At 36.5% G+C, this 126,276-nt stretch overlaps 5 protein-coding genes and 2 long non-coding RNA genes across 20 annotated transcripts; 3 read left to right on the top strand and 4 right to left on the bottom strand.

The window, feature by feature from the left end:
• Positions 1-5,750: 5,750 nt before the first annotated feature.
• On the bottom strand, positions 5,751-8,339 carry LOC125488703. The gene is made up of 3 exons (XR_007266421.1): positions 7,912-8,339; positions 6,632-6,791; positions 5,751-5,873 (listed from the first exon to the last, which is right to left on the bottom strand). It is a non-coding gene; the product is annotated as an uncharacterized LOC125488703 (long non-coding RNA).
• Positions 8,340-25,694: 17,355 nt separating this feature from the next.
• LOC105394703 (translation machinery-associated protein 7 homolog) lies at positions 25,695-27,458 on the top strand. The gene is made up of 3 exons (XM_038114081.2): positions 25,695-25,851; positions 26,493-26,618; positions 27,072-27,458. The coding sequence occupies exons 2-3, from the start codon at positions 26,496-26,498 to the stop codon at positions 27,141-27,143; spliced, it is 195 nt and encodes a 64-aa protein (XP_037970009.1). The 5' UTR covers positions 25,695-25,851; positions 26,493-26,495; the 3' UTR covers positions 27,144-27,458.
• A 2,123-nt stretch (positions 27,459-29,581) lies between these two features.
• Positions 29,582-31,865, top strand: LOC105388765. Its single transcript, XM_038112208.2, has 3 exons — positions 29,582-30,046; positions 30,226-31,594; positions 31,686-31,865. Exons 2-3 carry the CDS (start codon positions 30,364-30,366, stop codon positions 31,763-31,765), a joined length of 1,311 nt encoding a protein of 436 aa, XP_037968136.2. The 5' UTR covers positions 29,582-30,046; positions 30,226-30,363; the 3' UTR covers positions 31,766-31,865.
• A 513-nt stretch (positions 31,866-32,378) lies between these two features.
• On the bottom strand, positions 32,379-48,769 carry LOC105388793 (PC4 and SFRS1-interacting protein). Of its 3 annotated transcripts, none has more exons than XM_038112180.2 (17): positions 48,720-48,769; positions 48,423-48,582; positions 48,033-48,088; positions 47,579-47,741; positions 47,065-47,175; positions 42,929-43,000; positions 42,574-42,728; positions 41,679-41,835; positions 41,449-41,485; positions 39,205-39,369; positions 38,863-38,964; positions 38,394-38,528; positions 37,832-38,013; positions 37,117-37,243; positions 34,011-34,115; positions 33,110-33,831; positions 32,379-32,810 (listed from the first exon to the last, which is right to left on the bottom strand). In XM_038112180.2, the coding sequence occupies exons 2-17, from the start codon at positions 48,501-48,503 to the stop codon at positions 32,754-32,756; spliced, it is 2,427 nt and encodes an 808-aa protein (XP_037968108.2). In that variant the 5' UTR covers positions 48,504-48,582; positions 48,720-48,769; the 3' UTR covers positions 32,379-32,753. The 3 variants fall into 3 exon arrangements, with proteins under 3 accessions (XP_037968108.2, XP_037968101.2, XP_037968096.2); XM_038112173.2 differs by having other exon boundaries at positions 48,708-48,723; XM_038112168.2 differs by lacking the exon at positions 48,720-48,769 and having other exon boundaries at positions 48,423-48,701.
• Positions 39,785-41,240, bottom strand: LOC105388766. The gene is made up of 3 exons (XM_038112194.2): positions 41,026-41,240; positions 40,034-40,900; positions 39,785-39,948 (listed from the first exon to the last, which is right to left on the bottom strand). The coding sequence occupies exons 1-3, from the start codon at positions 41,174-41,176 to the stop codon at positions 39,848-39,850; spliced, it is 1,119 nt and encodes a 372-aa protein (XP_037968122.2). The 5' UTR covers positions 41,177-41,240; the 3' UTR covers positions 39,785-39,847.
• A 128-nt stretch (positions 48,770-48,897) lies between the features above and the next one.
• Positions 48,898-121,592, top strand: LOC105388794 (phosphatidylinositol 4-phosphate 5-kinase type-1 alpha). 12 transcript variants are annotated; one of them, XM_048630030.1, is made up of 22 exons: positions 48,898-49,197; positions 49,341-49,384; positions 56,162-56,300; positions 68,497-68,594; positions 70,470-70,583; positions 88,690-88,854; positions 89,779-89,931; positions 90,744-90,896; positions 91,406-91,527; positions 92,933-92,977; positions 93,918-94,010; positions 94,513-94,645; positions 96,019-96,106; positions 97,449-97,511; positions 99,410-99,484; positions 104,888-104,917; positions 106,068-106,310; positions 108,433-108,652; positions 109,126-109,220; positions 109,830-109,942; positions 119,269-119,308; positions 120,807-121,592. In XM_048630030.1, the coding sequence occupies exons 1-21, from the start codon at positions 49,101-49,103 to the stop codon at positions 119,278-119,280; spliced, it is 2,295 nt and encodes a 764-aa protein (XP_048485987.1). In that variant the 5' UTR covers positions 48,898-49,100; the 3' UTR covers positions 119,281-119,308; positions 120,807-121,592. The 12 variants fall into 12 exon arrangements, with proteins under 12 accessions (XP_048485987.1, XP_048485860.1, XP_048485934.1 ...); XM_048629903.1 differs by lacking the exons at positions 119,269-119,308; positions 120,807-121,592 and adding an exon at positions 114,345-114,519; XM_048629977.1 differs by lacking the exons at positions 119,269-119,308; positions 120,807-121,592 and adding an exon at positions 111,238-114,081.
• LOC125490654 lies at positions 72,685-74,741 on the bottom strand. Its single transcript, XR_007267812.1, has 2 exons — positions 73,881-74,741; positions 72,685-73,290 (listed from the first exon to the last, which is right to left on the bottom strand). It is a non-coding gene; the product is annotated as an uncharacterized LOC125490654 (long non-coding RNA).
• Positions 121,593-126,276: the final 4,684 nt, after the last annotated feature.

The following is a 126,276-nucleotide window of genomic DNA, read 5'->3' on the forward strand; positions in this document are numbered from 1 at the left end:
TCAATAAAAGACGTGTTATGGCATTTAAATATATTTTTCATATATTAAACTGGCTGTATAATTAAGACCATAGGCAAAAAAAAAACTCTATTGTCGTGTCGATTTGTTTGTTACACAGAGTAGGTAATATATATGGTTTTGTTTCTTCTGTCAACTTTAACATTGTATCGTTTTGTTTTGTTTCGGTTTTCTCTGTTAGTTGTGGATAAAAAAACATACAGACGAATTCGTTCATTTCCCTGTTGAAAAGTGATCTCTTCGCGAAATTATCGCAAATATGGATTATTTATCGATGAATGTGCAGTTGTGCACGCTTTGAAAGCTGAATTAAGGAAAAGAGGCGCATAAATAAGCGGTCTCAAAGAGCACCTAATTCGGAAGTTAGTTTGTTTACTGTTTACAAACTTATTTTTTACCAAATGTATGCTTGTTTGCTTAGATAACAGTTATGTTTTTTCTTTTTACAGACACCAAGACTATGACCGTAACAGTAACTTGGTTGGAAACGTAGAGGACAGCATCATACAACAAAATGATTCAGTGTATACTGTTGAGTGGCCTTCAGAAACTTTGTATAGCAGTGTGAACACTAAAAATTAAACTCCAGATCTAGATATTGTCACCAATGAGTAACTACTTTGGAATTTATGCACAGTGTACGGTGGCCTGCGCCTAAAAGTATACAGGCGGAGTTTTTAAAATAGCGATCCCTGATGATGAAGGGACCAGCTACATCTGTTATAAATCCGGGGACGTGTTGTGTGTGATGTGTGTAGCAGTGGTGTTTATGTGGATGTGCTTGAGCAGCATGTGAGCTTGAGATCGCTATTTTAAAATCTCCGCCTGTATACTTTTAGGCGCAGGCCACCGTACATACCATCGCTCTTACGGTGAATGAAAACATCGTGATAAAACCTGCATATCTAGATTTTCGAACCCACAAACCTGCAGAGGACCAGCGTGGTAGGAAATGGTCCAAGCTTAGGAGTGGAGTTTAGACCTTAAGGCGATATGCACAAAGGCTCCATTCGAGTGAGCTAGGTGCAGGTACTGACACCCTCACAAATAATAGAATACTTAGTATACTATACTACCATTATTTAGTTTCAACTAACAACTCAACCAGCATTCATTGTGTGGATTACTAATGTGTTATATTTTTTGTATAGCAGTGTGTTTAAACGGAAAGGATAAATAAAAGTTAAATCAGTGTGTAACTCTTTTATTTTTATTGTATTTATTAAATGCCTAATCCATATTTACATTATGTTCTTTCTGAAATTGGTTATAATGATTTTCACAAACACGAGATTGTCGGATAATAATTATTTCACAAGCCACTGTTTTAGAACAGTTTTATTACTTGGTAACATATGTCCTCCTTTTCTTTCCGAACATAACGGATCTGCACAACAATGCGGGATAGTAACTCGATATGATGATAGTTATTTTATAATTAATAAGCTTATAAGATTCAAGATTTTAAAACTTTATTGAGAACCTGCTCCTTTTTTCGGAGTATGTTAAAAATATGGCTAAGAGAATAATGCAATGAGTATCTGAAACGTATAATAAGTATACCTAAGTATTAGATAGTCTTCTACCATCCAGTTCAGAACAATTTTTTGCCAAATTATAGACGGCTCCAAACCTTCATAGATATACCATCTTTCCTGCGTTCTTTGGCTATCAGGGGAGTTAAATCCGCGGCAATCTCCTTCACCACATGCTTACTGAGGCGAAATGTCCTCACAAACTCCGAGTCCGGCAAACTCACGAGAGGATCGACATTCCGGCTCATGAAGGCGCGATTTCGACGCCGCTCCTTCAACTCCCGCCGACCTCTGTCCACTCTGTCTGCTAATATTAGCATTTCCCACCGCAAATTTAAATTATAATTCCGATCCATTATGACAACATCTGAATAATACGTGTATATTAGGTATTAGGTGTATCTGCTCAATGGCCTCAGAATGGTAATTTTTGACAGATAAACCGTAATGAAGCAACTGACGGAAACGTCAATAAATAGTGGACTACGCAAATTGTCACCCGAGAGACGATATCGGTGTGGCACTTGTCAGTGGACTAGCGTGTTGTTCAATGTATTATGAGTGGCTTCCATCCAACTTCCATCGAGCTGACACTATGGTCTTAAAAAATACAAGACTGCCAAATGTGTAATTTTGCGCTGTCGACATACAATCGACATACAATTATACTCTAATGCATTTAGTAGACTTGGGGCCCAGGGACAACGTAGAAAATATATCAAGAAACGACTAGTGATTATTTTTGAAACGGTAGCCGAAGTAAGCCGATATCAGGCCGATGTTGCGTTCCGTATTTCAATAGAGGTGAAAGAACGACAAGGCGACATCTCTCGCTCTATAAAATTGTATAAGATCTTGTGTTTTTTCTCGCTCTGACAAGGAAAAAATTGGTGTGCGTTCGAAGTACTAGCGAAGCTTGAAATAAGAAATCCGGTAATCATCAGTCCATATTATGTTTTTATTTTTTCAATGTTAGTAAAATATTAATTAAAATACTTATTAAACACTAGGTTAAAGTCATCACTCATGCCATTTTTTACTTATTATTCACAAAAACTTAACTTTGTAAACGTTAAAATATGAAATTAGGGGCTTTTGAACGCATTCAAACTAAAAATCAAAATACTCTGTGAACCTGTGAAAACACTCCCTCCACTTCATTCATACAACATACAATAACAATGATAAAACAAAATTACAAATGGAATTTCCTTATTTAAATAGATATTTGTGCACTAAATACATAATAATATGACGTAAGTATAGTATTCTGATGGAGTGGTTAAGTTGCAGACTCAGATCGACTCGATTTATAAAATAGACCGATAAAATATTACGATAATTTGTTACAAAGTTATAGATATTAAACTATCAATCATTGTTTACAGAAAGAAGAAGAAGACGTTGCGTGTCACCGTATAGCCAAGGAAATATCTTGTGAAAGTTTTAACTCAAGGCGGAAATGACAATGGGCAGATTGGGACCACCCTCTAATAGCATTAAGACTAACATCGTTGGATAGGTCTTGTCAATAGGAATAACTTTTGCTATGACAGCTTTGTTGTCACAGTTGTCCGTTCAGAGATATTTGACTTATAAGTTCCGATACTCGTCAGTTCATCTTACTGCTATTGGAGGCTGGACCACCCTCCAATAGCAGTAAGACTAATGTCGTTGGATAGGTCTTGTCATTAGGAATAACTTTTGCTTTGACAGCTTTGTTGTTACAGTTGTCCGTTCAGAGATATTTGACTTATAAGTTCTGATACTCGTCAGTACATCTTACTCCTATTGGAGGCTGGACCACCCTCCAATAGCATTAAGACTAACATCGTTGGATAAGTCTTGTCAATAGGAATAACCTTTGCTTTGACAGCTTTGTTGACACAGTTGTCCGTTCAGAGATATTTGACTTATAAGTTCCGATACTCGTAAGTTCATCTTACTGCTATTGGAGGCTGGACCACCCTCCAATAGCAGTAAGACTAATGTCGTTGGATAGGTCTTGTCATTAGGAATAACTTTTGCTTTGACAGCTTTGTTGTTACAGTTGTCCGTTCAGAGATATTTGACTTATAAGTTCCGATACTCGTCAGTACATCTTACTCCTATTGGAGGCTGGACCACCCTCCAATAGCATTAAGACTAACATCGTTGGATAAGTCTTGTCAATAGGAATAACCTTTGCTTTGACAGCTTTGTTGACACAGTTGTCCGTTCAGAGATATTTGACTTATAAGTTCCGATAGTCGTCAGTTCATCTTACTGCTATTGGAGACTGGACCACCCTCCAATAGCATTAAGACTAACATCGTTGGATAGGTCTTGTTAATAGGAATAACTTTTGCTTTGACAGCTTTGTTGTCACAGTTGTCCGTTCAGAGATATTTGACTTATAAGTTCCGATACTCGTCAGTTCATCTTACTGCTATTGGGGGCTGGACCACCCTCCAATAGCAGTAACACTAATGTCGTTGGATAGGTCTTGTCAATAGGAATAACCTTTGCTTTGACAGCTTTGTTGTCACAGTTGTCCGTTCAGAGATATTTGACTTATAAGTTCCGATAGTCGTCAGTTCATCTTACTGCAAAAATACATTGCGGGTTGGCGGTAATTAATAATACAATTGCTTGTTAGCTGCCATTTTCTTAATAAGCGTGACAGGTGAACTGTCACTTCACAATAAGGTCACCATATACGATGACCACAAACACAACACTCCTCCACCATTAATTTTAAAACTACATTTTATCCTATCGGAACTTATATGTCATAAATCTCTGAACGGACCACTGTGACAACAAAGCTGTCAAAGCAAAAGTTATTTCTATTGACAAGACCTATCCAACGACGTTAGTCTTACTGCTATTGGAGGGTGGTCCATCCTCCAATAGCGGTAAGATGAACTGACGACTATCGGAACTTATAAGTCAAATATCTCTGAACGGACAACTGTGACAACAAAACTGTCAAAGCAAAAGTTATTCCTATTAACAAGACCTATCCAACGACATTAGTCTTACTGCTATTGGAGGGTGGTCCAGCCTCCAATAGCAGTAAGATGAACTGACGAGTATCGGAACTTATAAGTCAAATATCTCTGAACGGACAACTGTGACAACAAAGCTGTCAAAGCAAAAGTTATTCCTATTGACAAGACCTATCCAACGACGTTAGTCTTACTGCTATTGGAGGGTGGTCCATCCTCCAATAGCAGTAAGATGAACTGACGAGTATCGGAACTTATAAGTCATATATCTCTGAACGGACAACTGTGACAACAAAGCTGTCAAAGCAAAAGTTATTCCTATTGACAAGACCTATCCAACGATGTTAGTCTTATTGCTATTGGAGGGTGGTCCCAGCTCCCATATATTTTTGCCCATCCTCTTTTATTGAAAAAATACTCAACATAACCTACAATTACAGTGAAATACTGAAAATATCTTGTACCGTGATAATATTTCTGAATAATAAGTGCAAACCCATACTCTAAGATCGTGCTTTCAACCACATACTTAATACAATTCCATAATCATATCGAAATCCAAAAGTTCGTAAGTCGTAAGTGATCATAGTTTAGGTGTGTACTTATTAGACTCATGCATTGTAAACTCTATAAACGATTACTCGTAATTTATTAATCATATTAAAAGTTGAATGCGGCTGTTTTATTTTTTATTCTTTATGTTTAAAGCAGTTCTAAGAAAAAGCAGTAATAACTAGTAAGTGTCTGCTTGTGTAAAAACACAATGTTATCATGTAAGTAAACCCTGCTTTAAACATAAAAAATGTGTCTACCTAATCTTCATAAAGCAGATAATGCTAACACCCTGATTACACCACCAAGTAGAGCGGCCCGAGACAGTGTCCTCCGCTGAGCACTGTTAAATTGTGATCCACGGAATGGTTTAAGATCAGCCAAGAGTACTGTCTTGCCACTCTACTCAGTAGGTGATTACAAGGGTATTACATTGCAACAGGTAAAAGTAAGTATACAGGGCCTCAAGTCTGCTAAGGAATGAGGAGGATATGGTAGGTATCCATATATTAAAAGTACAACTTACAATGTTACTTATACAATTTCTTCCATGTTGCAATGTTATCATTGCCGGACTCTTAAGAAGGAATACTAATCATGAATGACCTCTTAGTCAAGTGCAACATCAACATTTAAATAATGAAATGAAACATGGTTTTTGCTGTATTTTGTGTTTATTAAGTATCATATATTAAATCACATCACAATTATTATCAGTGTTCTGAAATATCAAGCATAAGCTTCTCTTCTATTAGCTAAAAAACTGCTTTCTGATTATCTGAAATAAGATAGAAATATAGATTAATAGTAATTCTATAGGTTAGGATATAATAATAATATATTGTACAGTCAGCCAAAGAGATATGTATGCCACCCCAATGCAAGCCCTTAGATATTATGACAATTGATAGGTAATATTTATGTAACATGAAAAATAAGGATAACTAATATTAAGGTAAGTAATACTTAAGTTAGTAAGTATTGATAAAATATTATTATTCCACCCATGAGGATTAAATTTTTGTTGCTGTGGTGGCATAAATATCTATTGCTGACTGTACTATCAAGGTATTGATACAACTTTATGTAGTAGATTTTCTATTCTGAGAGGTGGCGAAGCTCCTGTACCTGGCTCTCTTGAGTGGAACCTTTGTACATATCCCCTTAATTTTAGCTCAGCCAGCCTAGCTCTCGAGTAAAATGGAGCAGCAAGCCTGGGTGTTCCAATAGCTGAGATAGGCGTTCTGTTGGTCCAGGAATAGATAGTCTTGTTTCTGTAGTAGGTGGAGATTGAGCCAGCATAGGTATATTTTTTTAACTACAAAAGATACCCACCGCAGCACTACAGTTTAATCCTAAGGTACTTAGAAAACAGATGAATCAAATAATATTTTATAGATATAGAATCTAGATAAGCAAGCCAAGTAAATTATTTTTCATACTGTCAGTGCATCATTAAATTAAAGTGTTTGTGCTAGGGTAGTATTTCATATCTTTTTTGCTACAAATAAATTGAAATCAGCTTAAGTGACTTACTCAGTAGCAGAATGATATGCCAATTTAGTTTCTTATGTAGGTATTAACTTCATAAGATCTTAATACAACTTGTTGTTAAGTAGGTACTTCACATAGGCACTTGAATATTTAGTCTTGGTTATAAATTCCAGTCTGGAGCCAGTTGCAACGCAGTAAAAACCTACAAATACCAAAATTCTGGTTAGTAGATATCATGGGGTTTAGGTTACAGACATTATGATAGTATAGGGAGGTTTATCTTATTAGTATTATTAGTAGGTATATATTGTTAGGAGGAGGAGCAGATGAGGATATAGAGAGCAGGATCAAGAAGGCGAAGGCTGCGTTTGCCCAGCTCAAACCTGTTTGGGACTCGAATGTGCTCACAAGGCGGATAAAAATCTCCCTCTTCGACTCCATCGTGAAGTCCGTATTGCTCTTTGGTTGCGAAACGTGGAGAGTGACGAAAGGGCTGACGAACAAACTGCAAGTGTTCGTCAATAAGTCCCTAAGATCGATCCTGCGCGTTTTCTGGCCGAAGACAATACGTAACGAAGATCTGTGGAAGCTGTGCCGACAATCTCCCATCGGCAAGGAAATTGCGAAGCGAAAGTGGAGATGGATTGGGCACACTGTACGAAGAGGAGCTACGAATGCCGCAAACGTAGCTTTTGACTGGAGGCCACCAAATGGCAAGCGCTCCCGTGGACGCCCTGTCCAGACATGGCGCCGAAGCGTCGAAAACGAGCTGCGAGCCGCTGGACTAAGCTGGAGCGAGGCCAAAAGTACAGCCGAAGATAGGCGGAAGTGGCGGACGTTAGTGGAGACCCTCTGCACCTCTGGGGTGCCATAGGAACAACAACAACATATATTGTTAGCCACTGGACTTAGCTGGAGCGAGACCAGACATAGGTGGTTTAAACATAGATAGGTGGCAGATTTTATGACACCTCTGGGGTGCCATAGGACTACAACAATGGTAAAAGAAGGTTTGTCTTTGTTTTGAAGGATATTTCCTTTAAGGCTTCTTCTTCATGCCTTAAGAACATGAGAGTTAAGGCGGTCATCCACTGGCGAGGCGACGGTATAGATTGTTGGCTTGTCGAATCTCGTTGGTGATCCATTAGTGAACCAAACAGTCTACTCTCATCATTGGCAAAGTCGTGGCGTGCTTTTTGTAACATCGTTGGAGGTTTTTTAGACCGCGGACGAGGTTATTGGAGGTTTTGCTCGCGAATGGATCACCGCCTTTAGTTGAAGAAACTTTTACATGTACCTCTATTATGTTCGTGGATACTCACCTTATTTGTTACGCTCAAATCAGCTAGTTTCATGAAGCTAAAGTCTTCAATCAAATTGTCCGTCAACTCCTTTAAATATGCTTTAAATATCCAGGGAGACTGGTTTGCAATCCTCACGTATCCTCAGTTACTACTTTCACATCACTTTGTAGGTGTAATTACAGGCTCTTTTTCTTACAAAAATAGGAAAAATTAGCCATTGTAATGGCTTTGCGTTGCAAGAATAGGAACTTTTTTCAAAGAGGCGTTGAGTCGCAACTTTGACATATAATCTACTCTGTGTGATGAGCTCATGATGAGCTCGTGGTGCGAATTTCTAGCTTAGTAACGCTATAATTTTCACTGAACGGTTTGCGTGACGTCATAACACAATGAGCCGCAAAAATGTGCGGTGGGAGTGCGAAATCAGCGATCTTGTTGAAATCGATTCAGCCACTCATCGCTGGGAGTAAGGCTGCTGGTTTAACTATGTAACTCCCGGTATCCAGATAGCAATAAATAGATAAGATAATTAGTGGAAATCGACACCAACTATTCTATTTCCGTCTCGGATACTCAGACAGAAGTTTCGCGTACGCCAGACGAGGGGACGCAGCGGGTCCCTGGCATCCGAGGATATATCTTAAGATAAGTATTTTAAAAGACTGTTTCACATTGTCTGGATAGTGGCTATATTAAGTAGTTTTATTTCGTTTACTAAAAAACGACCTATGTATACAGTTGCTTTAGGTGATATTACGATAATATTCATATTGTGTGAAAATACACTCACGGGCAATGAAAAAGTTTCACTCACAAAATGCCGACACCAAACGTCCCCAATTTTATCAAACATTTCAAAGTCTGCAATTTGAAGTGTTATAGAACAGCATTTGCGCAACATTTTTCGTGTTATCTTGAAAGTTTTCTTTATAACAAATTAAACAGGGCATTGAATATTGTTAATCTTAACAGACATAATTTTACGATTACTGTAACGAAATACCTAAAATCCCTTGATTATCAGTCAACTGAAAGTCTACTAACATCAACTAGCTAAAATTAATTATTAAATTCTCATTTTTCTGTACGCATGCCTTAATGTTAATTTTAAATTAGTAAGTACCCATAATATAGTACAAGTTTATATTACAATTTCATTATTATCAACTGTTATTGCTACTTTACTGAATGTACATTGTTTAATTAATTGTTTAAGAGTGTGAACATCTGATAGATAACTGCATCATTGATTATTTCTGAGAAAGTCACTGATGTCTATATTACAGGGTTTCCCTAGTTTAGACATCAGAGGATTACCGCATACGGACTATTACATTATGTGATTATTTAAAAACCTTATTGTTACAAGGAATATTTACATGATTAAATTAATTATTAAGTAATTTATTATACTTCTATAATATAAGTTCATTCTAGCAATTGTAACTATTATTGTGGTACTTTTTGTGTAAAATTTTTGAAATAAAGTTTATTATTTATTATTTATTTATTTATTTATTATTTAATAAAATATTGAACAAAACATAATTGTTTTTAGTTTGTAATCCTTAGGCTCTGTTTAATGTATTTCAATCATACAGATGGCGTCATTAAGCTATCCTTTTCCGTTTAGTAGTAATTTGTTTTGTCAGTGGAACCTTTTCGTTGCCCGTAAAAATTCTGCTTTCCAAGAAAACTTTTTTTTATTTCATAAAAAGCAATATAAATCTTAAGATCTATCCCCGCATGCCTTTACCTCGTGTACCAATGGGCCTGCCTGGCGTCAGTCGCTGCCAAGTATCTACACACGCGGGCACTACTCGACCGTGGCTACTATAACTAATTAGTTGCGCCTATCTTCGGCTGGATATAATTAATTGAAATGTTAATGTGTCGGCCTACGTCCGGGCGAGAAGAATTTGTACACACCCTTTACTATGATAGTGTCATTTTCATAGGTAGAGTCCAGTGCAGCGATCATAGGATTCAATAAGTACTATTTTCGAATCTATTAAATTAAAAAAAAATTAAAAATTATTTATTTCTGAATATGGTTACAGTATTCTTAAAGTAGGCACTAGAGCGTAAGTAGGGTAACGTAACGTACCTAGGGACACTTTCGACTACCCCAACTTTGAATGAAGATATCGCAGCGTACAACTAAGATATTAATGTGAAATTTACTTTATTCGGTAGGATATAATCTATTATCACTAGTATTTGTGCTGGAGCTTTGGTGTGGCCAGATTTTTTAAAATTAAGATTAAAGTAAAAATGCTTATTTTGACCCAAGGTACGTTACACGTTTGTACCTTGGGACACTTTTGAGTGTACTTTGGGACAAATTGATCTATTATATTTTTGGTACAAAAAGTCTTGTAATCATCGTTATTTTATAACTACATTGACATCAAATTATCATTAGTTTATAACGAAATTATATTTTGCGATTATGTATGAATCTTATGTTACAAATTGAAACATTCACTTTAAAGGAATATTTTCTCCTTCTTTTACTTTATCTACTGCTTGTTTCAAACGATCCTGAATCTATACAGACATAATTATGAATTAGATTCGAAAAAGTGTGATCATGCTTCAGGTATAGTCAGGTATAGTGTATAAATGGATTACTATTATAAATACACTCGCGAACAATGAAAAAGTTCCATTCTCTTGGTTAGGCTTAAATCAGACGGACTGCACCACAACCACATGTAATCGCATCAGCAACCGCAACACTCAGCTCCTGGGCTTTGATATTGACTTCACTCGACTGCAGCCGAGGAAGTGTAATTGATATCATGATAGAAATAAATAAAAAAAGAAAGAAATCATTTATTTGACACACTGAACAACAACAAAAACAGAAAATGATACAAATTTTCTTTTTCTGCATGTTAGAAATAATATTTTTCACCAATAATGACCATCACTGGAAGAGAACTATCCTCTGAAATACAGAGTTTTCTAGTTCAGAGGACAGTGCTCCTGAAATTATGTACATTCGTAATTGGTTTTTATAAATAAATGTTTTAAAAAAAAACAGAAAATAATACAATTTGGTATTGAACATATACAAGGTATACCTACTTACGAAACGAACAAAGGTTGCTATCCAGAGTCGTGAGCACAAGTTTCGATCCTCCGTTAACGTTGCGTATCGTCAACTGTCACTGTCAAAATGTAAGGCAAAGTTAGTTCCAAAAGTGACATTTGTTTTTTTTCATATGTTAGGTGGAATTTCACCAAACGCTAAACGTATTTAGTAGCCTGTCATACGTCTGTCAGTTAGTACAAAATGTATTTAAAATTTGATTTTAATACGTTTAGCGTTTGGTAAAAGTGACCCTTCGTATAGATTCTAAAATAGTATCGAATCCTATGCTCGCTCCTCAGAGCGTCAAAAAGCCTCGGACCTCAGTCTATGATGATAACACTGACACATAACTGCATGCAGTTGAATATAGCAACGACTAGCGTCTGTGATCAGCCTTAGTTGCTATGCCACTGGGACTTTTTCATTGCTCGCGAATATAGTTAACTACCCATTTTGGTTGGTAGGTGTTTGTACTTATTCTGAGGCATAAAATTGTACACCGCATCCTAATCCTTATCCTAGTTAATATTATCCCATCAAAAACAATACTTGTCAAAAAAAACCAAGTCTCGTAACTCAGTTGTTCTACGGTAAAAAGTTGTGAGATCCATGTAATACCAAGTCTTATCCACGCACGCATCTCAATCTTAAAAATATTTAATGTTTTATATGAATATATTGACTCGGTCATCGCATGGAAACACGTGTTAATTAAATTATTTAGTGCGATGACCAAGTCAATATATTTTTTTGCTCGACTTGGTCACTGCCGTGCCCCCAGATAAATTCGAAAGTAACTGTGTCTGACTGTCTGTCAGTCTTTCACGCCAAAACTACTGAACGGATTTGAATGAAATTTGGTATACCGATGGTCTAGACTAGGGCATGCAATACCGGAACAATTTTCAATACCGGTATTGAGTTCCGGTATTACAACTCAATACCGGGATCCCGGTATTAATACCGGTATTAGACTCCTTGTAATAAATGGCATATACTGTGTTTAAAGGTCGTATACGTCAAAATAAAACAAGAAAATGCAATCATATTCTGTATGTTGTTGTAGATTTTTACGAGAATTAAGTTTTAGAGTTTAAATTTTAGAATAAATTATTTTTTTACATCCGGTGTCGGTTTACGCATGGTCAACAGTAGATTTCTAGCAGCTGAAAACTGCATTAAACGATTGGGAACAAGTGCGCTTTCACAGTATATAGGAAAACAAGGCTAACTAAATCTTAATCGCTTTATTTATAGCCTAAAAAAGTCCGATTCCGGTATTACTTCAATACCGGTATTAACTTTCAATACCGGTTTTGAAAAAAGCGGGAATTTTGTCCGGGATCCCGGTATTACGGATACCGGTATTCCGGTATTGCATGCTCTAGTCTAGACCCTGAGAAAGAACATAGGCTACTTTTTATCGCGGAATTCCCACGGGAAAACTATTTAAAGCGAAGCGAAGCTCGCGGGAACAGCTAGATAGATAGATAGATAATTTTTTATTGCACACACAAACATAAATTACACAAGGAAATGTACAACATAGACGGTACAAATGGCCTTATTACAAAGAGTAACTTCTTCCAGACTACCTCGGAGGAGAGAAACTATACAAGAAAAGGGGAAAGTGCAAAAAATTACAAACAGAACATAAATAACAAGAAGAAAAATTACAAATGTATATACCTAATCTAATAATTTTATTTATATTACCTAGTAATAGGTAATATAAATAAACTGCATACATCATACTTAATATATCAGCATAGTGCATTGAATAATACATGTTTGAAACATAACTCGAACAACTCGAGCCCAAGTTAATGATTTGTCCCTGTATTCAATTAAAAGTGTGCTGATTGTCGTTGGCAATAATTATTGCACAGTCGAGGAGGCGCCATTATGCGTGTAGGCTGACTACTACATGACGCGATGTGACACACGGGGCCGTATGTGTAGTATACCACATACCTGTATTTGAGTAGACAACGCAAGTGCATGTACTTCGCGTGTAAAAAGGGAGTGAAATTATCTTCCTATAGCGCAGTGTCATTAGGGAGGGACGTTCCTAAACTAAATCGTTCAAGTGACGTGACTGACGTGACAGTAGGTATAAAAATAATGGCACGCTTGGTTTGTATACAAGGAATGAGACAAGCGTTGTCTATTCAAATACAGGTCTGTGAGCTATACTGTAAACAACGCATAAAATGGCCGTTTCTGGCGTGGCGGAAACGACTAAATTTTTTACATTCTAGGTAAGCACTGAATATTGGGATAGAGGATACAAGTTTAAAAAAATATATATGAAGAGACCGCGAAAGTTGGCAGTTTTGGGAAAAACTTTTTTTTTATTGGCGGCTCTATTTTGGGTTGCGTTTTAATTCTTTATTGAACAAATAAAAACATAAGTGTTCAAGAAAACATTTTTTTTATTATAACTGACTATAATTAGTGATTTTTTTAAATTTCCTTATAACGACTATGAATACGGCGCCTGCATATAGTGTTGTGAGCTCTTCTATGGCTACCGCGGCACCCTAGTTTCGATGGAAGTAGGTAGCCGTAGGGCTGCCACAACATTATTATTCTACAGCCCTAGCCTGTCAAATGAGGGAAGAAAATAAACACAGTAAAATTTGGCAATTTTGGAATGAGTGTTTATTATTTTTGGATATTTTCCTTTGATTTTATTTTATTCTTTTTTCTTAGAGCCAGGTGCAAGAACTTACATCAATGTGTTAGTACCGGTGGGGTTACCACCACCAATTACGTCAGGTTTAACAGGCTACATTAGCGATGCTGCTTAAGGATTGTTAATTGATGATGTTCGTTAGTGGTATCCCCACTGCACCTGGCTCTCTCGAGTGTAATCTTTTTGCATATCCTGTTTAGGTCGATACTTCCTTCCTAGGCTTGGACCATTTCCCACCACGCTGGTCCACTGCGGATTGGTGGGTTCACACAACATGTAGATGTGCTAAATCTAGATGTGGAGGTTTCCTCACGTTGACTGTGTGGATGATAAATTACTCAACTATTCAGGGGAAAGATACCTCTACTATTACTATTACTTATAAATGATGCATTATTTAAAAAAAATGTTATTCTCCATAGTAAAATGTCACGTGACCAACATAGTTTCTATGGAAAATGAATAATTTTTTTCGCGAATTTTGAAATTCTGATTTCAGTTTCGGGCTTAGATATACCATGCTGCACATGCTGGTTTCGGCTTAGTATACCCTTTTTGCAACACCCTGTATATACCTAATCTATACTTACCTAGTAATAGGTAATATAAATAAACTCCATACATCATACTTAATATATTTACAGCATAGAGCATTGAATAATTAGATAAATATATAGGTAAGTAGGTAGGTATACTCTATACATGTTTGAAACATAACTCGAACAACTCGAACCCAAGTTAATGATTTGTCCCTGTATACAATTAAAAGTGTGCTGATTGTCGTTGGCAATAATTATTGCACAGTCGAGGAGGCGCCATTATGCGTGTAGCCTGACTACTACATGACGCGATTTGACACAGGGGGCCGTATGTGTAGTAGCTATACCACAGACCTGTATTTGAGTAGACAACGCAAGTGCATGTACTTCGCGTGTAAAAAGGGAGTGAAATTATCTTCCTTTAGCGCAGTGTCATTAGGGACGTTCCTAAACTAAATCGTTCAAGTGACGTGACTGACGTGACAGTAGGTATAAAAATAATGGCACGCTTGGTTTCTATACAAGGAATGAGACAAGCGTTGTCTATTCAAATACAGGTCTGAGAGCTATACTGTAAACAACGCATAAAATTGCCGTTTCTGGCGTGGCGGAAACGACTAAAATTTTAACGTTCTAGGTAAGCACTGAATATTGGGATAGGTGATACAAGTTTTAAAAAAATATATGAAGAAAGTTGGCAGTTTTGGGAAAAACTTTTTTTTATTGGCGGCTCTATTTTGGGTTGCGTTTTAATTCTTTATTGAACAAATAAAAAAATAAGTGTTCAAAGAATTTTTTTTATTATTATAACTGACTATAATTTGTGATTTTTTTTAATTTCCTTATAACGACTATGAATACGGCGCCTGCGTATAGTGTTGTGAGCTCTTCTATGGCTACCGCGGCACCCTAGTTTCGATGGAAGTAGGTAGCCGTAGGGCTGCCACAACATAATTATTCTACAGCCCTAGCCTGTCAAATGAGAGAAGAAAAATAAACAAAACAATTTGTCAATTTTGGGAAGATTTCTGTTTATTATTTTTGGATATTTTCCTTTGATTTTATTTTATTCTATTTTCTTAGAGCCAGGTGCAAGAACTTACATCCATGTGTTAGTACCTGTGGGGTTACCACCACCAATTACGTCAGGTTCAACAAGCTACATTAGCGATGCTGCTTAAGGATTGTTAATTGATAATGTTCGTTAGTGGTATCCCCAATTCCCCACTGCACCTGGCTCTCTCGAGTGTAATCTTTTTTCATATCCTGTTTAGGTCGATACTTCCTTCCTAAGCTTGGACCATTTCCCACCACGCTGGTCCACTGCGGATTGGTGGGTTCAAACAACATGTAGATGTGCTAAATCTAGATGTGGAGGTTTCCTCACGATGACTGTGTGGATGATAAATTACTCAACTATTCAGGCGAAAGGTTACCTCTACTATTACTATTACTTATAAATGACGCATTATTTTACATTATTTATTCCTACGCATCCATCTTTACGCATATTTTTCCTCACCTAATCCGTAAGTGGCAGCCCTATCGCCAGATCCCCCATATCACTTGAGGGCTAACAACAATAGGTGTCGCGGGGTAGTAATTAAAAAAAAAGCAATACCTTCGCGTAGGGCGTGAAAATTCACGCTTCCGTATCACTGCCTACTATTTTTACACGCACCTTTAGTGCCAATTTCTCCATAGTCGGTTAGAGCATAACCAGGTATTAGTGGTTGACTTTTGACACATCTTCAAGAATTTTATATGGAGATGACGTATAATTGATGAACGGTTCCTGGTCGGTTAGATAACCGACTATGGAGAAACTGGCCTTTAGAAATTTTTCAAAACACGCGCGAAATTAACCTTTATTCCTGGTCATGTTTCTGTGTCTTTTTTTGCACTGGCAACCCTAATATTCGGGTGAGTTTGCGGGATCTTCGACTTTAATAGAGAGTGTTAGAGTTTATGTTGCTTTGCATTGGGAGGTATGGTAGCGTTCGTTGTAATTTAGAAAAATATGAAACCAAAGGAATTTAGTTTTGTAGATTCCCTATTAAAAATCTTACTTACATCAATAAGACTCTTACCTTCTTTACACGGTACTTCAAATATGATCAGGAGCTTGGTTTAGGTACTTAATAGGTTTTACTTGGAATGCATAATTAGTTAAGTAGGTACTTATCAAAGATTTAACTTTCCGTAGCGATGAAAAAACGTATTTCATCCCTCAATTAAGGCAATTCTTACCTACTTTAGCTATGAGAAACCGATTAGAATCCTAGTTTTTAAGCTTATTTGGGGTTTGTAAACAGATCTCGGTCCATCTAAATGGCGGACAATTTCCATTTCAAAACCCGCGCCTCATCAATTTCCCGCTAGGTGGCGCTACAGGCACTACTAGAATAAGCCAGCGACGCCATTGTTTACAGAAGTCGAAATATAAGAAGTCCGTTTGGACAACTACAAAATGTATGGGATGACGACTTGTGTCAAATCAAAATCATTAGAAATCTAAACAATAAGAAACTTTTGGTTCATCAAAAGTTCTTTTTCTTATCGTCCGTTAAATAATAAGCCAGATTATGTATCTTTTTATGTAACTATTTCATCAAGTAAATCAAGAGTAAATATCAAATTTGTGTAGCTGTCCAAACGGGCCTATTATATTTCGACGACTGTAGTCACTCTTGACAGGCTTTTATTATTTACAGCTCAGTAATCATCACAACCCATCACGTCCCCACTGCTGGGGCTCGGGTCTCCACGCTGGCCTAGTGCGGGTTGGTGGACGCCAATACTATATCATTTTCCAGGGGCAAAGACATGGGTGACACTTTAAAATTTTATTGACAATGACCACAGATAATATATATTTCTAGAGTACGCACTTTGGTAAAATGGAACGTACTAGAGATGCGACACATCAAAGTCGACATTCTGAAATCGATTAAAATTTATACAATGTTAGAATTTTTACAACATTGTATTAAAAATTATTAGAATTTTTGGAAAACCTGTAGTTTTCCAAAAAGTCAACGTTATCCGTTAAATGGCTGATAGGCCAGCTCAGGAGTGGCAGGATATCGTAATCGTATCGTACCTTAGTAAAAATTCGATAGTTTTCGAGATACTGACCCTTTTATAAAAGAGAATGGCCAAATCTGACCCCCTTTCAGCCACTAACCAAACCTAATTTTCAGTGATAAAAGTGTTCTAAATGAGGGAAAAAGATTTTAAAAATATATACTTTAAAAAAAATTGTATGAGGGAAAATCTAGTACAGTACAAACACTTGATCTTTCAGCACCTATATCTTCGTTCTCCCATGCCTGTATACGAATAATTTCATATTTATATTAATCTATGGAATATATACAAATCGATAGGTTCAAGTCGATAGGATTTCACTCTCGGACATCTCTAGAACTGTCAAATTCAAAACGTCCCACACATCATAAGCTCTGGAAAATGGTATAGTTTGTGCTGATAGATTTGTCGAGTGGGCAACCCGACTGTCAGATGTCTTCAAGCTGCCCGAAGTTTCTGACAAGGCTACCGAAACAGCAACCGGAAGCTACGGTTTAAAACATGCTGTCCGAAGCGCCCAGAAAACAACCACTGTGCCATGTGTTGCCTAACTGCAAAGTTTCTTAATTTTGTCACTGACTCACTCACTCACCGATCATAAAAATTCTAAGGCACTTCTGCAGACCTAGAAGCTTCAAATTTGGAATATAAGTAGTGTTTGGTGTATGATCAGTTACGTTACAGTTAGTTAGGTTAGATCACTGAAGCTATTTCGACTATACAGGGTTATTGGTAAGTAGACCGGATCCTCTCAGGAGGTGATAGAGGAAGGCATTTCCAGTCGATTGAACCCTATAAGTAATGCATTATCCGAAACTTAACCATTTCTAAGATATTTAATATTTAAGTTTTTTTATTCTTTTTGTCAAAATTTTATCTTATTTGAAAGCTTATAAGTTGACAATGATTTTAAGCTGAAGTGCACAAAAAAATGTCATATAAAATTCAATTAGGGTTCAATCGACTAGAAATGCCTTCCTCTATCACCTCCTGAAAGGATCCGGTCTACTTACCAATAACCCTGTATACGGCGAGTTCTCATCCGCTTGGCATCTCTGTAATATTCTATTTAAATCTAAGCTGTGTATTAGCCCCTAAATTGTATATTATTGATAACCATGACTCGTGGAAATGTAGGTTCTTTGAATGGAAAGGATCAAAAATAAAAGTTTGTAAAGGAAAAGCGAATGAATACGTAAATACTTATAATTTTTAAGAGGGTAGAAGTATAAAAGGATAAGGATTTTTATAATAATTATTGAATTATGTTTATAGAGGTACTTATATAGTAGTTTGCAATAGAATCCAACAATCATGTAAACAAATATGGCGGACTGACATTGACAGCGTATTGTTTATGCCCATAGTGATGTCATAGTGTTCTAATTAGATTAAATATATAAGCCATAGACTATAAAATAAAACTGATTATATATAAAAAAGTGTTTATTTAAACAAATTTAATCTATACCTAATTCATTTTATACCTTTGGGCACCCTGCCCGCACATGTTCGACAATTTCACAATTTGGTGACCGACTTTTTGTAGGAGGAAAATAGAATGTAGGTAACTACTGATTGCAATTGTGCAACGCACACGTTCTTTTATTTATTTTTTATTTAGTTTTTATTGAAAATCCAACAGCGTTACATTGTAAAAATTAATGCTAAGTACAAACAAAAACAGTAAGGCTAATAATAGGATTCACAGTAAGATTACTATAGTAAATTCTATATCGAGATCGGGACAGATCACAAAAAAGCCTTAAAAAACTTAGGTAGGTATATATAACTATATAAGTAACATAACTATAATTTTATCAATTAGATAACTTAAATTGTAACTAAATAGGTTTAACTAAATAGGTCCAACTAACTGCAACTGCGTTCTACACAAAAATAGCAGTCGGTCATAAATTGTACAAGTACTCGTTATTCTATGATAGTATGTAAATCAGAAGAAGGAAAAACTTCCCCGATTATCTGAAGTCGGTCTTGTGTGTGTACCTAAGCACCCAAGGAGGTTATCCATCAGCAAGCAGACAGAGAAATTAAAAATTTGTAAGGGAATTTAATATTGTAATGTACCTATTTATACACAATTAGTTACCTTAGTTATAAGTATAATAAGTACTTACCTACCTAGTAGTTATTACCCTATCAGTGTAACTACTGTGGTGTAGAAAGGTGTATAATTTTTGATACTTTTTCAGAGATTTTATTATTTCATACAAAGATTAAAGGCGACTTGCACAAACCACAAACATATTAAATCTAGATTTAGTGTTAAATCTCGAATTAAGCCATTATTATACATACTCAATTAATTACCTAAAGTTATTACCTACCCAATCAGTGTATCTACTGTGGGTGTATAATATTTGGTAGGTACCTACTGTTTCAGAGATTTAATTATTTCATACAAAGTTATAATTATAAACCTACATGAAAGGTCGATTGGTTCTCAAGCTCTAAAATTCAAATATTCAAAATTCAAAAATTGTTTATTTACACACCATGTAAGCATAGACAAATATTATACAGTGAGAAACATTACATAAAAGATGGTAGGTACAAGTCGTCCATACTAAATGATGACATTAGGTATTTCGCATGGAATTTCAGTGAAGTCCACACTAGGCAAAGCCTGTGTCGTGGACTTCGGTAGGCAGATATAACCAAAGTAATTTGTTATGCGCTAGGTACTACACTAAGCTCTCGCCAAAGGTTCCGTTTTGCATGACGTTTATTTTCGTTCGGAACTCAAAATGGTTGTCGCCATTTTATAAATTTCACCGCGAAATCAAAGAGCTGTTCACACCGAACGCATTTACTGAACCGACCGATATGCAAAACCGCAATGGAAAGCATATTTTAAACTAAATAGGATTCTGATCGGATTTCATATTAAATTCTTTCGTCATAAGTAGGAGTATAATTCATAAATAAAAATAGGTACTTACCTACATTTACTATTGTACATTAATTTGAAGAGATTACTTACATTACAACATACTGATACAACCGATCTCCATAATTGGATTGGAATAGCTTTTTAGCAATAAGACCTATGTTTTCAAAACCTTTATATTGTAATGTACCTACCATAACCATAACATAATGTAATAATAATATATAGTTGTGTGCATGTAGGTAAGTGTGTGTTACATCTTTCTACTCTTTCAGTCTCTTTCTCCCATGCTCAATAACTACCAGTACCAACATTCAGATATAAAATTAAAAAAAAAACAAAGAAAAAGTTTCAATGAAAGGAGGTCGAAACAAAAGCGAACACTGGGGCATAATAGGCGTGCGTTCTCCCTGTGCCCGTAAAGGCTTCGTAATGCAAGTAAGTGCAGCGGATGTGTTGCACAGAGGCGTCAAAATGCAATTTCAGAGGGAACGCGAGTTGCAGGCTCGCACTGTGCGGTGGCTCTAAACTCAACATGCTTACTTACAACATGGTTTAAAAGCTATCTGGTAAATATAAAAAAAAGTTTTAACTAGGTTTTCATGATATTTTTTTGTACAAAAACATATGTTTAAGCATGGAAGTAGAATCTACTTCCATGTGTTTAAGTATATTATAAGTTTGTAAGTTTCTTTTATGTGTGTGTGTACAAATAAAGAATATTCTATCTATCTATATTATAATAAAAAAACTACGATCCTTTGCCTTCAAAACTCACAAAACAAGTAAACAACTGTAATAGGTCACTCACTGTGTATGCTACCCGAAGATGGAACAAAAGGACTTCTATAAATATTACGACTGCAGCATTTAACATTGTCGTAAGTGAAAAATCGCTACTTTTCAGTAGAGCCGTTTTAAGTTTTAAATATGACTAAAATAGTTCTAAAATTTACATTACTCTATCTATCTTAACCAAATTCGGCATGGTGACTAAGTTTTAAATGTGCCACAAGGTAGTAAGATAAAAAGTTAGTATTTTTGATAGGAAAGGTGAAAAAAGGCACATGTGACATTATTAACCGTCAAATCCCAGATTAACTTTGTCGGAAGAGTTAGATCCAACAATGTTAACTGGACTTAGTATTGTAAATTTTGTTGGTAGTGGTAGATTCAACAATGTTCACTGAACTTAGTACTCTAGATTTTGTCGGAAGTGGGAAATCCTGCTATTTTAAGTGGACTTTATATTCTTTACGATGTCGGATTGATGCTTTCCTTAATCAATTTTTCTATGAACATTGTAGTTTTCCATTATTTTGTTTCCATTTTCTAAGATAAATTTTAGTTATCAATTATAATAATGCAACAGCATAACGACAAAGGCTCTCTCCAGGTCCGTAAGATTAACCGTGGCATCAGCCTCTTAAGTATCGTTGATTCTGTATGCAAAATATTGATTGAAAGGGTAGATAGGGAGACAGAGAATAAAAAATCTTGGATGTGTGGGCATGGTATTTGAAGAAAGGGAATGGGATTTGTGGATTACGATTTTATCACTACGAAATGTCACAGATAGTTACTGGCTTAAAAGAGTTCTGTGCCTTCTTAGATGTAGGGAAGGCTTTTATAGTAAGGAGGAATGATTTTTGTGGGACACAATGTCCGTTTATGGAGTGAACAGCCAATTGACGCGACCACTGGGATCCCTTTAGGAACTTTGGCTTGCGTTAGGATAAATAGAGCCTTCACTGACCGATTTAGCATTCACAGGGGTGTTAAGCCCTGCTTAATGTGTGCTTTGCCTTGGCTGTTTAATCTATTTAAACAAAGTTATGTTAGGGATATAAAATATGATAAAGAGGATTGCGAATCGAAAAGTTACTTCTGAAGTGCACGCTGTATGCTGACAATTAAGTCTTACTATCATCGTCGGTAGAACAGCTGCAAAATAAGTAACTTTCTGATATGTTGTTTAAAAATGAAGGGAATGAAAGGCAAAAAGTAATGATGTTTGAAAGAGATGAAACAGTGACTGAGTGTAAGATCACGATAGAGAATAAAAGAGCACAGCAAGAGAATGAGTTTGTATTGTTTGGGTAGCCTGTTAACGAGACATGTAAGGGGGATATTTAAAGTGAAAGGAAAGTATTGGAGCCTGGAACTCTGTAATGAGGACTATGAGGAGTAAGAAAGTGTCTCAAAAAGCTCGTTTGGATGTTCATGAGAGTGTTGTTCCCTACGCTGATGTCATTTATTATTGTTATCACTAAAGATCTAGCATATATTGCAGCTGTACAGTAAGAGGCTGAGAAACCTGCAGCTTACAGTGCACGTGAATGCACTAGTTCATCTTCAAATCCATTAGGAATTTTATTAACGGTTGTTATCCGAAAAACAACAAATAAAATAATAAAATATCGGTACCTATAAACATACAGAATGTAAAAGCAATGCTCCTGAAATCATGAACCACGTGGTCCTTCAGTCCAACTAAAAAAGTCTAAGGGACATACCTGCGGAAATTATCATTTTTTTCAGTTTACCATACAGAATTACCTACTCTGGAATATTATGTATGGGATTTCGAATGATGTGAGTGTTAAATTAAAGTAAAATATTTTTGTAGATACCAGAGCTTTTAACTGTTTTTGAAAAATCTGCCCTTAGTAAATTTACAGTAAGAGGCCTTTCTTACTAGGCCATGGTCACATCAGCAACTACCTATCCAAGCAGTCTATGGAAATGTATGGTATTAGCGACGATGCCACACCGTCGCCAAGTGAGTTAGGTACCATACATTTCAATACTTACAGCTTGGACACGTTGCTGGTAACGCGGTCAATGAGGTTCTAGTGAGGCTGGGCTCTAACTTTTATAAAGAGCCGGTCGATATTTTACAATGTTTACAGAAAATAATGGTACATTGTACCACATCCAACTCAATAGTTTAACATTATGCACAAATAACAAGGTTGGTTCTTCCATATCCAACAATCACAAGGGAAAGAATAACAAATAATAAAGTCGGTAATACCATATACAACAGTAGTACTTGAAACGCAAGCAAGTAACAATGTGGGATGTGGTACATCCGACTCAAAATTAAAATGATGCGCAGTTAATACTGTTGGATGTGCCGTTTGCTACAATGTTACCTGTTCAGTACTGTTTATACAACTTCCATACGAAAATTTTAATAAAATATTAATTGTTAAAAAAAATACATTGTATTAAGCAAGCATGTTAATGTGAGATGCTATAAAAATATATATTTGTTTAATTGCACCCGTTTTAATGGAACATGTTTGTACACAAGTCTTCAATTTCTGTCATACATTGTCTTGAGATCTTTACGCGTTCCTTGATACACTAAGTCTGCCATTATTTAGAGCAAGACATTATAGTTTCATTATTTTTATAAATTAATTGGTCTTAAAGACGACATAATAAAATAGTATCACGCAACTTGGGCTCATCCCACTAACATGGCGGGAAGTGGTAGATACGACCGGCCGCCCCGCTCGCCCGCCCCGGGAACAGTGTCGCAACATACTTACCGACAGTGTTAAGCGGTCGCCATGAACAGATCCGACTTTTTTCCACAAGAAAAATCGGGAAATATTCATAATTAAGTGCTGAAACTTTCCTAACACCTTCCTTATTGATATTATGACCTTTTAGTGCAATAATCTGAAAAATGGCCAAAAGTCAGTTACGACATTGTTAATTGCTACAGTTTATTTCTGCGTGGAAAGAAATGTGAAAAAGTTTTTTTTTTAAAACCTCGTGTATTGCTTTGGGTTACATACATACATCCATCCTGACGACCCTCAGCAAGACAAAGGGCTTTGAGAAGATTTCTCCATCTGACTCGATCTTTGGCAGCGGCTGCGAGATCTATTGCGTTGGGTTAGTTACAAATAATCCTGAATAATTCTATTAATATTTTCATCAAAAGGACTCATGGAAAATGCTGAGTTACGATGCAGCCGATATGGCATGGCGGCCACGCCATGTTATCGTGTTTTCCTTCAGGCGTTACAATGAATTGAACTCTTCAGATATTATTGAAATAAAATCATCATAAATACATATATTATATATATTATACATATATTTATACACTCGCGAGTGCGAGCAATAAAAAGGTTCCAGTGACATAGCACCAAAGCACCAAATTACTCCTAAACGGAAAGACTAGCTTTATGAAACGGTCTACAATAATATTGAAGTAGTACATTTAACAGCTCATCAGAATATTACCTACCAACTAAAAATGTAATTATATTTTGTTCTAATTTGGGGCTATTTCGGTATTTTGTGAGTCGAACTTTTTGCATAGAAGTAAATGACAAGCTTACACACAATGGTTAGTAACCGGGTTCTTTTTGAATTTAAAGTAGGTAGATAGTTACTTATTTAATTAAAATCTTTTTTATAGTTTAGCGACTTTTTACTCAATTGGAATTAGAATTAATTTTTGACTCAAAAATACTCCAAATGAATTTCCCTTCCCAAATAACTGATCATTTGGGATATACGCTAGCACATACAGATACACAGACCCAGGCGTTGTCCTAATAGAAGAATAGAGCGATGCGACCATCGCGTGTTCCCGCGACGTCAAAAACTGGGTGTCCTAATAGAACGCGAATAATCGATTACGCGAATCTTGCTCGCACGGTACCACTCCGACGTTTTTGCACGAATTTCAATTAGGACACCTATTCAAATTCAATATGTTTGATCGCGCGTTCGTACGAGTAAAATTCGCGCGAACTTACGATGATCGCGCATTCGCGTTCTATTAGTACAACGCCGTACCCTTATAAAACTTACTTTCCGTCGGCGCGGCGGCGGCGGTTAAAAATAAATGAAATTCCCAAAAGTACCGCGATGCACTCCTGCATAGCCTGGGCCAATTTAGGTCATAAAATTTAATTTGCCGTCGCTTTGTTCGCTGCCCAAAATATCGCCAGCCAGTGTGTGTGTGCAGTTTTTTTAAGGTGCATCGCTGTCTATGCCACATACGCGCATTAGTTCCAATTTTATCCTTGACCTGCAATTTTCATGTCCGTGTTATTTCAACGGGCACTGCTGATTTAACAAGGATTATAGTAGGGGTGGTGCATGAAAGGAGCCTCTCTGAGTACCAGAGTCCTCTTTTTATGCCTACTTATCTACCTACGTAGAGATACTTACATATTTTCAAATTATTTATTTGTTTACATCGATGATTATAAAGATAGGGTAAAAAGATTTCATTATTACTTAATTAGTAGTCAGAGGGAGTATCGATATTTTGAATCCTAAAATCGTTGTCAAATCAAGTCTGAGGCCCGTTTTATTAGTTCAATCTTAGAATAAGAAATTAGAGAAGAAGAAACTTCACGCTTTCGTCTATGCTTTTCACACCAAAACGTCCGCAATGAACGGGCCCTCCACAGACAACTGTGTGACTGCCCTTTACTCTGTGATCCACTTGTCACTGTCACCTGTCACTCCTGTCAGTGTCAGTGATAACTTTTGCAAAATTTCCTTTCCTGCAACGCCACCATCTCGAAAAACAATTATTTTCTAGGTTTTCTACTAGTATTTTAACGGCAACTTTCTGCAGGTAAGACTTAAAACGTCATCCAACTAACCATTATCATTAAAAACAATAATGCTCTCTACTTATAGACTAGAAATTGAAAATAACAATTAAATTTTACGCTTGTGAGGTTATGTTGAAAAAATATGATTTTGGGCGTGATTGCTTTGTGTTTTACCTGCATACGTTCAGAGAGGTGCATTTACAGTTTAGTGCTCCTTCTTATGCCGTGTGCTACAGTAACATTTGAATAATCAGTGAAATGAAACGTTTTTTATTTCACCATGACATTGTATTCATACAGCTCTACCCAACAAACAATACCTACCTGATTGATATTATGATTTTCCTTCTACTTGTAATGACTAGATGTGATGATGAGTTTTAGTTATTAAGACAAATATACTTATTGATAATTACTTAGGTACCAATTAAAAGTATGACATGTTAATGTTTCTTGGTTTCAAGTACATTCATTACCAACATAACAATATACACAAACCAAACTTTGCTCTAAACTCTTGATAATATTAGCATGACACATTATGATAGTATAAAAAATATATTTATTATTATTTATTCATGCAAAAGATAAAAAAATACATTAAAATTAAATAAAATCATATAATAAATATTTAATTTATCTTCGGATCCCAAAATTTCAGACCATGTCGGGCCGCGAGGGAGGTAAGAAGAAGCCTCTGAAGGCACCAAAGAAGGACAAGGCGGAGCTGGACGACGACGACCTCGCCCTCAAGCAGAAGATGAAGGAACAACAGAAGGCTTTACAGGTATAGCACCCTTCTTTTATCCAACTTCAAAAAAAGACGTAGGTTCTCAATTTGTTACCTACTAAACACTTGTGTACCTTATCAAACTGACAACACCGTCAATGTTTCAACGAATTGATAAGACAAAAGTACCTACTTATGCAGCTTAGCTGTATGTTTTCTGCTAAAAGTTTCTTGACTTGCAGTAGTATTTATAAATCTTCCTGATCCAACCACTACCAGGTAACTCTACCTGTCTATGGATTTCATTCCAGCGGCATAACGGGCATCTCAATGTATAAGAACTCCTACTAAGTATACTGATACTCATATTCAGTTAAAATTGCCCCAATTTGTGTACATTTTGTTTATATTTTCCTGCATTGTGGTATATGATCTAATTACCTGAAAAGTGCAATAACATTCTTGTTCTTATTTAATTAAAATAACTGAAATGTTTTATTGGTTTTTCAGGAGGCAAAAGCGAAGGCATCCCAGAAAGGACCACTAACAGGAGGTGGAATAAAAAAATCGGGGAAGAAGTGACCAAACAACTCATTTATAATTAAATACTTAGGTTTACTACTCTCGTAAGAATGTTAATGCTACCCAATAACTTACATTATTATTGTAATCGTCAATACTACAGATTTGATCACAAAAATATCTACTTTCTGTTCTTTTTATATGTTTAATGATTTTGTGGATCTTGTAATGGTTCTTGAAAATAAATAAACTAGTAAATTAACAAGATTTTCTTGGGTCTACTTGGTGGAAAGTATTTATAATTTAAAATAATACAATGTCTTTTTGCATTTACTTAAAAACCACAAAATAAACATCAATTTTATTTGGTTAAAATATTGTTTTATTCATGTTATTTTAATATGCGATGTGGGTTGATTCTCACTACTAAAAAGTAAGACCAAGGTGTTTAACCAATGTGTCTTGCCCACACTAACATACGGTGCCGAAACATGGACGCTGACCAAGGAAACTGTGCACAGAGAGCTATGGAGCGGCCCATGTTAGGCATTTCGCTTCTCTAAGCGAACCTAACCGTATTCCCAATGCATGTGGTGATCCGCAAAAGGACCTAAGTGTTCGACGTCGGTATGCGGGTCGCCGAACTGAAATGGGAGTGGGCGCGACACTTGGCTCTGGGCAAAGGCGGTCACAGAATGGTGGACTAGAGACGGACGAAGAGCTCTTGGCAGACCACGTGCTATGCTAGATGGTCCGATGACATCTGCGACAAGGCCAATGAAACCCGTTCGTTGGCCTTCGTTGGGCCGGTCTGTACGCAGCTTTAGGTACCACTTTTGCAACAGTCTGTACCTACCTATACCACAGAATAATAACTAGGAAACCTTGAACATCGCCGACTAGCATATTATTATTATGCAGCGCCAGCCACACGAGCAGACACGACTGCTCCGATTCTCTGAATCAAGGAACATAATAATCTCTACCGGGAGCTTCGATGGACTTAAATGGAATGGAAATGTAAAGCTGCGTACAGACCGGGCCAACGAACGCCAACGGTTATCCCAACGATGGATATTTATCATACATAATACAGGGCAGATCGCAGCAACGAAGGTCCGAAAAACGTTCGTTGGCGTTCGTTGGGCCGGTCTTTACGCGGCTTAAGTATAAAGGCGCCGACACATTAGCGGACGCGGCTGTCAGCCGTTCGTCGTTCGTGCCAGATCGCTCTAGGCTAAAGCTGAACGACAAAGACGCCCGAGAGCGATCTAGCACGAACTGCCCCAAAAAACCCCTGTAGTCCCGCTGTCCCCGTAATTCTTGTCCCCGTTAAGCGGGGACAACGGTACTTTCAGAAAATAAATAAAATCAGGCCCGTTGTCCCCGTTGGACGTGAACTCCTCAACGGGGACAGCGGCACTTAATAAAAAAATAAAAAATCAGACCCGTTGTCCCCGTTCTCAAAATTTACTTTAAAAAACACAAGTATATTTTTTATTTCATGAATTTTATATAAGTAGTATCTTCACATAAAATCGCTTTTTTAGCTTAGATCAATTCATAACTAACCTGGGTGATAATTTGGCAAATTTGATGAACGTGTAAATTTTAAAGGATGCGCAACGGCACGACTAAATACTGCCGCGAAACAAAAGCACAGATGAGATTGTTGTTTGCAAAACTCTCATTGGCTTATTCTAAATCAGTCAACCAATGAGATATTCCGTAACTACACTACCCTTTTGAACATTCATACGTGTCATATTTATTTTTATTGCTCATTGAGACGATGGAAAAAGTCCTAAAGTCCGTAGAATAACCGTTTTGTGAAACATGAAATGTTTTTATATTTATAAAATTACTAACGCATAGAAAAAAATCTGAGTTTTTTTTAGGATGATACGGAGGGTTATTCCTATCATCAGTAAAATTATGAGCGTTGTCGAATTTTTTCGGACATTGCCCATTACCTAAAGCCGATTATGTATCATTTTGTTTCATTTTATTTTGTCCTTTTCGTGCTAATAGAATTCGGAAGGGACAACGACACGTAAAATTTTGACGGCCCGTTGTCCCCGTTCACTATTGCCCGCAAAGGGGACAACGGAACGAAAATATAATGACGTCCCGTTGTCCCCGTAACGGGGACACAGCTACGGGGACAACGGGACTACAGGAAAAAACCGTGCACACTATAAGTCGCGGCTGATAGCCGCGTGCGCTAATGTGCCGGCGCCTTTAACATTTATTCTGAAAAATCCGTTTCCGTCGACGACGCCGACGCAGAATAATATAATGTACTCTGTGTCTGTGCGCCGACAGCTGCTTGATTATCTGTAAAAATCAAATACTTGTCCAAAATTAATAATGCACATGCAGATCTTCACACCCGAATCATTAAATCGTAAGAGCCTTGAAAAAAAAACACTTGCATTTAGCACCTTGTTCGAAAGAAATAGGAGTCAATATCATGTGTCACATAATCGAAAACAACCGATCTGTCAAAGATTTCTATGCGCATTATCAATTTTGGAGCACTTGTACTCGTTATTACAATCTGCTTAGACACCTAGGCACGCTGTGTTTACCCTTGTATTACCGTGCTAGTCCTGCGAAATATGCTCAGCCCTCAGAATAAAAAAGAGTTATCTTATAGCTCAGAATAATAATCTGTCATTTAAACCAGAATACGACACTGGCAGAAATTGATAGCAACACCGAAGTTGAAATCACATCAAACCGATTACGCGCCAATTTAAAGTTAATTTTTATTTTCTAACTTTGTTGGGGTGGAGTGGAAATAATTAAGAAATATTTGTTTTTTTTATTTATATAGTTAAGCGTTACAAAAAATATTATAATTACGTAAATTACGCCGTAAAAAGTTTACTAAACACTCTAAACGTAGAAGTTAGCTGGACTGGGACAATAAACTTCAAAAACAAAACGTAACCTATTAGGTATGTATCTTAGCTTAATTATGATATTACCTAACTAAGCGTACTTTTTGAATAACATAACTACACTAGCCAAAACCATAATTGGCCGGCCCTAAACTATATTACTTACTCTGTTCATAGGACGAGCTGCCGCTGGTAAGCTAAGTAATTACTTACATCAAAAATATTCATACTTACAGGAACTCCTAATGCCTAGTAGCAGCCATCAGATCTAGCTCAAACTGGGGCAGCTGATAATAATATCGCACTTAACAGTGGTATGAGAGAAGCATCTGTATCAGATATAATAAGTAGTTCTAAAAAGATTTCACTGTAAAATGGAGTGTGAGAATGTATTAAAGCTAGATCCTGAAATAGCTTACGAAAACTATGAAAATTACGTAAAAGCGCTCATTGAAAATGAGAAAGCTGGTAGTACTTATGCAAATTGTGAATCGAAAGTGGAAGTACCATCAGACAAACATAGTTTTAATGTTCAACATTCTTTAGCTGATGTACAAATTACTGCCACTCCATTATTGCCGAATATGGATTCAACAAATAAAAGTACTAAGTTGGAATATTTTACATATGGTGATATTGCAAAAAAATATGATCTTGAAAGTGATAAAGTTTTGGAGGAAATTTCATTCTATTACAAAGAACAAGGTACAGAAACTGTAATAGAAGTTGAAAATAATACATATGAGCGACTTAAAACTGCAATACGTAACGATAACAGGGAAATGTGGAATGATGAAGCTGTTTCAACAGATCACAGTAAAACTCTTGATAATGATATTGAAATGTACCTTAAAAATTGGAAAGTAACTAACCCAACAGTAAATAACAATAGCTTTGTGGATGTGGAAGAATTGTCCATGAACCATTCAAAAAAAATCACAAGTCTTAACTCAACAGTATATGAAACCCTCGATGAGAGTACAAAAAGCATGTTGGACGAAGTAAAAATGGATAAATTTGAAACTTGCTGGTCATCATATCAAACTAACTTTTATTCTTGGATTAATACACAGTATTGCAAACCCAACGCAGTTTTACCAAATGGTAATGATATAAGAGAAGCAGATGAAATAGAAGTAATTTCTTTACTCTCTGACGAAGACATAACTCATATTCAAGATGAGGTGGAATCCGAATGTTCTGGTTATCATTCGTCAGACTTTGAGTTTATCTCTGAAGATGAAGCTAAAAGGGATGGAATGGTAATTAACTTCAGAACTAAGGATCTTGGCAAACCAATTTCAGAAAAAAGAGCACATCATCGTTCAGAAGTGGTTAATATTGAAATAAGTAAAATAGACAATAACATTAGAAATGATGTGCACAATGGAAATAAACCAGAAAATACAGGTCATGTTATACCAGAAGGAGATGCATACTATCACTTATTCAGTGGGCTTTACAACCCAACTTTAATTAGACATTGGGAGAACAAGACAATCACTAATAACTGCAGCAATCCTATGCTCATAGAAATTGACGGTGTTGGCTTTGATAATGCTGCCATTAGAAAGATGAATCGAATTCAGAAAGTCAGTAAAGAACGTAAGTATTTAAATCTATGTATAATTCATCATAATAAATATATGGATAAATAATGTAAAATATTAATAAAGTATTTATTATGTTTTTCCAGTTAAAAAGGAAGCTGCGGATTGTAAGAAAAGAATTTTAGAACTATATCCAGAAGAAAACAAGCGATTCCGACGATTTTAATTTTACTTCCCAAACATAATATAATTTACTTTTGTTTTTAAGAGGCGACTAGGTTTTATAAAATAAAATTCTATTTATTCTTAGAAAATAACTCTTTATTCTTGCCAAAATTAGAAGACAAGCGAGTTTCACAAATTAGTTTATGCCTAAAAAGATGTCCATGACAAAAGTATATAAAATACCTAACGGTAATGATTATACTTTAATTACACAATTTAGATGTCTCTCTAACTAGTATTATATTATGTACGTCTTAATACATACTACATAAGAATTAATAGTACTTATGTAAAAAAGGTTGGTTTTAAGTTTTTAGTTTAACTTCCAAATTAAGGTAATATTTGAAACTTAGAACTATTTCGGCTAAATATATCAATATTTACATGTTATGTAACCTATTATATGCTCTCAAAATAAAAAAGTTGATATGCTTGTCCTAAAAGAGAAATTAAAAGCACTTAACAATTTATGTTCTTAACAATGTCTGAATCTTGAGGAAAGTAAAGTTATTTCGTAACAAACGCATGCAGTAAAAATTTCTTAATTGTCTACTTATCAAGCATACCCTTACATAGCTTTGTAAGTTTTCCTAATAAATAATAAAATAAACTACTTTCAGTTTAAATCGTTTAATATCTCTAGTTAATATTTAAGGAATAAAATATGTACTATATTTTATGTGGTACGGAAATCTCTTCTGCTTGTTTGTTCATTGACAGTGAGCAAATTATGTCGGGCCACAGCGCCTATTTAAAAAAGGTGAACCCATAATGTTTTAACTCAAAAAACTTTTTTTTTTTTAGTTAATTACTTCATTTTTACTTTTAATAATACAATATTCGTGCACCATTTCACGATAGGTAGTCAAATTAAGAGTATATAAAAAAACTGTTGTAGCGCCCTGTCTTTTAGTCTATTGATCATATAACTAGAAAGGAATACATAATTGTATCTTAATATAACACCTAGACTACCTAAAAGTTTGAGTTTAAGACCTAGACTTCCTTTTCGCTGGAGATTTCGGCGTTTCAGTCTTTTTATTGTTCTGGAACAAAGGAAAGGGAAAAATTGTGATGAGAATTAATTTTATGAAGCCGTTTTATCCTCTGCAGACCAACGACCTTGAGGAACCACTACACCTTGCCACTACGCAAGATGGGAAAGGCTGAGGACTGACATTTAGCGATAATGTTATCGATGAAATAGTTGTGCAATTAATACTGAAAAACAAAAACTTTCAAACAACTGTAACTAGCGTAGTGATGTGTAGAAAATTTTATATATATTTTATGTCTTGCCTATGAATTTGCCGCTACCTTAGATAATAATAATCATTGAACTCACCTCCCTCCCTCGCTTAGCCCTCGGCTCGTCGTTTTCTTCTTTCTTTTCCTTTTCCACCTCTTTCTTTTCTTTTTCCGCTTCTTTCTTTTCTTTTTCCGCTTCTCTCTTTTCTTTATTTTCAGCTTCTTTCTTTTCTTTTTCCGCTTCTTTCTTTTCTAGTTTTTCTGCCTTTTCGGCTTCTTTCTTTTCCTTTTCAGCTTCTTTCCGCTCTTGCTTCTCAGCCTTTTCCGCTTCTTTTTTCTCTTTCAGCGCTTCCTTCCGTTCCTTTTCAGATTCTTTTTTGTCTTTCTTATTATCACCAGCTTTCTCTTTGATTTCCTTGCCCTCTGCTTCCCCCTCATCGCTGTTCTTTTCTGTGACTGCATCGGCCTTCTCTTCGCTACCATTATTTTCTGCTGGCTGGTCTTCTGAATTGTTTTTCTCAGTTTCTTTGACAGGTTCAGACTCTTCAGCGTTTGCGGTATCTGTGTCTTCTGTTGACGCAGATTTTTCTTCAGGAGTCTCTTTATTTGAGTCTACGTCATTTGTTTTCGCGTTTGTGTCGTTGTTTTCAGGTTTCTCTGCGTCAGTTGTGGTTACAGCTTCTTCGGTGACGGGTTGGTCTTTTGGCTCATCGGGCGTTTTGTTATTCTCTGGTTCAGCTGCTTTGGATCTGGAAGACTGGCGTTTGGGCGCTTTGGAGGGTGTGCTGTTTGCTGCAGCTGCTGCTTTCTTAGCCTTGGCTGAAAATTCAATATTAATATGTTAATTTATTGGAAAGAAAGCCGATGTTACAAATATTATGTATTTGTGTAAGTATGCCAATTCCCTGAGAAGTTAGTTAAACTTACAGACCAAGTAGCTTTTTACGCGAAGAGCTTTCATCGCCATAATTTACATAACATAAACTAAATAAACGAACCTGCAGCAGCTTTCTTCTTCTGAGGGGTCTCTGGGGCGTCGGCTACCTCTTCATTGGCCGCCTCCACTGCCGCCTTCATAGTGTGGGCAGTCGGCGTAGACATTTCTGCCGAAGAAATATAATGATTATTGCATGGACATTTCGGAATGAGTACAATGAACCTAAATAATCTACATACATGTCGCTGCATTGTGCTGAATGGTTATGGTACGTTTTTGACACCAATGGCGTGTATTTGTTTGTGTAAGTTAGGCAGATCATGACTATTTATGTTCTTGTGCCTAAGTACCTACCTCTGCTAGTTTATAATTAATGTCTAATCTGTATGTGATCTAATTGGATGATTTTTGCCTCGCACACCACTGCGCTACCCCACTCCGCACTGGTGTTTCATCATACTCGGTTAGATCATAATCAGGGATTAATTGTTGACTTTTGACACATCTGTCAAGAATTTAATATGAAAATGACGTATAATGGACAACATTTCATTTTCTTTACCCTATATTTTTATTAGTTATTCGGAAAGTTTATAGAAAATTAGTGGACCCGTATTTTTTTATTTTGTATATACATAAATTTTTGCATGTTATTTTTAACTTTAAAGTTAATTATTTTAAAACCGGAAGCAACGTCACATATTAGGCTCAATTTTTATTTTTGTCTATTGCCTGAGTCTTGAAAAAAAACATAAATGACACTGACAAGTGACAATTAAACTTTGTTTACATGCCAACCAACAAATGGGTCATTTTCAAATGACCTTGATATTTCTAATGATGGAAAGTAGGTACTTATCATGTAAAAAAATAAGCAGAAGCATTTTTTCAGCTGTGTAGGCGGCGGCATGCTCTGGGACATATTATATAGAGGTCATCTCTTAATAAAAAATAGTCAGAAAGTGTCAGAACAGAATTAATGAAAATGACCCAAATAAACAACAACGTCACGATAAAACGTCAACGTCAATCAAAAATGAAATTGACAGTTACTTTGTTTTTAAATCTATAGGCTTTGATCATCAAAATGCATCGCACCTGATGCATGACGTCATCAGCACTTTTTTACTATTTTATGATTTTCTCGAAAATGATACATCCAAAAAATACAAAAACATTTTTTTGTGGCCTTTAGAGCTAAATCTCGAAATGGTTTTCGATTTATAGCAGCTTTAGTTTTTTGAAATGTTGTCCATTGATGAACTAATTCCTTGTTATGATCTAACCGAGTATGATGAAACTGGGTCTAATAGTGATGCAACTAACCCAGTGGCTCATGCACCATCTCCAGTCGCTCGTCGCTCGAGAGCTTGGCGGTGGCCTTCTTGAACTGGGCCACGCGCGACGAGAAGTACTCAGGAGAGGCCTATGTAGCCTATGTACTACGAGCTGATGATAACAATGTTGATGAAACTAACCCAACGGCTTGTGCACCAGTGGTACCACGAAGGCTTTTCACCACGGAAACAAACACTAGACGCGGTCTATTGTGTCGTGTTTGTAACCGATACGCTATGCATAGCTAAATTACTTTGGAGACGTCATTGCATTGTGCAATGATGTAGTGGTATTTTCTGTACGTTTGAAATTATGGTACAATAAAATTAAAATGTTAATTTTCGAATCAATGTTTCCTGTACCTCGTGTGGAAGAATAAGATGATAATGATAATAATTGTATTGAATTGAAACTAACCCAGTGGCTCATGCACCATCTCCAGTCGCTCGTCGCTCGAGAGCTTGGCGGTGGCCTTCTTGAACTGGGCCACGCGCGACGAGAAGTACTCAGGAGAGGCCTATGTAGCCTATGCACTACGAGCTGATGATAATTGTGATGAGACTAACCCTGCGGCTCGTGCAGTCGTGCTAAGATGGCTTTCCACCAAGATGACAAACACTAGATGCGTTCTATTGTCCCCTGCTTGTCACCTACGCGCTAAGTAAAGCTACTTTGGAGACGTTTTTGCATATATAAAGTCTATTTTCAGTCTTAGATACTAATGTAAATGACAATCGACTTGGATGAACTGTTCAGAATCTGTCTCCGTTCAGAATTAGATACTAAATTGACAGATTCTGAACGGTACTTCAACAGTCGATTGTCCCGCGATTCAGAGACGTACAGTTCTCCCATATTAATAATGCGCATGCAAATCTTCGCAAACTGTCGTATTCCCGGAAACACCCGAATCATTGAATCGTAAGAGCACTTGCATTTTGATCCTTGTTCGAAAGAAATAGTAGTCAATATCATGTGACACATAATCGAAAACAATCTGGGCGGTCGGTGGCTGTCACCGATCAGTCAAGTGTCTCAAGGTCAAGATCAATATTACTTTTGTGGAATTATAAAGAGCTGCAATTACACATCGTTCTTGTTATTTTTTTCAAATGTGAATTTAATTTCAACTTTAATTATTTTTGACGATGCCATATTATGAGGCACATTTAAGAATAAAATATACGTCACATTGATAGACTTCACTTTGCCAATAAAGCCACACCCAAAAGACCAAGTTTGTAATTGTAATATTATTGTGAATGATCAGCGCTGTAAATACTTTTGAACTGAGATTTTAATGTAAACATTTTTATTAATGTGAAATAATCAGTGCTGTAAATACTTTTGAACTGAGATTTAAATTTTTTAATATAAACCTGTGTTTGAAATCCATTTCTCCTTATAATATAAACCTTGTGTTATTCAAACCTTCTTTCATCCATCTTTACATCAGCTTCAGTAAGACACTTGAAAAGTACCTACTGTAACATTTTCGAAGTAAATTTTAATATTATGGAATATTATGAATTATTGAATCAAATTTCGTTACTGATAAATCAATTATCTCTTTTAGCACCAATTACATAATTCTACTAAAATTTCATGAAGAAAATGCACTTAACCACTCTAAATACATAATAGTTTTCTAACGCTCGGGAATACGACCGTTGCCGAACATGACGAAGATTTCTATGTGCATTATCAATTTTGGGGAACTGTATTGGCGGAACAATCGACTATTGATGAACTGTTCAGAATCTGTCAATTTAGTATCTGACATTAAAAAACAGACTTTAGAAGAATAACATGATGATATTGACACTAACCCAGTGGCTCATGCACCATCTCCAGTCGCTCGTCGCTCGAGAGCTTGGCGGTGGCCTTCTTGAACTGGGCCACGCGCGACGAGAAGTATTCCCAGAAGGAGAGGCCTTCGGGGGTCACGAACAGATCCTGGGGAGAAACGTCGAGTTTAAAACAAATATTGTGTCAGACTATAGGATACAAGGATACAATGAATGAGAGGAGCAGGGGAGGGGACTGAGAAAGTTGGCGTATGATATATTATAAGGTAGGAGACATTACGATCAGGGGGCCTAGTACCTTTACGGTATTATACAGAATGTTGCACTGCTAATACTAACCCGAAACCTCCATGTGCAGCAAATTTTGACATTCTGATTTCATTTACGGGCTTAGATATAACATTCTGCACACGTAGGTTTCGGCTTAGTATCTTACCCTTTAGAAAAACCCTGTATAGGGTTGTTGGGATTCCACTCATATCTAGCATCTTTCACTTTGCCGTCGTCTATCAGCAGTCTTCGGAACTTAGCGGCTACTTGCTGCCGGTTACGTAAAGTAACTTCATGATTTTATACAGGGTGTAGTACCTTGATGTTGTGATACAGGTGTAGGCTATAGGCAGTCTTTACAAGTTAGTGGCTAGATAGGCAGCTAGTATCGTTACCTTGTTTCGATAGCGTAGCCATGTACTACAAGATGATACTTTAATGTTTCTATGTAGGTGTATATAATTACCTTGATGTTGTTATACAGGGTGTCGGCCATGGCCCGGATGGCGCCGGCCTTGGTGGAGAAGCTCAGGGCCTCCTCTTCACTCAGCTCCCACGAGGGTGTATTACCGACGTAGGCTCGCATGCGCTTGACTGTCTCCGCGCATGTCGGGTGTTTGAGCAGCATTAGCGGTTTCACTTCCAGTTCTGTCGAAAATGGAATAGTACTACTTTATTGATTGAAATATATTATGCTAAAATATATTTTTTATACAGTGGCAATTACACAATAGAAAGCTTTATCGCGATCGCGAAAAAATACAGTAATTTGGTCAGTCCTGTAGAGCGGTAGCAGTTAATAGGTAGCTTGGATTAGATCTAGCACATCTAGATGTGTGAACCCATCAACGTGAAGTGGACCAGTGTAATGGAAATAATCCAATGTTAGGAAGAAAGTTAAGACCATTTCATAGTATGTGCTCATATTGTGGAGAGTCCGCTCTAACTTACAAAAATGTTGTTTACTGCATTTTTTGTTATTGTCAGTTTGTCAAATAAGTGTTTGTTTATCTTTAAATGAAACATACCGGTAAGTTCATCCAACAGCTTCAGACACAGTTCAGTGTCGGCCTTTTCCAGGCTGAGGCACGACTTGATCTTGGCGTCCAGTTCGATCAGCCGCATCTCCGTCTTCAGGAACTGGACCCGGGACTTCTTCTCTTCTGTCGAGGAAGTAAATAAGTGTTTGATTTTATTAAGGCAGGTATTATGCATGATATTCTAACACAAGCGATAGTATAATTTGACTAATGAGCCTGTTTAAAAGTGTGTGGATAAAGAAAGCATAGTAATTTTAATGAAATAATTCTACCAAGTGACTGTTTTAGCATGCCTGGATAAAAGTCATCTGTGTGATAAAATAAACACACTTACTGAAATTATGTTTTAGACATGACATATTTTATCCTTTTATCCAAACATCGTGAAACAGTCACTTGGTATTTATTTTGTAAATTTTGTTACAGTAAAATGCTAATTTGTACATATAATTCTTACCTATTTCTCTTTCCTTGTCCAAGTTAGCTTTCTCCTCATCTGTCAGGTTGAGGTCCATCTCAAGTTGTGCCGCTACGGACTGCGGTGTGATGTGACCCTTTTCTGTAAAAGAAAGACAATAATATAAGTACATATGTATGTTCCAGATTCTATAGAATTCTTAAATGTAATAGTACTGCCGACTGCATCACAGTCTGACTCTACTATAAGTTGTGGATCTTATAAATAACATACACACACAAGTTCCGTAGCTTCGTTCCTGGACCCACCTATCTATTAAACTCATACGCATGTAAAAGCGCTTGGACGGCATTTTTAAGATACTATGGGCACATCACATACCCAGCTGTCCCTTGAGTGTGATGGCGTGCCTTGCCTGCGCGCGCGCCCACTGCAGCCGCGCCGCGTCGCTCTTGAAGCTGCTCGGCCGCGCCTGGAACAGCTTGATGCCCACGTACGTGCCTCCGGGCAGGCAGGTGATTAGCAGGTCCTCTTTGTCGCCGTCTGCTGTGGAGGTGGATATGGGAGAGATTAATTGTAGGTAGATTGTTAGCGGCATAAGTAGCAAATAGGTACACTTGATAGACTGTTAGCTGCATAAGTAGCATATACACTTGTGTACCTTGTCATACTAACAGTCAATGTTTGAATATAGGAATAGGTGATTTGTGAGTTTGATATGATATGTTTAACTGACAAGTAGCCGGTAGTGGCTGGATGAGGAATGCCGAGGACAGAGTGTTGCAATGTTATAGTGCATTATTACACGCTGATGATGATAACAGTCATACAAATAAAGTATTTATTTTCAATTTGCCAAGAGGATGGTATTCTAAAAGATAGTTTATAAGTGAACTTATCTTTGTTTAGAAGAATGGTCAAGTTTTTATTAATCAATTATCAGTTAATCGAAAAGCAAGACAAGTTTTTATGTTCTTATTTATTAGTTTTATGGTAACATGTTTAATTAAAATTTTTGAAATATTCAGTTAGATCTTCCGTTTGGTCGTATTCTTATGTAATGTTCGTTTTCTTTGGGATACATTTCCAGTATCTTATCAATTGCCTCAAGCTGTTCATTGTCTCCTAAAAAACAAGACATTTTGTTAATTTTTTATTTATAAGTAGTAAATTTTACTGAAAATTTCAATTGACATTATTTATTTCATACTTATTTCTTCGGCTTCAATGCTCTTATTTTCGAGTTTCTCTTTAATAAAATCGCGATACCAACGATTCAAGCCCATATCTCCTAATTCAGTAGACATCGCCACATGTTCCTTAGCATCTTTCTGTTTAGACACATTATCCACTTGAAATAACTTCAAGAATTCATCACCCACGGGTATTTTATGTCCAGAATTTTCTATCGCATCTTTGCCCTCGTCGTTTTTGGTAATTCCCAGAACTAAATTGACATTATCAGAGCTTTTCACATCCATATTCTTGTAGGTTTTATTCAAAGAGGTCACTGAACAAAAAGAGGCCATATTCTGAGTCTCGGAAAGGTTTTTTACGCTAGATGCGTCAGAAATATCAGTAGCTTGGGTGCAATTTTGAGGGCTTATCCATTCTTCATCATTTAAAACGTTTAGGGAACCAAATATTGCATCTCCTAAGTCAAAATCGCGTTTTTTAGGCTTAGATTTTGATGCTTTTTGTTTGTTTGTTGGTAGTTTTACTGGTGATGGTGTTGAATCTATTTTATCTTCTAGTTGGAGAGATTCTGATGCTTTATTCAGTAATTCTATTGACTTATCCAGAGGTGTGGTTGTAGAGCATATACTGTATTCACCATCAGTAGTTATGATCGTACTATCATTATTTTTGGTACATTTTACGGGCGGCGCAAAACTAGCTGGGCCAGATTTTTTTACGGGTGGTGTAAATGTTTTCGGTTTTTTGTTAGAATCCTTCTTTGCAATAGCTTGTTTTGGTCTTTTACCAAAAACAGGTACTATAGGAGTTTTTGCAACTTGTGTGTTTTCTACAACTTCTACAGATGTTTTTGATAGACTATTTGCTTTACTTTCCTCATCTGTGAATTTAGGTATTAATAAAATGTATTATTGTCATTGACATTATATTACGTTACGCATATTATATTATTGCATATTGAAGAGAACAAACAAAAGAAAATGTTGTGTATTTCATAAAACAAACCTTTAGTCATTTTAGTTGGAATATTTTTCGCATCGTTTGAATCGATTTCATTGATGAATTTCTCAACACAATCTTGCGAAGCAAAATTATCATCATACTGGCTAAACAGGTCTTGGCTAAATAGGTCCGAATCTTGAGATAAACTGTCCATAGTAATTTAATTAAATTACACTCAAGTTTAACAAGCGTATACGAAAAAAAATATAGAAACAAAATGCGCGGCAGAAAAATATTTGAATTTGGAACACAAAACAGCAGTCATTTGTTTTGTATTTTTTTGGCTATGGTCACCATTACTATACAGCCAACAATATAAATACATCGCACACTGCTAAATATTATTTTATTGTATTTTTCATAATACCCTGAGGGAAAATTCTCAAAGTATGTCAAAAAGCATTTTGGGAAATGGTAGGCACTTACCAGGTTCAAAAGGTTCCTTCAAGTCTTCTAGTTCTGTCTGTGATGAGAAAAATACAGCTTTAGTGATTATTCTGAAGAAATATAATACAAAATAGACGACTCAGGGGATTTTCATTCTGAACGATGGCTGTATGAGTGTTTATAATTTCGGACTGTGGTCGCCCTTATGGCTTTGAAAACACATCCTGTATACTGCATGTAAAATAAGCATTTATAAATAACTTTCTCACCTGAGTAATGGCAGTGTAGTGTTTGTTGTTTTTCTCGGCTGATGCGTTGTCGACAGTTTTAGTTTTATCTTTGTCCGCTGCCGGCGACGTACCACGTTTTTTCTTAGCGGCGGGCGCCGGCAAGGTGGCATTTTCTTCAGTCTGCTCATCAATGTATCTATTAAAAAACAATAAGAAATTAAAAAGAGTGGCATTATGAGAATATGTCCTTAGCCTCCTTCGTAAAAATAAACGATTTTGTTTTTCAATTTTAATAAATTGCTAGATATGGATAATATTGTATACAGCCAGTATAAAAAAAAAATGTAAGTCACAATCGCAAACATGATTTTCAACTTAAAAATCACATTTCGGCAGGTGACTTATTTTGTTTATGGATTGTGATTGCTGTAGTTTTTACTTCATAACCTACAAATACCATGATCAATCCAAATAGGTATGAAAAAATAAAATCGGTCACTTCTGTAAGGGTCAATTTATACGTTAGCACTTTAGAATAGAATAGAATATATCTTTATTGAACACCACAAATTAAAACATACAAAGAGAACTTATAAACTAGGAACAATGAACACTAGGCGGCCTTATCGCTAAGAGCGATCTCTTACAGGCAAACATAAAGAAAATAAAAGTAAATAAAATTTGAGGGCGGTGTACCTACTACCTAACTATACTTATAATATACCTAAATAAACCATACATACTATAGCTACATAAATACTAACATAACCTTTACCCCCTTATTCATAGAAAATTTATAGGACGTTTTAGCTATTGAACAAATTGTTCTTTGACAGGATCAAACAGTTCAATAGCTAAAACGTCCTATTCATTTTCTATGAATAGGGTGGTTAGTATCTGAGGTAAAAAAACAGACTTCAGCTTATACCATCACCTTTTCGGGCGTATCTTCCTGCCGCTCCGGCTGACCAGCTCCTCATCTCGCTTCTCCTCGTCATCCTCCTTCTCATCGGACTTGGCCTTCCCGCGCGGCGTCTTTGCTGCCTTGGCTGGCTCCTTGGCCGGCGTCTTGGCGGCTGGCTTGCGTTTCTGTGCGGAGTGGTCAATTTACATTTTAAATACATATATATTTTATTGATTTTACTGTTTATTTTTTTGTGCTATTGTGTATTTGTTTAACAGTACCCATCCTAGACGGAAATGACATTATTGGACACCTACAGCGTTTTGACAAGCAGTAGGTATATTTTTTTTGGGTTCAGTTCAAAGTAAATTGATCAAATCCTTACCTTTCCTTCATCAATGACTAAAGGTCCTTCATCCGAATCCTCTACAGTCTGGTCGTTTTGCGATGACGTTGTCTGAAATTAAGGATATTACCATAAAGTTAATAGAGAACTATACAAATCTAATGATTATCTATGGCATGGGTACAGCCAGGCAGAGAGTAGAAAAAGCTGGTGGTCTGATATTAATTGTGTTACTCTTTAAATAGAAATAGAATTAAAGAATGGAAGAAGCAATAACTACTTTTCAATTTGATATAATTTTATTGTTAGCCTCCTCGACAAATAATCCATTACACTCACAATGATCATTTTGGCATAAGCTCATACTGTGTGGATACTTGATAGGGCCAACACAACCTTATGTGTTGACCTTTTTAATCAGCATCCATGTTTTCCTTAATCAACAAATAATGTGCTAACAAGATGAAGATAGGAGCTTCTATAAATTATTGATTGAGAACATGTCTTCTGAATTCACAAGCAGTCCTTAGCCTGGCCTCATACTTACAGCTCGCCTGTGTCAGATCCATACAAGTTACATCAGATTTGCCAAAACAGTGATGCTGCTTGAGATTGCTAATAGCTACTGTTTGTTGGTAGTTTTTTTTTTTTTTTTTTTATGATTTTCCAAACATGCGATCAGTACGTGTACTATGAGCAGTTGTGTTGAGAGAGTTTGGCTTGGTAAGGTAGCCCTCCCACTGTCAGGCACCCTTTGTTATTTGCTTCCCCTTTTTATAGGTTATCCCATGTGTGCAGCCTCTTCAGGCGTCTGGTCTTAGGTGGATCGCTAAGCATTTGGGCAAGCTTGTTTTGATGGTGGGTAATCCTGTCCTTGTATCTTTTCGTTTTCATATTGATTTCCTCCTTAACTGTGTTAAGACCTAAGTATTCGTGGATATCTTCCATTCTTGAGAACCATGGGGCGTTTACTATAGCTTTGAGCACACTATTTTGGAACCTTTGTAGTATTTCTGTGTTAGATGTTTTGGCTGTTCCCCACAGTTCAATGCCGTATGTCCATACTGGTTTCAAAACACATTTATAGATTAAGGTCTTGTTTTCCACAGATAGTCGAGATTTCCTGCCCAGGAGCCACTCCAGAGATTTGTATTTATAGTTTAGTTGGTCTCGTTTCTGTTGGATGTGAGTCTTCCAGGTCTGTTTACGGTCTAAGTGGAAGCCAAGGTATTTCACTACATTACAATGTGGCAGTAGTTCTCCACCGAGATTTACTGCAGGGCAGTCTTGTTTTCGCAGAGTGAAGGTAATATGACTTGATTTCAATGCACTAGCTTTGATTCGCCATTCATTCATCCAAGTGTGGACTTTGTCTAGATGTGTCTGTAGTGTTTTCGAAGCCTCTACCCGGTCCTCGTTGGAGGTTAAAACCGCGGTATCATCTGCGAAGGTGGCTGTCATGACACTTTCTGATTCTGGGACATCAGCTGTATATAATAGGTAGAGTGATGGTCCTAGTATTGAGCCCTGCGGTACTCCAGCTTTGATATCATAGAAGCATGAGTAAGCATCATTCAGCTTCACATAAAAGATGCGATCTTCAAGATACGATTTTAGAATTGAATATAAATTGTGAGGTAATATTCTCTTCATCTTATATAGAAGCCCACTATGCCAAACTTTGTCGAATGCCTGCTGTACATCAAGAAACACCCCGGAGCAGTACTTCTTGTTTTCAAGAGCATTTCTTATGTGTTCACATACTCTATGAACTTGCTCAATAGTAGCATGGTTTGTACGGAAGCCAAATTGATGTTCTGGTATGCTAGAATTTTCACTGATACACTCATTGAGTCGTGTAGATATGACTTTCTCCAGTAATTTCGATAATTCTGGGAGTAGGCTAATCGGTCTGTATGATGAAGTCAAATGCGGTGGTTTCCCTGGTTTTAGAACCATAACTATTTGGGAGACTTTCCAGATGTTGGGGTAGTAGCCTGTTCTAAGTACTGCGTTAATTAATGCTGTCATATACATAATGGCTTTCTTTGGCAGGTTTCGCAATATTTCAGCAGTTATCAGGTCGAATCCTGGTGCTTTTTTCATTTCCAGGTCATGTATCACACGTCGAGTCTCTGCAGGTGTGCAACATCGAAGTGGAAGACTAAGTTGTAGGTCGCTTAATAGGTATTCATGTACTTCGTTATCTACACTGTCTGTTCCTAGGTCATTAGGTGTAAATACATCTCTTAAAAACTGTCCATAAGCTTCTGCCTTTTCTTCGTCTGTTTTCGCCCATGTTCCATCTTGTGTTTTGAGTGGATGTTGTGCTTGCTGTGGTTTATCGCGCGATTTGACAGCTTTCCACAGAGAATACTCTTTTTTTGCTGGATCAGTAGGTGTTAGGTTTTGTAGGTACAGGTTCAAAGTTTCATTTTCTGCATCTATAAGAACTTTCTTAAGCTCAGCTGCTGCTTTATTGAAAGCTCTTTTATCGTTAGGATGCCGACTACAGTGCCACACTCTTCGCAATCGACGTTTCTCCAATACTTTTTGTTTCACATGTATGGGCAGATTATTAATTGTTTTCATGGGTTTGGGGTCATTTGGTGTACTGGCTCTGGCAGCATTTTGTATGCACTTTGTTAATAATATAGTGGCATTTTCAATATCATCATCAGTCTTCAGTGGAATTTTAAGATCCAGATTTTTATTTAGGTATTGTTGGAAATAATCCCAATCAGTGCGATTATTATAAAGATAGGGATTTCTGGGTCTACTGATTATAGTTGTGCTCATGGTAAGTATAACTGGTGAGTGATCTGAGGTGGTATCATGGCAGTCATCAATATCCAAGAAGTAGGACTGAACCCCTTTATATATAAAGAAATCCAATAAGTCAGGTAATCTATTTACATCTGTAGGCCAGTAGGTTGGTCTGCCTGTTGTAATAGTTTGTAGGCGGTTGTTCGTTAGACAATGTTTAAGTCTCCGCCCTCTGGTTGTAGTCAGCCTGGAACCCCAAAGTATATTTTTGGCATTCCAGTCGCCTCCAGCTATAAATCTATTTCCCAGGGTTTTAAAATATTCATGAAAGTCGGTATCATCAGTTTCAGTGGTCCATCTCTTCTTTGGGGGGCAGTAGACAGACGATAATGTAATTTCACCCTGTTTGTCATGTACCATGATGGATGTGGCTTGTATTTTTGGAGTTTGATACTGTGGTAGTAGCTGATGCTTGATATTATCCCTTATAATTATTGCTGTACCAGCGTGTGCAGTATTATCTGGATGAGGTGTTTTATAGGTGATATATCCATTTAAGATCAGTGTTGTTTGTTCTGTAAGATGTGATTCAGAAATCAATAAAATATCAAGATTTTGCATCTTTAATAGTACCTCCACATCATATTTCTTGTCTAGTAGACCATTGGTGTTCCATGTGGCAAAACGGAGAGCCATCATTTGACTAATTTAGTGACAAGTGTTGTTAAGAGACCCATGAGGGTACTCATTTGATCTATTAGTCGATCTAGCTTTTCAGCTTGTTTTGATAGGATAGTTTCCAGGTTTATGGTGTTCCCCTGAGTTGTGGCTTGAGCATATGTCTTGTTAGCAGTTGGGTTTTTATTTGTATAGCTGTCGTGCATTGGTGGCTCTGCAGTTGTTGTTTCTTCTGTATTTTTAACTACATGTGTTTTTGATGTTTGCCTGGTACCAAACTTCCTTTTTTGGATTTCTTTGAACACTTTACATCCCTTATAGTTGGCCACATGATCTCCTAGACATAATGCACACTTAGGTGGATCTGTTTTATCTTTTTTTGGACACGCAGCTGTGTCATGACTCTCTGCACACTTCACGCATCTGTATGGTCGCATACAGTAATTCTTTGTATGACCATACTGCTGGCATCTCTTACACTGAGGTACTGTTTTTTTCTGTTTTGGATCTTCAATTGTGACAGAAGTGTGATATATATATTTCAGTTTTTTAATAGCATCTATGTTTGGGCCCGGAGCTAAATTTACAAACCAAGTTGATAGCGGAGTCTTTTCTGGGCCATTTGGGTTTGTTGGTAGTAACGTGGTAGTAACCCCACAGGCCAGGGATCGAACCTAGGACCCTTTACAACAATCAGTCACTAATGGTTAATGCTGTAGTACAATACTCACTTCATCAGCAGTAGTGGTCTCGGCCACGGTGGTGTCAGCGGCGGTGGTGTCCATCGCAGAGTCGTTTGCAGTCTCATTACCTTCGTCAGTAGCTGTTGTGTCCATGGGTTCCTGAAATTTAAAGTTTTTTTTATATATATTACAGATTGGTTGGTCAATGAAATGTTTGGGAGACAGATGATGGTGATGAAATTAACCAAAATATAGCCCTTCTATGGTAGTACTAACTTCATCTTCAAACCTTCAGAGGCCATTATCATTTAATGAATGCCTTCAACAATTAGGACAATTCTGTATGTTTTATAGATAGTATGCAGTTAAATATAAGCATTTGATGACCATCATGAGTTGCTAGAGGTTTTCTTTAATAGTCAGTCAGAATAGTGTTAGTTTTGCTGCTGAGGGCCAAGAATGCACCAGACATTATAAATAAAACCTTCAGTAGATATATGTCACTGTGGGACAGGCCTTTATGCCTCCTTATTCCTATGAGTTTAATAAGCAATTTGTTTACCTCAGGCGCAACCCCAATGATATCCTCCAAAGGAACATTGTTGGCAAAGTCATGTTCAATCTGTCGGGCGCCATCATTGAAGTCCTTCCTTTTCACAGTTTTCGTCAGAAACTTGTCTTTGTTCTCTGCATAGTCGAATATCTGGTTCGGTGGAAGGTTGGCACTGGAAATAGATTGAAACTTGAAAATTGCAAGAGTACATCAGGAGACTTCTTGGGTAATGTTTTAAAAATTTAGAGGAGCCTATTTCCATTTAAAATAAAATAGGAATGGAAAATGGCAATTTGTGATTGCTTGTTCGTAAATTACCCTGATGATTCTGACATTAAGTATTTTAATACAAAACAACAAAAATATTACTATGGGTAATGTTTTGGTGACAAAAATGTGTAGTACCTATGGATTAATGAGTTTCATTTACAGTTAATTAATTATACACATAATTGTTACTTACGTCTCACCAGTACCGTAGAAATACACAAAATACTTCTTTCCATTGGGCCGTTGAACCTAAAACATGTTTGAAATAACTTATTCATACAGATTTACACTTGAAACAAAAAGCAGCTATGCCAAACTTAAAGTAGGTATCATGTTGTCAGCTATAATGGCTAACAAGCTAGGTAATTACTTTACATCTTAGTTAGGACAATGATCAAAATGTGAGTATTTTCATGAGATAGAGTGGTAGTTACATAGTACCTAGTGGATAATGCTTCTGTTTTACGTTGATCGTATCGTAAGCGCTGCAAGATGCGTCGGTAGAAAATGTCTTCCCGCCAAACAATATAAACGAGCTTTTATTGATAAATATACACCGGTCTCGGCGATAAATAGCACTTACCCTCGCAGGCCAGGCTGGGTATCCTTTGACTTTGGCAAATATGAAGTCGCCGGTTTTATATTCTCTTGCCTTTTTCCCCATTTTGAATCAGAATACCAACACTGCCACTGATTGACAAGGATTTATGCCACTTCGAAACAATCACGATTCTGGGTAAAAACTGTAAGTAAAAACGATGTTCACTCGTTTATTTTGGTGGATACTATACTGCGCAGTTGTTTATTTTGGTAATTAAACTGTTATTCCAATAGAAATCTAGTAGACGCTAAAATACAAAAATCTAACCCCAAAACTCACCGCGGCTCAATGACGGAAAAGAAATAAACATGGCGTGTCCAATGTTGCCATCTAGAAAAAATATTAAAACGGACTTGAAAGATAAAAACCGGTACTTGTTTATTTACAAGGCATAGGACATCACTATGAATGAACTCTATTTTTGTTTTTGGTTGAAATTTAAATATTTTTTAGTTTGGCAACACAGCAATTGTGAGTGGTCGTGTCAAGACAGATGCTTTGCCCATCGTTTTTTGCAATAAATTAATTGATTTCTTCTAATTAAATTATAGTGAATCAATTTTGTTAGCAATGCAAGTGTGATGTGAGCCATGAGAAATATTATTCAACAAACAGTGATGCGAAAGACTTCAAAATAGGGGGTGTATCACGAAATAAAAAATGGCTTCTGGAGATACCGATCACATTGAAGTGATGGATAGTACGGTATCTAAAAAGTCTGAAAATGCAACTGGAACATCAATCTCCGAGGACGATGGTAGTGCTATTTTAAATTTAATAAAAACATTAACTTATCCAACTGTTACATTTTCCGCTACATTTGTTTCCTTCCTTACATCTGTGACAGTCGTGAACAGTGAATCTCTGTAACCACTACTTACGTGGTTTATTTGTTTTCAGATCGCGACAGGGTCTCCATCGCTGAAAAGAATGTTCCGTACGACGTGAGTACTAGATCTATCACACTTTCTTACACTAACATTAGCTGTAAATCTGCTGTATGGGCCTAGAAAGTAATGGGCAGTGAAGGCCTATTAAAGTCTGTATGCATATTCAACTACACCACAATTAGCTGAGAAAATGTAAGATAACACCCAGATAATGTTTCATTTGTGAATTTTGGTGTTGTAGGTACAATCAGTGTTTTGCCCAACAAATGTAAAGACAAACTAAAAATGTCTCACAATTAAATATTTCAACCATGACAATAGCTAATTATTGAGAAGATGTGTCAATAATAACAACATTCTAGGCCATTGATCTAGATACATGTCCTAGTATTTACATAACTGTGCAACTTTTACTCAATAGCCCTCTTAAATATATCAAATTGATAGAAAAGCAGTCATAAAATATTTTACTGAAAAATTCATTACAGTAAGATGACAAATATACATAGTTTCACATCTGGTATAAATTTTTTGATTACAATATTTTTTGTTTCTTAAGTGCTGCAGCTCTTGTTGGTATAGTTCTGTTTTATATTTATCTTATTCTGATTAATATCCAACAATTAAGAGAAGATTTTTTTGTCTTCAAGACAATTATTACAGCTAAGTTCAGTCAGCCTTTGAAAATTGCGTAGTCGGAGTTCAATGTGCTAACTCAGAATATAAAAAACAGTATTGTTTACAAAATCAGAGCTTATGGTTCGACACTGACAGCTATTAAGTCAATAATTTAAGGCCTAGACTTTGGACTAGCACCTGCGGTTATGTAAACACAACTCGCAATGTTTCTTGCTAATGTCGCATGCCTCTGCATGCTTTGTAAACAGTAATCTTGACACGGAAATAATTTTAAATATTTGCTAATTTTTTTCAATTATGTTTGTATTTAAATAACAACTTCTCCAAAAATATATCTGAAGCAATTGTTTATTTCTTATAACAATTTATAAGAGAATAGGTTTTAATTTTTTTTAATTTTTTGAACCATATTCTATTCTATTCTATTCTCTGTGGGGGTGTAAGTACCTGCACCTGGCTCTCTCGAGTGGAACCTTTGTGCATATCCCCAAGGTCTAAACTGCCTTCCTAAGCTTGGACCATTTCCCACCACGCTGGTCCACTGCGGGTTGGTGGGTTCACATATCTAGATGTGCTAGATCTAGATATGCAGGTTTCCTCACGATGTTTTCCTTCACCGTAAGAGCGATGGTATACATTGTACTTAAGTTAAAAGAACTCATTGAACCATATAACCATAACATTTAACAGTCTGTATCTGAACTGAGTCAAGGGTAATCAATGAAACAGAGTTTTTTCGATCATCTTAATATACTTCACCAAAATATCAACGGTTTAATTAACAAATCTGACATTTTAACATTGCATATGAATGAATTAATTAATGATAAAATAGACCTCGATGTAATATGTATAACTGAGCATAATATGGTGGAAACCGATATACCTGTTTTACATGTACAAAACTACAAATTGGCCACTTATTCAGCTAGGAACAATAGGCATGGAGGGACATGCATACTTGTAAACAGTAGGCACAGATACAAGGAAATTAATCTAAATAGTCTTAACACTCCCGTTATTTTTGAATGCTGCGGAATAAATTTGATAGAACAGAACATAAATATTATCTGTATTTATAGATCACCAAAGATATCAGCTTGGGCATTTAACGCATTTTTAGAAAAATTGGATAGTTTATTAGAAAAAATCTGTGATAAAAATAAAAAAACTATACTATGTGGCGATTTTAATATTGATCGACTCACTAGAAACGCTAGGTCTCATGAGTTTGAGAATTTATTACTGACATACAATTTGAAACTAATTATTAATGAACCAACAAGGTTAAGTAGCGGAACATGCCTCGATAATTTTTGTCACAACATACGTGGATGCAAGTCTAAGGTAATTGAATTGGCCTTATCCGACCATACAGCACAAATTTTAAAATGTCCGGTCAAGGAATACTGCAAGTTTAGCCATTGGTTTGTTGAACGAAGAGACTATAGTGAGGATAATTTAAAAAAAATTGCAGAGCATATCTCTCAATTAACATTTAACGAAGTATATTTAAGCCAGGATGCGGATGAAGCATTTGATAATTTTCACAATTTATTTAAGTTATTTTACGATCTTTGCTTCCCTATCATCAAAATCAGAGTAACAGCGTCAAAGAAGCCTAAATGGATTTCAAATGGAATTAAATACTGCTCTAAGCGAAAAAGAGAATTGTTGTGGAAGTATAGGTTATCCCCCAGTCAGGAAAATAAGAACATCTTTCAAAATTATTCCAAACGCTTCAGGAAAATAGTCAAACTTACCCAAAGATCCCAAAATGACTATTATATAAAACATTCTAATAACAAATGTAAAGCGACCTGGAACATAATCAATAAAGACAAGTATAAACAATCTATTGAGGACATAAAGCAAATCAAATCTGACAACAAGATTATTGACGATCCTCAAGAAATTGCTAAGGCTTTTAATGATTTTTACATTGAACAAATTAAGCCAATTACTGAGCCTAACAATCCTGCTACATTAAAAACTTGTTCCAGTGTTCACTCAATTTTTATGAGCCCTACTACTACCTATGATATAAATAAAATAATAAAAAATCTTAAAAACAAAAGTAGTACCGGTTTCGATGACATTTGCACTAAAGTTATTCAGTATGTTTCTGAAATTATATCACCTGTATTAAGCTTCATCATGAACTTATGCATAGAACAAGGCACATTCCCAAAAAAATTAAAAACATCTATTATTAAACCAATGTTTAAAAATACAGACAAGGAGAACATGGCCTACTACAGACCAATTGCTCTTATACCTATATTTGCTAAGATCTTTGAAAAAGTTATTTATAATTGTCTGTACTCTTATTTTGAGAAAAACGATATCTTTGCACCGGAACAAAAGGGATTTAGGAAAAACAAAAACATAAATTTAGCTCTATACGATTTTTTGTCCGACGTGGTCACATCATTGGATAAAAGAATATTAACAGTAGCTTTGTATATGGACATGACAAAGGCTTTCGATTATGTGAACCATTCGATTCTATTAAGGAAGTTACAAGCTTATGGAGTTAGAGGTAATGTTTTAAATCTCATTAAATCATATTTGAGCGACAGGAAGCAGAGAACGGTAGTAACAAGACTAAGTCAAGATAATAGAACTCTCCAAAAGTACGTTTCTGATGATAGATCTATCAAATATGGCGTACCCCAGGGTAGTGTTATTGGGCCTCTGCTATTTTTGGTCTACATAAACGACCTGCCTAAAGAAACTAAGAATACAATGGTATTATTTGCTGACGACAGCACAGTTTTATTTAAAAATAATAATGTAATTGCATTGGAATCTGACATTACAAGTACACTATCGCATGTGATTGAGTGGTTGACATCAAATAATCTTTTAATTAATATTGACAAATCGAACATAATGATATTTAAAAATAATTACAATCATATTCCAGAATTAGATAAACTTGAAATTAAATACAATAATAAAAATATTAATAATATTGATTCCACAAAATTTTTAGGTCTATATATAGATTCTCATTTGACATGGAAAATCCACATAGAAAAGGTCTGTTCTAAATTGAAGTCATTTTCTTATGCTTTACACATGCTTTCCAAAGTTGTCGGTCAAAAAGCAGTCTTAGCTGCATATCATGCATATGTTGTGTCTGCTCTGAGGTATGGCCTAATTTTCTGGGGTAACTCTACGGATAAGACAAATGCCTTCAAGGCTCAGAAAAGGTGCATCAGATCAATTTGTAAACTGAAATCTACAGATACCTGCAAACCCCATTTTATAAAACAAAAATTATTCACATTGCCGTCATTATATATTTTAGAGATAGCGCTATTTGTAAAAACGAACAATGATTTATTTGGCCAATTTAACATTGCAAGATATAAAAATAAGATCAGTGCTGCGAGTCGCTCAACAGCTTTATATAATAAAAAAGCATATTTGGAATGGCGCCCATAGTATATAACCATCTGCCGAATAGTATTAGGGAAATAGAAGTTGTTCATTTGTTTAAAAAAAGGCTGTCACAACTTCTCATTGGAAAAGCCTATTATAGCCTTAGTGAATTTCTCCAAGACAAACTTTAGTTTCCTTCCTTGTGGCTGTGCCTAGGGTTCCTTATAAATTAATGTTAAATATGTACCCAGTGTGAGTTGTAAGATAGCATTGATATTTTTTTTTACTACTTAAGCCTAATTTCATGAATTGTATAAAAATTATATTGTTAATATTTTAAATTTTGCAAACCCTTTCGGGTAGAGTATAGCTAAGCAACCTTTAATATAATTATTATCACCTATGTAACCTATATTCAGCAAATAAATGCCTTTGACTTTGACTTTGAACTTTAACCAAGTTACTTACGAGCAATGAAAAAGTTCCACCTGCCATTGAGGTTCCATAATGTTACTATATAAAATCATTGAAAGTAACTTGGACATGTCAACGATGGCCAATGTAATCATAATGGTAATCAATTTGTAATCATCATTTTTATAAATATGTTTCTTATTCACCTACTTTTCTTTTGTTCTTCAGAAACAGATCATTAATATAAAAAAAGACAGTGAATTTAAGAAAGAAAATACATTTATTTCGACTTGTTATTTTAGTTCCTATTAGGTAAGTAGATTTAATGTTTTCCCTGAAAACTATGTTTTATTTTGTTCACTCAAATAACTCAAGTAGAATTTGTAATCTGCTGTTTGCCTACGGCTTTGAGTTCTGAGTAAATGGAATGGGAAAAAAGTTATTTACTCATTATCAAGAATTGTTATTGTTCTCAGCAGTAAATATTTCGAAGCAGTAAAATAACATTTTATTTTCTCGATAAAGAGTGGAATTTAGCTGGTTAATTAGCGAAGCATTTTACATAATGTTTTTTTCGTAAATGTCAAGGCTAGTTTTTTAAACTTACTAACGGTTTCCATAAAAACCTTGTTAAAATTTTCAATAATTTACAAAACATAGTACCTATATTTTTTTCCACAAATTAACTTCTAAACTAGGAGATCATAGCTCAGAAAGGGGGTGTAGAGAATTTTAAAGTTAGTGAGAAACCACACGAAATAATTTTTCTTTTTGACTGACACAAATATCAGAAATGTATGTATCAAGCTGATTTATACTGTGTCTCCAGTAGGAAAACTGTCCGCCAATGACAGACCTAGCTGAGTATCTAAGGTTTAGTATGCCGTTGTAAGTTTGTTAGTTTTTCTCCTAGTAATGGACGAACAGTGACGTAAACTGGGAATACAGCCAGACAAACATCCTACAAACCCTTTGTAAGTTATACATATATATAAAAACGGGGATAAGTATTTAGGTAATACGATGCTACACGTGCTTAGGGACACACACAAAGCGCTATTTATTATCTAAATGAGTTGTGTGACTCAGACCTCATTAAGTTTTGAGTCATTGACCTGACTAATTTGGTCAAAGCTTGCATGGCTGATGCGTTAGCACTAGGCTTTTGAACTTACGGCATTCGAGACATTATGCGTAAATGTAGCCGGTAATGGCAGCATGAGGAAGGCCGAGGACAGAGTTTTCTTGCGTCCTTTCGGAGAGGACTATGTTCAATCAATTTTTGAATGGATTTGAATTTACCCTAACTTACTTTTAATTATACAGTCGAAACTATTGTTATTTATCTCTATTATAAACTTATAAAAATAATACATTTATCTGTCACGTATTAAGCATCCTAAAATGTATTTCCTACTTTACTAACAAATAAGTATTACAATATGGCAAAAACGTATTTTGGCAACACTCCATGTAGCGTAGTAACGAAATAATAGCCAATTCTCACACTGAAGTTATTAAAACCAAGATTTTATTAATAATAATATAAGCAAAGAAACTTTACTTTGACCCTTAACTTTGAAATACGGCGGACAACTTTCACTTATTTCTAATTGATAAGCGCACGCCTCACCTACATTAATAATTATTGTTTGTAAGTCACTGGCTGACCTATTGTCAGTTTCTAAATAAACTAGTAACGTATCAAAAATAGTATAAAACAGGTTTGTAGAAAACCAAAAGACTAACGAATATGGTTAAGTAAATTTTGATTTATGTTCGATTAGATATTTGCCCCTCAAAAGTTTTCAAAAGCCAAGCTAAGGCTGTTGTCACACTGCCCCGTATCAAGCTACATGCCTGCTACATGCATTGTTTAAACGCATGACACGTAAATGCGTTTTCTGTGTGTTGGACTGTGCGTGTTTTATTTGTATTAACAAACGGAGATACTTACAACCAACGTCGCGTCGTCAGGACACAACTCAGATTATCTCGTTGGATTTCCGGAATATAAGGGAGCCTATGGTTATTTTCAGGCTTTTGCAATTGTGCAAATCCATACCCACCACTTCTTTCTAAGCCGGATAGGTCCTCTCCTAACAACTTGGAAGAAATACCTATATACCAAAGATACATTGTTGCGATCTTCACTGATGACTCAGGGTCCTTTATACCAAACATATCACTATCAAAATTTTGGATTAAAAGCGTTTAATACGCGTCCTTAATTCTGCTTTTAAGGCCTTCACTGCGTTGCACCGTGTCCTCCTTCCTTTAGGTTAACGGAGGAGAGGTCCTGTCTGTGTATCTGTGTCAAGATCTACCTATATTTTATTAGGCTATGAAGTATATGTTGCATATTTAACAAACTCTTTCCACCCGCAGCCGGCGGTGGGCCCGCTGGGCGCCATCAGCAAGGTGCACAAGTCGGACCGCAAGATCGGGCACCGGCGAGTGGGCGAGGGCGGCGAGATCACCTACAAGAAGATACAGTCGTCGCAGATCATGGGCTCCATACAGCTTGGTGAGTGCTTCTTAAGCCCCATCCATACGCTTGCTGTTTGTCACAAACACGGCAAACAGCAAACAAAGTCACAAACACCAACCACAATCACCGAACACAAACAGCCATCCACATGCTCGGCGAACGCTCATAACATTCCGAACCGGCAAACACGGCGGACGACGAGCTATTACTTTCGGGTTGACATATTTTTATTATAGAAATTAAAGCAAGAGAAAGAAAAAAGGAAAATAAGAAGAAAGCAAAGACGATGATGGGATAATAATAATAATTAAAAAAAAAATTAAAAACTTCTTTTTAATTATTATTTTATACGTATTATAGTTTTTAGTTTATTTGCAATAATTTTTAATCAAAAGTAAGATGCAAATGATACCAAAAAGTCCTACTAATCAATACGAATCATTCAAGCCTAAACACGAGGTAGTTGCTATATGCCTACCGTTGAGGAGTTCCCTTGACTGCCTTCCGTTTCCATCATCAGATCAGCTCAAGGTCTATTCTATTCTATTCTCTGTGGGGGTGTCAGTACCTGCACCTGGCTCTCTCGAGTGGAACCTTTGTGCATATCCCCAAGGTCTAAACTGCCTTCCTAAGCTTGGACCATTTCCCACCACGCTGGTCCACTGCGGGTTGGTGGGTTCACATAATCTAGATGTGCTAAATCTAGATATGCAGGTTTCCTCACGATGTTTTCCTTCACCGTAAGAGCGATGGTATACATTGTACTTAAATTCAGAAAAGAACTCACATGTCAGCGCCGGGATTCGAACCCGCATCTCTGGCGTGAGAAGCGGGCGCTTACCCGACTGAGCTACCACCGCTCCAGCTCAAGGTCACCATCATATTTTTTTGTTACAAGAACTATATTTATGTTTTTAATTTCATTAGAATCGGTTAATATGTTGTGTCCAAAATGGAAATTCATACCCTGTTTTTACCCCTTTACCCTTAGGGGTGAGATAAAATTCTGAAAAAAAATGGGACCACTTGGGAGCTCAACCAAATACAAAAAAAAAGAATTTTCAAAATCGGTTCATAAACGGCGGAGTAATCGGTGAACATACATTAAAAAAAATGCGCGCCAACGAAAAAGTGTAGCAAGTTGATACGTCCGCCTCCCGCAATGCTAGCGCGCATACTGACCGCTGCCAGACGTCTGGATACGTAGCGAACTGTTTGCCGAACATCCTTTGATCTGGCAAGAAAAACCGACACCGATGCCGAACACTGGCGAACACAAACACAAACAGGCAAACAACGACAAACACCCATCCACACGTCAGTGTTTGCTGTTTGCTGTTTGCCATTGTTCGCCGAGCGTGTGGATGGGGTATTAAATATATGTACAGTTGTCCAAAATTAATAATGCACATGCAGATCTTCACACCTGAATCATTAAATCGTAAGAGCCTTAGAAAAAACACTTGCATTTTGCACCTTGTTCGAAAGAAATAGGAGTTAATATCATGTGTCACATAATCGAAAACAACCGATCTGTCAAAGATTTCTATGCGCATTATCAATTTTGGAGCACTGTATAAAGCAAGGTCGGCACAGTAACCTCGATGTACGGTGGCAGAGATGATGATTGGTTGTCGATTTAAAGGTAACGTTCGATTTTCTCTGTGCTTGGTGAGTGTGTGTTGTTGATTTTGACACCCGACGGCAAAGAGGGGTGATATAACGTCACGTTGACAACGTGTCTGTGGGTGTGTGTATCTGTCTGTCGTAGAGTATCTCTTTAAACGGCTCAACTAATTTTCTTTTTCTTTTTTTAGGGTCACAGGTAATGTTACCGCGACTGTTCTTAGACATGTTTCGTGAAAATCGGTTCAGTGGTTTAAAAGTTATGCGACTTTTAGTGTTGAATGCCGGGGTTTTTAACGTTGGTTGGGTTGATGTTAGGAATCTACTTCTTCTTAGAGTGGAAGTTACAAACACAATATACTAAGAGTCACCATGATGCTAGTTGTAAGAAAGGTATTGTGAGATAAAGGCTTTAGGGATTGATTACAAAACTACGTCTGTAGTCCCGTTGTTTCCACATTTAAAATCCAAACGAAAAGGTTAGAAATAAAACATATACAATCCATGTTTCCAAATTACACATAATGTACTTTTTCTACGAAAATAACCAAACGAGTTTTGCTGATACCTAGGTTTTTTATTAGAATAATTTTAATAATGATTGCCAGACTAAACGTATGTTGGAAATACCAATAGATCAGAGGGTCACTCTTACGAAAAACAACTTCTAGGACTATTACAAATTACAAATACCTACGCGTTAATCTACTATTCAGTACTCGGTCATTTATAGCATCCATAAGTTTTACACAGGTATTACACATTAAATTAGAACATTATGGACCTTTTTGTTTTCGTAGTAAACATCTACAGGGCTAGAAATGGAAACCTACTACTGTTTACTATAGAAACCAACGAGTACCATACCACAGACACAAAATAACCAATTGAAGCAGCATTACACCAAAGCGTGGACATTTATCACATCTCACACAAAGATTCAGGAAAACGCACTGAGTCATACCACACGCGTCACAAACATATCGTGTACAATGCAACATAATGTTTACTGACAATGTTTGTGTTGGTACTGGGGGGTCACTGTATGAATCGACGAACGAACGAACGAGAGTTGTCAAGCAATCTGCACGCTTAATACAACGAGATAGAACCGTGGTTAACGCAGAGCTCCGAAGCTTCGGAAATGCGCTAACCACGGCTCTATCTCGTCAAAGTCAAAATTTTTTATTCATCGTACAAATATAAAATTTTCTGATGAACGTCAATTTTTACAAATTACTCTCCGTTCGGATAAGGGAGCTCTTTCTGTCTAAGGAGAAGAACGGAGGCAAGAAACTCCTGAGCCATCTTTTCAAAAAAAAGACTTAAAACTAGTTGGTATACAATACGGTTCTACCTTTTTTGGCATAAGATTTATTTGCCTAATCTCGTATTGCATAGTAACGTTTGGTCAAAGTCTCGTTACGCCGAAAATCGTATGGCATAAATCTCGTTTAGTAAAAAGTTATTTCGCATAACATTGTTTAGACTAATAATGGTATGGCCAAAACTTGAATAGCCTAATAATGCTATGGCACAGGTTTATTAGGATTATACAAAGTAATAATATTCGTTTGGCTTTAACTTTGACGGAGCGTCTCCCTACATAGCGCAAACTGGTGCCTTGTATTGTTTCCGCTGTTTGGAAAACGCTCCGCTCCGCTTCGCTGCGCTCCGCTTTGGTTTTGATGAACATGTGCACCTAACCGCTCCTCCTCGCTTTGCTCGTCGTCGCACCTATTTTTAGGTTTCGATCTCATGGGGTTTGTAATAATTATATTGGTCGTTAACTTTCGATTTTTTGATCATACAATATCGTGATTTTCGGGATGTAGGAGAAAAATACCACAATTTGTACATTTACTACATACTTAATATATTATTTATTAAGATAACATTAGGAGAAACAAGATTATACATAGGTATAGACGAACATAAATTTGAGCAAACGAAACTTAGGTGTTTAAAGATTGTGCCTAAAGAGTTTTAGACGAAACGAGCCTTATGCCACATAAGTCTTGGCAAAGTGATGGTTCGGCCAAAAAAGTTTAGACCATACGAGTTATGCGAAATGAGTTTTGGTCAATAAAGATTATGCCAGATGAGCGGAACCCATACAATACATATAAGCTTAATAATAAAATAATAATCGTTGTATTAAGAGTGCCGATTGCGTGACAATTCTCGTTCGAGAGAGTGACCCCTTAGGCCACAGGCAGCTTATTGTATAGTATTCCTGCGATGGCTATCGTTTTAAATCTCAAAGATCCTGTGTGGTTAATTACTCATTAGCCAATCACAATCAAAGTCAGCTTCTGACAGATTTAAAACTGTTATCACGCCCCACGGCACGGGTACGTTATCGAAGTCGATAAACATATACCGTGTCGTATTTATGGCAAATCGCGGTATAATAGGGTAGTTGGGTAGGGTAAGAGGCGGTATGAAGTTCGCCGGGCCAGCTAATAATTTGATACACACATTTCACATCTGTCAAAACTGACCTATTAATGTGTATAATACGGCCTAACTTCAGTTACGGTTTCATTCACTATCGTGATAACATTGATAACGAAACACCCTGTGTATACACACATCTGTTTACTTTTAGTTGCTGTTTGAAAATATTACTCTTCAAATCATCCAATTTGTGTGAGATGATAGTGACTCATACATTTATTTAGTTGACGCCTCGAAAACTAACATTTTGTATCGAAAACTGTATAGGTACAGGGTGTTGCCAAAAGGGTATACAAAGTCGAAAGGGGGTTACTCAGGGGGTCATTCTGAACAACTTTTGTTCTACAAGTTTTGGAAGATCACGAAAAAAAAACTCTTTCCCTTTTTGCAGCACCCTGCATAAGATGCATAGGTGTTTCTCACACTGCCCCACATCACTCTGCGTTTTGCGTGTTGCGTGAACTCACGTATAATAGATGCGTTTTCTGTTGGCCTGTGCGTGTTTTCTTTACAAACGGAGATACTCTAATCTAAAAAGCAACGTTTTAACACGCTTCCACGCAATTACCTAATGTCTCGCAAGTCCACCCTTTCCGTGTACATATATTATTAACTTTTTTACTCACATACAATATATGTTGCGAACCGTATCGCCGTTGCGGAATGTGTACAAGTTCTGTTAGGTATTAATGCAAATTGTTAACAGATGAGTTATAATGCGGTTGTCAAGGACGAGCATTACCGCTGGTTGCATTCAACGCTAGGCATTTGTAATTGTGATACTTGTACATAAAGAAGATCCTATAATGAAAACGGCTAGTGAAAAGATCGAGAGCAACTATGATTTTCTATGCAAAATTTCATCATCATCATAATTAGCCTATAGCAGTCCACTGCTGGACGTAGGCCTCTCCTAAAGCACGCCACTGGATGCAATCTATAGCTTTCCGCATCCAACCATAACCAGCCACCTTTAGCAAGTCGTCAATCCATCTAGCCGGAGGGCGTCCCACACTACGTTTACCTAGTCGAAGTCTCCACTCCAGAACACGCAACATTTAGTTAATTTACTAATTTCACACTCACCTTTACTCTAAAACCGAATACATAGCCAAAAGCTATAGATTTGTTTTTCACGATTTAATTAGTCTATTACACTCGAATTGAATTCAATTAATTTCTGTTATATGACCTACTAGCTGTTCCCGCGCGCTTCGCTTCGCCTTAAAAAGTTTTCCCGTGGGAATTCCGGGATAAAAAGTAGCCTATGTTCGTTCCCAGGGTCTAGACCGTATGTACACCAAATTTCATTCAAATCCGTTCAGTAGTTTTGGCGTGAAAGAGTAACAGACAGACAGACAGACACAGTTACTTTCGCATTTATAATATTAGTTAGGATACCTATATTTTTGTATTCACTTTTTATCCTATATTTTTTTTTTGTCCTCTGAAGTTCTATACTAAATTCTAACTAACCTATCGTAACACTGAAGATAATTTTAACAAAACCGGTTTCAGATAATTCGCCTTTTCGTATTCACTTCTCGGTTCGATTAAGAACCTGTTTTCAGTTTCAGTGGTTTCATGAATGGATGTAATGTGACCTTGGATAGGTCTTGGATTGCTGGTTGAGGAAGGTCGAGGACAGTGTTTTGTAGTGTTATACACCAAACTACCCCAACTATTTCAAACATCGTATTTGAACATAATATTTACGTTTTTAGCTAGTAATATTGTAATGCGCTGTTAAATTTACTGCAATATTGCAGACGGCATCATTAAGCTTGCCTTTTTTTATTAGTAGTAGTTTGGTGCTATAGTCACTGGAACTCTTTCAAGCTCGTCTGAATGCTAAAATAAAAGCTGGACAGAAAGAGAAAGAGTCCTTCCAAAAAGCCGAAAAGACGTCAGCGTAAAACCAGAATGGCTAATACAGTTGAAACATTCACGAAGTCGCGAAATACATGCAATGTCTGATCCGAGGTCGGCAGTCGAAATATTCCATTCATAAGCGACTGTCTCACTCACTGTACGCAGGGGCAGAAGTAAAGCTTATAAGTATATAAGCTAAATAAACTGTGGGGCTAATATTATAAAGAGGATAGATTTTTGTGTGTAAGTAATGTATGTTTATAATGAATGAGGTCAAAACTACTCAAAGTAATTTCAATAAATGTAATAAAATTATTTAAATTATCACTCAGTTGTATAGGCTATATTTTATCCCGTAATTCCCACGGGAAACCCTTTCAAAAGAATGTGAAGCTCGGACGGAAAAGCTATTTTTAATATAAAATCCATAAAGTATTTTAACAATTTGTTCCTTGAAAGCGATGTTTTTCCAGTGAATATGTACCTATATCTGTGACAGAATTTTTAAGAGGACAGAGTTTGTTACTCATTGGTCTTACTAGAATTGTAACAGGCTTTACTTCTGTACGTATCATTCCTGTGTAACAAGGAAAGATTGTAATATGTAAGTGTGTAAGTTGGGTGGCGGCCAAATCTAGCACTTGCGTGAATAGAATACGAAACGGGACCTAAAAAAATATCAAGATGGCAATGTCTGCATATAGTTTTTTCTTATTGAAAATAATAATATCAGTATCTCTACATTCGTTGAATATATTTGAGGCACAAAAAAAACTGTCTTGCAGCGCATCAGAATATACCTTGTTTCACGTGAAAAGATATGTCAGATGTATTTCCAGTGTTGCCGCAACGGAGTTCTCAAAACGCACATATCCAGCGCTGAAAACGTACATTTAGGGTTAAAACCGTACATGAGCTGTTTTTTTTACTAAAATCACTCAATTTAGCTTTTCCAGCTCTTTCGCACCTGCTCGTCAGCAGAAGTACTATATTTTAATAGATTTTAGTCGTGAGAAACGTACCTATATTTATTATAGCATTTTAAAAAGTGTTACAATGTCCTAAAACCTTCAGAGTAGGTACCCCGCAGTTTTATGTATGATATACTTATACTCATTGTAATCATGTAATAATCATATTGGTTGAGAAAATAATCATACAAGAAAATCAAAATCGTAACTAATTGTGGTTAATAATTTTTTTGCTGCGATTCCAAAAAAAATACGTAAAATAGTCCATAAACAAAGATTTTACACATGATAATCATGATATTGGAAGTTAAGTTTAAATGGTACATTACATGGACCAATTATATACACATTACACATGGGAGGCTAAAATAGTACGTCAAATGTGTAAAATGTACGCTAATGGCAACACTGTGTATTTCCCCGTGAAACAAGGTATAGATCAAATTCTGAATGAAATGTTTTAAATAATTAGGGGTCATAATTATGGTGTCATCATATTGTAAGTGGAACTATTTCATTGCTCGTGAGTGTACATAAATTATCAAGCATGAGAGCGATTTAGAATACGAATATGCAATAAAACTACATCTACTCTACTAGTATGTAGCTTCGAAGCCTGCACCGACCCAGAGACCGAAAACAATGTACATATTTTCAACAGATCACACTAACCTATAACCCCATATGTGTTTTCGGTGTAAGGTTAATAAAAATCACACAGGGCAATGCCTTTTGACTTCGCCGATAACGAGCTGTTGCCCGAGCACAGGATTCGAAACCTCCGTTTACGTTGCGTATCGTCAAATGTCACTGTCAAAATGTAAGGCAAATTTGTTAGTTCCAAAAGTGGCATTTGTTTTTTCCATGTTAGGTGGAATTTCACCAAACGCTAAACGTATTTAGTAGCCGGTCATAAGTCTGTCAGTTAGTACAAAATGTATTTAAAATTTGATTTAAATACGTTTAGCGTTTGGTAAAAGCGACCCTTCGTGTAGATTCGAAAATAGTATCGAATCCTATGCTCGCGCCTCTGATGGCCTTGCGAACAGCCACTTCCTATGACACCGGAAGTTGGCTGATTTTGAGCACATTCGCTTGTTTTATTTAAATGTATATATTCACGGTTTCGATTGGTATAAATTTGCGAAGGATGTTACGATTCATTTGTTTTGTTGAGGTTGAGGATGTCTCCTTGTTGTAGATTTTCATTTTGTAGATTGCAAATGTTTGGTGGTAGCTATATTGTGCGAGCTTCGCATCATTTTAAGTGTTAGTACTTAGTAGCCTAGATAGCACTCACGATAGAGGAGTAGTCAGCTATAATGCTGGTGTAAATATTAGTGAGATAATTACTGAATCGGTTCAGTAGGTTTGGAGTTTATCCCAGAATTCCCACGGGACACCCTTTAAAGGCGAAATATTTAGATTAGACACCTATAACACAAGGTCAAATGTTTTAAATACTAAAATAATACAAGATTTCTCAGCTTTTGTTGCTGGTTCCCAAAAACTACTCCTATGTACCATCGGGGAAATCAACAATTCGCTATTTTTAACCCTCAACAGAAAATTGGGGTGTTATAAGTTTAATGTGTCTGTGTATCTGTGCGTGTGTATCTGTCTGTGGTAGCTCCCAAACAGTTGATTGGATTTTCGTTTTTTTCTGCGTCGGTTAGTTTATTGGTAGGTAGGCAACTTAACCATTCCCCGATTGTACTCATGAGTTTTCTTGTAAACGTGTATTTATAATACAATACGGAGTTTATTAGCATTTATTTATTTTTCTCACGACCATTTTTAGCCGTTTTATTCATAACATCGTCACAGATCTGTCTACTTTTAAGTTTTAAACTAAACCTAACTTTACATTTTAGGTAGTGTTTAATACACAGATAATTAAATTTTACGTAAATTTATCATCATCATCAGCCTATAGCAGTCCACTGCTGGACGTAGGCCTCTCCCAAAGCACGCCACTGGATGCGATCATTAGGTGTAAATTTATACCCCCATCGTAATAATTTGTTTACTATTCCTGAAAACATACCTGAAATTCATACCACAATAAATAATAATCTTAGTGTCTAAAGAAAGCGTTTTGAATACCTGCCAAAATACAGTTTGTGGTAAGGCCCTTACATTTTAGGTAGTGTTTAAGACAAAGATAAAGTGATTAAATTTATACCTCCATCGAAATAAATTATTTACTATTCCTGGAAACATACCTGAAATTCATTTTTTTTTTTTTTTTTTTATGTAGCCTGGTTAGTGTCCCACTGCTGGGCAAAGGCCTCCTTATAAATTGACCACCGGTCCCGATCCTGTGCCTCCTTCGGCCATTGAGGTAAACCTGAAATTCATACAACAATAAATAATAAACTTAGTGTCTAAAGAAAGCGTTTTGAATTCCGGCCAAAATACAATTAGCGGGTTCCGCTCATTTCGCATAACCATCACTTTGCCAAGACTTATGTGGCATAAGGCTCGTTTCGTCTAAAACTCTTTAGGCACAATCTTTAAACACCTAAGTTTCGTTTGCTCAAATTTATGTTCGTCTATACCTTTGTATAATCTTGTTTCTCGTAATTTTATCTTAATAAATAATATATTAAGTATGTAGTAAATGTACAAATTGTGGTATTTTTCTCCTACATCCCGAAAATCACGATATTGTATGATCAAAAAATCGAAAGTTAACGACCAATATAATTATAACAAACCCCATGAGATCGAAACCTAAAAATAGGTGCGACGACGAGCAAAGCGAGGAGGAGCGTGTTAGGTGCACATGTTCATCAACACCAAAGCGGAGCGCAGCGAAGCGGAGCGGAGCGTTTTCCAAACAGCGGAAACAATACAAGGCACCAGTTTGCGCTATGTAGGGAGACGCTCCGTCAAAGTTAAAGCCAAACGAATATTATTACTTTGTATAAACCTAATAAACCTATGCTATAGCATTATTAGGCTATTCATACTGCCTCTGTGGTCTAGTGGTAGAAGCTTCGCTTCATGGCCCAGAGGTCCCGGGTTCGGTTCCCGGGTGGGACCATCAATTTGTGTTTCTAAATTGTGGTTCTAAGTTTGGTTAGGACATAGAAGGCTGATCACCTGATGTCCGAAACAGTGAAACGATCCATGCTGTCGGATGGGCATGTAAAGCAGTCGGTCCTGCGCCTAGCTCTCTCCAGTCGTGTCGGTCAATCCGTCCCATTGGGCTATGAGAGTGATGGAACAGAGAGTGCTCCTGTGTACTGCGCACACACTTGGGCACTATAATCTACTCCTGCGTAGATGGCTGATCTCAATTGAGATTGGCCGCCGTGGTCGAAATTCGGCTAGGAGGACATTATTATTAGGCTATTCAAGATTTGGCCATACCATTATTAGGCTAAACAATGTTATGCGAAATAACTTTTTACTAAACGAGATTTATGCCATACGATTTTCGGCGTAACGAGACATTGACCAAACGTTACTATGCAATACGAGATTAGGCAAATAAATCTTATGCCAAAAAAGGTAGAACCACAATTAGCAAATGAATTTTGTCGGCATTTCCTGTTGCCGGCGAAATTGTGATACAAAGAATGAAATGTATCCGGGGAATACCCTTTTAGGGCTTGTACACAAAACTGCGATGTCGCATCGCAAAAAACTGCGACGGTTTTGACAGTTTTTCAGGGCAAATGCTTGATTTCTGTCGCAGTTTTTTGCGATGCGACGTCGCATCGTAGTTTTGTGTTCAAGCCCTTAGGCGGTTCTCAGATTGCGTGTTGCGTGAACGCGTGAACCCACGTAGATGCGTTTACTGCGTGTTGGACTGTGCGTGTTTTTTATACAAATGGTGGCAAACCCTAACCATCGACAGGCTAAGAAGACTTTTAAAAGTAAAAAGGCCTCTATTTATACTGCTGTGTATTTTACTTTTATCAATTCTGCATTGAGGCAATAATGTTAACATTTATACTTACATAGTTATTTAAAAAAAAACGACTTATCTAGTCATAATATGTGTATGTATGTATACTCGTAATTATATTAGGTAAACCGAAATCTACACCATAAAACATATAATTTCCTTAGCAAAAAACACGATTCACACACAGCAATAGCCCCTATTATGTACGGAATACATGCTAGATTCCCATGACCTCTCCTATAGCCATGACCTTTCTCGCTTAAACAGGACTAAAATAGATACAGTACGTATGTGGTGGATGTTTGACTGTTTTACAGCCACGGCTTAAAATATGGCTTTTTAAATATAAACTACTATGCATGCAGATGGATAGTAAATTAGCATTTTTGTGTTTCCTAGAGTACAAGACAAGACCGATACAAATAAGTAATGCTTTTGCAAAAAAAAACATGAATCCGATTTAGGATCCGCTAGTTTAGGATGGATCTAGCACACCATAAAAATGTCCTTTATTCCAAGATAAAAAGCCTATGACATACAGGGGATAAATTACCACGATAATGGTGAATAAATTCATGGAATCGGTTTCAATAGTTTTCGACTGTTGTTGTTACTTACAAACACACAAATGTTTCCTCTCTATAATAATATAGCATTATTATATGAAGTAGATACTCTGTATCCTTGAGAGCTCGGTCAGAGATGCTGTATCTATAAACGAACCTAGACTATTGTCTTTCCAGGAAATACGTAATTTCCTGAAAGACAGTATCTGTCATTAGTTATCTTACTCGAATTCTGCCTTGAATTCAATTTACTGTATTATAATGAAGGATATTAAGAGTAGCTTTGTATACTTTCCTCCTCTTTTCGTTTTTGTGAGCGCAGTGGTTAGTAATCGTGATTATTGTGCCAAGGGTACATGGTTCGATTCCAGCGAGAGAAGATGTATGGTCACGTTTCTTTAATGGTAATAGCACACCATGGATGGGTCTATTGTAATGTTACTATAACGTAATATAATATGATAGTAGGTCAACTATCTACTTGGATCAAGTCATCTCTGGACATCGGATAAAGATTGATTCCACTAAATTTTTACTACGACACTATTTTACTGCTTATATGAAAAAAAATGCATATACACTACATCTGTCTGTCTGCGAATTTTGATGCAGTTTTTCAAACAGATAGAGTGGTTTAAATGGAAGTGCACAACAAAGCTCGCGGAAAAAGATAGTACAGGTATAAATAAACAGAAACAAATTTATTTTAATAGCCTAATTTTTGTCCCACTGCTGGGCAAAGGCCTCCTTATGTTTGTTCAAACGATCGCGATCCTTCGCATCTTGAACTTTTATTAAATTGCCGATTTCGTCCGCAGGGATCCAGCACGCAATCGGCGGCCTCGCCTCCAAACCGGAGCGGGACCTTCTCATGCAGGACTTCATGACGGTGGAGACGACCAACTTCCCGCACGAGGGCAGCAACCACACGCCCGCGCACCACTACTCCGAGTTCAAGTTCAAGACGTACGCGCCGATCGCGTTCCGGTACTTTAGGGACCTGTTCGGGATACAGCCGGACGATTTTCTGGTGAGTTTTGCTAGCGGCTACGCCTTTTTTGCAAGATTGCGTCCGAAAACAAAACTCGACTGACAAAACGTCGACAAAACGCAGGAAAAACAAAACACGACAAAAAGCGGCGTCTGTCTTTCGTTTCGCGGGAATCATGAAATGATGGATGAATATTTGTCACCCATCATTCTTTATTAATGGCGTTTGGAGCGTATTTAACTAACTAAAGCGTCATGCGTTTAATAGCGCCGATGGCTATTTCACATACTACATCGATACTATAATAACGGACGTCGAACCCGGGACCCGCTCATGCAGGACTTCATGACGGTGGAGACGACCAACTTCCCGCACGAGGGCAGCAACCACACGCCCGCGCACCACTACTCCGAGTTCAAGTTCAAGACGTACGCGCCGATCGCGTTCCGGTACTTTAGGGACCTGTTCGGGATACAGCCGGACGATTTTCTGGTGAGTTTTGCTAGCGGCTTCATCATTTTTACACGAATGCGTCGGGAAAAACAAAACACGGCTGACGAAACGTCGACAAAACAGGAAAAACAAAACACAACTAACGAAACGTCGACAAAAAGCGGCGTTTGTCTTTCGTTGCGCGGGAATCATTCGTAATTAATGGCGTTTGGAACGTAGTTAACTCGCAACAGCGTCGACGTTTAATAGCGCCAATGTTTATTTCGTATAACTCACGGCTAACGATACGTCGACAAAAAACGGCGTTTGTCTATCGGTTGGCGGGAATCATTCGTTATTACCTAATGGTGTTTGGAGCGTTAGTGACTAACTAAAGCGTCGTGCGTTTAATAGCGCCTATGGTTATTTCGCTAGCTACGTCCATGCTATAATAACGGACGTCGAACCCGGGACCAGCTCATGCAGGACTTCATGACGGTGGAGACGACCAACTTCCCGCACGAGGGCAGCAACCACACGCCCGCGCACCACTACTCCGAGTTCAAGTTCAAGACGTACGCGCCGATCGCGTTCCGGTACTTTAGGGACCTGTTCGGGATACAGCCGGACGATTTTCTGGTAAGTTATCCTAGTAGCTGCGCTATTTTTGACAGAATGCGTCCGGAAAAACAAAATACGGCTGACGAAACGTCGGAAAAACCGGAAAAACAAAATACGACAAAATGCGGCGTTTGTCTTTTGTTTCGCGGGAATCATTCGTTATTAGGTAATGGCGTTTGAAGCGTATTTAACTTACTATAGTGTCGTGCGTTCAATAGCGCCAATGTTTATTTCACATACTACGTCCATACTATAATAACGGACGTCGAACCCGGGACCCGCTCATGCAGGACTTCATGACGGTGGAGACGACCAGCTTCCCGCACGAGGGCAGCAACCACACGCCCGCGCACCACTACTCCGAGTTCAAGTTCAAGACGTACGCGCCGATCGCGTTCCGGTACTTTAGGGACCTGTTCGGGATACAGCCGGACGATTTTCTGGTGAGTTTTTCTAGCGGCTGCGCCATTTTTGACAGAAAGCGTCGGGAAAAACAAAACACGACTGACTAAACGTCGATAAAACATGAAAAACAAATGACGACTATCTAAACAGCGTCAAGAAGCGGCGTTTGTCTTTCGGTTCGCGGGAATCATTCGTTATTAATGGCGTTTCGAGCTTGGTAAACTAACTGAAGCGTCGTGCGTTTAATAAGGCTGTTTATCACACATACTACATCCATACTATAATAACGGACTTCGAATCCGGGACCTCATGACGGTGGAGACGACCAACTTCCCGCACGAGGGCAGCAACCACACGCCCGCGCACCACTACTCCGAGTTCAAGTTCAAGACGTACGCGCCGATCGCGTTCCGGTACTTTAGGGACCTGTTCGGGATACAGCCGGACGATTTTCTGGTGAGTTTTGTGTTGGTATCCTACCGGCTGCGCCTTTTTTGCAAGAATGCGTCGGTAAAAACAAAACGCGACCGACGGAACATAAGAAAGCAGCGTTTGTCGTTCGTGCTTTAATGAGTGAATGAATGTGTGTCGCCAACCATTCGTTATTCATGGCGTTTGGACCGTAGTTAACTAACTGAAGCGTCGTGCGTTTAAAAAGGCTGGTTAGTTTACATACTACGTCCATACTAGGGTTTCTGATTTCTCGACCTATTTTCGTTCTCGAGCTTCGAGAATTCTCGAGCCCAAATTCTCGAATCTTCTCGAGTCTCGAGCCTTTCTAAGAAATCCTTTAGAAAAAAGCCTTAATTTAAAAAAAAAACCTAAATCTCCCTTTTTATACTTTGTCAACTTAAACACAAACCCCCTTATTCATAGAAAAGTTACAATACGTTTTAACTAATAAACTGTTTTGTCCCTCTCTGTCAAAGAACAAATTGTTCTTTGTCGGAGAGGGACAAAACAGTTTATTAGTTAAAACGTATTGTAACTTTTCTATGAATAAGGGGGAAAGAAAATACTTTACTAATACTCATAATTAGCTGTCTAGCTGGCTACTAATCACTAGTACAAGGTTGGCCAAAAGTAATCACCCTATTGGAAGATGCTCTCATTTGTGGAAGCCCTTAAGGACAACATTCGACACGAGTGCTAGAATCTCTCGCCCGAAGTTCTCACTGAAGTGATGAGAAATGCCACTAAACGAGCCCGTATGGCAATCAATTGTGACGGCGCCCATTTGGCCGTTATTATCTTCTCGACTTAACAATAATATTGTAAACGTTCAAATAAACATAATCAAAAAACAGAATCGAAATTTTTCATTCAAAAAAAAATAGAGGCCAACACCATCGGATGACTTCTTTTGGTCCACCTGAACTAAGAAACAGTACGTAACTATTACTACGTTATCATTTAATCATTCATTGGTATTATCAGTGCAGCACTAGCTTAAATGGAGATGAAACATAATAAATCATAATACACGCGCATGGTATGATTGGTAGGTATGCGTCTGTGTTGTTAAGCGGCGCAGGAAAATAAGAATTGAAAATTCTTAATTTTTATCTCAAGGCTCGAGAAATTCTCGAGTCTTCAGATTTTTTTCTCGTCTCGAACCAAGCCGAATTTCTCGAATCTTCTCGAGCTCGAGAATTCTCGACCAGAAACCCTAGTCCATACTATAATAACGGACTTCGAACCCGGGCCGTAGTAAGAGGCTCGAACCTGGACATCCTATCCGGTTGCGCCGTTTTTAGCCGAATGCGTTCGGAAAATCAAAATAAGTCTGATTGGTCTTTCGCTCCGAGTGCATCATTAGTTCATGGATGAGTGAATGAATTCTAATAGCTATAGGTATAACCGGCCACTACTACTCGTACACACCGATTTTTAGGGTTCCGTAGCCAAAATGGCAAAAACGGAACCCTTATAGTTTCGTCATGTCCGTCTGTCCGTCTGTCCGTCTGTCCGTCTGTCACAGCCGATTTACTCGGAAACTATAAGTACTACAGTGATGAAATTTGATGGGAATATGTGTTGTATGAACCGCTACAAAAATATGACACTAAATAGTAAAAAAAAGAATTGGGGGTGGGGCCCCCATACATGTAACTGAGGGATGAATTTTTTTTTTTCGATGTACATACCCGTGTGGGGTATCAATGGAAAGGTCTTTCAAAATGATATAAAGTTTTCTAAAAAACATTTTTCTTAAAGTGAACGGTTTTTGAGATATCAGCTCTCAAAGTCGTAAAAAGTATGCCCCCCCCCCTCTATTTTTATAACTACGGGGTATAAAATTCTAAAAAAAATAGAGGTGATGCATGCTAATTAACTCTTTCAACGATTTTTGGTTTGATCAAAGTATCTCTTATAGTTTTTGAGATAGGTTGATTTAACTGTCGGCTCCACGACCGGCCGCTTGAACCACTGCACCAATCTGCTTGCCGACGCCGTGCCCAAAATACATACCTGTTTCGTCGTCGTGCTTGTAGCACTTGTAGTACTCGTAGTGTTAGCTTGGTACTATAGAAGATGCTGAAAATAAGACACTGAGGAAGTTTGAAGTAAAATACTTTTATAAGGAACACAAACTATTCAAAAAGGAATCTAATAACAAACAGAAATCCTTAAAAGTTATTCTTGTTTTTTTTCTGCCATCTTGAATGAATGAATGAATGAATCGAGTGACCGGCCAGTCAATGCGAATCACAGACAATATAGAAACTAAATGAACTAAAGAACAACTCCTAGAGTAATCCGGCCAGACCTATGATGAAATAAGTAGCTTGATATTAGCAAAGAATAGCATTGGTAAATTTAAACGCTAACAGTCGGCCGTCCTGTTATTGGGAATGTCCTCATTCCCTGTCGGCCATTCGAACGCTAACTAACAAGTTCTAAATGTATGTTAACAAACTGAATGAATTAGCAAAATTAATAAAGTTATTATATCTATGCGGTGATATTAAATGCACTTAGCAATCATAATTAAAAACAAAACTCAAAGAGACTATAAGTAATTAGTAAACCATATTCCGGCTGTTCGTATTGATGTACTTAATGTATAACTTAATGTTGGTCTGACGCTGGTCTGCTACGCTGCAACGTTGCTAGGTGAATTTTTGGTCGGCTACACTGTATGTTCATTGTTCCTCAGAATCTGAAATAGGTACACAAATTATATATTAATAGTTGTTTTTTTTTTTTGTTTATTGTTCTACTGCTGGACAGTGCGCTCCTTATTAGTGTTCTACTGCTGGACAATGGCCTCCTTATTGTTGTTCTACTGCTGGACAATGGCCTTCTTATTAGTGTTCTACTGCTGGACAATGGCCTCCTTATTAGTGTTCTACTGCTGGACAATGGCCTCCTTATTAGTGTTCTACTGCTGGACAATGGCCTCCTTATTAGTGTTCTACTGCTGGACAATGGCCTCGGAGCAGAATAAGTCAAATTAATTCGTACGAGTAGGTACATTAAATAGTGATTATTTGAATATTGATATGATTTTGTTTCTGATATAATTTTAAAATTTAAACATAATCTTTATTTATTTTGAGTAACATTAAAGTGAAAGAAAGTATTATTATACTTAATAAGAGTATTATAAGAAATATAGGCTCAGTTTACATATAAAATGTCACTAGTATTGTGGGCACCGCTTGTGCTTCGGCATACCAGTCACAACCCAGTGTGAGTACCGCTTGCACATCGGCATACCAACCACATATACTCGGACAACATACTTACTCTTTATCAGATAAATAGTATAGTGGGTACCGCTTGTGCTTCGGCATACCATTCACAACCCAGTGTGAGCACCGCTTGCACTTCGGCATACCAGCCACTATATACTAATTATCATTAGGTGAGCACCGCTTGTGCTTCGGCATACCATTCACAACCCTGTGTGAGCACCGCTTGCACTTCGGCATACCATTCACCTTTTATTATAACAATATTAAAGTGTGTGTATTATCATTCAGTGAGTACCGCTTGTGCTTCGGCATACCAATCACATCCTTGTGTGAGCACCGCTTGCACTTCAGCATATCATTCAACTTCATTTATCGGAACAATACTGTTCGGTCATCCGTTCTCATAATATATTTATAATGCAGGTATCTTAGTATCAAAATATATTCCAATTCTTCTATTTTATATATAATATTCTTGTATTTTTATATTTAAATCATCATTTATTATAATAACAACAGTGTGTTAAACATTTTGATTTATTAGGACAATACTGTTCAGACAGCCATTCTCATAATATATGTATATAAAATGTAAGTTTCTTTCCATGTTCTCATAATGTATTCAAATTCTAATATTCTTGTGTCTTCATATTGAATCAACATTTTCTTTGTAATTTTATTAAAGTGTGTTAACCATCTTGATTTAATAGAGCTTTAGACAGCCATTCTCTTAATATTCCAATACATTCTTGTATTATGTGTATAAAATGTAAGTATTTTCTTTCCATATTCTCATAATGTAGGTATTCCAATCCTTTCATTTTATGTCTTATATTCTTGTGTCTCCATATTAAATCAGCCTTTTCTTTGTAATTATGTTAAAGTGTTTTAACGATCTTGATTTAATAGATCAATACTGACCAGTCAGCCATTCTCATTATGTAGATTTTTATATGCATATTCTCATTTTATGATTATTCCAATTATATCTTCATATTTAAATCATCGTTTTCTTTATCATCATCATATTCATCATACAATAATGTAAATATTCCTATCCTAAAACAAGAACAGGAATTAGAGTAGGAAAGTGAGAAATAAATTGCATATTAGTCGCAAGTAATGAGTTACATCTACAGCTTAATAATGTACCTAGTTAAGTACGGTATAATATTATATTATGTACTTTTTATCATAAATCGTTCTTATTACTTTTATCTATTTACAGGAAAATTAACAAATATTTTGAAATAATGATAGTTAGCCAATTACAAGTTTTCAATTGCTTGAGACACGGACAAAAAGTTAAGTGTTACGGTGGCCACGAATTAATTATGAATTATTCATATATAAATTAGTTGATGTAAAGACATTCCTATTATATTGTAACATGATTACATTATAATTAGTTAAAGTTTCGTGGAATTTTATATTAATTATTTTAAATTGACTGAATCTTAAGTATTAAATTTTCTATCAAATGAATATAATATAATTAGAGTTAGTATGCATATGAGTTGTAAAATCAACAGTATAAAGATTTCAATTATCAGTTTTAACTATGAAGTTCTCAGTAAGTAGTTACATAACATGACAATATTTGTGCATATTACATGGTGCATGGTAATAATTAGCATACCATGAGAAGAGTTTACAATCAAGCATTCAGTAAGTAAATAAACACATATAAGTAGGTAAAAATATGTAGAGGTAAATACAAGTAGGTACTTATAGCTACCTTTAATTAACAGCCTTTTCAGTGTCGGCATAATTAAAGCTAGAAAATACTTAGATACCAATGGTACCTCAAGATACAGACCAAGCTTAGTTTGGTGACCGCTATCGCTACTGTATACTATTTTTTTTTTTAATATGTGCAAAATATGGATTAAATATCCTACCTCATTATAAATTTCATCGATGTCAGCATATTCAAAGAAAGTATAGTGCATTAATTTAACCTACTATTTTTATTTTAGATAAGTACAATAAAGACTTCTAAAAACATTTCTTTATAAGTACTTCATAGTTTTTTTTTGTTTCCGTCATTGTCTTCAGATTGATCTAGAGTATTTCATTCACCTTGTTATGAATAGTGGAGGACTGTTAGGTTAATTGTATTTGAAAGTAGGTTTCATCACATCATTTCTACATTTTTATGTAAAGGGTGTTTATTTTTTTTTATTTTTGTTTTATTGAATTGTTATCATTTATATATGATAAGCCCAATGGAATGAAATTTGTATGTAGGTACTATGTCAACCTCGCCTTATTATGAGGACATGGGCTTATTATGAGTTTTGAATATAGAATATTTGATTATATATAGAATAATGTCACTTTGTTTGACTTCTCCTTTTGTAGGTAAAGCCAGCAAAGTAAGATCATGTATAATTAATTCTTAACCTCTACGTCAGCTAGCCAGCGGCCTCACAAATAAACTATATATTTGAAATGTAGGAAATAAAATAGATTTGAAATATTTTGTCATTACTGCTCTCTGCGCACGCCCAAATAGTATGAGATGGGTTCTTGGCAGTTCCTACAGGGATATTTAAAGTAACTGATGTGATGACTGACTGTGCAAGAGCTTTACAGTCTATTTATAATGTCCTGAACGGAAATTGATCTGAACTAATTGTAAAATACCGTATTAAATTGATCATTACCTTCATCTAAGCACCAATCCGTTAAAAGATATAGTCAATTGCTATTTTAATTCCTAATATAATTAACTGTAACTATTCAAGAGGCAATGACATAAAGTCTTCACAAATTTGCACTCTTTACTTCCATGACTATAGTTAGACTGTATATGTAATCAGTAGTGGTGTTCCTTATTTAAATAAATTAATAACTAAATAAATAGTACCTATAGTATAGTTTTTATTTATATCTGTGTTGTTGACGTTATGTGATTCACACCAAGGTAGAGACTTAGGTATAAAGCTTCCACTATGTTTTTGTTTTTATGACGCTTCCTTTTGTCTGGTAAGTAAAGTTAGTTTTCCTTTGTAGTCATCAAAATGTATGGGATTTCAACTGTCCAAAAACCAATAATATAATGGACAGAGTATAATTGAAATTTTCACACTGTAGTTTGAGTTTTATAATTCACAAAATGTAAGCACTTTTAGATTGAAATCAATGTGAGACTGAGCATTGCTATGTATGGAAGCTGGTCAGTGGTTAGTTTTATTTATATTTTAGTATTACCAAGTTATGGAAAAACCAATAAAGAAGAGAGAGAATATTCCAGGTTCCGCAATTTGTTTGTTGTTAGACATTTGTAAGATAGTATTATGATAATGCATGGGATATAATCCTGTTTAAGTTAATCTAATAAAGATGAAGGGTTTTGCTAAGTCAAGGAATACAAATATTGTTTTCTAAAATTGCTTATAATCATAATATAAATTATTATATTTTATATATATATTTATATTTTGTATCCATCCATCCATGTACCCGTGCAGATACATCAGCCGTCCGACACCCACAACACAGGCTCCGCCCAGCTCGGGGTCGGACGGCCGTGTGTGAGATGTCCCCACATATTATTATTATCATTGCAACTATGTTGGTGTTACATTAGTTATAATTCTAAGTAAGTACATATAATTTCCATTATCATAGTCTCCGATACGAGATAACAACTTTTCCTTAAATCTCAACCAAGCGGTAGGTACCTACTTAAAAATACAAAATATAACACTTTATAAACATTAAAGTTGTAATATACCTATGGTTATTAATATTTATTTAGCAGATCATGAATAAAGTATTCAAAACTCAGGCATCTAGTGGTATTTACCAACAGAATAATAACATGTATTTATACTTAATGTTCTTAGACTACGGAAATAATGTTATCAGATTTAAAAGTTGTCTGAGACGTCCAGCCTTCTTAAAGGTGTTGGAAAAGACCCATATTGAAGCTAATATGGATAACAATATGTCATAAAATGGGTGATTGCATGTACATTCACTCTCACTCAGCACAAAAGGTAAACAATCTTTGTGTGTCCTTATTAATAAAAATACAATTAAACTAATTAACTAAAGCCAAAATACTTACTTTTCCACCTTTATACATATATGAAGTTGCATTGTTTGTAAAACAAATCCAAATCTGTTTGTCAAAGTCTCCCAGATTCTTAAAAGGTTAATAAGGTAGTTCACAATATATTAATAACGTAAGTTTTCCGTCGTAAAAACAGCATTGATGAAGAAAAAAACATATTGTGTATGAGTCCAAAATTAGTTTCAATAAAATTCCCAATTAGGTACTGTGGAAGTCGACAGTTTATGTTATGATTTGTTTCAAAAGGAATTATATGAATTACTAGTAGGAAAATGCTCATTATTATACATAAATATTATTTGACTGATGATACACTATGACATTATAAAATTAATAATGTTATTCAACATTGATATTTATTAATTGAGGCATTATTGTACTTGTATTAACACAATTTATTAAGTAATTATTTATTGTACCTAATGTTTTAATTATGGAGATAGCATGTGTGCATGATTTGTACATCTGTGACCAGATAGAACAGAGAGATCTCAATATTGTGCTGAACACCTGTTATTCATACATTACCTATGTTCACAAATAAAGAATTGAATAAATGGTTTAATTACGAAATCATTCATTCTATGCATTTCATGTGTATTTATGTTTCATTTCATAAATTAGTTTTTAAATTAATTCAAGTAAAAAGACACTCCAAGGCCGCTCAAGATCCGCGCCAAGCAAGAAAAAATACATTATACGTCTTGGATTTTGCGGATATTACTAATAGTATTAATTAATACTTCTGATTTGACCTGCCTGTTGCGACGTGAATATCTATGGATTACACAGAATAGACTGTGCTATTTGATCCTTTTGGACATTGTTTATATCCTGACTTGTTTAAAATACAGGTACGTACTTACTATCCACAATAATATTCTGACGCAAGAAAGTTAGTAATGTAATGCTAAACCTTTACAATAATAAATGAATGTAACATTAAAATGCAATACAGGTTTGCAGGTCATGATTAAATAGGTACTAAATGGTAATTTAATGTTCTCGACTAATCTCTGTATTTGACTTTCATATATATTACTTATATTATCTTTCCTCTTAAAAGTATTTCCTAAAGAAAGAAGTTCAACAAAATTTTACAGTTTGCGAGCCAGGTCGAACGGCCTGGGTGGTATGATAACTAATAGGTATATTGGAGTATTGTTTATCTATTGTCTCAATGGTGAGGCATTCAATGTATAGTTTTAATTCATATGTTGTATTTTTTTGTTTTATCATGTATTTGAAAATAAGAAAACAAATGACAGAAAATAATGTAAGCATGCGGGTAAAATAAAATTATATATCTGAGAAGTTCTAAAATAGATGATGCATGCACCTTCACTAAGGCACCAATAAAAGCATACACGCACACAAAACATTTTCGTCAACAGATAGCATACAGAAGAAAAATCAAACGCTCTTACGTACGTGTCCAACTCCAGCTGATGGAATAGAGAGAAAACTTCGCCACAGATTATGGATTTTGCATTTGTATCACTTTCTGAGTCTTTTCTTAGCCATGAAAACTCATTTTCCCAAAGTTGTGTGTACTTCTGTGTCCTTTTTCTTCGTCAAAACTTTTCAATTTTTAGATGGGGTGCTTGCGTTATTATTATCAGTACAGGATGCTTGATCGGCGTTATCATGTTTATCAATCACGTCATGACGAATGGATAAAAGTATTCCAAACAAACAAAAGCAAAGTCACAAACAAAACAAAACAAACCTCAAAACTTCTCAAAATAACTTGTCACATGTGACATTTGACGTTTGTAATGACATTAGTGGCTGCGTTCAAGATCGTCCAAAGTAAATAGTCGACTTTTTTTTTTTTTTTTGGTTTTGATTATGTGTTTTTGCCTAATTATATGAATAGTAAAAATGTGTAAAAAAAAGGGTATTTTAGCGTACTCTATTAGTGTTATAGATAGATATATTATAGAGCACGCTTAAATGATATAGAGTAATAGAGTACAATACTCTAAAAGACGGTTGGCATTCCATGGTGGATATTACATCGCAATATTAAGTTTTTTTTTTTTTTTTGGTTCTTTACATAGCCCAGTCAGTGTCTATAAAACGGTTTCGTCAGTTCATGCTAAAATTCAGTTATTACTTGATCAATTGAATCAAAGACGCAAATAAACTTTTGATTATTAATTATTGATTGACTTGCTACATTGATATCAATGCCACGAACAGCCGGGACGATGAAATCAACATCCGTGTCCAAAACGCTTTGCGATGCAGCGCAGCACTACATAAAGTGTTGACGTCCAGGCTTCTCAGTAGAAGTACGAAACTCCGTATCTACAAAACCATAATAAGACCAATTTTGATGTATGGATGCGAGGCCTGGACTCTAACGCTTAAAGAAGAAAACAAGCTTCTGGTGGCTGAAAGGAAAATTCTCCGCAAGATCCTTGGCCAAAAGCAGCGTAGTGATGGAAGCTGGAGGATCCTAAAAAACGCTGAAATTGAAGAACTCGTGGAGGGCCCAAATATTATCGGAGAGACCAAAGCGCACAGACTCCGTTGGCTCGGTCATTTGGAACGAATGGGAGAGGATCGCAGCGCAAAGAGAGCCTATCAAGGTCAGCCGTCGGGTAAACGCCCAGTCGGGCGGCCCAGGTATCGCTGGCGTGACGTGGTGCTAGCCGACCTGCGCGAGCTCCAGGCTAGCGACTGGCAGGACACAGCGCAGGACCGAGGAAAATGGCGAGTTCTTGTATCGGAGGCCAAGACTCATTTTGGGTCGCTGCGCCAGCGGAGTAAGTAAGTAAGACTTGCTACAGTTGCTACTGCTAATTCACAATAATGGGAGGAATTGCGAATTCTCCATTTTGCATTTAGGCCTAATACGCACGCGATATTTCAAATAAAGTACTGCAGCATTCACTGTTGCTGTTTGCAAGACAACGATTTTAATACATAACTAACTTATAAAGCTGTGTTTTGCACTTTTCGATATTGAAATTAATCACAATGATAAAATTTTCGCCGAATATAGCGTGATGATCGCGTTTTTACCTTTTATAACCTTATTTGGACTTTACGTGATATTAATTTCTTAAGATAGTGGTTAATGATACGTAAATTAATTTTCAGTGATCATAGAAACTGCATATTGTTATATAGATAACAATTTTCATAACTAAGCACAGAAATAAAGTCACTTACCGGTGGGCGTAGACTTACTCATCTCAATTCTGAAATGTTAGCTTGGTACTATAGAAGATGCTGAAAATAAGACACTGAGGAAGTTTGAAGTAAAATACTTTTATAAGGAACACAAACTATTCAAAAAGGAATCTAATAACAAACAGAAATCCTTAAAAGTTATTCTTGTTTTTTTTCTGCCATCTTGAATGAATGAATGAATGAATCGAGTGACCGGCCAGTCAATGCGAATCACAGACAATATAGAAACTAAATGAACTAAAGAACAACTCCTAGAGTAATCCGGCCAGACCTATGATGAAATAAGTAGCTTGATATTAGTAAAGAATAGCATTGGTAAATTTAAACGCTAACAGTAGCGGTGCGTTGCTACGCAGCGTAGGCTTCAGCATTATGCCAATCTGTTCGGGCTGCAGTGTAGAGTTAGATGATAAAAGACTGTTTTGCAAGCAATGTAAAGGGTTCTATGACCTATCCTGCGCAAATATATTGGAGAAGGACTTCAAAAAATTTACCTCGGAAGAAAAGTCTTGTTGGATCTGTGCATTTTGTAAAAGTAAAAATAGGAAGGGAGGTGACAATACTAATACCCCAGTAAGATCTAATAGCGCACCAAAGCTTGTTGAGGAAGATCGCAGTGCTCATGTCACACTTCGGAGCCGCGACCGCCAGCGCGGGCTATCCGGGCTCCCGGTGCCGCCGCCTGACCAGGACGTTGGTCATACAGGGTGTGTAAGAATGGAAGAGTTAAAAGATTTGATAGCAAAGGAAATCAAGGAAAACTTATACTCCAGCATGTTTAGTATTATCTCAACCAAATTGGAGCCTCAGCTAAAAACCATTCGCGAGGAACTGGCGGACTACAGCCAGGCGATGAAATTTTTCAACGATAATTTCGAAGAAATCGTAACCAAACAAAGTGAATACGTTGACAAAGTCAAGACCTTGGAGGCCGAAAATCAATTTCTTCGTGATCATGTGGAAAAGATTAATCAAAGACTGAAACAAATCGAAGACAATGCACGTTCCACGAACATCGAGATACAGTGTCTGCCGGAAAATCGAAGCGAAAACCTGATAACTACTGTACAGCAGCTGGGAAATGTAGTCAAGTGTCCATTGAATGCTACGGATATTACTTACTGTTCGCGTGTAGCTAAAATGAACACAGAAAGTAACAGACCTCGCAATGTTGTAGTGAAACTCAGTAGCCCTCTGCAGAGGGACACTTTATTAGCGGCATGTATAAAGTTTAATAAGAACAATCTAAATGATAAATTAAACACCAGCCATCTGGGAATCGCTATTGAAAAGAAGACACCAATTTATATATGTGAGCACCTATCTCCCGAAACTAAATCCTTGCACGCTGCAGCTAGACTGAGGGCTAGGGAACTTAACTTTAAGTTTGTGTGGGTTAGAAAAAACAAGGTATTTATGCGTAAAACGGAGGCCTCTGATTTCGTGCACATTCGTAACATTGACTTCCTGAGTAAACTCACGTAGAAATCAAATACATAGCTAATCATAAATGATCGTGCATGTTCTTTTATATTTTATTGGACTCATCATTCGATACTTTAAATTTTTACTACCAAAATACTAGAGGACTAAATACTAAAACTAATGTGTTCTTTCATAATTGTAGTCTTGCAAATTTTGATGTGATCGTTGTAACGGAAAGTTGGCTTAAAAGTAACGTATATGATTGCGAATTATTCGATAATAGATATCAAGTTTATAGGCGCGATCGTGAATCCACAACGTTTGATCCTCAGAAAGCAGGAGGGGGCGTTATAATAGCCGTTCATAAACGTATTAATTCACATAGAGTTCTTGAATTTGAAAGCGGCTGCGAAGATATGTGGATAGTTTTAGATATAAAAGACAAAAATAAAAACAATTGTAAATTATATATTTGTGGAGTATATTTGGCACCACCCATGAAAAAACATATCTTGGATCATTACATACAAAATACAAATAGAGTTTTAGAAAATCTTGAAAATGTTATACTGGTAGGTGATTTTAATTTGAGCTGTATTTCATGGACCCTTAATACTGAAAATTATACTTGTTCGCCTGGAACTAATAATAGTTCTTTTGGAAATGAATTGGTGGATTTTTCTGTTTCAAATAATCTCTATCAATATAATCATGTATTGAATGTAAACAATAATATATTGGACTTAGTGTTCAGCAACCTGCCGATCATCAACCTGTGCGCGGGTTCTGATTCTTTTGTCCCGATTGACCCACTTCATCCTTCACTTTTATTTTCTGTTTCATTTGTCAAAGACAGTACTTTAATTCCGAAACCTCAGCTTAAACTCAACTTCTATAAGGCCGATTATAATGTGATTAACAGCAAAATCGAATCTGTACCATGGGCCAATAAATTTTCTTTATGCAAAAACATTGATGATATGGTTGAAGTTTTTTATAATGTAATCAATGACATAGTAAAGAATCATGTTCCCCAAAGTAAGATTGCTAGTTCTAGTAAATATCCACCGTGGTTTACCAATACTCTAATTAAAATACTACGAGAGAAGCATAAATTGCATATAAAGGTTAAAAGATACGGAAATCCGATGGACAAGTTATCGTTTGAGTTGCTTAGGGCTCGATGTGATAAACTACGCAAAGAAAACTTTAATAATTATATATCTAAAATTGAAGAATCAGTAATATCTAACTCTAAGTTGTTTTGGTCATACATAAAACAAAAAAGGCAAAATAAAAGTACATACCCCGCAGAAATGAAAATGGGTACCAAAGTAGCTAAAACTGGCGATGATATATGTAATTTATTTGCTGATAATTTTTCTAAGGCCTACAGTCGCTTCAATCCCCAATGTAGAGATGATTCAATTAACCAGCATTCAAGCAATAACTGTATAACCACTGCATCATTTAGTCATTCGGAAGTCTTTATGGCTTTAAAAAGATTGGACCACGCCAAGGGAGCTGGAGCGGATGGCTTACCGGCAATTTTTGTTAAGAATTGTGCTCGGGCGCTTAGTTATCCCCTTCATTTAATATACAACGCGTCTTTACAGTCTGGAGTATTCCCTACGGTTTGGAAGGAAGCTAGAGTAATCCCGCTCTTTAAAGCCGGTGATAAAAGTTCAGTTACAGATTACCGTCCTATATCAATATTATCAGTAGTTGCCAAAGTTTTTGAAAAACTTATACACAAAATTTTGTTTTATCATGTTAGGCCTCTTCTATCTAATAATCAACATGGCTTCATGAAGGCGAGATCTACCTGTACTAATATGGTGGACTTTGTGGATGAAGTTTCGCAGGCTGTTGACTCTCGAATAAGTACAAGTGCTATTTACACGGATTTTAGCAAAGCTTTCGATCGGGTGAACTATTCTATACTGTTAGGGAAACTTGAAAGCCTGGGGCTGGGGGGTGGTTTGCTGTCTTGGCTAGGATCTTATCTCCATGGTCGAAATTCTAAAGTGGTAATAAATGGCTATTCATCGTATTCATTTGAAGCCGTATCTGGGGTTCCGCAAGGATCACACCTAGGCCCATTACTTTTCAATGTTTTTATAAACGATCTTCCCCTTTGTTTTCGACACACAAATTTCTACCTTTTTGCCGATGACCTGAAAATAGTGAAGCCCATATTGTCGTTAGAAAGCAATGATGAACTTCAAAGTGATTTAAGTCGTCTGGTTGAGTGGTGTGATGTAAATGGCATGCCCTTAAACACATCTAAATGTTATCACATGATGTTTTCGCGATGTAGGCAAAATTGCATACCTCATACATACTACATAAATGACTCCCCTTTGAAAAATGTGGTTGAAATCAGGGATCTAGGTATAGGACTGGACAGTAAGCTACAATTTAACAAACATGTAGAGTGTATTGTGAATCGCGGCTTTAAAATGTTGGGTTTCATAATCAGAAATACAAAGGACTTTAAAAGTGTTTCAGCTAGGCTAGTTCTCTTTAATTCATTAGTACGTAGTTGTTTGGAATACTGCAGTCAAGTGTGGAACCCCCACTACGCTGTTTACGAGAAACGAATTGAGAGTGTACAAAAAAGGTTTCTGTGGCACTTAAGTTACCGTTATGGCCTTGCAAAAAAACTACAAAGCTACAAAGAGAGACTAGAATATTTTCACATGCAGTCTTTATCTTCACGCAGAAAGGTGGCAGATATTATTTTCTTGCACAAGTTGGTAAACGGAATGATAGATGCACCGACACTACTAGCCAAATTACAAATAGCAATCCCTGTACGTTTGCCTAGAAAAAATAAATACATGCTTTTCCACATTAGAAAAAGCAACACAAATTTAGGGCAATTTTCTCCACTAAACAGGATGTGTAGATCTTTTAATACAGTCACCAAAGAAACGGATATCTGCATATCTCAGAGGCTTCCAGTTTTCAAAAAGGAACTGATGCGGTTGTTATAGTCACATGTTGGAAGCTACATATTATTTTAAATGTTCAAATATTTATTTTATTTTATCAATTAATCAATCTATCAATTTCAATGTAAATTCAAATTATTTATTGCCAATTAATGTTATTTTAATAGTGTTTCAATGCAATTATACTTTTTTATAATTTAAATGTAAATTATTAAGGCTCTAATTTATACTTAATTTATATTTGATTTGTACTTTTTTATAATTTAAATGTAAATTATTAAGGCTTTAACTTTAAAAATCTAATTTAATTATTACTTATAATGCATGCTGTATTCGCCTGTTATTGAAGATGCATTTATCATTTAACTACTGTATTTTTATTAAGCATGAATTTAATGTAATCTTTGTTGGCGAATCATATATAAATAAATAAATAAATAAACTGTAATTTTGATTTGCTGCTACGGAACCCTTTGTGCGCGAGCCCGACTCGCACTTGGCCGGTTTTTAAAAAGCTTTATCGAAAAGGCGCATTTTCATTTACCTATTTTAATATCATCAGAGCGACTACACGATATATGATTTGGAAAAGGAAGAGATGCAATATTAATAAGCGACAATCAATGAATGGCCTTTCGGCCAAAGCTTGTTTCAAAAAATATGAATCATAATTATCACGTATTTTTAAGGTCACTCTGACTAGTCTAAGTAAACTAGATCAAAACTAGTTTTTGGTCAATGACCTAGACCGGGTTAGCTAAGTTGAGATGAGAAGTATCACATACGCTAGATTCCAATTGATCTGATTTAATAGCCTTAAGTTAAAACTAATGAATTTAAGTCACAAATTTTCTATCCGAACTAATTCAAAATAAGAACTCTATGGTAGAAGTGGGGTATTATTTGTAGAGACGTTTCTTTTGCACAGAAGCTCCATCCTGTTCGTATATCGTTAATTTAAGCTTAGCTGTTTAAAAGTTTCCCGATTGGACTGAAATACAGTGTGAATACGATAAGATTAATTCAACTTGTTCGTCGACTTTATATTCACTTAGTCACTATACGAGTTCACAAAACTCTACGAACAAGCCCGGACTACCCAGAAATAATAAAAAAACGTGTTTATAAAATACCTACTTCATCTGTTAGTACGTCTTTTGCGAGAAGACACAGCTATTTCCTATATCCACACATTTACAATAATGTCGCCAAAGAATGTTCTCTAAAACAATTATCTGTACACGAAGTGAAACTTAAGGTAAAACGATGGTTACTAAGCCTAAATTATGATCAAACCGAGTCCATCATAACAATACAAACGTAGCGTTAAAACTATTGTGTACTATGTATTTTGCATGCTATATGTATTTATGTATGTATTCATAAGGATATATATGTAAATCTATGTTATAACAATATTTATTTAACACACTGTCACCATCATAATATTATTACACACTACATTTTTTTATTTTATTTTTTATCACATGAAATAATGCAAAATCGCTTCCGCTTGTGACCAACATTGTCGTTCATAGCAATCAAATAGGAATAATACTCGATCGCCACGACACAGGTTCGCCTAGTGTGGGATCATCGGTAAACTATGTGAACTTATTTAAATCTACCCTCTTTGTAACTTGCTCGTATTTGTCATTTATTTTATATATATTTTTTCTCGATGTACAATGTTACCGTAATAATTGCATGTTTGTGTATTAGTTTTAAGTTTTAATTCGTTATGAATAAATGAAAATTGAAAATTGAAAACTTATCAATGAACATTTTATCGAAAAAATATATTGTACGGCTCATTACGAATTCCACCATTGACAGATAATGTTATTTATTTACTCATTCGAGTGACAGTTTTAATCACCGGTTAAGATTAATGTGACAAAGGACAACATTTCATTTTCTTTACCCTATATTTTTATTAGTTATTCGGAAAGTTTATAGAAAATTAGTGGACCCGTATTTTTTTATTTTGTAAATACATACATTTTTGCATGTTATTTTTAACTTTAAAGTTAATTATTTTAAAACCGGAAGTGACGTCACATATTAGGCTCAATTTTTATTTTTGTCTATTGCCTGAGTCTCGAAAAAAAACATAAATGACACTGACAAGTGACATTTAAACTTTGTTTACATTCCAACCAACAAATGGGTCATTTTCAATGACCTTGATATTTCTAATGATGGAAAGTAGGTACTTATCATGTAAAAAAATAATCAGAAGCATTTTTTCAACTGTGTAGGCGGTGGCATGCTCTGGGACATATTATATAGAGGTCATCTCTTAATAATAAATAAAAAAAATTGTCAGAAAGTGTCAGAACAGAATTAATGAAAATGACCCAAATAAACAACAACGTCACGATAAAACGTCAACGTCAATAAAAAATGAAAGTGACAGTTACTTTGTTTTTAAATCTATAGGCTTTGATCATCAAAATGTATCGCACCTGATGCATGACGTCATCAGCACTTTTTACTATTTTATGATTTTCTCAAAAATGATACATCCAAAAAATACAAAAACATTTTTTTTGTGGCCTTTAGAGCTAAATCTCGAAATGGTTTTCGATTTATAGCAGCTTTAGTTTTTTGAAATGTTGTCCATTTGTGCCGCAAAGTTTCATAATGTTCAGCAAATTATGTTTGTGAATTGACAGATAGCAGAATTTAGGTATTAAAATAAAATGTGATTGTTTTGAAATTTAAACACACACACACCCATAAATATAGTCCACTGCGGAATATGGGACTCCTTCAACACTGAATAAATGTCCATATTCTGCACTCTTGGTACAGTTTTGGAGATATCACACAACACAAATATCTAACGCCTAAGAACATATTTCATCTTTAATCTAACACGCAAGACCCGAGAACAAATATAGTATACCTTTAAACAAATATTCATGTCGGCTGGGTATCGAACACGGGACTTTCGGCATAACAGCCACATACCCAAGACCCAAGAACAAATTATCTGATTCTGTCTGGTTTAAAATCGGTCCATAAATGGCAGAGTAATCGGTGAACATACATAGAAAATACATACAGACGAATTCAGAACCTCCTCCTTTTTTCGAAGTAGGTTAAAAACTACTTCCAAACAATGTGTAGGCTAACTCCATTCTTGCATCCCAGCAAACAATTATATGCCCTTTTCTCTTCAACAGATGTCCATGTGCAGCGCGCCGCTCCGCGAGCTCTCCAACCCTGGAGCCTCAGGCAGCATCTTCTACCTCACCAACGACGACGAGTTCATCATCAAGACGGTGCAGCACAAGGAGGGCGAGTTCCTGCAGAAGCTGCTGCCCGGGTACTACCTGAACCTCGACCAGGTGAGCGCGGAGGCCGCTAGGTGGCGCTAAGTGAGAAAGTAGTTTGCAGGAGGACCGATAGATGGCACTGTCGTGTGATTATGGTCAAGTAGTTTCTATATAGCCCGCTGGATGTCGCTAGCCGTAATTCAGCACCGCGTAACTAAAGACACCTAAAAGGTAATATTTTATGGGGTTGTATAATGATTGTGTTACTCCAATCAGTCGCTTAATATTGTATAGAGATAGCGTAGCGTAAGGTGGTAAAATTGCTATAAGTAGCTCGAGTCAGTTACTTAATAATGCGTAGCATTAGCATAGCGTGAGGTGTCTTAAATTGCCGTTCCATACAATATTTGTTAGCGGCGTAATAATTAGTAGCAATAGCGTAGCGTGAGGTGTCTTAAATTGCCTCTCCACACAATATTTGTTAGTGACTCTAGTGGCATATCTCACTTGACTCACGCCGACGACGAGTTCATCATCAAGACGGTGCAGCACAAGGAGGGCGAGTTCCTGCAGAAGCTGCTGCCCGGGTACTACCTGAACCTCCACCAGGTGAGGAAATTTTAATAGTAAGCAGGAAGGCCGGTAGATGGAGCTGTTCTTGATTTTAGGAATTTTGGTGAAGTAGTTTGTATTCTGGCCGCTAGATGTCGCTGAGGTTGCGAGGATTGACAGCTGCGGTCAGATTTGGTTTCAGGAGTATGTGGACCGTAAAAGGAAGCTTAAAAAAAGGTTTCGGATGCATTTAAATCCTCAGTTACTATTCCTCTATCTGTGGTCATATCGTTCGTTCAAGAGACTTACTGTTTTTATCAACTCTCGTGGATTGAAACTGGGCTTATGTTCCCTATGCCTTGCGAGCGATTTTCATCTTGCCTATTTCACAGTCAACTTTTAATTGTATAACAAATTAAAAACCCACTTATCTCTTACCCACAGAACCCACGCACGCTACTCCCGAAGTTCTTCGGGCTATACTGCTACCAGTGCAACAGCAAGAACGTGCGGCTGGTGGCCATGAACAACATCCTGCCGTCGGCCGTCAAGCTGCACCAGAAGTACGACCTCAAGGGGTCCACCTACAAGCGAAAGGTAACTTGAAATGGAAGAGCGGATAGGTGACACTTGAATGAAGCGAGCGAGCAAAATGTGTAGGTACTTAGGTATAAGGATAAGGAATGCAATGAAATGAAACTAGATGAATGAATAAAATTGACTAAATAAAGAGTGAGCGAGTGGAGCGATGAAATATAAAAGTATCAAGGTATGCACAATTGCACATACGTAATTAATAGTAGGAGCAAAAGTAAATTGTCGTCCTTCTTTTGTTTTGTTGTTGTTTAACAGGATTATTTAAGAATATCGTGAAGTCCTTTTGAGGTCAACATCAATCATCTTCAATTTTCAGATATCAAGAACAAGATTCACAGATAGTTCTCAAAGCATTGTACCTACTGTGTCATTTGTTAGTACTGTACGTTTCCTTACACTTTTCTTTATTTTACTTTTCCGTTAACCAGTGATTTGTACTTGCAATTTGTGACTTTAACTTGTACAGAGTGGTAGATAGAGCGGCCCTAATATCTTGTTATTTATCCTTAATACTATGTATTAACCAGGTTATATATTCGTCTATTGCGGAAACGACGCGCTGTGTATCCTCTCTACTTTTGTTGTATTCAAGATAAAGTATTTATAGTGTACCTACATACAGGTAAAAAACGTCGAGTAGTGGTCTGACACTAGTATTTAGTAACATTTTACAGCCAGTGGCTGAAATATTGTCAGTGTCACCATATTTCAAACTGCATTACACCGATTTACAGTCAAAATACAATTTCATATTTTAACTTCTCAGTCTCATAAAGGGTCAATAATAATCTCTAATATTCTCCCACCAACAGGCGAACAAATCGGAGAAGCAGAAGAAGTCTCCCACGTACAAGGACCTGGACTTCATGGAACACCACACTGAGGGAATCTTTCTTGAAGCCGACACGTACACTGCGCTCATCAAGACGATGCAACGGGACTGTCGCGTGCTGGAGAGCTTTAAGGTAAATTAGGATTCAATACCTTGAGTATAAGAGTGATGTGGTTGCGAGGCATTCTATGCCTGAGGGTATGATTTTTATATGGTGTAAGCTAGGACGTAAAACCATTGATTGTAACACGTATACGGCACTCATCTATACGATGCCGTACATCGCACAAAAGCAAGCCAAGATTTAGGGTTTAGGACTTATTGACTTGGGTATAATTTCATGTTTAGCAGGCATTTATTTGCCTACCGTTTTTAAGAATATGAATATGATAGATAAAATGTGTATTATACATAAGTAGTACTTTTCGTGTTGCAAACTAGGACCATTATTAAAAACTTCGTTAATTTTAGGAGTTATTTTACAATGCAATACACTCTTCATTTGGTGGCTCCCTAACCCCTAACCCAAAAATATTTTCTGAAGCATAAACGTAGCTGCTAAACCAATGATCCATTCAAACCCGGATTTTGTTCGAGAACTGTTAATAAAAAATATAAATGAAATTCTCATTCTTCTTCCAGATAATGGACTACTCTCTACTAGTCGGCATCCACAATTTGGACGAGGCGCAGCGCGAGAAGAGCTCTGCGCGCGAGCAGGCCGCCTCCGACAGCGACGCGCAGCCAGGGCTGCACCGCACCAGGTAAATAACTATATTATATACTAGACAGAAATATATAGAGGCCACGTAGCGTCATAGGTAATTGTGACCCTAAAAGTGTATTTATCGGAAGCAAGAAACCTTATTGATCGTGCCGATCTTCGGCTAGTAAGAAAATTGGTGACCCCGATGTGATATGAACACGCAAACGCATCAATGCCGCTAGACACCAATAGCGATCGAGCGGAAGAGCATCAATATCGCAATAGAACGATAGCGATCGAGCGGAATAATGGCGTCGCTTGTCCTAAACTGATTCATCAAGTCTTGGTTGGTAATACATACATACACATGTATAGTATGTATCCACAATTTGGACGAGGCGCAGCGGGAGGAGAGCTCGGCGCGCGAGCAGGCCGCCTCCGACAGCGACGCGCAGCCAGGGCTGCACCGCACCAGGTAACTGACAGTAGCACTGTTGAAATGACATTAAAATGACAGAAAAAGTGTATTTCGGAAGCAATAAATCTTCATCTTCGACTAAAAGTGTATTTCGGAAGCAAGAAATCTTCAGGATACAAATAGCTAGCCTAAATCCTAGTAGGCAAATTGGTGACCACGACGTCATATGAATACGCAAACGCATCAATACCGTAATAGACCAATAGCGATCGAGCGGGATAGTGCGCACCAATGGCGTCACTTTATGAAAACGCATCAATACCGCAAGGAACAAATAGCGATCGAGCGGAATAATGGCGTCGCATGTCTTAAACTGATTCATCAAGTGTTATTAATCACCACTATGCCAGAATGTTGGCACAGTGGTGCATAATATAATATAGCATTTACGTAATAGACCCTAGCCTCACAATACAAGACAGCGAGCAGTCAAAACTACACCGAAGCAGGTAACACATTGATCATCACAACCCATCACGTCCCCACTGCTGGGGCACGGGTTTCCTTCCAATAAAGGAAGGTTTGAGGCCTAGTCCACCACGTTGGCCTAGCGCGGGTTGGTGGACCCCGACACAAGCAAGCTTGTGCTGGAAGAGTTGTCGGGTAAGTGGGCAACCCGACTGTCAGATTCTGACTAGGCTATACGACTGCTGCCAAAACAGCTTCCTGGACCCTCAGCTAGCACGACTATGGATGCTTCAGGTATACGTTATGTCATAAAAATATCGAGAACAGCCTAAATATACACACAGTCATTATATTGACGTAAGAAGCCTTATCGCTGATGCATTAAATCTATTGTACAGTAACTAATATTTATGGACTCCAATGTATTCGTGTTTCAGAAAACGTTTTCTTATAGTTTCTTTTATTTATTTAAATTAACTGAAGTGTATAAATATAAATGAATCTTTTATTGAATATTATGTTTTGTTTGTTTCCTCTCCGGTGTCGGCTATTTCTCTATCTTTCAATAACATTTCAGGTCCGATGCCAAGGAGGACTTTGGCACTCAAGTCAAACGGACACAGTACGCCATTTTGTTTTTCTGAATGTTTTGTCCCTCTCTAACAGTCTAACCTCCGCATTTTTGGTCTCTCTCTAACTCGATACTTATTGAAACATTTTGGATGATTTTGAAGCAACAAAACTTATTTTTAGATCTGTCAAAATAAAAAATAAATCTTAATTTTATCGTACCTTAATCATAATAAATCATAATACATACTTATACTTGCGCAGTATAGAATGGTGCGAGTTTAATTATGTATAATTTGATGTTTGGAATGTTAAATACATTGTTTATTGCTTCAAAATCAGACATTTTAGATACTCAACGCATGCAAATTTTACTGATCAAATACTCTTAACTAACAATCTCATACTACTTACATTATTGTCCCTCTAACAAAGGCATGGAGTCGTTGTATTGTAAAAAAACTAACAATTTTGCATGGAATTCTGTACGGTTTACTAATTGAATGTTTGTATGTGTGGTGAATTTGTGTGTATGTTCTAAAAATAAAACCTCTTACCTCTTATAAGTACATACATGTTTTTTACACAATTTCCATCATAATAATATGTAATAGATAGGTTTATTAACTACTTTTATAAGTATTTATTGTAATTACGCTGTAAATAGCTAATCACATAGCAAACAGCATTTTACATGAGTTCTTTTATAAAACTACACACCTAAATTATTTACACTCCTAAATTATGTACATTTATTTTCACTGAAACTCACTACCCAATCCGGTGCCAGTCAATAATGATCTCTAACCCCACATTCCTGCCATTCAACATCAAACCTTAACCCCCTACTCCTACAGTTGCAGGTCCATCAACCGGCAGCGCCTGTTACCAAACACCATATTCACCCCTAACTCTCTATAATCCAATCACCCCTAACCCCAAACTCCTGCCATTCAACAACACACTCTAACCGCCCACCCTTACGGTTGCAGGTCCATCAACCGGCAGCGTCTCGTGGCTCACTCCACGGCCATGGAGAGCATCCAGGCGGAGTCCGAGCCCATTGATGAGGAGGAGGATGTGCCGTGAGTAGCTTTTGTAATTTACCTACTAGCTTTTCCCGTGAAAATAGGGACGCAAATATTATTAACTAGCGGACCCGGCGAACTTTATACCGCCTCTTACCCTACCCTACCCTACCCTACCCAACTCTTTTTACCTTTTAAACCTTCCCTGAACTTCCACGAACATTTCAAGACCAAAATTAGCCAAATCGGTTCAGCCGTTCTCTAGTTTTAAGCAGACTAACGAACATTAAAACATTTTTATCCTGTACCTACTCTTCCAATATTGGCTTATTAGAGTGCCTACTCGGTCACCTTCCTTGCCTATCCTTGAGCGTGTGTTCCCCTTCCCTTAAACAATGCTGTGCTGCCTGGTGGGCCTGGCTTATCCAGGATGCAGGGTAACTCCTGCCTGGGCTGGCTTAATGCGATACATACATACATAACTCCTATAAGTACTAGTTTTGCTAGTTTTGTATAATATGAAAACATGAAGTAATCAATATTATTAATTTCCCCCCAGCCCCGGCGGTATTCCAGCGCGGAACGCGCGCGGGGAGCGCCTGCTGCTGTTCCTCGGAATAATCGACATCCTGCAGTCGTACCGCCTCCGGAAGAAGCTCGAGCACACGTGGAAGAGCATGATACACGACGGGGTGAGTGTCGCAGTGACGTCACAGCGCTGTAGTGACGTCACAGCGAGCGAGGAATAATCGACATTCTGCAGTCGTTTTTTTACATCCCGAATTTTCAAAAGCCAATCCGTAGCCAATCCGCTATACTCTAGGCTAGCGTTGACTAGGCCTAAAACCCTTCCTTCACTGGAAGGAGACCCGTGCCCCAGAGAGTGGTGACGTGATGGGTCGTGATGATATGTGAACTGTATGGTGTAAACCGACCTTAAGGGAATACGCACAAAGCCTTTGTGACAAAGGTATTGGTGTGTCAGATGTAGACACGAACACGAAATGACCTCATCGGGGGCACCGGTGTCGGCTGTCATGTGAGGGGAGTTTGTGTAAACAACCTAAGCTATGCGGACGACATGGTGCTACTCAGTCCCTCGATCAATGGCTTACGTAAACTGCTTTCGGTCTGTGAGAATTATGCTAATTCTCATGGACTGAAATACAACGTCAAAAAAACGGAGTTCATGGTTTTCAAGGCGGGAAAGGGTCCGGAGAGGGTTCCAGGGATCTCTCTTGATGGATCACCGGTGCAGCAGGTGCGGAAGTTTAGGTACCTGGGCCATCTCCTGACTGAGGACCTCACCGACGACCAGGACATCGAGCGCGAGCGGCGGGCGCTCTCGGTGAGGTGTAACATGCTCGCTAGACGGTTCCACAGGTGCAATAAAGATGTAAAAATCACACTCTTTAGGGCTTACTGCCAAAACATGTACACCTGTCACCTGTGGACCAAATTTACACGCAAATCAATGAGTGCCATGAGGGTGCAGTATAATGACGCATACCGCATCCTCATGCGCCAGCCGCGGTATTGCAGTGCGTCGAGCATGTTCGCCGAGGCGAGGGTGCCCGACTTCTTCGCCATCATGAGGTCCCGGATCGCCTCGTTCTGGCACAGACTGCGCAGCGCTGGTAATGCAATCTTAATGAACGTTGCTAATGACTACAGGTGCCCAATCTTAAAACATTGGCTCTCTGTACAGCTGACCGCAAATCGCAAATGACCCTACCTACTTATTAAGTTTTATTTAGGTAGAAAGCTTTTTATTTTGATATTTTATAGTGTATTTTTAATTTTATAATTTGACCATTTTATTGTATTTTATCTTATTTGTGAATTTAATGTATTTTTAATTTTAACTATGGGTATACACCTGCAATAAAGAATTATTATTATTATTATTAATAGCAACGCAGTATAAATTACGTAGACCAATAGCAACGCAGTAAAAAAGTTTCGGTACTCGTTTGTTAAAAAAAACTATAGATCCCCTGATCCTATGACCAATTAGCGCCACCTCTTGTTCTCAATTATAAACAACATTATTATAATATTCCAGGACACAGTGTCGGTGCACCGGCCCAGCTTCTACGCGCAGCGCTTCCTCGACTTCATGGCCAAGACCGTCTTCAAGAAGATACCTTCGTGTGAGTACAGCTTTGTCTACGTAAAGTTGGGGAATCACTGGTTATTTATATGTGAAACTAGGTTTTTTGGCACTTCGAATGTACTTGATATTGGATCATAAAAGACGTAGTAGTTGATGAAATTTATACAGTAATGGCCTAAGCATCCCGGGACGGCAGGCCAGGGCAAGGGATTATATTTTTTACTAATGGACATTTAACCGTAATGTTAGAGAAATACAGATTGTTATGCTTTTAAATTTAATGATGTCGTGGCATTGAAAAGGATTTTTACCCGTTTCTGTAGGCCATTAAAAGTATCAACTTTCAAGTATATTCTAATTGCTAATGAACTGCAGTCGGTGTTTTTAACAGCCGATATCTAACATCTTCGATATTGATAATGCAAGCCCTTTAATAATAGCCAGGCCACATCTGACAAACCATAAACTCTGCCTTATACGTCCGGCGCACACTGGGCTGTCAAGGATTGACAACTTATCCGACTGGCTCAAGAAGCGTCGCTGGCCTGTCGAACATCTGTCAGATCCATACAAGTTACGTCAGTAATTTTTTATTTGTTAGGTGTTGGGGTTTACTTATCGGCTGTTAAAATAAAAAAAAACTCCCGATTTCATAATACTCGAGGATAGAGAATTCGGGGATATCAATTTCAATCGATTCATTTTAGTCACCATGTCTCTATTATCGCTATTATAATAAGTTTCTTCAATAATATAGTTTTCCCCAGTAATATAAACACTTCAGCTAAATTCTTTATAGCTACATGTTGGATAGATAATATCAAAGACTTCTATTCTTTCGAATATACATTGTACTTCCTATATGTTTTTGAGTAACCCGTAATAAAATTAAAATGTGTCTTACGTCGATAACTGTTTGTGTCTGAAAATGTGATTGTGATATAATAAATTGAATTTTAAATGATCAACCAAAGGTTCGTTGTCTGTCAATAAGGCTCTACATAGCTTCGGCGGAAAATTTTTAAGGCTGATATCACAACCACATTCTTCAATAACCTATTTGTTCCTACTATTAATATAGGCTCAATTTACCGTGTGTAAGTACTTACTATGGTGTGGGAACTGAGCTGAAAATGATTTTACTGTAGATACTATGATATCCAACTGACGATTCAGTGGTTATTTATTCCTTTCGACGAAACTCACTCTGATAAAATTCCACAACATACCGTGTCGTTGGAAAGGTAAAAACGTCCAAGCAACATTTTTTTCAACAAAAAACTAATAATTGTCGATTAGTCATTTTGCCTTTCCAGCGTCAATATGTAAATATTTTGAGCTCAGTCCCCCCTAACCCCCCCTATGATGTTTCCGCGCAGTGGACCTGCCCGAGATCAAGGGGAACCACCGCAAGTTCCGCACGCTCGTCACCAGCTACATAGGTACCGTCCGACGGTCCCGCGACAGATGTGGGCGGACGGCGGTTTTTTTTTATGAGCTATTTGGGGTTGCAGAGTTTTTTTTTGGAGACGGGCTGTGTCCTGAGATATTTTGGAGTAAAGTTGGTGGATAAAGAATTTTTGCATTTTTAAATCTATGACAATTTTTTTAAATAAAAATGATTTTTTATAAAACAAAAAAAATTACCTAAGCAAGTTAAGCATAGCATTTTTATAAATGAGTGAACCGCCGTCCGTCTGTATAAAAGCGTCAATAACTACATATATTTGCAGTGCAAATCTAACGGTCAACTTACTGATTAAAGTATATTAGTTATTTGAATGTGACTATAACTATAACAGTGTCTACGTAGAAATAAGGATGCAACTGCAAATATTATTGAAAGAACCATTTTACAGTCAACTATATGTGTTAATATAATTTCAAGTTTTCTGGAAGAAATAGCTTCCAACTTTATCCCACAGTGAATATGTTTATCATTGTAATTAAGTTATCATATTCGCAATATTAAAATTTAATTATTTACATTCTATCTTTTATACCTACCTACCTAAAGTTAACTGTGAAATGGTTTTTATAAAGCCAAGGGACCAATGTGACTGTTTCCTTAGTTGTGGTGTGTCTTGTGTATATTGTGACAAAAATGCTGGTTTTTATTCCATAAAAATTAATAATATGTTACACAAATTATACAGAAACAATAAAGATCAGCAATTTTATTTTGAACCTTTTTTATATTTCTAGGTGTGTTTGTTATTGTGAATGTCAATTTTTAATTTTTACTAACATTTTGTACTAGTTTTTTTATTTATTGTTTGTTACATAGTTTTCTTAGCCGATTGACGAGTGTAAATTAGGCATGGAGTTTTAGAAATTGCCTTTAGTTGTTTTTTTTTATGTTTTAATTGGTAGCTTCTGTTTGGTTCTAAATTCAAAATTACAATTATAGTTTCGCATGACGTTTTGTTCTGTGTCATGCACGCCCCCCCTCCCAAAAATTGGTGTGTAAAAAAATGTGTCGTCAGAATATAATATCTGTGTTTTTTTCCATTCTTTTTTTCAAACTATTGTCCGAAATCGGATGCTTGCGCGACTCTCTGGAGGTTTAAGTAAGTTTGAAAAGAACAAAATTGGTGTTTCCATACGTTTTATAGCATGATGTCTTGTCAAAGTGTTTTTGACTGGTCCCCCCCCATTCGTTGATGTTTTTCTGGATCGTATTTTGTTTCACTCTTTGCAGTGTTTTTTGTGAAATTTTGATTCATACTTCATTCTAAAACTGTCTCTGACTTTCTTCTGATTTTCTTCAGCTAATAAAGAGTATTTTGACCTTACACTTCGCTCTTTTGTAGTTAATAGTTTTTACTCCGCCATCTTTAATTTGTAGTTTGTGATTGGATTTCGACCTCCTGTTTTGTATAATAGCTTCCATTTCCTTTCAGATCTTACCATAGACTATGATTAAATAAGAGTGTTGCAAAAAAGTTTTTATTAATTTTTGTTTAAAAACGCATTTACAGCGCTCTTTATGTTTTCCTATTTACATGGTCTATCAAGGCATGATTTTTCATGACTTTTTATGATTTATTCTTGTTTTTTTTTTACAACGCATTTGTAGTTTAAACGCATTATAGGTTGGCAACTGTTTTTATAAAAAGCAATGCTTTCGCAACAGTTTTTTTTATCACAGTGTTTTTTATAAAGATTTATAATTCATACCAAGTGGTTTTGTGGCATGTTACATAATATAATTATCACAATTAAAACAAAACAAAGGCCTTTCAAACGTGTTATACTTAATTTCAAGGTAAATACATGCCACAAGACCATACATTTTTTAAAAATATTTTTTTCATTTAAATATTATATTTTTTTACAGCATTGAAACACTCTCCATCGAAGCGAAAGAGCATCGCGAAGCCGAGCCGCGCCGCCGAAGACATCGACACGCCAGGTATGAACCACCGCTTTAGTTTTACTAATATTTTGTGTCGACAATTTAGAAAAAAAAAAACAAAAGAGATAACTTGAACGCATCCTTAACGTCATTGTTCTGACGGACGAAGGTTAGCGTTTTTTGACAGCTGTCAAAAAGCGCGCGCTCGAATATGTTTTAAAATTTTAATAAGAGCAGGAAATTGTCGACGACAAAAACCTAGTGAATTACTAATACAAGTAATATCCCCCCTTTTATCATCTAGCTAACTGCTCCCAAAATCCCGATTAATATTTTTGAATGCAAGATTTATTTGGTACCTACATATATATTTTTTATTATACATTTCAGTTTATTTTGTTTCCACCCTTCCCCTTTTCCGGTGTATGTGGCCTTTTTGTTGTGCATCCTGTATACTTCCCAACCTTCCCGTAGACAAAAAAAAACATTATTCCTTTTTTGAATTTTTCGAATGTGACCGTTTTTCGCTCGTGCGATTTCCCGCGTGGTTTTCGACCTTTCGAACTTAGAACCGTTTTGGTGATGGTTTTTTTTTCTTTTTTTTCAATGTGCTAACGCGTTTGTGACTCTCGTCTTAACGGCATGGCCGGCAGAGGCGTGTGTGGGGCAACAATGAACTGAAATGTATAAGCGATAGAGCCCAATTTTAACTGCCACCTTTGTACCGCAGGCCGCAAGTACAACCGAACTATTAAGGATTACGACCCCGACTATATCGATCTGAGAAACAGTAAACTGTCGCCTAGATCTTCTTTAAGATCGAGCCACAGTGACTTTACTGATACGACCATTTCAACCTGGAATCAGAGACACCAGCCCAGCGCAACAGAATACCCTAGTGTTCTATCCGATAGGCTGAAAACCATGGATAGAGACAGGATGAATCTAAACACTTTCCAAAGACGATTAGACTTCGATTCATCCAACATGGTACCTAGAGACGCGTGCGCCGCGTATAACGTAGAAACAGAATTCAGGACCACCAAAGCCCGAATGGACTCGCTAACCGAACAACTAAATAAGGTTTTAAGCACCGGAGCAGGCAGTTCACATATAAATGGTAGTTTAGCAGACAGCGGTATCCAAACAGATAATACTAGCACATCTGTACCTCAGATATACGTTGACGCACAAACAGGGTTTTCGCCTACAGTGCTGACGCCACCGCATGTTAAGATACTCAAAGACGCAGCAGTGGATACTAGAAACGAGAATAACCTTCAAGACATACCGTTTATAGATGACGAAGAAGAAGGGTTTATCAAACGCAGAAGCGTTCTAGAGAAACACAAAAGCACGTCAAATATACCGGAAAGGATAGAAGACACCGAACAATCTCATGAAAGGCTTTCGAGCAGTCTAAACAGAGCAAAATCTCCTACGTTTGTGGAGAAATTCAAACAGTTCTTTGTAGATATAGGGTTAGTGCGTAACGCTGAAGCGAATTCCGATCCAGATGTGAGATTGAATACGCTGCCGAAACAAAGCACTGTATCCAACCCATCTAGACTAGTTAGAAGCACTACCCCTACCAGAAGCGCAGAGCTGAACAGGGAAGCGTCGACGCTACCGAAAGACATGAGGTTCAGGAAAGTACGGTCAACACAAACGGTGTACATTAGACAGGAATCTCCAGTGAATCTGCGAAGAAATGCGCAATCGCAGACTAACGAACACGTGTCAGTCATAAAGATCAACGGAGAAGAGAGTATACGAGACTCCGTGTGTGAGAAGGTGATAAAAGAAGTGGTGTACGTCTCGACTATAGATAAGGCACAGATATATACGGGTACAGATAGCGGTAGCACAATTATAGTGGTCCCGCCAGCTGATTGAATAGAAGAACAAATTTATTGGTGCTTTTTTGCCGCATTTTTGCGTTTAGGTTTCGTAGGAGTTTCATCTCAGTGGTTTGTTTTAAGATGTTATTAAAATGGCGGTTTTGGTTGTAGGTTCAAGTATATACACTCGTAGTAGACTTGTGAAAGGAATTTTAGCCTCCTTGTGTTGTTGTACTAAATGTTTTTAATGTAATAACGATGATGTTCGAATAGTGAGAATAGTTTAGTTTGAAAGTTAGCCGTCTGTGGGCAAAGCTATTGATTGTGAAGGCACAAATGTGAAATGTGAAGGACTGAAAATAGTAATAATGTACAAGATCTGCATTTCAAGATTAAAATTATATTTTTGACAGTAACATTTGAAATTAATAATAATATCAAAAGAGACACAGATGTAATACTAATTTGATATGTGTAAAATGTGAAATATTAGAAATGCATTATAGAGTTTAAAAAATAATCATATTTGTGCCTTCATAGTCAGCCCGAATGTCTAAAAATAAATATATTTATATTATTGTTATAAACTCCACTATAAAAGATTAAACTAAATGTTGTTCGTTTGTTCATAAATTAAATTCAGATAAGACGTGCCTTATTAATAAAATTGTTGCCTTAAATGTTGAAAACCTAATTTAATAGCACAGGCAAATCAAATATTTTTTGACTATTTATGAATAAATATTTCTGGGATGTAAGTTAATATTTACGCTTTAAAAACATGTTTCCAAAATTAAATTGTTATTCAGGAAAGGACTGGACTGGACATTCATAGAAATTTTAAAAGTCCGTAAAATAAACAACATCTTTATTGAGTAAGTCGTACGTCGTAAGAGTAAGTCAGTCCGTAAAATTTCCAATAGTGATGCATAATAAAATTATATGCTAGTTTGTCAAACGCCTTTTAGATTGTATTCCGTATTCGCAACAGCCCGTCTAGTACAGACCCTCTAGTACGGGTTTTGTTATTTATGAAAACGAAAAAAGTTTACGTTTTCTCCTGTCATCTGCATCGGCGCCTCTAATGGTAACTATCATTAAACTTTTGACAGCTAATGTTTGCAGATGACAAAAGGAAACCTTTTTTCGTTTTCAAAAATTGCAAAACCCGTACTAGACGGTCAGATCTATATATATCGCTTACAATGTCTCAAAAATGTATAATATTGTATTTAAATATTTATATTGCTTTAGACTTGGAAAAGAATAGGGATTTGATATACTAGGTAGAAAAATGCACTTAATTTTGGCGCAGTCGGTAGTATATGGTTCTGCAGGAGTAAATATAAAAAAAACGTTCGTTCTAATGCAACGTTTTTATAATTTATTGAGTCTTGTATACAAAAAAAAACAAAAATCACGGTTTTCTCTTGTACCCATTTTCTACTTTTTATGCAAAGAGAGGTGCATAACACAAAATAGTTCAGTAGTATTCAACGTCACAAATTTTCTGACTCACTTTTAAGATTCTACATTCACAAAAAGAGTGGGCTTTTTGTCAATAATTATTATTTGTTAATGACTCTGGCATAGGTAACTGTATGTAGAATGTATTAGCGACGACGCCATTAGAAGGACTCGATTACCAATTTGTCTGACTTTAATAAAAAATAGGTATTCTGTATATTTTGAGTGCCGATTTTAAAATAATAATGAATTTTTAAATATGAAGTGAATTTTTGGATGAATACAATTATATTATTCAGTGGTAATCAAACGTAAGATGTGACTGATTATTAATTTATATTTTCCTAAAAATAAACTATAGGACATGAATACTTATAACTTGGAATATTTAAATGTGTTTCAAAGCTCTGAAGGGCTAGCATGGGGCGCAAGTATTTACGTCAAGATGTAAAAAAAGTTTTATCAACGTGCTATGAGTGGTCTCAAAAGCGAGCGCGACGGATATCTTTTGTCACGTCTTCTTGCCGTGCGAGTCTTGCGCCCCATGCTAGCCCATCTCTGGTCCGTATACTCAAATTGGTTACCTTTTAGCAAAGACTAGATGATATATTATGTAAAGACATGCAAACTGTATTACAAGTATGCTATTATTCTATAATATGTTTCTTAACTGTGATTCACTTTCTAATAAGTTTTTTTTATCTTCCTATACTTACTTGAAATTATTATGTGTTCTACTTTCAATTTACTCTTTCCTTTTAGCTTTACTTTTCTAATCTTGACTATTATAGTACCATATGTTTCCTTCGCCTTTCTTAAAACTATTTATAATATACTTCCTTAATTCGCAATGTATCTATTATAATTAAATTAAGTACTAAAACCTTGCTGCTTGGGCCAAATTTATATTTTTGTGTATATAAAGAGGAATAAATGAGATTTTTAGTTTAAACTGGCCTTTCATTTTATAACATAACCCTCCAGAGTGATTGCCAAAATAATCAGGAAGAGTATAAACACCTATTTAATTAGAATAATATTTAACTACACAGGTAAATTTATAACAAAGAATCCACTCCTTAGTTCTCCACCAATTTGGGGTTGACTAGAAGAAATTCCTTTTTGGCAATAGGCCCGGCTTTGTATAGGTAGGGTCAAGTGTTACACCTGTGGACAGTTTCCAGAATTTAGAGTAAAAGTATTTATAGCATAAAAATGTGAAGATATTTTTATTTGGATGATTATTCTTACTCTAACATGATAATCAGCCATTTAAAATCACACACTTTAGTTACGATAACCTTAACAGAATAAAATATAGGAACGTTTTTTCTAAAACCTTTGATTTGTCCATAGGTACAACAGACGTTTGTACTTGTGGACAGGGTAGATGTACCTGTGTACAGGTATAAACCTTAGGACACACAAAATATTTTATATGCGATGAGAATCCCCTTCTGGTAAAGATATCTTTTTGAAAATTTGCACACATGACATTATAGAGATCTATAAGAAAATGAGGGGGTGGCCTGTCCTCTAGGTCAAGTTTGAATTTTTACCATACAAACGTGGACCACCCTAATGTCCATAGGTACACACATATCTCTGTCCACAGGTACAAATTACGACATAAAAAACAAAAACATTTGTAGCTTGTGAAATTAAACCGGTTAAAGAGTCGCACAAACCAGTAATTTCAGTAAGAATAGACTGAGTTCGTAAATAAATAACAATCATCTGATAGGTGTAAGTATTTTTATCACAAAACCTTACAAAAGATAGCAAAAAAAAAAACATTTTTGCTTCAAAATCTTTCATGGTCGACACTAGACAGTTTCGTTGAGAAAATGAAAATGGTGTTAGTCAGTGTTGCCAATAATAAATAAAACTTTATAAATACGTTTGAAAAATATTTTAATAACGTTTACTTTATTCCAAAAATTGATGGTGTCCACAGGTACAGTTGTCCATAGGTACAACACTTGACCCTACTATTACTATTTCATGACTATTTCTAACTTTGTATTTAGTGACTCTAACTTGGAATTTCCCAAAACTATGTTTTGTATGCAATAAAGGGTGTATAAATAAATGAATGAATCCAGGACTATAATTAACTATGGAAACGGTTTTTTTACACGCTGCCTCACAGGATCAAGCGGAATGGGCAGTGGCAAAGCAGGTGAGACTAATACATTAGTGGAATTGTCATCATCATCATCAGATAAACTTCCACAGATGGATATAGGCCTGAGCCCCGCAGTGTGTTGCCAAAGTGGTATAGGGAGATGGTTCGTGAGGTTCGTCATTCTAAACAAATATTTGTTTAAAAACTTTAAAGATATCGCAGAAAAAAATATTCGTCATAATAAGTTCTCACGTGGGTAAAATTTTTCACCGATTTTTTTATTATTATGGTTAGAATGACGTGCCGCGTCACCGAATTTAGCTTGTTATATACCACATTTGTAACATCCTGTATAATAGGAAGGAGTAGCGCTCCTGGAAAATTTACTGAATGCTAGCATTAAGTGTACATGTTCAACCAATATAACACCCCTCTTTTTCCGTCGGGGTTAAAAATGGGCACCAGTTTGACCATCTTCACATGGAATAATTGAAAAACGAAAACCAAACTTGCTTTCCGTGTATGCTTTGCTTTTTTATACTTTTTTATAGGTGGGCATAGTTAGGCAGGATGGTCGGTTTTAAATTAAATATAGGTCATTATCAAGTGTACAATTTTAGGCCTAGTTCAGCGGAATTTGTGGATACTTTATACTTTACTGAACAGGTAGAACTGTTAGGTACCCTTACTTAAAAGTTTTATTGTCATATGAAATATCTTCCGAACAGGTACCTAGTTATTCTTAGCCCATATTAATTTCTAGAGTAAGTGTAGGTACGCTGTAACAGTATGCTGATTGTCATGTATGTTCTTTTATTTCATGCTGCTATCGCCTTGCCGGATCTTTACTATTGGACTTTACCACGTGAACCCTGACTTTTTCCTTCATATTTTCGTAAAACAATATTATTTTCTCCCAACTTCACTCACTCTCAATTTTCACAATGCACCAAACATAACACAAACCGGTGGCCATCAAGCTCAACATAAAAAATATAAATACAAACACGCCATCTTGGATCTCTAACTCCGTTCGTTTTTCAAACCATTGCTTCCATTTTAACGACACAAATTTTATTGTAAATTACTACTATTATTACTACCTACATTTTAAATCTAACGTGCCAATTTGTTTACGACTTATACTGTCTTTATACGAAATAAAACTATACACAATTACTGTTGGTGTTTTTGTCGCCTGTAGTCTCTTTGTCTGACGTCACAGCTCACATTACGTCTCCATCCGTGACGTCACCGGTGTCGACTGCCGCTAAGATTATCATGCAATCGTCCACAAAGACGACGATGGCGTCTTCTGAGCCCGAGATAGCTTTCCCAGCTGTTCTAAAGGGTTCTAAGCAGCGGGTGCCCCCGCCGGTGCCTCCCAGAGGCTCCCCTAAGCCGAAACGCGGCGGCGCTACGTCTTACTCCAGTCTCGACACTAAAGGTGAACAATTGACTATCTCTGTAACCGACATCCCCGCACAGACTCCCTTCACTAGTAGCGAAGAGGACTTCTCTTCTTACGGGTACGATTTTAACATCCTATTGCCTGAATCAACTGTTGCATGCCGCATACCACCTTCTGTGTCCGAGAAGTCTGTTAAAGTCACCGATTTAGCTTCCAACTCGTTTTTGGATTATGTGGAAGAAGCTGACAGTATTACGGAGAGATCGCATCCGGCGAAGGACCTGATTGCGCAGACAACACTAATGGCCAAGTTTAATGTTGATAAAACTATCAGAGAACACCTGGACTCGGGTGATTATGATGATGCCTCGTTCACGGATACAAGTAGCGAAGAACAAATTGTTATTCACGAGCTGATCGATGAAGAAGTAATTGAAGTTAAAACCAGAAAGGTTAAAAGCCCATCGCAGTATATCAAAGGCGTTGTCACAAGCATTGGGGATAAATTAACAAGAAAAACTCCTGTAGAATCGGATGTACCCCATGAAAGAGCCAGTGTCCATAATGTCAAATCTTCTGATCTAGTATTTGCAGCAAACACTTTAAAGAAAACTCCTAAGACACAAAACAGTCCGGAAATAGTTAAAGAAGTAATAAAAGCAGAAAAGAATGAAGCCAAACCCACTGGAATTATGTCCGGTTTGTCAAGAAAGTTGAATTTTAACCAATCTAAAAGAGATAAAAATCGCAAAGTAGAAGAACCTAAAAAACCCAAACCCAAGGTTGAAATCAAAACATATCATGAAGAGCACTCAAGAGGTATGACAAAAGATGAGGTAATCTGCCACAGGAAAGCCAAAAACAAAATTGATATGTTCCAAAAACACATCTGGAAAATGCAATCTGATTCTGAAAATAGTTCGAGGAGAAGCTCTTTGTCATCCTCCCAAGAGATGAAAACATCGTTTTCTAAACCGAAAAAAATCAACGTTGTGAAACGCCGAAGTTCTGACTTGGTCCAAGAAACTAAAAAGATCTTCGAACCTATTGAGTTCAAACATGGTAGCACTTCGTCCATCGACAAAAAATCCAATTTAACCTACCAAACTACAACTTATAAACCCGTAATTTCTAAATCTATTTCCGGAAATGTCCACGAAAAAATCAAGAAGTTTTCTGAAGGACCGAGTAAGATTGACAATCCTCCAGTTAAAATTCCGAGACAGAAGAAAGAAAGCAAAAGAAGGAGCTTCAAAAAAAAATCAGTCAAGAAGACGATTCTAAAAATGAAAAAAGACGTAGAAGATGTTCTGTAGATATAGAAAAAGAAGATATGCAAATGCATGATTTGAATTTGTGTACTTAGATGATGTGTTGTGTCCTTGATTGTGATTTCGTAGATTCTAACTTGACAACTGCCATTAATTTAGTGTCGATTCTTTAGTCTAATTATGCGTAATTTTCGTTGCTTGTGTTTCTATTACTTTCTCGTCACATGTATTTAGCCTTTAGATGTTTTTCTTATAGTCTACTACATTCTAGTTACTATAAAATAGGTTGTAGCTCACTTTTTTCTCTCACATTTTACTTTTAGTACCTACCTATAGTGTTAGTTACAAAGAAATTAGTTTTGTTGTTTTATTCCACATCATACACAGTAGAAACGATATCTACTTGCCCATCACACCTTTTAAGACACTTCGTAAGCATCTCCAATAGCTGACATAAATCATTTGAATGTTGTTGCTTTATATGTTTAATGTATTTCGTACTTACCCTAGAAATAGCTATAAAATGTGTTATCTACTCTTCAATACCCTTCACCCATCTTACTACGGCTGAATTTAATTCGCCAAATTGAACACCTAATTTCATATGAGTAACGTAGGACCTTGCCAAACCACACCTTATTTTGTTGCACCTTATCCCCTACCAGAAGCATCCCGCTTTTGGCAAACATAGATAATTATAAATGGCTACCTATCATTAATTATTTCGACACCAGATTCCAAGGCTGGAAAACTCATACAAATCATTACATTTTGAACAATAATAATAAGAATCTGATTTGCATCATTCAATACTTCACCCACCCAAACCCCCAACCTCATCAATCGGCTAGCAAAAGCCCTCAGTAGTAACGCTAGTCTGCACACAGTTGGCGCCCCCCTGTCCTGCTGTTCGACGCCCCCGCCCCCGTTCGAGGAGGCGCCCCCAGCGCGCACCAGCCGCACTAACAGCTCATCTACAACGTCGTCGTCTGCGTCCGGGCGTCGTCGTGGTGCGTCGTCGGCTGCCAGTGTTATAACGACGTCATCTGCGTCGTCGCTCGCGTTGACGCCGGCCGCGTTGAGTAGCGCACGGAGCAATGATGCTAGGTATGTTGGGTTTTATATTAGCTTTGTAACTTGTATTTCATTATTTTAGTGAATAAATCTTATGTTGCATAGGAAAGCCGACATAGGGTGATTCAGGGTGTCATGTGAACTACTTTTGTGCAACAACCTTTAAAATTTAGGATTCCCCGTTTTTTTTTTCGAAATTTCAATAGCTGTATAACATAAGTTCACTATGACCCCGTCAGTCCCTGCTTAGCTTACAAAACCCTTTTTTAACACTCTGTATATTTGTTTCCTTTTCCTTACTGTGTACCTTAACCTCTAGAGACCCTGTCGCCTCATACCTACGAGGACATCATAAAGACATCCACCACAGGGCTCAGACAAAGCAGCAAATTGCAGCCACCGAAATCTTACCTTAATAGACATAGAATCTTAAGTACCTACTGTTACAATTCAAAACCTCCCAGCTCAGCACCATACCTCTCTAACACCTGCTACCTCATCCGCAGCGTATGTTGGACGCCGCCGGCGTCGGTGGAGGGCTCCACGCCGACCTGGACCGAGGGCACACCCAGCTTCACGGAGTCCAGTAGCAGCGAGCAAGGTGAGTGTGAAGTTGCATTGAACGGGTGTAAAATGTGTGTATATCAAAACGCGTATTAGTAGGTATCTCGGCAATGGTGGTATGGTCCATACTTATTACTGATTACGACCTGAACCGAGGGCACCCTCAGCTTCACCGAGTCCAGTAGCAGCGAGCAAGGTGAGTGCAGGGCGAGTGTGAAATGTGTCAATGTGGAAATGCTGAAATACACTTTATCACTTTCTCCACTACGCCCAAGGTTAACTGTAAGATAATGCTTTTAGCATTAAGTTCGCCTATGTAAAAATTGAATTTTATGTGCAATAAAGAATTTAATAATAAGGGGCCGTCCATTAATCACGTGAGGTCGTTTTTCTCATTTTTTGACCCCCCCCCCCCTCCCCCCTGGTGATATTTGGTGAGGTTTGGGACCTCCTAGCAGGTACAATGGTGACATCCATACTTATTACAATATATGGTTGTAGAAGTTCAAGCAGTTGCGGGTACATGGCGCTTTCTATATTGTACGGCGAAATACCAGCGACCGCTACACGGCTTCGTGATCGATGTCGTTTAACTAGTTCAATGCCCGTTCCACCAATCATAGCGCCGTATTATTGTAAATTCCAGGCTACCCAATAACCCCGGCCCGCGGCGCCACTCCCGTGGACGGGCGACGCTCCCCCCGCGCGCCGCCGCCCCCCGCGCGCGCCTCCGCCATCAACTGTCTCACTAGCGAAATGGTGAGTCTCTTCTATGCTGACTGGGTTAGTCTTTGATGGGGTATACTACTATTTACTGAGGCCCGGTTTCGCGATACTCTGTTAGATTGAAATAAGGGATTAGTTGTTGACTTTTGGCACATCTGTCTGTGTTTTATATGGACATGACGTATAGTTGACGACATTACAATGTAACCGGATTGTTAATGATCTAACAGGCTATGGTGAAACTAGGAATAAGACTTCTATTATAAACTGATGTAGATGCGACACAAGCGCGGGATCTTTTATTCGTACCGTTTCTTTAGAATTGCCATCTAATTTGTTAGTGTATGTTTTTACTTTATTTACATAGTAAGTTATCTTACTTATCTACCTCTGTTTATATAGAAGTCTTGGTTATTGGGCGAACGTCAGAACTGAGTTGTCATAGTCATAGTGTTGTTCCACGCACTACAAGTATATTGGATAATTAACACTAACCGTACATTTATATACTTCGTTATAGTTTAAAATGTAGATATTATACATTCTGACTTCATCTTAACTTAGTTTTTTGAACTTCTATAATTCTATTCTACTTACATACCTCACTATACTTCGGTAGATTTTGCACTCTAGTTTAAGGTTCACATTAATTACTAATACACTCACGTTCCACTAACAAAATTCCGACAGTAAATAGCCTCAATTTTTTTTATAGATTTAATAGGAAATTGCAACAAAATGTTTACGTATTTAGTTGGTGATATTCTGGTGAGCTTTTAAATGTACTTCAATATTGTAGACGGCCATTAAGTTAGCCTTTTCCACTTATAAGTAACTTGGAAATTTTCTGACTGGAACTTTTTCTTTGCCCGTGAGTGTAGTATGTTAGGTACTTGTACTAAATAAAGTATTTTGGAATGATATCTATAGCTAGAATTTGGAAGTTAATTAAAGTTTTAGTTTCGGGAATAAAATAATCGATTCCCATACGAGCGTAGCCGTTGCCTTAAGAAAAATATAGATGGCGCTAGCGTTGGCAAAACTACCACGCGGGAAACACAGATAGCGTTGTTGCACTAGTAGCAATTTATGTATGGTTAAGGTACCTAACCTAATCTACAGGATGATTATAATTCCGCTTCACACTGCACAGCTTAATGTAACACTTATTTTATCAGCATTGTGCTCAAATAATTATATACTTACTAGGAATGTCCCTAACTTTGACTTGTTTTTTTTATATTTTTAGTGTATTTAGCGAATATCCAAACTAATGCTGCATTTATACTTTTGGACGCTGCTTTTTACGGTGGGTTTCATATAATTAGTTGCACTTAAAAGAACGCGTAGATAACGACTACCAATGATTAGAAAAAACACATAATATATATACATATTTACATAGCAATCGCCTCCATTTTGTTTTCAACAATTCCATTGCTAGCTTATTAATATTTTAGGAGATGTAATTTTTTTAAATAACCTAATCTTTATCAAATTGGGTGCTTCCATTTTGAGGAAAGCGTTTTAAAACAGTAGGTACTATTTTTGATGGTATGTCTAAGGGTGCCAATTGGCCGACAACGAGATGAGGTTGCAATAGACGACAAGTCGCAACGTCACTTCTGAAGGCCTAGCACGGGGTGCTAGGTGCGCATTCTAGGACGTGACAAAAGTTTTTCTTCTCACTCACATCGCGCGGCTTCGAGAGCGAGTGTTACGGAAAACTTTCATCACATCTTGACGTGCGCGTCTTGCGCCCCGTGCTAGCCCTTATGGTTGAGGTGTTCATTTGGCAGCTAAGTCACATGACGATTGACGACACAACCATAGTAATCATAGCCTGTAGTACGAGTTTTGCAATTTATGTAAACGAAAAAAGTTTTAGTATTCTTCTGTCACCTGCATACATTATCTGTCAAAAATTTCATGATAGTTTCCGCTAGAGGCGCCACTTTGTATGCGAGAAAACTGTAACTTTTATAGTTTTCGACAAACTGTCAAACCTATACTAGACGTGCAGTAGTGATTGCGCGACCATGGCGTGCTATTGCCACTTCAATTCAGTTGAAGCCAATTTACACCTTAATGCAATGTGGTTTAGTAAGAGGGTCGTTTGGCATTTGGAATTAAAGTCTTTGGCACTAAAGCCACTGTTAATCGGAATTGTTTTTTTTAAATTATCGAATTTGCATTTTATAAGCTAGAATAATGTTGCACATTTGAATTCGATGCCAAAAATGTGGACCCATTTATGTGTATTTAATAATTAAAAATACGGTTATCATGCCCGTTATTGTAGACGCATTCGACTTTTTAAAAATGTTTTTCAGTAAAAAAAAAGTCATAATAAACCAATTAGCAATTTAGTCCGTTATATGGGTTAGTCTTGGTTAAAAAAAATACATTGTACTTTTTTATTAAAAAAAAACTCTACTTTATTATTTTATTTTTTATCAATGCCGATCAATAATATGACTGTACTACCTTACTACCATTAAAATGGGTGAAAACTTATAAATCTAGACATTATAGTCATTCATTACATTAAATAGATTTTTTTAAATTTTTGTTACAAATTGCTATTTGGTTTATTATCAAGCTACATTTACGGGTATTGTTCTCGTGAAAATTACGTAGTTGGCTGATTTTCTCAGTCTCATAGAAAATATAAAACTGTTTAGAAAAAAACGACTGATTTGGTCAAGATAAAATAGAAGTAAACGATTACCGCTTAAGTTCATTTTAGATAACGTTTTTTTTAATCGGCCTGTATTTTCACACGCCGATTTTTTATATCTTGTAAATTATTTAAAACGATTTAAAAATCATATCAATTGGTTTGCATAGTACAAATTCGGGTAAAATATTGTAATTCATAATGCCTTTGAATATAAATCTTATTTATTTTATAATTATTATTTTTCGCTTGCCAAACTGACCAAAAGCCGACAGTTGTTGTTACAATAAATAACCAGTATTTACTCTCAACGTGTTATTAAAGCTATGACTTAAATGGTTGTTCAAAGATAATGAAAGCAATCTGTTAAACGCTTAAAAATATAACCCGCTTTTTGTGAATGTACTTAAATAATGTTAATATGTATAATGTTTCCAATTGAAGGGGTTTTTACAAAAACAACTGCCTAAAAGCAATCATTGTCATGCTTTAAGTTTATTTTTAAAGTTTTTTTTAATGTAAATTGAATTTTTAAAAACTGTGTTTTTTATTGCAAAATGGCGGTTTTACCGTTCCATATTGCATATTGGATGACAATTTCAGTGATATTAGGAACCGAAACTTAAAAAATACAATGTAAAAGTAGTTAATTGTTACGTTGTTGTTGTTTTTGTAAAAATCCTTCAATTATGATCAGATGTATGTCGTTTAATTGTCTGTAGGCATTTTCCACTCCCCCGGTTTTTTACCAAAGTTCGTAAACTAATACAGGGTGTTGCAAAAATGGTATAGTAAGGAGGTAACTCAGCTTGTCATCCAGAACAGCTTTTTAAAATTAGTTATAAAACAATAAATACAAAAAAACATGTATTGACATAAAACAATATGAAAATTTCTGAAGGTCCTAGAATAAAAGTTTAAGACCACCCTGCTTACTAAACTCATTTGGATGTTAACCCTGTATACCTAAATTATATCCGCAATAGAATTTTTAAATAAAACCAAAACAGCTTCTTTTAAAATTCATATGGGTACTTATATACATAATACGTACTTTAAAATGTTTACAGACAATATCGTTGATTTATGTACGAGGTGACCAATGTAATTCAAAAACTACTGTGAGATAATAAAATTTTATTTATCACAAATTAGCAATGCCATATAAAACATAAATTAAACTTTTATTTTAAAATCATTAAGTATAGAAATTGGACTAAATTACCAATTGCAATATTTTCTTAAATTACAAATTGCAATATTTTCTTACTTACTGTCGATTTTTTATTTTATTTTATAAGAGGTCCCGTGGAGGTCCTTTACAATACTTTTAGGTTGGCTATGGTCACCTCTATACGTAATCTAGAGCTGTTTCGTTATTTGTGTCGTTGTTACTATTATATCAATACATATTGTATATTTGTTGTTGTTAACTATTTAAGACAATCGATAATATGTAGGTAAATAATAAAAAAAAACATTTTGAAAAATATCGCCGCATTTTTAATCATTTACGCTTGGTGGAAAAAGAAATGGTGCATGTTTTTTGGTACGTTAAAATAGTGCATCCATTAAAATACTAATGCCATATTTAGCTTGCTTCTGCTCCAAATGGCCTGCTATCTAACAAAAAGGTAAGTTTTTATAGGTTATTAATATTGATTACCTTTATGTTTACTTAACTTCCATCTCAGTCAGTACTTTAGTAAAAAAATTATATTTTTTTTCAAAAAATGTTTTATGTTATTTTTTCAGGCTGAAATAACGCATCTTGTATCAGAAACTTCAAGAATCGAAATAACATCTTATGACATCCAACAAGCGGAAACTGAAGGGATATATACTTTAAATAAATAAAAATAAGCTTTAGTGCCCGTTTCACCATGTCTGGATAAAGTTATAGGTGTGATAAAAGTCCTGTGCATGTCCTATGGTCGAAGAATATCATTGTGTCATTGCCTAAAACACATAACCTAGTATCCAGACATCGTGTTAAATACTGTAACAGCGTATTGCAAAAGTTGTATACTAAGCCGGAAGGGGATGACAAAAGTTGTTCAGAATGACATCCTGAGTCACCCCCTTTCGGCTTAGTAGACCCTTTTTGCCACACCCTGTATAAGATGGTGTGGGTGAAGTCTGTCAGATATGAACATTTTAATTTTACTATTCAACCAAGCTGTAATGTTCCTAGCTAACAGTGCATTTTGTACTAACTGACAGACGTATGACAGGCTACTAAATACGTTTAGCGTTTGGTGAAATTCCACCTAACATATAGAAAAAATAAATGTCACTTTTGGAACTAACTTTGTCTTACATTTTGACAGTGACAGTTGACGATACGCAACGTTAACGGAGGATCGAAACTTGTGCTCACGACTCTGTTCTTTTTCCATATATTTGTGTAGTTTCGAAAATAGTATCGAATCCTGTGATCGCTGCACAACGACGCGACGTCACCACCCAACAGAGCGAATTATTATACTAAGGGTGAATTCGTCCAAACATCACGTTACACGAGAATAACTATACCGGAATTAAAATTATACGCGAGTAAATATCTAGGATAAGTACATTTGCATTCTACCAAGTTATACCATGATTAAATTGAATGAACGAGGAACGAAACTGTAATGCAACTAAAATAAAAATAGCTGCGTTTCAAAGCATGCAATAGAAATGACATGCCAACTTAGTTTGAATGGATTATAAAAGTATGAAATTGTTTATGTTTTAATATTTTATTCGCTGTTGTTATTCTGAGACTTTGCCTTTTAACGTACTTTTGTTTATGTTTTGACAGATGTGTTTATATGTCATTATGACGGTTTTCTAATCAGCTGATGTGCTGCCGCCATTACAAAATTACTCTCGGATAAGCTCGTTACACGGTCAATTTTGGCGGTATAACATTTTATTCTTGGGATAAGCTAGTTATCTTGGTTTCAGGTTTGGTAGAATGCAAAATCTGCTTACTCGCGAGTAACTGGTACTTTACTCGTGAGTAAAAAGTTACTCGACGTTGGCCGAATCCGCCCTAATAAGGGTAAACGTTATTGTTATAAAATGTAATCTTGCTAATTAGATACTACTCAAGAATTATTCGATATGATGAAGTTGGATTATACCAATAATTGTCAAATACAATCACGAGCAATAAAAAGTCCCACTTACAAAATGCTGACACCAAATGACCCTATTTTTATAAACATTCAGTTTAGAATTTGATCAAAATCCTAATCCTAACTAATATTATTAATGCGAAAGTAACTGTGTCTGTGTGTCTGTGACTCTTTCACGCCAAAATTTGGTATATATATGGTCTAGACCCTGAGAAAGAACATAGGCTACTTTTTATCCAGGAATTCTCACGCGAAAACTTTTTAAGGCGAAGCGAAGTTCGCAGGAACAGCTATATTTAATACTTTTTTAGTTGGAAATATTCATACACGCTGTTAAATGTACTTCAATATTGCAGATGGGGGGTCACTAAGCTAACCTTTTCCCTTTAAGAGTTATTTGGTGCTATTCTAACTGGAGCTTTTTTGTAAAGTTACAGTTTCATTCATACTGAAAAACAATGAGAACTTCTGCAATTTTGTATTCGTGTGTAATGACATAAAATCTTTATGGTAACATCCAACAACATCATTGTATATTTGAAATTGTTATTATGTGAGTTAATGTGTGTATAAAAATGATGTATTTATATTTCAGTGTAATTAATAATAAAAAAAGGTTTTTGATATTTACTGCCAAACGAAAAATTACTGTAAATATTCAGAAATAATTTAAATGGTTTTTAAATTGTCTTTTTTAACTGGAACCTTTACATTTTTCGGTCGCTTTTTCAGTATGATTAGGTGATTAGTCCTCAATTGATTTTAAAAACTAGATCTGATTATTTTTAATAGTATAAAATATTTAAGAAATGTTTAAATAGCTCTGATTTTAAGTTTATATATTTTTAGAAATAAGTAGCTGAATTTTTTAATTATTTTAAATGCATTTTTATTTGTTATTTCAATAGCCGTAAATTATGTTAGTTTACAACTTTATGCATTTTTAGTGTGTCTTAGTTAGGTATATTTTTATACTTTCATCACAACTGTAAATCACATAAATATTTACTACTTCAATTTATGCATTTTATAAAACAATGTCGCCAGTTTGCTATAAATAAGTATGATTGATATCAAGTGTATTTAACACTTACGAGAGTAAACATATTGAAAAACCTCTTCTTAGTTACTTTTTTCGAATTTCAATCAGTTTCCTATTCCTATAGTGAACGCATAAGTTTCAATAATTTTATAAATGGAATGAAATCTCAGAATATCAATATGTTTCAAATGTTTTCAGCAGGGCGATCACGAACAATATATAATCGAATGCGAGTGCGACTAGTGGCAACTTGACAGCACTTTCGAACACTTTTTACCTATAAAATTGATAGTCGTCGCACTCGCATTCGATTTTATACGTTAGCTCTGTTTTTCGTGATCGCTCTGCTGTTCAGAAAATGCATCCTTATATTTTTTCCAACAAGTACCTAAAGAGATATATACAGAGAGTTGCTAAAGCGGTGACTCAGGTTCATCATTATAAACAACTTTAGCATATTTCATAATTGTTGAGAATAACCCCATCCCCAAAAACTCTTTCGGCTTACTAAAGTCTTTTAGGGTATTCTATGCCGGAACCTACCTGTGCAGCATGTTATATCTAAGCTCCAAAATAAAATCAGAATGACAAAATTCGCGAAAAAAAACCTTATCCATAGAAACTTTGTTAGTCACGTGACTTTTTACTATGGAGATATTTTTTTTAGGTCTTTCGACATTCTGATTTAATTTTCAGGCTAACATGCTCTACACGTAGGTTTCGGCTTAGTATACCATTTTTGCTTCACCCTGTAGATAAGGAACGCTAGAGGAGAAAGAAATTAAGAGCCTCAAGAGGTGTCTAAATATTCATGTTTGGCCATATGTCTATGAAAAAATCACTACGAGTCTACAATTTAAGTTTTGACAAACTGCAAACGCCATATAATTTGTCGTGAACATTGATTGCATGTACTTAGTTATTTGTATATTGAGAGTCAATACTCAAAATAAAATAAAATTGTATGTATAAAAAGGTTTTTGTGTTATTTTCTAGCCCCGTACCATCTTAAGAGACTCACTAAGATACTTAGTTGTAGATAACTACCTACAATTTATTTTAAATGTTGATGCTATGTTTGATCCTGAACAAATAAAACTAACAAGGTACTTGCTTCAATAATTTGTATTAAAAATACACATAGAACATTAACTTTCCTTCAGGAATAAGTACCTACCTACACCAAAAAGTGTATTACTTAGGGTAAAAATACTATTTGCAATTTATATTTAATAGCAGTTCCCGCGAGCTTCGCTTCGCCCTAAAAAGTTTTCCCGTGGGAACTCCGGGATAAAAAGTAGCCGTTGTGTGAGATGTTCTATCTCAAGGTCTAGATCTAGACCATATATATGTATACCACATTTCATTCAAATCCGTTCAGTAGTTTTTGTAGTAGACAGACATACAGACAGACAGACACAGTTACTTTCGCATTTATAATATTAGTTAGGATTAGGATTGAAGATAGCATGGAAGTCTTAACTCCATTGTAGATCGTCTTCTTCATTAATTTAGGGATACCAATACATGTTTTACCTGATGCTATAATTTTCTGTCTCTACTCTTACTCTTTTGTGTTGTTTTGGTAACGGGTGTGTGTGTATTTAAGTGTGGGTTTGCACCAGTGGGCGATGGGTTTCACATTCATTACTGATTAGAAAAGTAAGTACTTACCGTTTTTTTTCAAAACACAGCCTTTATTTAAGAGTGTCTAAAGGTAAGCATCCACCTTTTAGCATCGTATGCAACGGAGTATTCTTCGTATAGAAATTCAAACTAAAGTGTGTCCACTTCATCGGCATTGCTGACACTGCTTCTCCATACATTAATGAAAATCCGTTCGGTCCGATACGTACGTTACCGATTGGTGGACGCTTTCCTCAAGCCGCCTACACGTTGTGGCTCCACACGTTGGCCCCAATACTGGCCCTAGCGCCACTCGCTACTCGTCCAACGTGTGGATCTAGTAAAGTGTGGATCTAGTAAATGGCATTGGACCCAACGCATTTTTTTAAATCCACCGATTGGACGAGCAACTTTGGGACCGACACAGTGTCGCTCGCCTGTCAAACATCTGTCAGGCCCATACAAGTTACGTCAAATTTGACAGGCGAGCGAGCTGCCTATGGATTGTTAATTGCTAATGTTCGGTGGTGGTCACCTCACTGGGGGGTCAGGGTCACTCTAAGGTGGAATCAATGGAATTTCAACCTAGTCGCCTGTCATTGTAATTTGATTCAAATACACTTTTATGTCGCTGCCACAACGCAACTGCAAAAAGCCGCTGCCACACAATTCACACGTAACCACAGCGACCACATTATATCGCTGCGGCGTGGTGTGGTTGTGGTACGTGTGAATTGACGCTAAGTAAAGTTGGTTGCCTCCCAGTTCGCATACTTAATCAAGTTACCGGTACGGGTAGATACAGGGAACCCGGTTCTTTATGTAAGCATGCTAAATTTGCCATGCGGCACGAATGAATTTTGATCCATGTTTTTTTTTGTTTCAGACCCACCTATGATGTTATATGATAACAAACAAAGATCAATAGGGAATATGCGTAATTTTTTTTAATACTTTTATTGGATAGTTTTACATCACTTTATTATAGTAAAAAAAATTCAACGCCAAAATAAGTAATTTAAGGTATTTTAAAGAAAGTTAAAAAATTACAACCATCACGACCACTTTGAAATTGCCGTCAGGATGGCGGGCTGTCGTGACGTCATAATCGTTTAATTTCACGGCTCAGAATAATGAGTCCCGTCAGTCGGCATAGATTTTTTACCTAATCAAGTAATCACAGAGTACTTTTGTATTTTCAACAAACCAATGTTGTCATGGTAACAAACGAAAAAGGAAGTGTATGAAGTGTGATCAGTGGCTGTTTTGTAATGGTAATAAAGTGTGGCCAGTGGCTGTTTTGTAATGGGAGCTCGCAAATAGCTGCTAGTAGCTCTTTTGAAATGGGAGCGCGCAAACCAGAGGACCTTTGTACACAATATTACGCTATTATGGCAATATGAATATAAAGTAATATTTGTATTGTATGTAAGTACTTACTGTAACTCTGGTTTGGAGAGACTAGGGTTAGTGGGTCATTCTATTCTATTATCTGTGGGGGTGTAGTAAGAACCTGCACCTGGCTCTCTTGAATGGAACCATTGTGCATATCTCAAAGGTCTAAACCCCCTTATCTAAACTATCGAATAAGAGTATAAAAATATATGCATATTCCCTAATATTTGGGCACACGGCTCTCGACTTTTCAATAGTCTTTGCTGTCCTTTTCCGCAGCTGGCCACAGTTTACTCGTTCATACTGCGTAATAAATTTAATGTGTCCAGTTCTTCTGATTACGAGAATTCTTCCATAACTTAATTTAGAAAAAAATTACAACTTTTGAAATATACTTACGACTGCCATTATAACCTAAAAGTAGAAAGAGCAACTTGTGTCATGTTCATGTCATAATACTTACAATACAAATTTAATTTTATTGTGTTGCAATATGGAGCATATTTGAGTGGCTCGTTGACCAGCTAATGGCTGTTTACGCCTCATTACAATAGAACAACTAGTGGCAGCCCATACACTACCAACAAAAAATATAAAAAGTCCTAAACTTTGCAAACAAACAAGCATATCAAACAAGAAGTGGAGAGGTTATAGGAGGCTAGGATCTACTCGTATTGGAAGAATTTTTATGTGATCCATCGTATCTGATCACAACGAGCATCACAAATACTCGGTGACATTAACATTTCTTTGTTTACACTTGACATTTATTTAACTATACGCAAAAGCAAAGAAGTTATTATTCTGAGATTGATATATAAAGAATTATGACGTCACATCCGCCCTAAGAAAATGGGTGACGTTTCTCGGAAGTTAGAATTAACCGAAGTTTTTTTGTACTTTTCAACTTTATTTACTTGCTCAAAAATAAATGATAATCAAAAATAATGATGGAGTCGTAGTTATGAAACAACAAAGTTTATTATAAATAATATTTGACCTTTATTTGAACCACTTGCATATTCCCTATTGGTTGGGATAAGTTAGGTATAGGGATAAGTTCCTAATAGTCAGTGTGTATAGTCATTTTTTAAATGTAAGTACCACCAAATAGTAAATACTTTAATTTTGGTTTCAAGTTTAGCTCAGTTGTCGTTACGAGTGAATTTAATATTAAATTAAGAATAAATGTTCTTTACTTATCCTATTATTCGTCCATTAATTTATAAAATATACAGGTTGTTGCAAAATGGGTATACTAAGGGCCAGTTTTTTGATCCCTAGTTAACTCAACCATTGGTCAAAAATGGCGACCATTAGTTAAAACCACCCAAATTTGTATGCAGCTGTCATGCTTGACAAAGTGACTTGACTAATGGTTAAAGTTGACCACGGATCAAAAAACTGGCCCTAAGCCGAATCCTACAAGTGCAGCATTCAAAATTCGCGAAAAAAAACATTATCCAAACTTAGTTAGTCACGTGACTTTTAACTATGGAGAAAAACTTATTTTCATTTTCATCTTTCTTTTTCGGGCTTAAATATCACAGTTAGATATACATAACATGTTGCACATGTAGGTTTCGGCTTAGTATACCCTTTTTGCAACACCCTGTATAATTACCTAAATAATACCTATACCTCTATGTAGTACCTAGGTATTAATTAGATTAGACCTATAGTAGTAGTAGTATTAGTTAACCGTAGAAAATTTAATTTTGTCATTGTGAAGGATCTCCTTAGCATGTATTTTAGTTATAAAATATCTGATGTTTTGTAAGGTTTTAATAAAAATTGGAAATTATTTAATTTAAACACTTTGTTTTTTTTTCAAACCAGCCATTTATGTAGGTAACGAAGCTACTGCTAAAGTTTAGATGTGAACTCAAAAATAAAACTGTATTGAATAAAAGGAAAAACTGTATAATTCAAAAGTATGCGTGTTACACACTCTAACAAAATAGACAGCAAAATTTACTATACAGAAAACAATACAAACTATTACCTACCACGTTAAACCTCAGTAAATTTTCAGCTACAGTACAGACACATTTAAATAAAATGAAATTATGAAATGTAAATTTTGATCTTATAAATTACGGACTTATCCTACAAACTTTGGCAAATTTGATATAATCTGATCACCATTTTCCATTTTTATTTTATCTTCGTATAACGCTAAAACAGCCTTCTTGGCTTCGTTTGTCTGCAGTATATCAGCTGTCACGTTAAACACATTCAAATCTCTCTTATCACTCTTTCTCATTTTCTTCTTGTATCTTTTTAAATCTTCATTCGGCACTTTTTCTAGAAATACGATTTCGTCGTCACTCGAAATGCCCAACACTGATTTGTTTAGTTTATTTATCGAAAATAGTTTCAAGTACCTGCCGTGGGACCTGAACTGTCTCGGCATGCTTTGGTTCTTCACTTCTAGTTCATGTTCAGTTCTCCAGCTAGCTTCTTTTACACCAAAAGTAGGTACAGTTGGATCTCTGGGCCTGTTTCTGCATTGAGTGCATACGTTAATTACTTCAATATTTCTTGGAGTCAAGTTCTTTTCGTCTGATTCAGAACCATCTAGTGACATATCGCATCCTGTTGATGCGCAAACTTTGTTATTATCGTCATTACTTTCAGTTTTGCTCTGGAAAGGACCTTTCTGGTGTACTGTAAAAGCTGTATAGATATACTGGCACTCATCATCAATCGCTGTTTTATCGTAAAGGTCTATATTTGAACATCGCTTATTAGGTTCGCGAAGTTGAGTGTCCAATGCTCGTGATTCGATAGATGTATTTCGGAAATCTAAGTTATCATTGTCCTCAACTTTCACCGCATTCATTTGTGATGATGAAACGGTAGTATTGATCTCACAGTTATCGCAATCGTCCAGTTGAGTCACTGCATCTGCGGTCAAGCTTAATCTTAACACTAATTGCATTTCTTTTAGCTGTTCTCTAAGTTTAGAATCTTTTGGTTCAGCTACGAAGCTATCATCATCCATTATATCACTTTTTGATGTCTTCCCACAGTCCACAAAGCTGATCACGACGTTTCTATGAAAATAATAGTTATTATCGTTTGATTGAGCTTCGGCACTATTATTTAAACTTTCGATTGAGGTTATATCTGTATCGTAGTTGTATTCATTAAGTTCTTTACTACTTGCTTTGTGTGCTTTGATTTTCTTTTCCGTTTTAGTTTTGATTGGAGTTTTCAACGATTTAACTTTGTTTTTACATGTTGTATATACTTCAGCTATGGGTGCTTTGAATTTTTCTATTTCTGTAGTGCAATTATTATTTCGTTTCATAACTATTCGAATATTGATACCGTTTGAAGGACAATGTACTGGTCGATCCGGTAAAACGCTGACTGTGTAAATATCGTCAGCACTTTGATTTTTTATCTTTTCTAGCAGTTCAGATGCAACTCTCGCCGGTTTATCGATTTGTTTTTGTGTAACTTTAGCAACAGGTTCATTTTTATTTCCTGGATAGACCTTTAGTGATAAAGATATCTCAAATACAGAGGAGTTTGATATAGAGTCCGCACTAATGCTTGCATCTTTTACTGGTATTTTGAAAATTGATTCTTTTTCATCGTCTTGATATTTATACATGTCGCGTATAACGCTCATAGTCTCTGTAGTATGTGGGTCAACTAATTTGATTTTTTCATCACACTTTAGATTATGGTTTGACGTTGTTTTATTTTTTGTATCCAAATAAATGTCTTTCTTTTCACTTGATTCTCCCTTTTCTTCAGTACCCATACTAATGTCCCTTTTAAAATTCGATGCTTGAATAATTTTTTGGTTAATAAAACTGGAATGAACCATAGATGTATTCACTGCTATACTTGTTTCCTTTTCAGCTTCATTAAAACTGTTTGAATATGAGATAGTGTCTTCCTGGTTCCTGAATGTAGTTTGAACACCTGATTCCATCTTCATAACACTAGTTTCAGGTTCAATACCACTAGCTGAGTCATCTAGGTCATCAGTACTCCAGTCTCGTCTCTCAACCAGTACTCTGCCATCTTTATCTGAAACTCTAAAGTAAATTCTATAGTTTCTAGCTTCATCCCGATTTGGTACTTGCTTTCTTACACCTATAACTATTGTTTCTTTTGAATTTAGCCGAATAACTTTCAACATTCCACCGTCATCATCATCTTTTTCCATATCACATTCGACGAATCGTGGACAGGTTGCCAAATAAACCGAAGGCTTAGAGAACTCAATTGCATCTTCATCTCCACAATTCTGTTGATTATTTAGAGAGTTTTGCAGTGGCTTGCAATGGCGTTTGGAAATTTTTGTTTCGTGCTTAGACATACTCTGTTGATTTATGTAGTCATCATCTAAATTCATGTTATTTACTTTTGTTTCCGGAGATGTAGCCTTGGGATCCGTAGTTGCTGACAAATCAAATGTGTTTTTAACTTTAGGTGTATTCATGTCTATTAATGACTGACTCCTTATCTTCACAAATGTTGGTCTTGCAGGTGTGTCCTTGTGGGACGTAGCGAGTGAATGGTCTACTTTACTCAGTTCCCAATTTTTCCAAGAATCTCTTTGGTCAAGTGGTAGATTTAATATAGAACTAACTGAATAAGCATTTTTAACATTGTTAGATTTCTCAACTTTTACTTTCTTGGGCGATAAATATCGGAATATTCCGCGGTGTTGTTGTCCGTGTGAATCAGATATTGGTTTGTCCTTTTTTGTTACATTACTGGTAGAATGCTTGATCTCTATCACAAATGGCTTTGTTTGTATAATTGTATCAGTAGTTCTCGGCTTCATTATGTCACGTAATTTATCTCCCAAGGAATGTCGTACTATCTGGGTCTGAGCTCTTATAGCAGAAGAATTTGTTTGCATCATACTTTCAGCTGTTTTCTGATTCAGGAAAACCTTCAACTTGTCAACCCATGTTTGTCCAAGACCTGATGTCTTCATTTCCGTTTGGAAATTTTTATCCAAAGGTTTGGGTGCTATTATAACTTTTACACGATCTCTTTTCTTCATTTTAGCACGTGAAGTGATCATTCGAGCTGGTTTATTAGATCTGCGTTTAGATACTGATGTTGTCGAAAGACTAACAACTTCCTTATTGCAGTTTGTAAATGTTTGTGTTGGGATCACGCGGGCTTTGCCATATCTCTTCGGCCAGTTTCTGTTGTCATACATGGGAGGTGTTACTGCTAAGCTCATAACGTTATGGACCTCTTCGTGGCTATGACAACATGATCCCTCACTGGCTTTCAGGGATATTTCCGACTTTAGAGAACCAGTTGGTATGTATGTAGGAGCATAGTTTCTCTTCCAAAGATCTTGATCCGATTGTATAGTTTGGGTTGATATGTAAGTATTGTCTTTTTCATAGTTTTTGGGGATTGGTTTCCGTCTGGCTGTCGTGCGTAGTACTGCACTTGATGATGAGATTCTCAGTGGCATGTTTTTGTAACTTTTAATTTTTACTTCTTTTGGGTAATAGTTATTGTCTGATGGTGTAATTTTAATAGATCCAGTTGTTTCTCTTATGATAGTGTGCACTGAGGCTGTACGGATGGTAGTGTTTGACTTTTTTACGTCGGGCTGTTTTTTCTTCCCCGCGTCACCACCCTTAAATAAGTTATCGGCCGACGGTGGATTACATTCATTACACAGCAGGCTTTGAGCGTCTACCGATTTTGAATCCTGTGAAGGACCCTTGATGAAGCAATACTTTTTGCATTTCTTTTTATCTTTCACGTCCGTTTTCCCGAGCTGACGCTTCAGCTGGCTGGTGTTGCTTGGACACTCTTTGCAACTGGGTTTGTACTTTACACTGGGGTTCTTAGGGTCCGGCTGCTCAGGTAAGCAGAAACAAGAACTTTCTGCGTTTTTGAGATCTTTTTTTTCCTGCCCTTTGGCAGGCTGAGATGGTATTGGCTTTGCTGCAGTTCCACGCTTACTGCAGTTACATTTTCCACCCTTAGATTTTTTGCTTTTACTTTTTTCCTTTGATGCCTTTTTCTTTACTGATGTTTTACTGGCAGACCTGCTACCCACTTCGGCGTGACAAACACATGTTGCATCTTTTTTTTTCTTATCGTCGTCACCGTCGCATTGACAACATTGGTCAAACTCTTTACATGCGCTGGCTTTTTTTTTCTTTTTTTCCATTTTAGCTTTCTTTTGTTCATCCCTTTTCTTTTTATCAGCTTCACAAAGGCAACCCTGAGAGGTTTTTGATTTAACTTTTTTTTTGCTTTCTTGGCCTTTGCATTCACAGCATGATTGGCCACCAGGGCAAGAGTCTTTTTTCTCTTTCTTTTGTTTTTTCTCTTTTTTCTCTTTTTCCTTCTTTTCTCTCCGTTTCTTTTCACCAGCACAATCGCATAATGACGATTTACTTTTTTGTGGTTTGACTTTTTTTGGTTTTGGTGGATCTGGTTTACAGTCACATTCGTTAAGGGGTGGATTCTCCTCGCATTCACAATCGAG

This window comes from Plutella xylostella, chromosome 2, assembly GCF_932276165.1.
Source record: "Plutella xylostella chromosome 2, ilPluXylo3.1, whole genome shotgun sequence".
Classification (NCBI taxonomy): domain Eukaryota; kingdom Metazoa; phylum Arthropoda; class Insecta; order Lepidoptera; family Plutellidae; genus Plutella; species Plutella xylostella.

Excerpts from the sequence above, each read along its gene's own strand:
- LOC105394703 (XM_038114081.2), top strand. The coding sequence starts at position 26,496 with ATGTCGGGCCGCGAGGGAGGTAAGAAGAAGCCTCTGAAGGCACCAAAG. Across the intron at positions 26,619-27,071 it reads AACAACAGAAGGCTTTACAG|GAGGCAAAAGCGAAGGCATC; the intron begins GTATAGCACCCT and ends TTGGTTTTTCAG.
- LOC105388765 (XM_038112208.2), top strand. The coding sequence starts at position 30,364 with ATGGAGTGTGAGAATGTATTAAAGCTAGATCCTGAAATAGCTTACGAA. Across the intron at positions 31,595-31,685 it reads TCAGAAAGTCAGTAAAGAAC|TTAAAAAGGAAGCTGCGGAT; the intron begins GTAAGTATTTAA and ends ATGTTTTTCCAG.
- LOC105388766 (XM_038112194.2), bottom strand. The coding sequence starts at position 41,176 with ATGGACAGTTTATCTCAAGATTCGGACCTATTTAGCCAAGACCTGTTT. Across the intron at positions 40,901-41,025 it reads TCCAACTAAAATGACTAAAG|ATGAGGAAAGTAAAGCAAAT; the intron begins GTTTGTTTTATG and ends CTAAATTCACAG. Across the intron at positions 39,949-40,033 it reads CATTGAAGCCGAAGAAATAA|GAGACAATGAACAGCTTGAG; the intron begins GTATGAAATAAA and ends CTTGTTTTTTAG.
- LOC105388793 (XM_038112180.2), bottom strand. The coding sequence starts at position 48,503 with ATGGGGAAAAAGGCAAGAGAATATAAAACCGGCGACTTCATATTTGCC. Across the intron at positions 48,089-48,422 it reads ACCCAGCCTGGCCTGCGAGG|GTTCAACGGCCCAATGGAAA; the intron begins GTAAGTGCTATT and ends AACATGTTTTAG. Across the intron at positions 47,176-47,578 it reads TCATTGGGGTTGCGCCTGAG|GAACCCATGGACACAACAGC; the intron begins GTAAACAAATTG and ends TTTAAATTTCAG.
- LOC105388794 (XM_048629745.1), top strand. The coding sequence starts at position 49,101 with ATGGCTTCTGGAGATACCGATCACATTGAAGTGATGGATAGTACGGTA. Across the intron at positions 91,528-92,932 it reads CCAGGGCTGCACCGCACCAG|GTCCGATGCCAAGGAGGACT; the intron begins GTAAATAACTAT and ends ATAACATTTCAG. Across the intron at positions 97,512-99,409 it reads GCTCGTCACCAGCTACATAG|CATTGAAACACTCTCCATCG; the intron begins GTACCGTCCGAC and ends ATTTTTTTACAG.